Source organism: Lutra lutra, chromosome 1 (assembly GCF_902655055.1).
Source record: "Lutra lutra chromosome 1, mLutLut1.2, whole genome shotgun sequence".
NCBI lineage: Eukaryota > Metazoa > Chordata > Mammalia > Carnivora > Mustelidae > Lutra > Lutra lutra.
In genome coordinates, this window is record NC_062278.1 from 28,769,606 (window position 1) to 28,913,784 (window position 144,179).

The 144,179-nt window shown below is 37.8% G+C and overlaps 1 protein-coding gene and 2 non-coding genes across 11 annotated transcripts; 2 read left to right on the forward strand and 1 right to left on the reverse strand.

The window, feature by feature from the left end:
* The first annotated feature begins 9,363 nt into the window (after positions 1–9,363).
* On the forward strand, positions 9,364–110,120 carry NRIP1 (nuclear receptor interacting protein 1). Of its 9 annotated transcripts, none has more exons than XM_047721953.1 (4): positions 9,448–9,520; positions 29,329–29,410; positions 58,886–59,007; positions 102,790–110,120. In XM_047721953.1, the coding sequence occupies exon 4, from the start codon at positions 103,131–103,133 to the stop codon at positions 106,599–106,601; it is 3,471 nt and encodes a 1,156-aa protein (XP_047577909.1). In that variant the 5' UTR covers positions 9,448–9,520; positions 29,329–29,410; positions 58,886–59,007; positions 102,790–103,130; the 3' UTR covers positions 106,602–110,120. The 9 variants fall into 9 exon arrangements, with proteins under 9 accessions (XP_047577935.1, XP_047577909.1, XP_047577924.1 ...); XM_047721944.1 differs by lacking the exon at positions 9,448–9,520 and adding an exon at positions 9,640–9,659; XM_047721935.1 differs by lacking the exons at positions 9,448–9,520; positions 58,886–59,007 and adding exons at positions 10,213–10,537; positions 40,560–40,669.
* LOC125089983 (small nucleolar RNA SNORA62/SNORA6 family) lies at positions 34,776–34,928 on the forward strand. Its single transcript, XR_007124121.1, has one exon. It is a non-coding gene; the product is annotated as a small nucleolar RNA SNORA62/SNORA6 family (small nucleolar RNA).
* LOC125089760 (U6 spliceosomal RNA) lies at positions 51,835–51,937 on the reverse strand. Its single transcript, XR_007124054.1, has one exon. It is a non-coding gene; the product is annotated as a U6 spliceosomal RNA (small nuclear RNA).
* Positions 110,121–144,179: the final 34,059 nt, after the last annotated feature.

The window sequence follows — 144,179 nt, forward strand, 5'->3', positions numbered from 1 at the left end:
GTTAACTTTCTCTCACTTCCATTCATGGCTATAGCTGATTAGACTAAGGGTAGATACTTGTCCATAAAAGTAGTCCATTGCCTGGCCAATAGTCAATCAAATTTTCTCTTTGGGGAGTTGGACCAATAGACCGTCTGAACAAGTGGAGAATGAAGACGCATTAGTGGAGCACCACGATGAAGTTCTATGGTCTTCTGAGGGCTAGTGGGAAAACATTTTCTTAGATTCTTTGTGTTTTGTCCCTCAGAGCTTCCTTTCTTTTCAAGTTAACTGGTATGTTTCTCTTCCTTAAAACCAAAGACACCCTATCCAAGTGCAAGTATGTTTTTTTTTTATCCCACTGAGATCAAGATCTAGTATACTGGTTAACACAGGTTGGCAAACTTTCCAAGAGCTGGACTACAATGAAACATAATTAATGCAAAATGTACCCCAACTTAATGATCCTTGGATGAATTATTGTTTATTTTACAATCTGAAGTATTTGGTATGCCTCGGAAAGTTTGGGTCTTGCTCCCTACCAGAAATAACCCTTTGGCTATGCTATCGAATGACACACTAAATACCACTCTAACTTCTTTCTATCATGCTTTCCTGGTTACTAGAGACTAGAATGCTGAATGTTTCATACATTTCTCAGACTCAGGTGAAGCTAGAGTTTCACATGTAACCTGGTTTCTGCCAACCAGAGGATACACCCAGATGAGACGTGAGAGGTAGGTATAAACATGGTAAGCAGAATGTATAGGGCTGTTTTGGCAAGTAAGGTGGCTGAGTGTTTAGTTCTTCTATAGAGCTGCAATGGGTTCTAATACTTAGTCTGTATCTTCATTAGTTTTAAGTGTCAGGTGGTGGATGGAGTTTCTACTTGGCTGTTCCCACTATGCAGCTGGACACTTCTCCTATGCATCATGGAAGCTCTGTTCCTGGATCCAAGCCTGATTCCTGGGTCCCAACAGAATTTCGTAAAATTATCTATTATATTACATTATAATAAACCTTTTTGCTGCTTAAGCTAGCAAGAGTTGATTTTGTTTTCTGAAACCAAGAACCATGGCCTCTGTAGTAATTGGTACCAGAAATGAGATGCCACAAAATACAAGTAACACTGATTTAGTTAAAGCAGTTAGATAGTGAGTGGTAAGGGTCTAATTTTAATGTGCTCGCCACATATTTGCTTAACCTGTCACTTCTTTACCTTAAAAACCAGGCTGTTTGTTGGCTGAGGCTATAATGTTAAAAGAAATAACAAAACAAATTTGTAGTTTTGGCAGGGGTTAGTCCATTTTTGCTATTTTTAGCAAAATCTAATGCATTAGATGAACTCAGACTAGAACCAAACCTTCTTGAAGCAGAGGTGGAAGAAAGCAAAGATTTACTAAGAGAGGTATCCCCTGCCTTTGCATGCTAATGCCCCCGATGAAGAGTCCAATGATTTGGGCCGTGTAGTGTTGAAAAAGTCATCTGCCTCTGTCCCTGAACTTGAAGACGTTTTAAGCTGTGGCCATGAACCTACAATCTTAGCAAGAGGTAGGACTCTTGCTCTGTCGTAAAGCAGCAGTTGTATTGCTGGCAGTAGGTGATGAATTGTATTGCTTCCCCAACTAAGCCTATTATTTCAGATGCTCTCAAGGTAACCACCATTAATTTAAGGGCCGAAGGGATAGGTAGAGTACAGAGCCTAGTAAATAAAACAGGAGCATCTACAGGCTGAAAAATCATGTCTAGGCAAGACTTTTGGTTGGCTTTGGCAGTTTATACATAGAACAGAATGGAAATAAGTCAAGTCTATTCAACGTTTGAAGGAATTATCTTCCCAAAGACACCCCAACTTGGTTTATAATAGTATGTGGTTGTTAAAACTTGAAAACAATCTATGCCCCAATATTTTAAAGTTCATGTGGTCCCCAAGAAGGGCAATCTCCCCCTGTGCCCACCTCATATGTATTTATTGAGGAAAATTGGCAAGAAGGAACCCCTCAGGGGCAGATCCAGGAGCAGCAGGAGACAAAACATGAAGGGAAACTTTCAAGAGAAAGAACCAGGAGCTGTCAGGTTGGCCAACCAAGGAACTCCCTGCGGTGCAGGGCTGGGAGTCCTGGCTATTCCTGCTTAGTAGGTTTTGATAATTATTATGGAATAATGACTAATGTTTCTCATTCTCCCTTTTCAAAATGGACAGGATTATTGTAATAATACATTCCTTCTCCAAAACTTAAACATGCTGATAGCTGAAAACATGTCTTTAACACTAAAGGTTTTAAAGGTTGCCAGCCTACAGGGAGTCACATCTGGGATCCTTGGAAAGGGCTGCATATCATCCAGAAATCTTAGGCAGTAGATCTGAGGAAGTTTCAGAAAAAAGACTTGTGCTTGGATGCCTGGGAGAGACAGCGAGACTGCTGAGCCTATGAAAACAAAGGTGTATATACTGGTTTAGAAAATCAAAGAGGCAGACCATGACAGAAAATGCTAATAGCCTGCTGCCTTGGTTTTAAGCTCTGCCCACAAATTATTTGATACCCTTCCCTTCAGGATGACTTTCCTTTTAAGAGTGGAATTAATTTAGTGACTTACCTGGAATTAATACAATAAAATGGAAGTACTCTGTGTGAATTAGGCGACCAGGTCACAAAGGACATTGTGACTTCATCATTGCTCTCTCTGGGGGGAGTTAGCAGCCACATCGTCAGGATACTCAAGCTCATGTAGCAAGGACCCAAGGTCTCTTGCCAACAGCCATGTGAGGAACTGAGGCTTCCTGCCAAAAGCCTTGTGAAGGAGCCTTCTTGAAATTGGATACTCCAGCTCCAGGCAAGCCTTCAGATGATTGCAGAACCTGCCAATATCCTGATTGCAGCCACATGAGAGACCTTGTATCAGAATGATCTGGCTAAGCTGTTCCTGAATTTTATACCTACCAGAAACCATGAGACAATAGTGTTTCTTGTTTTAAGCTACTAATTTTTGTGGCAGTTTGTTATGCAGCATGAGATATCTAATACACCCGTTCAATATGGAGTCTCATCTTCTTAGAAACAAAACCTTGATTTTCTCTGAGAATTGTTCCTAACTAAAACACTATATACCCCCATACTCTCTCTGGATACTTCCAGTGAAATGCTAGTAGGAGTTATTGGATGGTCCTTTCGGGAAAACTCCTTAAAAAGGTGGTAGGTCACCCACATTCTTTCTGCCGGAAATGCAGACTTGATGACTGGAGCCATAGCAGCCAATCAACATCATGAGGCAATCTTTAGGGTGAAAGCCAAGAAAGAGCCAAAAGTAATAGAATAGAAGCAATCTGGGTGCTTCAAGATGATAGCGTCATCAAACCAGTCCCAGAAATGCCTTTGTGGATTTTTTTTTACATTGGAGAGAAATTAAACTTCTCTCTTGGTTTAGTTGCTGTTAGTGTTTATCTCTGTACTAGCAACCAATGTAGTTACCAGATGAAGAAACTTAGATTTCTTGGATAGGACTATTAGGGAAATATAATACAGTGAACTACCTAATAAGAGTAACCATTTAGCTTTGTAGGAATAGTTATTACTATAAATTACTGAGTTATGTATATCATATAAACCAGCTTTGTGCGACATGAGCAGTATATGTAGTTTATCCAGAATTCTCTTCCTAAGTCACCTCCAGAATTCCACATGAGCGTTGCTGAAAGACGACACACACACACATTTAATATAGTGCACACTAAATTACTGATACTTGGGCTGTCCTGATAAAACCTATCCTCCTGTACTGTGTCATTTAAGAATTGTAAAGCAGCCAAAGTTAATTTCCAATGTGTAGTTTTTTGGTTTTATAAATAGATATATTATTTTGCTAATTTCTAGCAAATCATAACCAGCAAAAATAATTTTGAGTTGTAACATTTTTTAAACATTTACAGACTTTGTTTGATACATGTCAAAATTTTATTTTCAAAATGAGAAGATAGAAAGGTTCTTTCGTGTTGATTTGTTTTTTTTAATATATGACAGCTTTATTTAGATGTAATTTATATACCATATAACTCATCCGTTTAAAGTGTATAACTCAATGGTTTTTGGAATATTCAGAGTTGTACAAACATCACCACAATTTTAGAACACACTTGTCACTACACAAAGGTATCCTATGCCCATTACCAGTCAATCCCCATTTCTTCCCAAACCCTGCCTCTGTCCTAGGTAATCACTATTCTACTCTCCATCTCTATAGATGTGCATATTATGAACATCTCATATAAATGTGATGACACAATATGCGGTCTTTTGGCACTAACTTCTTTTATTCAGCATAATCTCTCCACGTTCATTCATACTGTAGCATGTGTCAGCTTATTCCCTTTTTATTGCTCAGTAGTATTTCATTGTAAGGATAGACCACATTTCCATATCCATTCATCAGTTGATGGATATTTGCCTTTGTTTCTCCTTTTTTATGTTATGAAGAGTACCGCTGTGAACATTCATATATACAAGTTGTTTTGTGGAGATAGAGTTTACATTTCTTCATGAATCTACGTAGGGGTAGAATCGATGGGTCACACGGTAACTATATTTAACCTTTTGAGGAACTGCCAGACTCTCAAAGTAGCCACGACACTCTAGATTTTCATCAACAATGTAGGAGGGTTCTAATTATTCCACATCCTCCCCAACACTTGTTTTTAACTGTTTTGTTTTGTTTCATTTGTTTATGGACATTCTTAGCAAGTGTGAAGTGGTAAAACATTGTAGTTGGGATTTGCATTTCCCTAGTGACTACTGCCAAGGAGCATCTCTCCATGTGCTTAACTTATATCTTTGGAAAAATGTCTATTCAGAGCCGTTGTTCATTTTAAAATATTGAGTAATAGTCTTTTTATTATTGAGTTGTAAGAGTTATACATTCTAGACACAAGTCTCTTATCAGATATATGATTTGCAATTTTTTTCTCTCATTCTGTGAGTTGTTTCATTTTCTTTATAGTGTCCATTGAAGTACCAAAGATTTTAATTTTATTTAAGGCCAACACACCTACTTTCTCTTTCGACACTTGTGCTTTTGGTACCATATCTAAGAAGGTTTTGCTTAACTAAGATCATGAAGCTGCTGGCACACAATCATTTTCAGACTTTTTTTTAAGATCCAGTTTTCAGGGTTCATTTCAGTGTAGAAATTGAGTGCCCTACTTTTGCCAGTCCTTGGCATTCAAGCCCCACCAAAAGTAAAAAGGCTCCAATGTCATTACGGAAAACTTCACAGTAGCCTGCAGACAGCATGTCTGAACATCTTCATCTGAGCCCTGTAGACCTTTCCTGGTACCCAAGGCTCTGCAGCACAACCTTACCACCGGCTTCAGGTAGGTGACTGCCTCAAACAAGGCTGGGCTGGATTTTAGAGTCCACAAGTAACTAACTGGGCATGGAGGAACTGAAAAGCAAAACCTGGGCTTGCACAGAATGTGCTTGACAGTAACTTGCACAGAGGAAGTTCACAGAAGACTTCTTTAAAGCTTATTCAACCCCAAATTTATAGTGTTTTATTTCTGCCATAGAGCCAGTTTACGTTTACAGTCTACCACCAGAGTTAATAGAAATAGCAGTAGTTGTAACTACTGTATGGTTAATGAAGACACAGTACATAAAACGTAAACTTTGCTGATTTTCTAATTGGCATAAAAACCAGATAGATACAAGAAAGTGGTTTTTATAACACAGCATAGTTAAACACCAGTAATCAACACAAATAAAATCTTAGATTTAATAAGATTTAGGTTTTTCATCCTAAGAGATTTTTTTTTAAAGATTTTATTTATTCATTTGAGAGAGAGACAGAGAGAGCACAAGCAGGGGGAGAGGCAGAGGGAGAAGGAGAGGGAGGAGCAGACTCCCCGCCCAGCTGGGAGCCAGACACCGGACTTGATCCTAGGACCTGGAGATCACGATCCCAGCACCTGGAGATCACAATTCCAGGACCTAGAGCTCATGACTTGAGCAGAAAGCAGATGCTTAACCTTCTGAGCCACTTAGGCGCCCCTAAGAGATTTCTTTTAATTGTATTGTTAAATATTTCTTAGGTCCTCTAGAGCTGTTCTGTCCAGTACAGCAGCCATTAGTTGCACGTGACTTTTGAACACTTGAATATGACTTATTCAAATTGAGATGTCCATTGGATTTTGAAAATGTAGTGTCAATAATGAAAAATATCTAATAAATAACGTTTATGTTGTGCATACATTAAAATAATATTTTAATATATTGGGTTAAAATTACTTCCACCTATTTCTTTGTATTCTTTAAATGTGGCTACTAGAAAACTTAAAAGTCTATATGAAGCTCACATTTGTGTCTCAGTTTATATTTTTATTGGGCTGTGTTTTCTCTAGAGACTAAGGAGATCATAATAGTGTAGCTACACTGCAGTCCCATCACTAAACATTTTTGTCGGTTGTCATAGTTCGTTAGTCACTAATTTCATAGTGTATAATGGAGGTTCAATACCCCTCAATGTATATTTTTGTTTTCTTTATACCTCTCTAGTGTCCAACAGTCTTTTCTCATTTCCTGAGAATCCATTTCTTACTTTGCCTACCTGGAAAATTTTACCTTTTAATAGTTTGCGGAAGCATTATCTTCTCTGCAAAAATGTTCCCTAAACTCCCTCCTCCCACACCTGTACCCCAGGTGGAGCTAAACACTGTCCACTGGGCCAGAACAGAGTCTTGCCCAGTATCTACAGGGATAGGTGGTGGAGAGATACCAGTGTGAACCAGAGGGAGATGGACCCTGACTCTGCCAGCAGTGCTTGCATTTAGAATGGGGTACAGTCACAAGATGGTGTGAAAAGATGCTAATAACAGCGGAGATTAGAGAGCACCTCATAAACATACCCTTCCCAGACTATTTCTCCGTGATGGATAATCATATTAAGCCTGAACTATGAACGTCTGAGGCCACAGGAACCCTGAGTTTATAAAAATACTTTTGTGTTTAAGTATATAAACTGAAGGGCATCTTTTCCACATCACAATTGGTTAAAATGAGTGTTGTCTTCAAAATACAAATTACTGAATAGGCATTCTGATATTATATATATGCCCCGTATCACTGCAATGACTCTTTTAGCCAGGAAACTTAGGTATTGATTTTTCAAAAACAAAGAACAACAAAGTAGCCTCACCACAATTAGCATGATTAAGTAAAAATGAATTCCATAAAAGGTGCGCAATTTACTTTCACTAAGGCACTATCAAAAAAGAGTTCAGGTTTTCAGTGATTGGATTTTTGGGGGGTATAGAAGATGGATTAATGGGGCGCCTGGGTGGCTCAGTGGGTTAGGCCGCTGCCTTCGGCTCGGGTCATGATCTCGGAGTCCTGGGATCGAGTCCCGCATCGGGCTCTCTGCTCAGCAGGGAGCCTGCTTCCTCCTGTCTCTCTGCCTGCCTCTCTGCCTGCTTGTGATCTCTGTCTGTCAAATAAATAAATAAAATCTTTAAAAAACAACAAAAAAAAGAAGATGGATTAATAAGAGGTGAGCACCTTTGTTAAGTCATCTGACAAATGGTTGTAGACTTTAACACTAGCGTTGGAGGGCAGGACCGATACTCTGCTGGTTGGGTCAACTGTGTAACCTCACTTATTAGAAGGCTGTTTGTCTATAAGCCTCAGTGATCCAAAACCCAGTTAAGGAGCGAAAACAATGCTTTTCAAAGCAACATTTGAGTGGTCTGAATAGCTGTCCCGAAGTCTGTGCATTGAGGTTGATGTGTCTTACTCCTTGGTGAGCACATCAGCTTCTTACATAAGATCTATTCAGTTTTACTGTACGGAATTGTGGGAAGTGAAGTTATCTAGATTCTCAGTCTGCACCAGACTAGAAGCTGCTGGTCAGAAGAGGAGGAAAATACCAGAGGCAGGCATGCTGTGGCAATAGAGAATAAGGGCAACAGATCATCAGTTAGTGAAGGGGAAAAGAGAAACTGCAAAAGGCAGAAGGAATCATGAAGTCATAGCATCCTAGAGTCCTTCAGCGCAGCCATTGATAGCTTATGCACCTCCTGGGAGCATCTCTTAACTCGTGGGAAGAAGCCTGATATAGAAGAGAAACTTGATGTATTTGTGAATCCACTACAACCTACCACAATAAACACTTTTAATAAAATTAACCCTGACTTTTTAAGAAAAAGCCAAGTGAAAGAAAGAAAGAAAGAAATCCAATAAACTGCTTAAGGAAAAAAATTTATAACCCATTTTAGAAAATCTTTGTATAATACTTAACAGTTTTTGTTTTTTTTTTTTAAGAAGTTTGACTTTTAAAGGGCCAGATTCCAATTCTGCTGATCATCACTTAATTGGAACAGTTTGTTTTGCATCAATCCTGGATAAATGATATACTATGGAACAGAAGGTTTTACTAAGTTGCCTTGAACAGATTTCAAACTAGTATATACACACAATAAGCCATCATATGAAGTTTAAACAATATAAGATGGCAACACATTGCACAGTTGAGTCACTAAGGTAATGTAAAATAATTGTTCTAAAAGGCACTATCACCATTAAGCAAACTATTTCTACAATGGGCCCAGCACGGTGCTGGGTGGTGGATTTATTAAGCATATTAACCATTGCTTTCATTATTAAGACTTGAAGGTATTACAGAACTTTCATATTTTTAAAGGTTAAATGAAATTTTAAATGTACAATACAGTCATTACATAACAGGCATAGAATACTGTTTCATGACTAGGATAGTGAGTTTGGGGCTTTTTTTGGGGGGGGGGTGTTTAAGTGCGCCAGCAACTCTATTTTCCAATGTTATAGAATTCCTAAGGATATGGACACCTCCATGTAAGAATGGAGTGCCTCATCCACTCATTTGTTTGTGTAATAAGTGTTTTAACACAGGCATGCCATTTCTGAGTTAGGGGTGAGGCAAGCTGTACTTCAGCGTTTTTGTATCAAGCAAAAACAATTTCAGCAACGGCACTCATTTCCCCTGGTAATTTTTTTTTCATGGCGAGTTACTAAATGCTAGATGCTAGAGTCAAAAAGAAACCTGACATCTGGGGAGGTGTTGAAGGGGTGTTAATAGTTCTAGTTAGATGTTTGAGGGAGCGTTGAGGATAGGATTTTTAAAACAGCAAATGCAAGGTCGGAGGGGGGTGGGGGGTGGATTATGGTTTCGTAGGACTCTCTCCCCTCTCCACTTTCTCTCGCCACCAATCCATATGCCCCCCAGTTTAGAGGCGGGTGCAGCGAGATTAAGCTGCAGGAAACCGAGAGGCTCCACAGCGCTGCCGCCCGGGCCTCGTGATGTAATTGTTATTTCTTATTCGGAGACAGAACCGAGGAGAGCTGCCGAAGAAGTGGCAGCCCTGCTCTTTTTGCCTCATCTGGTAGGTCAAATTCTCCCCGGCATGATGTAGATTCGCCGACTGACTCCGCTGGAGACTTCGCAGTGACAAAGCAGCTGAAGACAAACCCTGCTCCTGGGTCCTACGTCCGTCCAAGGAGCTGAACGGGGCACTCCTCAGGTCTCCTCCCCAGTGTTCCTCTCCGAGTCACTCCACATTTATTCCCGGGCGCCTGCTACGTGCTAAGGCGTGGGGTCAAAGTGACCTGGAGTTAGTGCCCGTGCCCCCCAAGATCAAAGCAGGACACATACATTGCAAGGTGGTGGAAGCTGGGGGTGGGTGAGAAGGAGCCGAGGGAACGCGCGTCTTGGCGGGGGGCGGGGGGGATGGGAGGGGGACGCCGAGGCGCCAGCACCCCGGCGGGACCTGGGCGTCCCGGCCCCCAGGCTGTGTCCCAAACGCGAGCCCTCGGCCTGGGTGACGAGAACGAGCCCCCGGGGCCCGGGAGGAGCTGTCCAGGCGCCTCCGGCGGTCAGGGGCGGCTGGACAGAGCCGGGAGCCGAGGGGGCCGGCTCGGGCGCGTGGAGCACCCTCCTCTCCCGGCCGACGCGGTCCTCCCGCCGCCTTGGGGGCCCTGCAGCCCCCGCCCGGCCATCTGGAGGGCGGGCAAGGAGGAAAAGAGCAAAACCGGGGGGTGTGGGGGGAGGCTCCTCAGCGCCCTGGAGCCGCGGGGACCCGAGCGGCTTCCTCCAGCCCCGGTGACAATGGGAGGGAGGGGGAAAAAAGGGTTAAGAAACTTGGCTGAAGAGCTGAATGGCGCGGAGCGGCGAGGGGAGGGACTGGGCCGCGGCGGACTCGGCGGCGGAGGGAGGAGCGCGGCTGCGGGCGGGCGGCGAGCGAGGCGCTCAAAGTCAGCCTCGCAGACATTGCAGCAGAGCCCCGAACTCGGGAGGCGGCGGCGGCGGCGGCGGCGGAGGAGGAGGAGGAGGCGGCGGCCGAGGCGGAGGGACGACCCGGCCCCGAGCCCTCCCGCCCGCCCGCGCACGCCCGCCGGTGGCCCCGCGGCCGCCCCTGCGCTTGGCAGCGCTGCCGATCTGAGGGAAGAGCTCGCCGGGGCGCCGGGGAGGACGGGGCGGCGGGGCGCCTTCGCGGAGTGAGCCTGACGGAGCCCGAGGCTCGGAGCCGCGGCGGCCTCGGGTGAGTGGCGGCCGCGGCCGGGGGCTCCGGGAGCGGCCGCGGGCGCCGCCGGAAACGGCCCGGGAGCGCGGCCCGCGGAGGCGGCGGGCAGGGCCGCGGGGGCGTCGGGGCCGCGGGGATCGCGCGGCCGCCGGCGAGAGCGAACGCGGACGACGGGGTGGGCTCGGCGACGGGGAGGAAGCGTTTCCGGGGACGTTCCGCCCCTCCTGCCGGGTCCGAACCTTCCCGAGAACTCGGGGGGCCCGGGCAGCCGGAACGGCAAGTTGTGGAGTTGGCCCCGGGCTCACCGGCCGGTCTGTGGCAGTCCTGGGCCGAGGGGCCGCCGCCGTGTGTCCCCTGAGACGGGCCGGGCACGGGTGGCCCGGCTCCGGTCGCGCCCCCGCTCGGCTGCCCCCTCGGCCCGGAGTCCGGGCGCTTGTCGCCGCGCAGCTCTCGGTCCTGCTGCCCGGGCGACCTGGGCGGCGCCGGGCGCTGCTACCCGCCTCTCGCCCGGTGCCTCCTGGCTCCGCGCTCGCCGGATTCCCGGTCGAGAAAAGTGAACAGGAAAGGGGACAGTCCTCCGGGCCCCCCCACCAGACCCCCAAGCCTGGCCGATCGGTCCTTGTCCAACCCCCCCTCACTCCCCCACCTTCCCCGAGGGCGAGGCTCTTTGGACCCGAGGCCTCAACATCACTTTCAACCCCCGAGCCCGGAGCGGGGCTCACGTTTGGGGTGAGCCCCATGGAGGTCTTGGGAAGCTTCTTTTCTCTCCTCTTACATCTCTGCCCTCCTTACTACTCGTGAATATTGTTTTATGAACGGTTTCCCTGGAAATAGTCTACAAACCCTCCCATCCTTTCCAAAGTAGTTTCCAAATTTTAACCAAGAGTTGGTGTTCAGTCTGGAGGAACAAAGGAATCAACTGTGTCTCACAGGCGAGCAAGCCCGGACTCTGACACATGTTGATCTCTGAAGCATTGCAGGCGGTTCTACCTTCTATCTCATGAGTGATTTAATGGGTTTCTGAAGATAGTAAAAGAACAGAATGATAAGTACTTTTGCGTTCAGTTTCTTAATAGGACATCTTATTTTAGACAAAAATTAAGACGTTCCTACCTGCAAGGACTTCTCACTCCGTCGGTGGAACTAAGTTGGAGTTTGTCTCCGGTAATGTAAATGATTAAATTGTGAGATGGTCTGGGGCTGAAAAACCGTCTTTAGAGGGAGAAAGACTGTGTATAGGTGTCCAAAGTGAAAATAGGTGTTGGGTTATATACCATGAATGCTCTTTACATTTGGGGGAGGGGAGTGGGATTTGTGAAGCAGAGGGCTTTGGTAACTCATTCTTTAAAGCTGTGAATCGCATTGAACCTACTTATTAGTGAATCATAGGTTTAGCAAGTGGGTGCATCTTCCCGATGGATTATTCAGTGTTTAATCACCGGTTTGCCACCTTCGTGGAAGAGGCCCTGAAATGAGTGGACTTTTTAAACACATCTAGTGCTTCCATTGCCTGGCACCTAACTAGGCTGCTGCCTGGAGTATGTTGAAATGTTTTTCAACTTAGAAATAAGTTGCTTTGGTTTTGCTCGGAGATTCAGTGATGTTGAGTGGGTTTAGCTGGTTCCGAGAATAAGGCTTCATCACCAGTAGCAACTTTTCTCTGTCTGGAATTAGTTCCTAGAGACAAAGAACAATCAGTCAATGAAACAGCTGTGGGATTGTTTCTCTAGTCCACTTCATTCACTCTGGTGGGGAAACACCTCCTTCCACATCTACCCCTGAAAGTGCCCTATGAGTAAATACGTATTTAAAAAAAAAAAAAAAAAAAAAAAAGGTCTGCTCATTGTTAGTTTTACTCAAGTGAGATCTCTGCGGTGCTTTTGAAGCAATTGAAAACCTTGTTTAATGTCTGCGGGAAAACTTGACTTAGATCCATATATTGCATTTGCCTCCAAAACTCTAGAACTTGGAGTTTACTAATTGAAACATCCTAAAAGATTGTAGGTCTGTAAGAAAGAAGTGTCTATAGAAGAGGCTAAAGGCTCCTCTGACTCTTGCAGTTTTAAGAGCAAAACATCATGATAAAAAATAACCTATACCACCACCTAGAGTCTGTTTGTTAGTTTATTGCTCCTGAAGTTTGCTTAAATTGACATGTCTCTTGTGGTTCCAGTAGGGTCAAAAAATGATGAAGAAGTGCTAGCTTTCAAAAGGCCATCCGAGAGAATAATTATTTGTGTAATAAATAACAAGTGCCAATTTAAATTATCCATGGTGCCTTTAGAAATGAAAATTATGACATATCAAGTTGAGTGGCTATTCTCCAAAAGGTACTAATTCAAAAGAATTTAAAACAGGGAATTTTCAGTTTGTGCTCCAAGTTTGCTCTCTCTGATGGCTTCACGACTTTTCTGCATTGTAAACCAGAAATTCAAGAAATGTTACAGATTAAACGTCATTAGGACTTTCTGAGGTCTGGTTCAAACAGAAGCAATGATAAAAGTGTAAAGGAGTGTTAAAACGCCAGAAATTCTGGAGATTCACAAGGTAAGAGAGAGTGTAGGCAAAGTAGACTGAGGGTTCAGAGATGTTAAAAGTAAATCAGTGTGAAGTAAAGTGGTAATCTGTCTTGCTGGTAGTTTATACTTGGTAAAGCAATCTGTTAAATGGGAGACCTGGGGATGGCAGCTTTAGTGCCATGTGGCTTATCACACTGTCTGGAGGAAGTAACGTTCCTTCTTTAAATGGTGTAACCTGAGGAAAGATGGCCTCCAAGATCTTTAATTAAGTACCAGTTGAACAGAGAGAACTAGAGCACTGTATTAATTCTGTCAAACATCACTATTTTAGAACATTGAGGACAACTAAAAATGAATTAACTCATATCTGAAAGCAGAGTTTTATGGAAGGTGACAGATGAGGCAAAATATGTCAATCTAATGGAACAAGTAGGGAGATAAGAAGATATGTCATCCTTGGCTCTCTAGTAAGATGAGAGGGAAGAAGGTTATTATTAATTGTACAGATTTCATTGCAAACCAATAATAGGCGGCAATGATACAGAAGATGATGTTAAATCAAAGTGACTTAGGATATGTGATGGTAAAGGGATGAGACTTAATTTTAAGACTTGCAGATTGTAAGACACTTGAAAGCTCGTATTTTAAGTGTTATTTTGGAAAAGTAGTTTTGTGTATCAGGTTAAAAGATAATTCTGCCAAAACAAGTTCAAAACATCCAATTTTCATCAAGAAAGTATTGTTCAGCTTAAACTGTGATAGGATCAGTTTTGTTTTTCAGACTTTAGATTGCCAGATACCGTTAGTTTTTAGAGTGTAGGTTAATAAAGAAGAATTCTTGTTTATCTGTCAGTGCTACACCTCTCTCCCTATTGCTCTCTCCTCTCCCACCTCCTTTTCTAAAGTAAACAGCTTCTGCATTTTGGGATGTGTTCTTTCATGAAAATGCCCTCATTTGTAGCTTCCCTTCTCGGCTATGGTGAGGGGCAGTTTCTTTACTCGTGTGCTTTTTCCATATGCCCCTTCAGGAGGCTAATACACCATCCGGGTGCATTTTGTTTTGTTTTAATACTGATTTACTGTTTTGTGGGTGAAGATAAGGGAGAGAAGCATTTGCTCTTTCAACAAAGCCCCTGTACCCACATCTTCCAACTGAGGAAATATTTTTATGAAAAGTGTATTGATCACCAAAAAGCACATTGATTACTATTGAAAAGTCAAACATTCTCAACAGAATAGGGCAGGGGGAGGGACCTCAGGATAATACACTTGAATCCCTGAACTGAATTGTTCAAGATTCATTTCCTTAAGTTGCTATCTGGAGGGTAATGAGCAAACTCATTCTGTAGTATTTAGACACCAAAACAATCACCGAAATGTAACAGGATGGTCACTAAGACTTGAAAAGGTAGAAATCAGGAATGTCGGATGATGTAGCAGACCAGTGGAATGGGACTGAGGATTATGTCCAGAGGTTGGAATGAACAAAAAGTAAATGGAGGAGAGAGATCTTGTTTCTGTATCCTGTTTGCCTCTGATGCTGAAGCAGGGACATGAATTGCTGATGGTAATGGATTCCCTTTTATGAGGGCAGCAATATTATATAAATAGTGGTGGTTTGGAGGGGGAAAATGACAAATTCCCCATTTGTGCCTGTGCACACTTTGCTTTTGAGAGTCTCTTAAATCTACCTAAGTTGGAGATGAAAACTGGGTACCAGGGTAGAACCAGGACTTACAGTTTGTTTGGAAGAAAATGAATTCATATTAGATCACCTTTTCTTTATTCTTTTAAGAACTTGTGTTTTCTAAGGGTCTTCCTGAACATGGAAAAGAGTGCTGCATTTGGGTAGTGAACTAGAGACTTCTTTTATAGGATTGCTGATGAAGATAACTCGATGTAAATTACTACAGAAAGAATGTTTCCTTTAAGCACATTATCAGGGGCAGGGGAAAACTGCAAATAAGAGACATCTGAAGTCTTATCAGGGTTTCTTCACATATTATGTTATAAATGCCCATCTGTTGTTTTTTTGTTCCTTGAAATTTAACATTCAATTTGATGGATATTGAATATTTAGGATTCTAAAAATTAGAACAGACCTTTCACTTTACTACAGTTATGAAGGGCAGTTTTAATTTTTCATAATAAATACAGCTACTGAGATAACATTATACTAACTGTTGCCATTATAATAGTACATTCTCTGCACTATGAACCTTGAAATTCAAATGGATTCCTGCACTATATTGCAAATATTACAGATAAAGCATTACAAACCTTGTGGTATTTTAGGGTGTCAATACACCCGAAACAAGGTAATTTCTTTTTAAGTTCATAGAACATTGAGAAGATCAGAAAAGAGGGAAACGTGATACATTTTACCACCGTATTTGCAGTTTGTTAAAATTAATACCTTAGACCATGCTAGGGATAACATTTGGCCTAGAACTCTAGGAGCAATAGAATGAGAGAGAGATTTAAAGAATTCATTAGGAGATTGGCAACTCAAAAATGTAGTTATGAAAAAAAAGGACCACTGTACTGTATTTACTAAGTAGCATTAAGATCTTTTTCTCATTGTCTTTACCAGATTTTAAGATAGATTGTTCCTGAAGATAATGTTATGGATAACTACCTGATTTGGATAATTCTTCTGATTTGTTTTTTGGTTGAAATAAATTCAAGGATAATTCCAGAATATGTTGAAACTTCGGCTAGGAGGATGCTTGTGACATCCATCCATCCGTCCATCTATCCTTCCTCCCTTCCTTCTTCTCTCTCTCTCTCTTCCCCTCCCCAACTTTCTCCATCCACCTGTCCTCTTTCCCACCCTTCCTTCTGTCTTACCTTCATCTTTTAATAAATGAGACTGGTGGAGGGGGGAGCATTTTGTTAAGAAATTTGGAAATAGAATTTCTTCTCTGACAGGATTAATAGTTGTGTTTGAAATTCAAAGTTAGCATGTTACACTCTCCCCAGGAAATTTTTTGACTTGGTGTACCTCAGGGAATAAAAACTCTAAATTAAAACCCATCTTGCCTCTTTAACTTTGTCATTTAGCAAAAATGTCTTTAAGGAGAAAAGAAGAGACCCTTATTTGCCTTAAATTCCAGGTCATTCTGTGACTAAACCTAGTGCTTCAAGAAATATTAAACTAGAAGTCTGCTGGGAACTTGAGTCATCAGCTTAAGATACCACTAGGACCAGGACAACTCTTACTGACCTGATGCTGGTGTTTATTCAGAGCTTTGGTGGAACGGACGGAGTCTCTTGCCCTTGGACTTCTAATTAAGAGAGTCTTTTTTCAGTCACGTGTTGAATGACAGGGCTTCTTATTTTCAAATCTGTAATTTGGTGATGAATTGAGGACAGATCAGGAACTAAGGAATTAGGAGCTTCTCTCGTTATTGGGATGCTTTATTTTACCTGTACCAGCAATGTGAGGTTACTGGGTGAAAAGTCAGGTGATTAGCTTTAGATAGGTAAGAGGAAAGCTTAAGTCACATGGTGGTTACACTAGCTTCTCTTTGTAGTTGTGGGCTTTTAATTGTTGAATTTGCCCATACTATGTATAACATGTGAACATCTTAAATATGTTACCATATTTTAAAAAGTCGGATGATAATTTAGCATTGCAGTAGTTAGGAAATCATGTTTATATGCAGTCTTAAAGTGAAAATAGTATTATAATTGTGTTGATTTAATAACATAATGTAGATAAGAGAACTTGCATGTGACAGAACGTAATCAAAATTTGAGAATTAGAAGTTCGAGATAAAAAAGGGTTTTCTCGGGGGCCTGGGTGGCTCAGTGGATTAAGCCTCTGCCTTCAACTCAGGTCATGATCTCAGGGTCCTGGGATGGAGTCCCACATCGGGTGCTCTGCTCAGCAGGGAGCCTGCATCCCTCCCCAACCCCCCACCCCTGCCTGCCTCTGCCTACTTGTGCTCTCTGTCTGTCAAATCAATAAATAAAATCTTTTTTAAAGGGTTTTATCTTTTAAGGGATCTCTTCAGAATTTGAGAGACAGGAAGTCTTTAAGGGATTGTAACTGGTTTTTGAAAAGCATACTTTCTTAGATTTTTTTTTTTGATTCTTGAATTTATGAATTTATAGTAATCTATAACAGAGTGGTGGATGTATACACTAGAAAAAAAAAAAAAAAACAGATTAAGGGAAGGAGGGTAGATAGAAGAAGGGGACGAACACCAAGAAAAAGTACTAGAAAACCTGCGAAACCCTCCCAGATAGGATATAATAAGAAACATCCTCAAAGGAATTAATCACAGTTTCACTTTTTTTCCTGTAAAAGGAGTATTTGCACAATGGGTCATGTAGGCTCAAGTTTGATTTTTGAAAAATTAATTTTTAAGTATTTGTTATGTTATCCCACCTATACTTTTTCTAGCTTAGGATCTGCTACTAAAACAATGTATGATACAGATAATGGGAAAGTCCTTTTGTTTCTCTGGGTAACGTCATTAGATTATAGAGCAAGGGGGATTTGTTTGACTTCTAAGTTCTGGAATTCTGGTTCTATATATCGATGTATGCTGTTGTCAGTAAACAGTAAAGATTTCAAGCCTGTGGTTTTAACAGGAGTAGACAAGGGGAAAAACTTGAAATAGAGAAAAGCTACCTTTTTTTGCATTGTCCTTTTTTATTAGGAGAAAGATCAGGAAAAGGAAGAGGATGGGGGGGCACCTGCTTTGGCCAGGCATTGAGCTGGCACCTTTACAGTTCCATGTTGTATAAAGCTATTATTTTCTCTACTTACAGAGATAAATCTAATCTGAAAAATTCTCGAGGTAACACCCCTAATTTCATTGATAATGATTTGCTTTATCATGAGAATATGCCATCTTTATAAGAGAAAATCAGTCTCTATTTGATTTCTAGAATGTCATCAACGATCCTGCTCCCAAACTTGATAGCCGGAGAACTCAAGGAGCACATCCAGTCCACCCAGCCTGGATTCTCAAAAACCAGTCCTAGGAGGAAGGCACTCTTATTTCCAGTTGATAATTCTTCAGGAGTTATTGTTAATTCTCTGGAGAACTAATGCCCCATTCCCTGTGCTTACCTGAAAAATGTAAGCACCAAGGGCAACCATGAAAGCTCTTTTCCCTCCTCAAATGCTAACCCTTGGAAAGTATACCACAGAGTTACTATAATGTTCTTTGAGGCAGAGAAAGCAACTATTTTTTTTCAATATAATTCATTAGAACACCTTGTCATGGTCTTACTTAATCCAGGTATTCCCAAGGCTAATTATGTTTGTCTACTTCAAGGAGCAGTTTCCACAAATTCAGACCCGGAGCTCTTCCTGGTTGAAAAGTTAAAATTCTTGACAATAAACGGTTCTTGACATGAATTTTGTTTCATTTATTGCCCTATCTTCGCCCACAATAATTTTATTTTAAAGACTATGTTATGCTAATAAACTAGGCTCTTTGATACAAAGAGGAAATTAATAATGTGTTTGTGAATTTACCAGAAGGAAGCAGAAATAGAAAGATGACTATTTGGCTTCATTTTGGGAGTAGACTATTGTCAGGAAAGAGATTTTTGATTTTAGGGAGGTTTGTGGCATATAGTGTATTTGTAAGTGTACATTAGACATGCTCTTTTATTGTTAAGGTCATGAGAAATGTAGTCTTAAACCTCTTTACCTCTTTTTACTTCCCTCATTTAAAATTTATGGAATTTTGAACCCAAAAGAGTTAAGCCGAGGGGCGCCTGGGTGGCTCAGTGGGTTAAGCCTCTGCCTTCGGCTCAGGTCATGATCCCAGGGTCCTGGGATGAAGCCCCGCATCAGGCTCTCTTCTTGGCAGGGAGACTGCTTCCCCTCCTCTCTCTCTGTCTGCTTCTCTGCCTACTTGTGATCTCTGTCTGTCAAATGAATAAATAAAATCTTAAAAAAAAGAAGAAAAAAAAAAAAAGAAGCCCGACTGGTTCCCTCTACATTAAAAGGTACAGTCAAATTCAAACAACATTGGAGACACAAGGATGAGTAATAACACTCATATACATAATATTTTCTAGTGTGCTTTGGATTTTGAATTGCCAAGTAAATGTTGGATAAGCAAAAGGGTTTCTATAAAACCTGCAAAAGAATGTTTTACTCTGATGTTTTATTAAGAGGATATATTGCATATGGCCAGGTAAGAAAGAAACTACATAAGCGAACTATTGGAGTGGGGCAAACTTTCTAGGGTTCAGATACATATTTACATATTTCCCTGACCCATCCATGCCTTTTTAAAAATTTAATTGAAATAGACTGAATCTCCATGAGGCCAGGGATTGAAGATAGAAATTTTGTATTCACCATCTGGTTCTTTCCCAATATCCAGATGTTTGGTGGTGTTGAGGCAAAACTCAAAGAATTGCATTGTTTACTTTGTTAATAAAACATTGCTCTTACCTATCCTAGTTATTCTTGACTGACCTGAATCAACATCATATTTTCCTCTTCCTGTTTTGTTTGGTTTGGTTTTCAGCTTTTACGAGTTGAAGTAATTTCATAGAATCCTTAGATTTTCAGATTGGAAGGGAATTTGATAAAACCTAAGGATGCTCCAGGTTTAAGTATATTTGTCCTAGAGGTATTTTGTCCTCCCCATTTTCAAACAAGTTGGTTTTATAGAGGTATCATAATGAAAAAGCACATAGGATAGGTGGTTGGTATAAACTATAAATCAAATAGTAGTAAATGCTACTGTTTAGCCCTTACACACCTTTTTCTTTTGATCTTCCTTTCTCTCTCTCTCTCTCTCTTTTTTTTTTTTTTGGTTTCCTCTTTTTCCTGTTTTCCCTTTTGTTTTCTCAATTTCTAACTTGTCCTTGTTTTGTTTTGTTTTGTTTTTTTCTTTTTTCTTTATTGCCAGGGTATACCTGTGATGCAATGGGGTAAAATTACTTGCTTATCTTCCAACATTGTTGTTAATGCTATGATGTATGGAAATGTGGAATCACTATATTGTACACCTGAAACTAATATTACACTGTATGTTGACTAACTGGAATTTAAATAAATACTGGAAAAAAATAAAATAAAATAAAATATCCAAAACAGTTTCTTGTGTTTTACAGAGGAGGAAATTGAACCCCTGAGAATTTTAGTAAATTTTAAAACTCATCCAAACAGCAGGGGCGCCTGGATGGTTCAGTGGGTTAAAGCCTCTGCCTTCAGCTCAGGTCATGATCTCAGGGTCCTGGGATCGAGCCCCGCATGGGGCTCTCTGTTCAGCGGTGAGCCTGCTTCCCCACCCTCTCTCTCTCTCTACCTGCCTCTCTGCCTACTTGTAATCTCTGTCTGTCAAATAAATAAATGAAAATCTAAAAAAAAAAAAAAAAAAAAAGATAAGGAATCCTGAGCTCCTTAAAGGAAAAAAAAACAAAACTCACACAGATAGCAGTTGAGTAAACCCAGGATAAGAAATCAAGTCTTAATTTATTTCACACTTTGTTTTATTAAGGCAGTCTCAGCAAGAGGGCTATGTACCAGGTGTTGAGAAGTAGTTACTAATCTTTGGTGATGGATCTAGCAGTAAAGTCCAAGCTGACCTCATGATAATCAGAAAGACAGTCTTGAGAAGTACAGTGAGGCAGAGCCAACTACACCCCCCCACGTCTTTGTAGCCTATTTTCTTCTCCTGGGACTGAAATATGGTCTTTAGAACAGTCTTACGATTCATGTATTCTAGTAGTTGAAATGTTACTTTCTAGGCTGAGAATTTAAAACAAGTTTTTCAGTGGAGCTATGCATCTATTCATGCAGCAGCTTTGTTCCTACATGTTATATACATTTTGAGTTCTACTTAAAAACCAGTAGGGAAACTTCTCTTTGTAGGTTAACAGAGCCGGGTACCTTTAGTTGACTAGTGGGATCAAAATACTCACAGGTCAGCTCTGGTTATTACTGAAGAGTCATGTTCTAAAATCATCAGTGCAGATAGTTGGGTGTCTCAGTTCAATTGGGAATATACGGTAAGGTTATGGCCCCTGTTTTCAGTGCTCTCCTGTGAAAAGGTAACAAAATGAGAGGGCACTGTGTGGACGAAGGTGGTGATGCCCTGAGGCAAGTGTGTCTAGATCCACCCTTCTAGAATGAGAGCAAGAGAAGAAACCTAATGGTAGCCCAGACTGACCACATTTTAACTCTGGTGAAGCAGATTGAGAAGGAATATTCTCACTCCTGAGACAGTGGGCAAGAGTGTATAGATGCTCACTACAGTCCCCAAGCCTCCAGTAAGATCAGATTTGTCTCTCACAGTTCTCTGTACTCCTTTCTGATTGTAATAGTCCCACTTGTTTAGCGTTTGTGTTTCTCAGTAGACCCTAAGCTCTGTGAATAGGGGCTTTTCATCAGTGTACTTTTGGTACCGTAGGTGCCTGGCACAGAGAAGGCTCTTATAAACATTTGTTGAAATGAACCGTACCAATCCCAGTTACTGGTAAAATCTGGCTTTGGGGGGGTCAGGAATGGAGTCCTTTATGTATTTATATATAACAGCAGCTAATTATTATCTGTAGCGAATTCGTAGTAGCTACTGTTCTACAGGTTTTTTTTTTTTCTTTAGACTGTTTAAATTAGGACTTCTAAAGGGGATAATATTTCTTCCTTAAAACTTATCATCATCTTTCTAGGCATATTAATTATGAAGAAAAATGTGAAACTATTGGTGACATTATAATTACTTGGCACTTAAAATTGTTTTATAATGCTAGGTTTCTTCAAAAATACACAAATGACAATATATTAGAAAACACATTTAGTGAAACCTTTGGGGGAACATTTAATTATTTTTTTAAGGAAACACATTTTTTTATAGAGCCTTATAGATAGTCTCCTTAGGTTATGGTAATGGTAAAAACCACCAGCTTGACACATTTAATTGCATTGGATTTGACTGGTTGGGAAGATGGAGGCATTTTGAAATCTCATGTCTAGAATTAATTTTGGTGTTAATTAATCTAAAAGTTAGAGGCCATCAAGAATGACTTGATGAGGGGCGCCTGGGTGGCTCAGTGGGTTAAGCCGCTGCCTTCGGCTCAGGTCATGATCTCAGGGTCCTGGGATCGAGTCCCGCATCGGGCTCTCTGCTCGGCAGGGAGCCTGCTTCCCTCTCTCTCTCTCTGCCTGCCTCTCTGTCTACTTGTGATCTCTCTCTGTCAAATAAATAAATAAAATCTTTAAAAAAAAAAAAAGAATGACTTGATGATTCAAACCTACTAAGTTGGAGGACTTACGTAGTATATGAAAGCCCCTTTGCTGTTGTTTTAACTAGTAACTGCTCTTTTCTGGAGTGAATCTTCTGTTAGAAGACTGTTATGTTCAACTAGATTAATAATGCTAAGGTAGAGAAGAAATTTATTTTAAAATGGAGCTCAGAAATTTCTAAATTAGCCATTTTCAAATGCGAAAGGAATGTATACGATTATCAGGGATATATATATTTACAACACTGAGATTTCACAAATGCTCTTAAAATAACTTTAACCCAGTTTCTTGCTTTGTGAAGACAAAGTGTTTTTACTAAACTTCAAGCATGCTTGGAAGGGACGTCTTCTCTCATGGCTCGCATATATTTTTTATGTCACATGCTTATAAATCATAGTAAAAAAGTATGCAGGCCAATGGACTATTGTCCCAAAGTAAGAGGGTAGAAAAATTAGCACATTTACTAATTATGTGATATATTCTACCTTGTGCTTTCAACATTGTTTTAATCCTGATTAACTGAATTGTCTTTGCCTTTCATTGTTCCTTAATGTCAGTCAATATGTTAGAGAATGCAGAATTCTATACATTGGTAATAATTTTCCAAAATAGGATTCCTCAACAAAGACCCAAACTTAATCTCTGTGTTCATAAACTGACTCTTTTAACTAAGACATGATGTGTTGTTTGAATTAACAGCATTTTCCTTTGCAGTAAAAAGGGTGAATAAGATTCTGAATCATTATTTTCTGGTAATTTTCTCTGCTACCAGTGTTTGTTTAAGTTCTGAGCTACTCATCCATCCAGGTATTTTTACATTTTATACATCCTCGTAGCCTTCTGATAATGCCAAGTGACACTTCCTTTGAAGGTGTCATTCTAATAGCAGGAACACGTGTACTTTGAGTTTTTAAACTCTGATGGCCGTGTTTTCTTACACCTTAAACATAATAATTTTGTTATGGATTAATCATTATTTTAGTACAACACTGATCTTTCTGTTAAAAATTGTATGTTCCAATTAAGGCGTATTACTTCACCTGTAAGGTTCTGGTGGAATGACAGCATTGATTAATACTGGAAATAGGTAAAGTGGGCTTTGGACAGTCAACAATAAGGGCAAAATTAAAATCTGATGATTAATCTTCTGAAAATTGAAAATTAATATGCATTTTTCACAAGAATCCCAGAGGAAATCCAAAATCTGTTATCTGTAATCTGATCTTACATTGTTTTCATGTGTTACAGTGAGCGTAGTAAAGTTTTCTAGCGGTATGAAGAGAATGGAAGAGAGATAATAACACACATTACTATATGCTACAAGTACCCCAGTGATGACAGCATGTTAGTTTGGACTACATCTGATTTGATTTTACACTGAAATTTTTTTTTCACTGTAAACAAAACACAAGGTTTTTTTGTCTTTATATTTTGAAATTCTGATAGATGTGAACAGAAATCCATATACATATGGGTGTAAAAAAGAGGTATTTTCAAAGATATCCAGCTATGAATTTGTCTGCTGGGGAGAAGTTGTGAGTTGTAATTGCTTTCTGTGGCTTAAGTCATTTTCTCTGTTGAATACTTAAATGAAGCATCAGGAAAGAAAGAAAAAAGTGTATTCATACATATTGCCTTATATTTGAGCGTTGCAGAAGCTAGCCATTCTTGATGACCATTGTTAACCTTTAAAAAGAAGAAAAGAAACAGGGAGGGGATAGAAAGTTTTGTGGGCATGGGGAAATTACTTCTGAGGTCTCTTCACTTGCCCACGTATTTTGCTTTAGGCCAGCTTGTGCAGTTTGACATGTGGAGTGCATTCTAGAGGATGGTGAAGGACCCAGATTTGTGGTGAAAATACTAGTACCCTTGGGGCGCCTGGGTGGCTCAGTGGGTTAAAGCCTCTGCCTTCGGCTCAGGTCATGATCTCGGGGTCTTGGGATCGAGCCCCGCATCGGGCTCTCTGCTCAGCAGGGAGCCTGCTTCCTCCTCTCTCTCTGCCTGCCTCTCTGCCTGCCTCTCTGCCTGCTTGTGATCTCTCTCTGTCAAAAAAGAAAAAAAAAAAAAAAAGTTTAAAAAAAAAAAAAGAAAGAAAATACTAGTACCCTTAACACGCTGTCGCTTGGTTTAACTATTAATCAGAGATACCTCGAAGAATAAAGGATTAGAGCCAGAGACAGATAGGTTTCAATATGGCTCAGCTGAAGCGATGAAAGGGGCGAGTCATTAATGTTCTTCGGGACTCAGTTGGTAAAATAAGGGGTTGGGCTAGAATCATAATTTGGTTCTTCTCAACTCCGTAAGAGTCAGTATCACTTCAAAAATGAGGTTTTACTGTTGCATGCATGGGGTAACAGGGTGCATAGAACTAAGGGCTGGGAGGATGTCCCTTATGATTTTTTGAGCTTGGCATTTAATATTTTACAGCAAAGTTTTTAGCTTAACATAATTGAACTTGTACTAGATAGGGTTAATAGGCTAGAACAAAAGGTCAAAGCATAAGGCATTAGGCTTAATTAAGGGAGAGCAGGAGTGGCAGGAGTGTGTGACAGTTAAATGGGTTTCCCACAGACTAATGTCGGTTACAGTGCAACCATGCCTCAACTTAAGTGGGTTATTTTGTGCAAAGGGCAGCAGTGATTAGCAGTTTGACATGCCAGACACTTCTGGCCAATCCCATCTGTTTTAGAGGTTAAAAAAGCACACCTTTATGAGCTGATGGATTGATTTGTGTGCCCGTCTGGTAAAGATTAGAAGTCCAAGGCCAATGCAGTAAATGTCAGTTATGGAATATTGTACTTTCTCCGTTGGCTCATTGTTTTAACCGTCAACTGTTTTATAATGGTGGATTACTGCTGTTTATGGAGGTGGATGCAGATTGCGTGGGGGAACAGGTGAGAGAGAAAGAAAAACATTTCCTAGACAGAATTGTGAATGCACATATTCTTAGCAGGTGTTTCAAATGGAGATACGGCGTATTCTAGGCAGGCTTGATTTTATGGAGTATTTTTGGCCTGTTCCTTACAGTTTAAGTCACATTGTGCTTTTCTGAGTGTTATCTGAACAACCCTGTCAGTCCAGGATTTAATTTTACATACACAATTGTTAAGTTTCTTTATTTAGGTAACTCTTTTTCTGACAGATGGATAGTTTATCTCTGTATCATTATATATACTTAAAAGTGTAATATTTTGTTCATTAACCTCCTGGGGAGGAGGAAAGAAAAAAGCAAAGAGAAAATGGGAAGAGGCATACACACACCTGCACACGCGTGCACACTTGCTTTGTGGGTAGGATTTACTAGGCTCACCTGAGATTGATGCTGTTAAAATAAGTGTATCTAAACCTGGAGTTGGACTTAACTTCTTTCTTTGAGAGCTGGAGGAGTGATGCCATTAATACAGTTCATTTTCAGTTCAAGGTTGTAGCCCATTTAAAGATACACAAAGGCTAGTTTGTGGCTATACAAATTGGCTTTAACATGTTCTGATATCCAAGGAAAGGAAAATCCTAAATTTGTGTGGATGAAATAGAACTTCAGATATTGTGATTGTAATCAGTGAGCTGCAGGAACGTAAGGCATTCGTTCAGTCACTTGGGTGGACAGAGGGAAGTGTTTCAGAAATAACAAAAAGTTGTCATCTTAACAGGAAATTATTGTCAACCTGAGATTTGAGTTTAAGTAAAAATGTGACCAAGAAAAAAAAAATGTGACCAAGAACACTGGAAAAAATATTGGAAGATTCTGATTGGCCCCCATGTTTTTATCCTCCTCAAAGGATATGAACCATGAATTGCCTGTTACATAGTTATACAAATTATGTATATTATGTTAGACCCTGAGTTGCTTCTTACAGAAGAAAATTTATCTAAAGAAGAAATGGCCACTGAAAGTTATATGTGGATCATAATAGTAACTAGTACCTTTAGAAATACATGTATGCATTAATTTTATTAGTAAGCTATTCCAAAGTGAATTGGCTTAACTTATAGAGAAAAAATGAGATATTTTATTTCTCACTTAAAAAGGACAAAATGACATTATGGTATTGAAGTTTATTTAGGAATATAGTACTTAAATATGTATTTATCCTGTGTCTTTGTGGAGTACCATCGGTTTGAAACTATTTGGATCTAACACAGATTTACATGAAAAAAGTCTTGCCCTTCTGTGAAGGTAGAGAAGGTGAAGAGACATACATTTTATAATAAGGTTGTTTCTCTTTCACTAACCCAGCTTTAATTACAAAACATTGGCTTGAGGAGTATAAAAGTACTTGGTTAGTTAGTTAATGAAATGTGGGAGGTTTATCTAATTTAATGGACAGAAACTTTTTTTTTTTTTTTTTGAGCGAGAGAAAGAGAGAGATAGAGGAGGTGGGGAGGGGCAGAGGGAGAGAGAGAATCCCAAGCAGGCTCCTAGTCCAGTGCGGAGCCCAGCGTGGGGCTCCATCTTACAACCCCAAGATCATGACCTGAGCCCAAACCACGAGCTGAACACTTAATTGACTGAGCCACCCAGGCAACCCTGGATAGAAATTTCTTAAATGAATATTCCAGTGATGTTATGTTAAACATAAAACAAATATCTGATACTCTACATTTGTACTAATAAACATTTTTAAGGTACCCCTGAGATCCTATCTTCGTTTCCTTCTCTTTCTCCAGTAATTCAAGTGCCAATATTATCTAGTTTGTATTAGAATTTTACAAAACTAAAGGGAAATATTTTTTTGGTTACCTTGTTTTTGTGTGGTTTGGTATATTCTGAAGTTTTCAAAGATATGCATTGGCTCTTATAATCTGTGGTAATCAATTTCTGTCTGTTGTATTTCCCTCCTTTTACTAATACTGTACTACTGACTTTGAGACATTTAAAATCTGCTTCTCTAAGCAAAATAATTTAATGTCTGCTTGTTTAGGTTATCAAAAGAGAAAGCAGAAACTTTTAATATACTCAAGATCCTGTGTTTGCAGTTCTTGTCTAAAAATTGTTACAACTTTGTAACCTGAGTTTTAGTTGCTAGAAATTTCATGAGAGAATGTAAAAAATAATAGCTCTGTTTCATCTTTTGGTTTTAAATGCTAGTGAATTGTGCTTTACCTCTATTCAGGAAGATTGATTTTTAACAAGCAAGCCATAATATATGATGAACTTATTCTAATATGTATTCTTAGTATATCTATGTATTTATAGTTATAAAATCAGTGTGCATATGTGTGATATGTTTCAAAAAGAGAACTCTGCACCTGTTGATTGCATTAAGCATTTGGTATCTTTTAATGAGGAGGGAGAAGGTGCTATCACTCTAAGTGGATCATTCCTCCTCAGTAAATTGTATACATTTACTTTTTTGTATTCTGTGACCTTGCAGTCAGTGACTTCAGCCCAGAATAGTTTCAAAGTCATGTAAATGAATGCAATTAAGGTATTGCTTATCATCTTACATAGTTCAGATGGAACCTTATTGGATAGAGAGATTTGTTTGCTTTATGAGGAAGGTCAAAATAAGGTTAAATTTTATTACATAAAATGATTTGGTAATGTTTTTATTTAGCTGCTGAAAAAGTAATGTCCTAATAGGAAATGATAATGCTCTTTTTTTTTTTTTTTTCTTTAAACCCCTGGGAGGTTTTTTCAGGGTTTTTGTTTGTTTGTTATCTGTCTCTAATAGTTATAATTCTATTTTAAGATGATGCCGTCTGTCTACTTCTAAAATTTTGGGAACATTCTGCCCTTAGTTATGATTCTGGGTATCTTTGACTCATACATGTAGGTGACATTTCCTGCTGCTGATGGAGGGTTGCTTAGGAGCAGCTGATGTATGTGCGTAGAGAATTGTGTTCATGTGCAATTATCAGGCCAGTTGGTACAGGACCTCGGACAGCAGGATTGGAGTCCTAGTTCAGAAAGGAGATCTGCCACCCTACCAGGCTGATTGTCTGTAAGGGATGGGAGAGCATTAATATAGATACTAGAAGAGTTTTGCTGATGAAGGATTGTGTGTGTGTATGTGTGTGTGTGTGTGTGTGTGTGTAAGTAATTAAAAGACAAGTATTCCTCATTGTAGTTGGCCCATATAATTACCCTCTTTCTTTCACGGTATTATTTTACTTCAGCATGGTATATTATTGAAGAAGTCTCGAAGATCCACTGATTGGTGAGCCGGTCAGCTATGGGCCTCGCACCATATTAGGTGTCGGAGGACTCAAAGATGAATGAGGGGTTCACAGTCACAGTGAGAGTAAGAAGAAGCCCGATGCCAGAAAGTGATCTGGAAGCATAATGGTCAAGAGCCTGCTTGGGTAGGGTGTTGAGCAAGCATTACTCAAAGAAATTTGATACCTCTATGTGGTTTTAGGGTAACTACAGACACTGGTAAAATGAAGTAATGATGAAAAGTAGCTACTGTATTTTCGGAAGTTGAAGTTGCCGTAGTGGGATCAGGGTGTCTGCGTCACGCCTTCCTTAGGACCAACTAACTTCACTGTCCATTAGCCTGTTGATCAATATAAAGTCCCCTCGGCCACCGCAGTATTAAGTACAGGCTGTGTCTCTTGATGGTCAGAAAGTCTTCACCCGCTCTTCTATTCTGAGGGTATAAACTTGCTCACACGTTGATGTCATTCTGTATCTAGAAGGCTTCGAAATCTCAGCTCAGCGTTTTTTGTTCCTAGTGGTCTAGAGAGAAAGAGAGAGGAAAAAAAGAGGTGTTTCAACTCAGTATTGACTACAGAATACTCCTAGTAGCTTTTCTCTCAGAATTCCTCTTCATCACCTTTAACTTCTCACCTTGAGAATAGGTAATGGTGTTTATGTAGTATAAAGACAGTGTATTTTGGTAAATAATTTTGTAAGCAGATTGTTCATCAGATACGGTCAACAGCTATGCCCAAGGAAAGCATGTATAATGAAGAATATTTTTTATCTTACATCTTTTTTGCTATTTTTTGAGATAATTTATTTTAGTCAATGATTAAGATTCCATTGTAAAACATACCATTGAAATTCTTTGAAATAAGAGGTACTTCAAGTAATATTTATTTTTCTTAATTTTCAGGGAGGTTTCTGGACTGTGAGCTATTTCAGACCTCTGTTCTCAGGACCCATTTTTTAACAGTCAGGAGACACACATCTGGAAGGTATTGTATTTTGTCTGTTGCTCCATTTTTTAAAAAAATATATAGTTAAGCCTTTCCAATTATAGAAAGAATATTATGTTGCATTTTGTTCTTTTTCTTTAAGTTTCAGATATTGATTAACTAGTTGTTTGATGTTTGTAACAGGGGAGAGGGATATATTTCAGTGTTGGTAATTCTGAATTTTGTGTAAGTCAGTAAAAGAAAGCTGCTTTAGTGGGGGGTGACTGGTTAGCGCAGTTCGTTAAGCATCCTGCTCTTGATTTCCACTGAGGTCGTGATCTTAGGGTCAGGAGATCAAGCCCCTCGTGGGGCTCCTCACTCAGCAGGGAATCTGCTTGAGATTCTCTCCCTCTACCCGCCCTTACTCTCTCTTTTTCTCTCTCTAAAATAAATAAATAAATATATCTTGTTTAAAAATCTGTTTTAGTGGGATGCCTGGGTGGCTTAGTCGGTTAGCATCTGCCTTCAGCTCAGGTCATGATACCAGGGTCCTGGGATTGAGTCCCACGTCAGGCTCCCTGCTCAGTGGGGAGCCTCCTTCTCCCTCTGCCTGCTATTCCCCCTGCTTGTTCTCGCTCTTTCTTTCTTTCTTTCTCTCTCTGACAAATAAATAAAATCTTCCAAAAATAAATAATAAATAAATCTGGCTTAGATAGAAACAGTGTTGCCTATTTTAAGCACCTGAAGTATTTACATTTACCTTTTTTCATATAGGACTATTTTAAAGAATGTTTTCATTTGAAAATGAGATATTGAAGGCACTTATTTATCTAAGACAGTATGGAATATACATTAAATTAATCAGGCAGGGCTAAAGTTCTTCCTGCCTTTGACAACTCCACTTTGTAGTATAGGGATCAGTTGCTGTCTACATTTCTGCCAGTCTTTCATCAGGATCCCTGGACACCTGACTCTGCCTCTGTCCATCTGCTAAGTTCCCTATCTGCGTTATCACGTGGTTAGATCAGTGTTGCATAATAATTCGTCTGCTTGCAAAGCCTGAGTCTCAGACATGTAATGCATTACTAGGAAGGAAGGACTTACCTGTTTTATGTTTTTGTCTTTTGTGACCCCAAGACCCCATGTGATTCACCAAATTAGACTAAAGTCAGTGGTGAAAACAGTTCCCTTCAGCCTTATCCAAAGTTTCCTTCTTAATATCCACCTTTAAACCTCCCCTAAGTTTGTGTTTTCCCAAACTTGCCTGCTCTCTTGCTTGGAATAGAAATATTTAATAATGTATTTCTTGAAGGTGTAGTGAATAAGTCAACTTCTTGAATACATATTTTCTTTATTAATTGGATATTTATTATTTATATTCACATGAGATAACACAGAAATCAGTGTTACAGATTTTCTTAATCACTTGTCAAACCATATGAATTCCTAGGATTGGTTACATTTACAGTCTTTATGTTTCCATAGCACAGTATATTGAACACTTAAAGTAGTAACTTTCTGTGTTTAAAATTCTTCACCATTGGCAAAGTGGTATTTTCTCCTTCCTCTTGTCAGTTATGAGAGGGAGGGTAAAAGTGAGTAAGAAATTTAAATAAGCACATTAGGACTATAAAAGAAATTGTAAGTGAACCCCAAATGTTAACTTTAATTTTGACTATTACCAGTGAAAGAAATGATATGATCAGAAACTCTGGATTTTGTGAAATCTAGTTACCTTTTTATTTGGGCGGGAGGGGTTACTGGTATTTATTATTTTAAATTTAATTTTATTATAATTCTGGTATAATTAACACATAGTGTTATAGTAATTTCACATATACAATGCAGTTATTCAGCAATTCCATACATCACGCCATGTTTAACACAGGTGCACTCCCTAATCCCCATCACCTATTTCGCCCATCCCCCCACCCACCTCTCTTCTGGTAACCATCAATTTGTTTTCTATAGTTAAGAGTCTGTTTTTGGCTTGTCCCTCTCCCTCTTTCTCTCTCTCTCTTTTTTCCTTACTTGTTTGTTGTGTTCTTAAATTCCACATATGAGTGAAATCATATGGTATTTGTCTTTCTCTGACTGAGTTATTTCAGTTAACATTATACTCTCTAGCTCATCCATGCCATAGCAAGTAGCAAGATTTCATTCTTTTTTATACCTGAATAATATTCCAGTATATATTATTTTATATATATGTACAGACATATGTTCCTGTGTATATATATGGCAGTTCTATTTTCAACTTTTTGAGGAACCACCACACTGTTTTCCACAGTGGCCGTACCATTTGCATTCAGTGAATACCATTTGCACTCACCAACAGTGAAAGAGAGTTCCTTTTTCTCTACATCCTCTCCAACACTTAGAGTTTCTCATGTTTTTGTTTTCAGCCATTCTGACAGGCGTCCTGTCAGACATTGCAGCTTGGATTTAGCATATCCTGATGATGAATGATGTTGAACATCTTTTCTTTTTCTTTTTTTTTAATTCTTTTTTTTTAAGATTTTATTTATTTATTTGACAGACAGAGATCACAAGTAGGCAGAGAGGCAGCCAGAGAGAGAGGAAGGGAAGCAGGCTCCCTGCTGAGCAGAGAACCGATGCGGGACTCGATCCCAGGACCCTGAGATCATGACCTGAGCCGAAGGCAGCGGCTTAACCCACTGAGCCACCCAGGCGCCCTGAACATTTTTTCATGTGTGTTGGCTATCAGGATGTCTTCTTTAGGGAAATGTCTTAAAAATGCCCATTTTTAATCAGATTATTGTTTTTTGGGTGTTGAGTTGTATACTTACTTTATATGTTTGGATGCTAACCCTGTATTGGATATGTCTTTGCAAGTATCTTCTCCCATTCACTAGGTTGCCTTTTAGTTTTGTTGATTGTTGCCTTCACTGTTGCAGAAGCTTTTTCATTTGATGTCCCAGTAGTTTATTTTGCTTCTGTTTCTCTTGCGAAGGAGACCTATCTAGAAACATATTGCTATGGCCGATGTCACAGACCTATTGCCTTGTTGTCTTCTAGGACTTCTATGGTTTTCAGGTCTCACATTTAGGTCTTTAATCCATTTGAGTGTATTCTTGTGTGTGGTGTAAGAAAGTGTTCCAGTTTCATTGTTTCGCATGTAGCTGTCCAGTTTTCCCAGCACCATTTGTTGAAGAGACTGTCTTTTTCCCGTTACATATTCTTGCCTCCTTTGTCAAGGATTAATTGACCATATAACTGTGGGTTTATATCTGGGCTCTCTATTCTGTGCCATTGATCTGTGTGTCTGTTTTGTGTTAATACCAGACTGTTTTGATGACTACACCTTTGTACTGTAACTTGAAGTGTGGATTATAATACCTTCAGCTGTACTTTTCTTTTGCAAATTGCTTTGGCTGTCTGGGGTCTTTGTACAAATTTTAGTATTTTGGGGGGGGTGGTACCAGGTGGCTCAGTTGGTTAAGTATCTGTTTTTGGCTCAGGTTATGATCTCAGGGTCCCTGGGATCGAGCACCACGTTGGACTCCCTGATCAGCGGGGAGCCTGCTTCTCCCACTGCCAATCCCCAGGCTTCTGCTCTATCTCCCTCTCTCAAATAAATAAATAAAATCTTTAAAAAAAAATTTAGGATTTTTTTTTCGAGTTCTGTGAAAACACTGTTAGTATTTTGATAGGGATTGCATTAATGGTATAGATTGCTTGGGGTAATTTAAATCTTTTAACAATATTGTTCTTCTCATCCATGGAAAGTATCTTTTTAAATTGAAGATAAGAATGAACTATTACAATTAAATATTGAAAACAGACATTCAAATAGTTCATTAGTTATACAGAGGCTTGTTACACTTTTAAAGTCATGAATTATCCATTTATGAAAGTTTATCATGTAATCTCAAAATTAAGAGGATGTTTGAATAAAGTTGAACTGGTTACGATATTTTATTAAAAATGCAAATAAATTCAGTTTAGTTGTAGAATTAAGTAAATTCAGAATAAGAATGTAAATTCAAAATAGGAATTGGTTTTAAGTAATTCTTTTGAAACTAATGATACTTAAGACCCCTTAAAAAAAAAAGTTACTTAAAAAAAAAACAACTTTTACCAAGGTATAGCTTCATGTAGTCAAATAGACACTCTTACTTGCTAGTTCAGTGATTTTTTTTTTCTTGTTACACATAATCATACCCTGCATAACTAACACCCTACTTCAGAAGGCTGTCTTTGCTAGTCAGTACTACCTCTACTCAACAGAAACAAAGCTATGGCATTTTTGCTATGTGTTCATTTTGCCTGTTTTGACCTTCTTATGGCTGCAATCACGTAATACGAACTCTCGTGTCAGAGCTTTTCATCAGCATCTTGTCTCTGAGCATCATCGTGTATGTGTCCTGTGTTCCCCCAGTTGTCTGTATTCTGTTGTGTGATCACACCACTGTTTATCCTTTCTACTATAGATGGACATTGAATAGCTTTCCACTTTGGGGCTACAAGTAAGGCTGCCATGAATTTTTTTTTAGATCATTTGGTAGGAATAAGCATTCCTTTCTGATGAGTGTATGCACAGGAGCCAACTGCTGAATTGTGGAGCATGTGTATGTCTGACTTCAGTAGAATGCATACTTAGAGTGCTCTTTGGGATATTTTGGGATATTTGGGAAATGTCAATCAGTGTATCTTTTTGTAATGATAGATTATACTGTGATACAGATTTTATTTTTCTACAATTTTGTGTAAACTCTAAAGTTGTTTTTTTTTTTTTTAGGAGGAATGAAATTTTCCCATCTATTAAAAATAAGTTGCCTGTTTTCTGATGCCATTACAGCATGTATTTGATCTATACAAACTTAGATCTCTCCTAACCCTACTGAAGGAAAATAGGATGTAAAACCCTCCCATATATATTTACTACTGTGGAAATACTGAAATTTTAATTAAATCAGACATTTTATACATGAAGCTTTGATCTTATTCTTGAATTTTGGGATACCTCTTGAATATCTGAAATAATACACTCTAAAGTCACAAAAAACTTACCTTAGAATTTGTGATGGATATTTCTTTCTACTTTTATCTGTGTTTTGTTAATCTTTTTGGTGATCTAAAGTGAAATTATTCATTCTAGAACATAAGTACTGAGAAATTTTTTGTCAGGTCTTTTTCTCAGTTGAGAGCAGTGATGTTCATTCAAAAAAGTATAATGTAAGCTGCACATGTGATTTTAAATTGCCCAGCAGGCACATTAAGAAAGGAAAAAGAAACTGATCATTTAATAAAATATTTATTTAACCCAGTATCAGCAAAATATATTTCATTGCATAATAATATAAAATTATGAGATATCTTACATTATTTTCTTATAGTAGGCTTTTGAAATTCAGTGTATATTTTTACTTATGTCACTTCTCAGTTAAAACTAGTCATCTTTCCTCTACATTGTTAGAGCTTGGAGTTGAGGCCACTGCCTGGCCAGTGAACTCGCAAGTGTGGGTAGTGCTACACGAGGAGGGGCAAGTCTTTTGCTCACAAGGGGCTCTGTTTGGCCCAGTCAGTGAGTGTTATAGTACTTCTTGCTGCAAGTGTGCGTGTGTGTAAGTATATATAAAATAAATTGAAAAAATTTTAAAAGGCAAACCAGTCCCTTTTCAAGTGCTTCATAGCCACATGTATCTAGTGGCTATCATATTGGACTGCACAGCTATAGAATTACATCTTGGGTTTTTTAAAAGACAAGGCTTTAGTCAAATTCATATCTGGTTATCCTTTAGGGGCCCTAGGTGGCACAGTCGCTTTAGCGGCCCACTCTGGGTTTGGGCTCAGCTCGTGATTTCAGGCTCCTGAGATTGAGCCCCCCCGTCGGGCTCCACATCCAGTGAGTAATCTGCCTCAGATTCTCTCTCTTTCTGACCTTCCTGCTCATGCTGTCAGAAGCTAATATACCATCATTGAGTGGGTCTCAAACTGCCTGTTTTTCCTTCACTGTTGAAATAATTAACATTTTCTTTGGTTGAACATCAGATAAAGCAATTTTGCCCCGTGTTTAGGGAACATGTATGAAAAATACATATCTTAAACCGCAGAATCGAAATCTGTAACAGCAGATGAGTAATAGCTTCCATCTTACTCTAGGTTATAGGATGGATAGAATTTTAATCTTATTGTATGTTTCTTTTTTCCTTTTTAAAGCATGGCTGGTTCAATTTGAATGTGATAAAATGAGCGATGTAATTCCACTATCTCCCACATAAAATAGGGCAGTTAAAAAGAGGTTATATGTATACATATCGGTTGTACCTGTGACTTTCATCAGTTAGGATATTTAAAGGTAACTACATTATGAGGGTTAATTAATGTTTCTTCATGCATATATTTGCCAAGTAGGATAAATCAAGACATATGCTACCTCATATGAACTTAGGTCGAATTTTACTACCAAATTGCCTTGCTTTAAGCTTTTTTAGTGTTCAAATGTGGATAAGGTTCTATTGACCTTTGAATATGATCACATGTGGAGTTGTTGTGAGGGATAGGGCTCCTTGAGCAATACTGGCCGTAATTGTATATGTTTAGCTGTTATTTTGGATTCTAGATCCGAGGTAGCTGGTTTACAGTTCTACTCACTAACTTTTTTTTTTTTTTTTTTAAATAGTACTTAACCTCTTCCTTTTTAAAAGAAATCAACTTTACTTTTTTGACATCCAATTCTAACAGTACATGGTATTGGCTGCTTTTTAAAGATGAAAAATCATCCCTCTGTTGAAAAGCCCTCATCTTGGTTGTAGTAAATTTTAAAGTTCCTGTCTTTGCTGACCAGGCCATCACATCTTCTTAATGAGGCCTTACCTGGCGACCACTCCGCCCTGAGTGGAGGCCTTCCCTCTTTCCTTCTCCACTTTTCTTTTTCCACAGCACTTACCACCTTAAATTACCATGACATAACATTTTTTAAAATATTGGTTTATTGATTATTTCCTTTTCTAAAGTGAAAGCTCCCCGAGGGCAGGAATCTTTTTATGTTGTGTTCATCACTAATATATATGAAGGAAGCAAGAATAATGCCGGGTTTCGGTTGTACAGCTACTATAGAGCAGTGTGGAGCTTCCTCAAAAAATAAAGAACTACTATCTGATCCAGAGTCCTACTCCTGGGTATATATCCAAAGAAATTGAAATCAGGATTTTGAAGAGCTGTCTGCACTCCTGTGTACATTGCAGCAGTATTCACAGTAACCCATGACCTGAAAGCAACCCAGAGGTCCATCAGCATGTGAATGCATCAAGAAAATGCAGTATTTCCATTCCTTAAAAAGAAGGAAATCCTGTCATTTGTGACAACATGGATGAACCTAAAGGACATTACCTTAAGTAAAATAAACTAGCACGGAAGCACAAATACTACACGATCTCGCTTCGGTGAGGACTCCAAAAAGTCAGACTCACAGAAGCAGAGAATAGAGTGGGGGTTACCAGGAATTGGGAGAAGAGGAAACTGAGGTTTTGGTTAAAGGGTGTAAACCTTAAATTACACAAGAGGAATAAGTCCTAGGGATCTACTGTATAGCATAGCACCTGTAGTTAGCAATACTGTATTTTACTACATAAAAATTTGCTAAGAGGTAGGTCTTATGTTAAGTGTTCTAATCACACAAAAAATAAAGAGGGCGGAAAGAAACTTCTGAAGGTGTTGGATATATTATGGCATTGCCTGTGGCGGTGATTTCATGAGTGTGTGCTTACTTCCAAATTCATCAAGTTATATAGCATTTTGTATATCAGTTATACTTTTAAAAATTGTTGTTGCTTGATGACAGGAATTTAGAAGGAGCTCATAAATACTTATTGACTAAGTATTTCTTGAATGCGTGGACAAACTACACTTTTTTCCCACTCCTGGAAATTTGCCTTTAGGAATTTTCTGGGGGGCAGGGAATATTTAAAGCAAGAAAAAAACAAAGATCTTCAGTTGTATATATAATAATACATTTTGATAATTTGAATTTCGTCAAAAATAGTTTATTCATCAAACTGATACATGTATTATACCTCTGAAAGGTACATGTAAATTATTATGGCCAAGTAATTTATCTTGTTGGGTATTTATATGTGTATTTTTTCCATTTGGGTCATAAAAATAATGTTGGTAATCAGTTAGAGAAATATATTTATAAGATACTTCTTCTTGTGAAATATAGAGACACACATTGTATTTTGGCATCTTAAAATTAGTATGAATCAAACAGACTTTGATAGTTTTTAAGAAATAATTTATATGTAGCAAAGTATAGATTACTTTTCAACTTAGTAGATGTATTCTTTTCTTTTTTTTTTTTTTTTTTTTTTTTTTTTTTTTTTTTTAGTAGACGTTTTCTAATTGTAGTTTTTAAAGTTTTATATTTAGGTCACCTACAATAAATATCTTTAAAATAGTACAAAAATGTAATCAAAGACTTACATTAACAAATGGTGTATCCTACCTTAGAATACATTGAAAGGAGTTGTTCTAAGTGGTTTTTCCAGAATGGTGAATGGTATGGTAGTGATTATATCTCAATAAAGCTGTAAAAGATGTAAAAAATATTTAAAAAATTTTAAAATTAAAAGAAGTTTTTTTTTTTTCCAAAGTAGAATAGGTAACTTTATGTGATAATTTAAGCAGTTTCTCTTGCAAGTTGTTTACAAGTGTTAGGTTTTATTTACGCCTTTATTTATCAACCCATGATGTATCTGACCATTTCAATAGACATTTTTATGAGACAGGAAGAATTATAAGTTTTGGTTTATTTCTTTCTCCTTCACTGCCATTCTCCAATTCAAGCATTCGTACTTCCTGCTTGCTAGACAGTTAGTGCTGTCGCTTTCTAACTGGTCTTTTTGCCTTTTTCTTTTTATTATTCAACCCCTTCTACATACTGTAGGACAGTAACCTCTCAGAAGAAAGTATTAATAACTCAGAACAAAGGCCTTTGCCAAGCAAGATAAAGGCCAAGTTCTATTTTTAATCTAGCTCCTACTTCTTATCCCAACATCGTATTCCATTTGCCTGCGCCTCAGAGATGTTAACCACACATGTCTTCTGCGTTGTCTTGTGATCCCTGCTCATTTTCTTTTACCAAAAAACGCTACCTGTCCTGTGAGTTGAATAATCCCCTGAAGTGCCCTCTTCTGTTCTCCCTTAGTAGTTGATGAGTACCTTTCACACTGCATTTATTTATTCATCTCTTCTGCAAGATTGTAAACTTCTGAAGGGAAGGGATCAAATCTTTTATAAATCTGTGATTCATAAAGCACCCAGCTTCAAGCCCGGTGTGTATGGGGGTGATAAAGGTTGGTGAGACAGCAGCTCCAGGGTATATCCTCGAGCTTAGATACAATTAAGAAAAGGATACAAATTCATCATGTAAGGCGCTGCACAAGTTATTTAAGCTTAAGGTGCAACAATTTTACATGTGGTTCGTGTGAAGATTTTACATGTGGTTAGAGATTTGTAGGTTCCAAAGTATGATCTAAGCATTTGTGATAGTTCTCAAACTGTGTTTTGTGGACTTTAAGTTTTTTTGTCTTCATGTAAAATACATAGAATGTTGTTTTAATGTTCCTTACCTGACTAATGACAAGATTGATTTGATATGTTAGCTGAATGTTTACTGTAATAAGTCTCTTTACCATTCATCTGAAACAAGAAAGAAAATAGAGATGCCTTTGGGAAAGTAATAAATTACCTGTGTGGTGAATGCAACAATTTGAGAGATGAATGAATTTGAAAGTTTTGTTAACAACTTCCCAGAATTGATCTTTAAGTCATCATATTGAATTACATGGAGTAAAAAAATTTTTTGAAGGGCATCATCTCACAGATTTCCATAAGTTTCTCGAAGGTGACCCCATCCCTGTCAATTCTATTTCCTAGGAGTATTTAAAATTAAATAGCTTACCAGGCTAGTAGACGTTCTAAATGGGACTGAAATCAGAATGATGAATTTTTTTTTTTTTTTTTTTTTTAATGGGGATATAGTTCTGGTGCTCAGAACAGCATCTAGGAATGGAGTAAGTTTCTGATTTTTCAGGGATTTCTTTTTTTCTCCCCCCCCCCCGCCCCCGCCAAAAAAATCTGGATATCATGTATATCTGGGTTATAGCTGTGGAATTAGTTCAAAGAAAGAGATAGGTTGAGGTTCCAGGGAGGAAACGGTTTTATAGAACCAGCATCTTGAACCATGAATACAGTCACCACCGTAGACCCTGAAAATAGGGGCCCGTATGGTCTCGTGTGTTTAAATGCTGAGATGCTGGTGACACAGATTGGTAACAAAGACTGAGTTTGTAAGGAGGAGGGATGATGGTTTCTAAATCTACCTTACTCGTGGTAAAATGTGATGTGCAATTTGGATGCTATTCTTTTGGCAATTAAATAGGTTTGAGAAGTTAACCTTACAGGCCATCCAGGTATATTTTAGGTGGTTAGTATACAAAGCCCTTATTATCTAGGTCATAATAGGAAATAACCTTTTATTTTTTTAATGGTGGCTAAATATTTGAGCCTTCAGTGGTTTTTTTGTTTTGTTTGTTTTGTTTTGTTTTTATATTACAGACAACAATTTTGAAGGAAAAGTCTAAGTGTTTATCCTAATAGAAATGGATAAAGCCTGACGGTGAATGGCTGTGAATTCTGGACAGTGAATGTTAAATGTTACTTTGACAAGTGTATTAAAAATATGTGCACAGAGTTTGTATTAATACTGAATCCATGCTAATTTGCTATTTCACAATAATTTCAATAAATAAGAAAGATACATAACACTTTCATTTTATTTAAGTACTTCCATGGGTTTCTATTAAGGGTGAACAGTTTTTGTTGAAAAGTTGCATATAATTTAAACCTAGTCTGGTGACCACAGAATGCTATTTTCTTAGGTTTTAAGTCCTAATGTAACTTGAGAGAAGGCAGAAGTAGCTGTTTCTTTGTGTATATATATATGTATATATATATACACACATGTATATATATATACATACACCAAAGGATAGACAGTTGATCTTTGAACATGGAGGTTAAGGGTACCAGTCCCTGCAGAATCAAAAATCTGTGTGTAATTTTGAGTCCCCAAAACTTAACTGCTAATAGCCTACTGTTTACTGGAAGCCTTCCTGATAACCGTGAACAGCTATGTGTGTTACATACTGTAGTCTTATTCTTAATTTTCTTGTATTTCTAGGCTACATGGTTCTTCTGTTTTTTCAAATTGTTGCAGATCTCCAAAAAATTTTCCAGTATATTTACTGAAAGATAGTGGAGCTACACAGTTCAAACTCGTGTTGTTCAAACGTCAGTTGCATTTCTTTTACTCCTTGTGCAGATCCCAAGAGTAGTCCTGTCATGGCCACAGTTTAATACAGTGACATGAAAAATGCTGGTCTTAGAGTCGTAAGTTTGATGTTTGAGCTGTAGCTCACCAAAGAGACCGTTTAACTAGAGCCTCAAGTTTCCCTATCTGTAAAATAAGGACATAACCTACATCAGAGGAATATTATGCAAAAAGTAAAGGAGAAAGTAAGTTTGTTGTCATCCAATGAAATGTTCTTGAAAGATAATGTTTTATTGACAATAATGTTAATTCTGTATATTCCAAAAGAATTAAAATAGGTTTTTGGATGACTACTGTTTTACTCAATAGCGCACCCTTCTAAATTAGGACCTCTCTTCCACATTATGCATTCTTTTTTTTGCTTCTATTCCACTTGAGGAGTTTTCACAAACCCTGCTCCACGCTTTTGAACTCCTTTCAAGTTTGAACCCGTTACCATCTGCCCCTACTGACCCACTTCTCTCTGCTTCCTTCAACTGTGCTCTCCTCATACACACTTGCTTATTTTTGTTGGGTGATTAAATTGGCCTTCATTGATTTTTCCAAAGATCTAGATAAATACAGGGTTATAAACAGCAGCTCCCAATGTGTGTGAACTATAAAGCAAGGTAGAGAGGGGCCCATAAGTAATAATACTCTTTTCTCCCGCTAAGGAAGACAGTTGTCAGAGAAAACAATGGATAAAACCCCAAATGAACTTGCTTTTCCTTTCATTGTATAGTACTTAGAGGTTTGTAAAGTGATTTCTGCCTACATATCCAGGTTAAAAAAGTTTTCAGTATAAAGTATTAGTTTGTAAGTGACTCACCACGTATGCAAGCACTTCAAAATGCATGCCCTTAACTACTATTTGAATTTTTATAGGTTTGTAGTTTTGCTGACTGCAAGAAAATAAAAGGCCTAGTGCCAGTTTTTACTGGGTCAAGATTTATTTTAATGTATCAACATTTCCTCAACATTTTGATACTTTGAAAGTCCTAGAGATTTTCCTGCAAAAAGGCTTCACAGACTTTATTCCAATAAGGAAAATTCAGGGTACTTATGCCATGGTAATAACAAAAGCAATATATTTGGTAAATTTGTTTATAGAAATTGCCAGACTATCTTAAAGATGTATTTTTGTTTAAAGAGGAAAGGACTAGTAATTATATTTGTACAGCTCCAGGCAGAGGAAATTTGACCTGTGATTTAAAAACATACTGTTAGTCTTTCATGAAATGATCAGCAGATGGGTTGACCAAGGCAATTGGTCTGACACCGTGGAGCCTTTCTTCAGTCGTGGTTTGTTCAATGTGTTATAGGAGCACACTGACTGAATTTGAATCCCAGGTCTACCCCATAACTGTTTATGACTTTGGGCAAGTGACTCCATGGCTCTGAAGCCTGAGTTTCTTCATCTGTAAAGTTGAATAGTATCTGTTTTATAGATATGATTAAGTGAGATAATACATGACTAGGTATGATTGTTTAAAAAAAAAACCCAAAACTGGCGTCTGCTTGCCATCTAGTTAATAAAAGTTATTTATAATGGCTGGGATTTAACTCTCCAAATAGTAGTTTTAAAAACTTGGATTTCTGGGGCACCTGAGCGACTCCGTTTGGTTAAGCCACTGCCTTCCGCTCAGGTCATGATCCCGGAGTCTCAGGATCGAGCCCCACATCAGACTCCCAGCTCCATGGGAGTCTGCTTCTCCGTCTGACCTTCTCCCCTCTCATGCTCTCTCTCATCTCTCTATCAAATAAATAAAATCTTTAAAAAAAAAAAAAAAACACCTTGCATCTCTAACAAGTACACTTTTAGTTTGCCCGAGTGTCTGACTCTTGATTTCGGCTCCGGTCATGATCTCAGAGTCATGAGATCAAGCCCTTCGTGGGACTCTGGCTTAGTGTGGAGTCTCTGACTGAGATTCTCTGCCTCTCCCTCTGCCCTTCCCCCATCCACTGTCTCAAATAAATAAATAAAATCTTAAAAAAAAAGTACACATACCATGATGAGCACTGAGTGATGTATAGAATCGTTGAATGACTATGTTGTACACCTGAAACTAATATAACACTATGTTAACTATATTGGAATTTAAAAACTTGCTTAAAAAATTTGCATTGCATGTTGAGAGTCATTAAAGTATGGAAATATATTTAAGATTCTTTAAAATCTTTAGGAAACCATGTTAGAGTCAAAACAGTGTTTATAACTAATAGACTGAATTTAACAAGGATTGAGACACTGGTATCGTGTTTTGAACAAGTCTGAATCCTGACTCTGACACCTGCTTTGTTGACTTTTGGACTAATCATTTTACCTCCTAAGGCTCAGTTTTCTCATCTGTAAAATGGGGATAACTCCAGTAGGGTTGGTTTTGAGAATTGAAAGACTAAAACCATAGAAAGCACTTATGTTCTTGGCACAGTAAGTTTTTAGTTATTGTAGTCCGTAGATACCCTTTAAACATGGCCTTTAGTACTTGTGAGAAGTATAGACTAAAATTTTTTGATGTAATAGTTAATGTTGGAATTTTGGAATTGATACTTCTTTTTTTCCATTTGTATAATGTTATCTAGTTGACTTAAGATAAAATACTAAAATATTTTGAATCTCCTATTGTCCAGATAGCACTTAATTATATTTGGAAAAACACATTTTTATATATCATCTGCTATGGTCAGAATGTTTATTTTCCCCTCAAAATTCATATGTTGAAATCCTAACCCCAAAAAAGATGGCATTAGGAGGTGGAACCTTGGGAGGTGATTAGATAATGAAGGTGGAACCCTCACAGTGGGATGAGTTTCCATATAAAAAAGGTCTGAGAGAGAGCCCTTTCTCTTTCTGCCATCTTTGGTATAGTGAAAAGATGGCCATCTCTGCACCAGAAAGTAGATTCTCCCTGGATACTGTATCTGCATGTACCAGGATCCTAGATTTACCAGCCACCACTGTGAGAAATCGCTTTTGTTGTTGATAAGCCACCCAGTCCATGGTACTCTTGTTACAATCACAGCCTGAATAGACTAAGACAGTATCCATTTTTTTTTTAACAATTTTATGGCTCTGTACTTTTAATCCAGTCTTTATTTGTGTTTCTGCTTTCCTTCCTGCATCATTGCCTCAGAGTGACCCAAAGGAGAAACAGGGAAAGCAGGAGGAGGCAATGTTGTCAGTAGATGGTCAGCCTTACCTTGATCAGACGTACTCGCAGGACTAAAGCCCTCGGCTAAATTGATTCATATATACTTTTTGAAGTATTACCAATAGAATAATTTTTATTGCCTTTTTACTGTTGTGGAATCTGCGGAGAAGATTTTAAAGGAAATCTCTACTTTTCCCACCATCCTTCAGTGATTTTTTTCAGAGCCATAATCCATCCAGTAATTTTTCCAAGTGGCAGCTAATAAGAGATTGGCAATTAAATAGTTACCATAGGGGCACCTGGGGGGCTCAGTGGATTAAAGCTTCTGCCTTCAGCTCAGGTCATGATCCCAGGGTCCTGGGATCGAGCCCCGAATCAGGCTCTCTGCTCTGTGGGGAGCCTGCTTCCCCCTCTCTTTCTGCCTGCCTCTCTGCCTACTTGTGTCTCTGTCAAATCTCTGTCTGTCAAATAAATAAATAAAATCTTGAAAAAAATAGTTACCATATATTGTAGGCATTATATTAAGTATAGAGTTAAGTTTATCCTATAGAAAGTTAATTTTTTTTTTTATCTTCTGTTTGGTCCCCCTTTTGTTTAAAAAGGAAGTGTTTAATGGCATAGGGATTTTACATTTGTAGGAATTTTCTAAGTTTATAAGACCTTAATGAGGAAACACTATAGTTTGGTAGGTTCTTATAGTGAGAACTTGAAAGAGTTAGAGTTTTGGATAGATAAAACTTTGGCTTGTTACTAATGGTTTGTCTTTGAGTTAAAAACCAAACCCTGATGACTATTAGCCCTTGTACTCAACCATTACTGAATCACCAGATCCCCCTTCCCTGTAAATCTACAATTACTTCACAGATAAAAGGGTCCCCCAGCTGCTATCCAGTGTACACATACAAAGGAAGTGTAATTATTTATATTTAATTCATCATGTCCTGATTTTGTGTGGCCTTGAGACCTCCCACGTCCCTCCTTACCACCTAACTTCCTCTCTTTCTCCTTCTCTTTCTTCCTTCCTTTGGATGAGTACTGATAGTTCTGCAGAACCTGGTTAGTCAGATAGTAGTTTAGAGCACAATTCCCTATTTAAATTATTTCAAAGTTCTATATTTAGATTGCCTTTGCTTTGGTCATATGTTTCTTTTCAACTCTTAATTAAGAACACACTGTTTATAAATTAATTCCTGTGAGAAAATATGACTCATAAGGAGAGATCTTGTTTTATTGTCATATGACATGTTCTGTAGGCATGCAGCATAAAAAAGGGGGAAAAACACCTGACATCCACCTTCATTTTGTTTGATTAATACATTGCAGGAAACTGACTATTTAAAAACTTTTTTTCTGTGTTAATTAAAATACAAGTAATTAAAGACCTGACTAAAATAACTTAAACAATGAGGGATAAATATCCTACCGAACATGAAGTTTAAAATACAGGTAGCTAATTAATTGTCATAATAGTTTTATCAGGAACGCACATGCTATTTTCCATTTTTCTACTCTGTTGTCTTGAATGTTCTGGCGATCTTTGGTTACAAGGTAGACATTTTTTCCATCCTACTTTTTTTTTTTTTTTTTAAGTGAGAAAAACATTTTCTAATAAACTCCATTGGCCATAATTGCCTCATATATCTATGCCTAAACTCCTGACTGGCAGAGTAAACATTACTTGTCATGGTGGCTCGACCTAATCAGGATTCAGCTCCTAAGAGGAAGAGAGTGAGTGTTCTGCCAGCAAGTGAGAAGGGGAAGGTGTGTCTTTGAGAGGGCTATCACGGTGGATGACACAACTAGGGAAGTTCACAGTTTTGTTAATTTCTACAGGCTTCCTTATGGGATCACAAAATATAGACAGGTATGCCTTGATTCATTCAATGTATGTTTATTGAATATCTACTGTATTCTAGTTATTCTCTGTCCTACGAATAGAGCACTGACCAAAAAGGGGAAAAATTACTGCCCCTTTGAAGCTTAGAGTATACAACCGTTCAACTTCATGGTATCCTACGAACTGAGAAAAAACTGAACTAGAGAAGGGAGCTTGGAAGGTTTGGGGCAGGGATGTATGAAATTTTAGATTATGTCCAGGGAACCTCTCACTCAGAAGATGATTTAAGTAAAGGCTGAGTCAAAGTGGTACATACAGCTCTCTGAGGAGAAGGGTATTCTAGTCAAAGCCCCTGTGGGTGAATGAGGGAGAGTCACAGGAAGTAAGGTCAGAGTGGGGTGCCACTAGATGGTTTTGAGCCAAGGGGTGAATACATAAAATGTGTTCACAGAATCACTTTCACGTTTGTGTTAAGGAGAGCAAAGGGCATAGAAACAGAAGCCGGGAAAACCAATCAGGAAGCTATTGTAATAATCCAGGAGAGATGATGGTCACTTGAATGGGGACATTGAGAAGTAGTTGGATTTTAGATATTTCCAAGGCAAAGCCTACAGAATTTGCTGACAAATTGGATGTGGCCTGTAAGGAGAGGACAGGCATCTAGGATGCCAGCCAGGTTTTTAGAATGGAATTGATATTATCTGAGATTAGAAAGAACAGGCACTCGGTCATTGACATGTTAAATCTGAGATGTCAGATAAACAATTTATAGATGTCAGATGGAGATGTCAAATAAACAGTTGGATATGTACATATTTTTTAAAGATGGATCAATATATATTTTTTAATAGGGTAACATTGGTCATTAATATAAATAGGGAATGTCTTTTAAAAGAATATAAATTTAAAAACAAAAACCATACGAGAGTAAGGAAACAGAGAAGTAAAGTGTATATGGGGAGGGATATTTTATGTTCTGTCGACCAAATACAGGGAGATATTGGAAGGAATCTTAAGATAGACCAATGAAAAATACATTTATGCACTGAGCATTTATTTAGTGCCCAATATATTCTAGTTTCAGAAATTGCACAAGAAATATATTTATTCTTTCAATCAATACCTCATTCCTGAAGCCCCAACCTTTGTCAAAAATATGCATAAAAAGTAAAATGCGCCACAAGGACCAATGGTGTGTATGGATTTAGTTTTTGCTTGTTCCCTTTATAACATGATGCAACAATTCCTCTAAAGGACGTTTGTTAACCAAGAAGCTATCGTCCCCATCCCAATTTCCTCAGTATTATGCAAACTATAGGTAAGACTCAGGCATAATATTCAGTAGTGATCCAAGCCAGGAAAAAGAATTGCTATTATGTACATACACACACCCACATTATATATAATGTATCAGGATGAGTGGCTTTTCTTTTGAAGAGGAATTAGTACAAGATGCCCTTTAACCAGATTTTCAGTCTGTGTGTATCACATAAAATGCTGAGAAGCACCTTATAAAATACCTTTTATATTATAGATAATAAATATTTAGATAGAAAATTTGATTTAGAGCATCATTAACATTTCTAACTTATTTTTAAACTTTTAAAAATACTGTGCTGCATGAAGTAAGTGTTGCTTGATAATACGTGCCTTACCTCTAATGCAAGGTTGTTGAGAAAATTGAATTATCATGGGTTTTGTCAGATCAAAGTTTTGTATAATGAGTATAAGAAATTGTTTATTGGGCAAATAAATTTTGCTCTTTAAGGTGGGTTAGGCTTTTCTCATCACACTTTTGGCCAATCAGGATGAATATATGACCATTAGCCTATAAGACCAATGAGGGGAAATGCTTAGGATTAGAGGGGAAATACTGTCTAGTTAGAACCTGAAGTATATTGAATTACTTCAGTTTGCCTGTTTCTCCTGTTAAGTAATTTTTGCAACGTGACCATCTCCCATGAAAGAGTTCTGTAGATTTGCAGTAATTAAGCACGCATTTATGCTAGTTTTGAGACCAAATTGACAGTAGATATGAATTAGCCTCATTCTTTGGTTGACCAAGCTCTAAGTTTTTATCTACAAATCTACCTTCCATTTCTGTGGAGTGTATCTCTTTATATGCTCCTTTGCTTTTGTTTTTGAAGAGGAGATTTAGGAAAATCTGTTCCCCAGCAATTTAGCATTTGTTCATGTATGCAAGTTAAGATGCTTACCTAAACAATATTCTTATCAAAGTAAAACTCTGTTTTGCTACAGCGTGGCAGCTTACTTTTTATTATGCAATCAGGAATATATTTATATTATAAAGCATAATATTGAAATGATCTACCAAGAATCCACCAACTGACATGGAACCAGAACTTGACTACTAAAGTATACATCTACCAGCATATGCCTCTTCTTCCCTGTGGCGCTGCCCTTACTGCCCTCCCTGACCCCCCGACCCCTCAATCATTCTTCAAGTTTGTGTTTATCATTTACTTTTTAATAATACTGCTTTTATCACATGGGTCTTTAAATAATATGCTATTTAATTTTACTTTTTTTTTATAAAAATGGTAGCATTCTGCATTAAGTCTTCTGAGACTTGCTTTTGTTCTTTGTGTTTTTTTGAAATTTATTATCATATGTAGTTTGTAGTTCATTTATTTCACTGCTGAGTAATACTTCATTGTATGAATGTATTTATTTTCTTGTTGGTAGATATCTGGATTGTTGTTGCTGTTGGGTATTTTTGTTTGCCTGTTTTTGGTATCTCTATATTGAGATTGATGTATATCTGTACATTGATACAGATATATTTTTGCTATTGCAAAAATAAAAATAAAAAGCATTGCTAATGTCTGCGTTCTTTTATATGTGTTCTGGATCACATGTGTAAGACTCTAGAATACATACCTAGAAGTAGAAGTGTAGAGAATTATGAGCATTATAGGAGTATATTAATTATACAAATTAATGCCAGTTATTTAACAAATCATTGGGCCAGTTTAAATACCACCAATAACAACCAGAAGCTCCCAGTGAACCAAGTCATTGCCAAAACTTGGAAATCTCAGGCTGCTTAACTTTTCTGAATATAGTAGCTACAAAATGACATCTTACTATTTTGCTTTTCTGTGAGTGCCAGTGAGATTGAACATCTTTTCATGTGATTACTCAACATTGGTATTTTTCTTTCATGAATTTCTTGTTTATGTCTTTTGTCCATTACATACTCAAAACTATGCATTAAATTTATTTATTTTTAAAATTTTAAAAATTTTTAAATAACACAATGAGGAGGAAAATTTTTCCCTTGAAGACTTGATGCGATGCCTCATCACCCCTGAATAAATGAGTGTATATTTCCTACAAACAAGGACATCATCCTATAAGCCACAATAAAGCCATCAAAATCAGGAAATTAACATTGATGCATTACTACCATCTAATCCTCAGATCTCATTCAATTTTCACAAGTAGTCCCAATAATGTCCTTTATAGCAAAAGGATCTAGTTCAGAAGCACAGCTTGCATTTTACTTGTCACATCTTTTCAGTCTCCTTCAATCTGGAACAGTTCTTCAGTCTTTGTTTGACTTTCAAGACCTTGGCACTTTTCAAGACTGCTGTATAAGCCACTTATTTTGTAGAATGTCTCTTCTTTTAGGTTCAGCTGCTGTTTCCTAATGATTACGTGCAAGTTATGTATATTTGGCAGGAATATCACGGACGTTACGCTGTGTCTTCTCTTTGTATCTTGTCAGGTGATACACGATTTTCATTGTGACCCATTACTGTGTATGTTAAGATGATTACTTGATTAAGATGGTGTCTGACATGTTTCTCTACTGTGAAATTACTCATTTTTCCTCTGTGTTTAATAATTGTTTTGTGCAGAGGTACTTTAAAACTAAGTGACTGTCTCCTTCCCCATCAAGCTTTCATTTAATTAATTAATTTATTTGTATCAGTATGAGTTCATGATTCTGTCTTTTATTCAGTGAGCTCTGATCAGTAACTGTTGTTCCTTATTTTGATGCTCACCTTGCCCCGATTTAGCCAGTGGGATTCCTTTAAAGTTGCCTTCTGTGTTCTTTTGACATGTTATCCATCAATCATGCTGCTACTTCCAATTTCATTCCTACATGAGAGTTTGGTCACATTTTTCCCCTTTCTTTTTTTATATCCCCTCTCTAACAGTAAGAAACTTGCCTATCATTAGCCTAAATGTGTTTACTTAATTTGACCAGTTCCACTGTGTGTCCTCAGTCTGCCGTATCCATCGCACCCTCCTGCCCAAATTCTCTTTAAGCTTGGAAGACCCTTCATGTGGAGGCCCCTTCACCTTGTTTGGATTCCTACATTCCTACATGCACCGCACAGTGCATCTTTTTATGGGCACCCTCCTGCCCCTGATCAGTCACTGACGTCTGCTGTTAGATCACTGGTGGGCAGGTCGTGCTCCAACCCACACCACTCTGCCAAAGCTTGGACTCTGACTCCCACACCTCACTTTTCCCTCCACTCCAGCATGGTACCAGCCTCATCCTGCTCAGGCCCTCGCACCCCTAATCAGGGATACTTTTTTGTATTTTGCCTATTTTTATTTTTATTTTAAAGGATTTTATTTATTTATTTATTCATTCATATATTTATTTACTTAAGTGAGGGGGAGACACTGCACCTGAGCATGAGTAGGGGGAGAAGCATGAGTAGGGGGAGAAGTAGGAGAGGGAGAGAATCTCAAGCAAACTCCCAGCTGAGCCTGGAGCCCTACACAGGGCTCTGTCTCATGACCCTGAGATCATGACCTGAGCTATAGTCAAGAGTCGGAAGGCTTAACCAACAGAGCCACCCAGGTGCCCTTACATTTTGCCTAATTTTTTTAAAATTTTTTTAAAGCTTTTTTTTTTTTTTTTGAAGATTTTATTTATTTATTTGACAGATTTCAAGTAGGCAGAGAGGCAGGCAGAGAGAGAGAGGGAAACAGATTCCCAGCTGAGCAGAGAGCCCGATGTGGGGCTTGATCCCAAGACCCTGAGATCATGGCCTGAGCCAAAGGCAGAGGCTTTTGCCTATTTTTAAATAAAATGTTATAGGATACACACATGTGTGCACACACACATATTCCGGGCACCGTAATTATTTTTTTTTTAGGCAATGTGCTTTGTGGTATTGTAGCTAATCTTTTTTAATTTTTCCTTGTTGTGTCTGTTGATGAATAGAAGTTTTTAATTATAATGTACTTGAATTTATTAATCATATGCTTTATAGTTAGCCCTATTCTGTGTCTTAAGTTTTAAATCTTCCGTACTCTGAATTCATGAAGGTAGTCTCTTATGTTTTATTCAAAAATATTAAGGACTTGTATTCTCAATTTAAATTTTAATCCCTCTTGAATTTATTTTTTACATGTTGTGTAGGAGGGATTCAATTTCTTTTTATCCCCCAAATGAATAACCAATTCTTTCAGCACTGTTGAATGATTCCTTCTTCCTTTAGTGATCTGCAGTGTTGTGACTTTTGTCAGATACCAACTCATAAAACCTTTTGAATTTCAATCGGCATTGCATTAAAATCAGTTGAATTGGGGGGAAATTTTTCATTTTATGATACTGAGTCTTTCTATCATGAATATGGTATGTCCTCCTGTTTATTAGGTCATATTTAATGTCTTCAAATAAATTTTCAAGTTAACTTTTATTCTTTAGGTACATTTATTTGTTGGATATTTTTTAAATGTTATTTTCTGTTTGTTACTGGTGAGTAAAAGTGCAGTTGATTTTTTTTTTAAGTGTGGTTTTGTTTGTTTTTGTTTGCAAGATTTTATTTGTTTATTTGACAGAGAGAGAGAGTGAGTACAAGCAGTGGGAGGGACAGGAGAGGAAGAAACAGGCTCCCCACTGAACAAAGAGCCCGATGTGGGACTAGATCCTAGGACCCTGGGCTCATGACCTGAGCTGAAGGCACTTAACCGACTGAGCCACCCGGGTACCTGCAGCTGATTTTTTAAAAATGATTTCTATTTAGCCACAATGAACTGAACACTAACATACCTGTTTAGATAAATGTTAGACATGCTCAAAAGCAAGTAAGATTAGAAGCCCAGATTTTTACTCTGAAATTACTTTTGATATTTTAATAAATCCTACATTAACAATCATCATTTTTTTAATATGGAACGCTTCACGAATTTGCGTGTCATCCTTGTGCAGTGACCATGCTGTTCTTCTCTTATATTGTTCCAGTTTAACATATATGCTAAGTGAGCACAGTAATCATCTTTCTGAATAGATTTATTGAGATACAGTTCACATACAATAAAATTCACCCATTTAAAGTGTTCTCTATAGTCACACATGTACACAGCATCACTGCCATCTAATTTTTGAATATTTTCATGATCCTAAGAAGAAACCCTATACCCATTGTCAGTCACTCCCCATTCTTATCCTTCCCCACTCCCAGCTCTGAGGCAGCTACGAATCTATTTTCTGTTTCTGAATTTGCCTGTTCTGGACATTTTTATATAAATGGAATCATATGGTACATGTTTTTTTGTGACTGGCTTCTTTCACTCAGCATAATAATTTCCAAGGTTCATCTGTGTTGTAGCTTGTATCAGTACTTCATCCCTTTTTGTGGTTGGATAATACTTTCTTGCTGAATGTATCACATTTTGCTTACCCATTCATCTGTTGAGAGACACCTAGACTGTTTCCAGTTTTTGGCTGTCATGAATAATGCAGTTATGAGCATGCATATACAGATTTTTATATGGACATAAGTTTTCATTTCTCTTCTATTTATACCTAGGGGTTAGACTTTCTGGGTCATATGGTAATTCTGTAACTTTTAAGGAACTGCAAAACTGGTTCTCCTTAGCGGTTGTACCATTTTACCATTCCACCAGCAATAGATGAGAGAAGTGAATAGTCACCTTAAAACTACTTTTGCAAAGAAAAAAAAAAAAAACTACTTTTGCATTCTCTAAAGAGTAGTTGTTATACATTAGGCTTATCTTTAATTGTGATTATTATTTTAAATAATGGGAGAAATAGCAATTTATTTTAACATCGGATTCATTTTAAATGAATTAAAATTCATTTTAAATGAACTGAGAAACACTCATTTATGATTCTATGTAGAATATATCCTTTTAATTTTTTATAGCCTTATTGAGGTGTAGTTTACATACTATACAGTTTACCCTTCCTTAGCATTTAGCATGATGATGTGCAGCCATCACCACAGTCCAGTTGTAGAACATTTTCCTCACTCCAAAGGGGTCCTTCATGTTTGTTGCAGTCAATTTCTTTTCCCTTCTCCTGTCCCAGGATATGATCTACTTTCTCTCTAATTAATTTTGTCTTTTCTAGACATTTTACATATAAATGGAATTATATAAATATGTCTTTTTATCTAGCTTCCTTCACTAAGCATTATGTTTCTTAGTTTTATCCTTGTTGCATGAATTATTAATTTCTTTCTGGGGTATTTTTTGTTTGTTTGTTTGTTACTACTTTTTGCTTATCCCTTTACCAGTTGATGGATATTTGGGTTGTTTACAGTTTTTGGCTGTTATGATTGATGCTGCTATGACCATTTACATACAATGACATATGTTTTCATTTCTCTTGGTTAGATACCCAGGAGTGAAATTACTGGGTCGTGTGGTTAAGTATATGAGTAGGCTGTTGAGAAACGGCCAAACTGTTTTCCAAAGTGGCTGTGCCATTTTATATTCTCATCAGCAATGTATGAGGGTTACAATTTCTTCCTATCCTCCCAAACTTTGAATTTTTCAATTTTAAAAATAATTATGGCTATTCTAGTGAGTTGTGTAGTGGAATCTCATTGTGGTTTTATTTGTATTTCTCTATTAGGGAATGATGATGAGTACCTTTTTATATGTTTACTTAAATATTAATGCATCTTTGATGAAATAGCTTCATAACTTTAGCCCATTTTAAAAAATCGTTTTATCTTCTTATTCTTCAGGTCTGAGGGCTTTAATATGTTAGACACCATTTCTTTATCATTTGTATGATTTGCGCATATTTTCTCTTATTTCGGGGCTTGTCTTTTACCTAAATAATGACTTTTGAAGAATTTGATGAAGTCTAATTTTTCCATTTTTCTTGTTTATTTTTTAATAGACTACGCCTTTGTCATCATATTTAGAACTCTTTCCCTAACTTATGGTTACAGGCTTTTTTCTATGCCTCCTAGAAGTTTTGAAGTTTTAGTTCTATAATTCCCTCTATGGTCCATTTTAAGTTATTTTTTTGTATGTTGTGAAAGATTGACACTTGTCTATTTTTGCATGTGATTTTTTGACCTGTCCCAGCATCATTTGTTGAAATTCAAATGACCATGAATGTGAGAGTTTATTCTGGGCTCTATCCAATTTCATTATCTGTATGTCTATCTTTATGCCAATATCACACTGTGTTGGTTTTTATAGCTTTATAGTAAGGTTTGAAGTTAGGTAATGTAAGTCCTAAAGCTTTAATCTTCTTTTTCAGAATTGTTTTGGATATTCTAAATCCTTATTTAGATTTTACATATGTCTATATATGATATATAAGATATTTTATATATATATATATACACATACATATAATGTGATATATAAGATATTATATATACACATATGTATGTATATATATATATATTTATATACATGCCCACATATATATACATATGTGGGCATGTATATAAATATATCTTTCATATATATCTTAGAGTCAATTTCATGTGTATCTTAGAATCAGTTTCTATCAAAAAAAAGCTATGGTGGTATTTTGATGATGATCAGTATGGGGAGACTTGCCATCTTTTTTTTTTTTTTTTTGCTAAGAATGTTTTAATTTTTTAAATTTTAATTCCAGAATAGTTAACATACATGTTATATTAGTTTCAAGTGAACAATGTAGTGATTCAACAATTCCATACATCACCCCATGTTCATCACGACAAATGCACTTCTTAATCCACATTCCCCCTGCTCTGGCAACCATCAGTTTGTTCTCTGTAGTTAAGAGTCTTTTCTTAGCTTGTTCGACTCTCTCTCTTTCTTTTTTCTTACTTGTTTGTTTTGTTTCTTAAATTCCACATAGGAGTGAAATCGTATGGTATCTGTCTTTCTCTGACTTATTTCACTTAACATTATACTCTCTAGCTCATCCATATATTTTCAAATGGCAAGATTTCATTCTTTTTTATGACTGAATAATATTCCATTATATGGAATTCCATTATATTTTATATGTAGATATATAGATTTATATATTGCAGCCTTTCTAAACTTTCTTAGTAGCTTTTTGGTAGACTTCCTAGAATTATCTCATAGAAGATAATGTTGCCTGCAAAGAGTTTTAACCTTTTTTCTTTTTTTTCCCCAATTTATGTGTCTTTCTCTTCCTGGTCTTAACTGCAGTGAGTAAACTTTCTGGTCCAATGGTGGATAGTGGTGTCTAGAGCAGGCCTCTTGCCTTTTTACCAGGATTATAGGGCAGTAGGACAGAGCATTCAGTCTCTCACCATGAAGTATGGTGTTAGTTGTAGATGTTTGTCTCAGAAAGGAAGTGTTGTTTTTACTCTGAAATAATCAATTATGTAATATATCTTATTAATACAATAAAAGGACAAGAGCCTCTTAAGTACCTCAGTAGATGTAGATAAAAGAAAATCAGGGAAACAGAAAACAAAATAAAAAGCTTAAACAAAATAAGAGGTAAAGGGGAAGCTACTTTATGTAAAGTGATGTGGACAAGCTTCTCTGAGGAAATGACATTAAAACTGATTTTCTAGACAACCTGAAGGTCCTGATCAGGCAAAGAGAACATACATGAAGGGTAGTTCAGCATCTAGCATTTTTCTTGTCTTATTCACTTTATAATTCTGACACCAAGCATAGCCCCTTACAATTTGTTCAGCTTAACAGATAGTTGAGTGTCTTGCTTTCTTAGCCTCACATTCATTTTGCCGTATCTGTCATTAAATGTTATTTGAAATTATGTATTTTTGATGATCACATGATATTCTATGGAAATACTATATTTTTATAATTATAACAATTACTTAAATGCTTTCTTATTCATAGAAATGCTTCCTATCTTCATGATCCCAGACATCTGGGAAATACAGTTCCACTGACTTGTATTTAAGACTGATTTACTAATTCATTAATATAAAACAGTCTTAAGATATTAATCTATGAGAATAGTTTCTTTAATATTACCTTTTGCTGACTTTTATTTAAATATTCTTTTAATTTATCTTTCATGTGATCGTGTTGACTCGAAAGGGTTAAATAGTGCTTTAATGGAAACAAGCCATTAAACTGTTGTAGAATGTGGCAAAATATCAGACACAGATTTTGGGCTCTGGATATTTTTCTCTTTACATGGAAAGTATAGACTCATGAACTTCATATACCATTGCCAATTGTTTTGTACTGCCTGAACTGAGACCACTGTAGGTGGGTTATGCTAGAGAAAAGTCAAATGTCTCTTCCAGAGAACTGCCAAGGCCCCATTTTTGTTGCAAGTAAAATATACCAGAGTTTGAATTCCACTTTAAGCTTTTACTGGTATTTTGATTTGGGGCCATTTAAACTCAGGTTCCTCATCTATAAAGTAGGGTTGATGATAGTCACCTCATTAGATCATTTTAAAGATTATGTATATAACCTGATACACACTAGACACACTAGCGTGTCTGATCCACACTAAGCACCCAGAAAACAAGGCTACCATTATTTACCTTTTAAGTCTCTGGTCGTCGTGGGCGTGTTGGTAGGAATGCTAGCTACAAGGGTTCCTAATGCTTCAAGGCCTCATTAGCAGATGCTGACCAGCTTGTTAATGTTGTGCCTCTGAAGATGGTTACTGATATTTTTGTGAGGAATTGATCATTTTCTTCACTGAGTATACTTGGAGTCATCTGGAGACTGTTTCTTGTCTGCATGTGTCCCAAAAAAGATTTGGCCCCAAAGGTGGTATTTTAAAATACCATTAAGTTAGATCTTTTGACCTCTTATAAGTCAATGTTTGTAGCATTCATAAATTTATGTATATAGTTATGGTTACTTTCTTTTACCCACTTTAAAATAAAACGTAATATATTTTCTTTATTTTTCAAGAAGGAAAGAATTACAACTGAAAATTAAACAATTAAATTCTACTTGAATTTCAGAGCTTTAGTAGGTAATGTTGACAAGGGGCAAGATGGGGTTGCCAGGGTATAGCTTCTGAGGTTGGGCCCTGGGGATTTAGGAAATCCCTAAGGCCCCCAGCAGATGCTAATAGGAATGCTAATATGATTGCAAATACGGTTATTTTTAAATTCCCATATAAATCACTGCCTTCTAGTTATAAATAATCAGAAGTGATTGTTCCCTGTTTCTCTTAGAATTCCTATCAGAATTTATAGTCAAGGCTCAATTTAAATCCAAGATTTGTAATTTGGGGACACGACACTTGATTGGCCTTGCTCAGTTGTCTGTTTCCCCTCTGTAAAATGGGATCATGCCTTCTCTGCTCGTTTCACTGAGTTACGAAGATCAAATGAGGTCATGCCCATGAAAGCGCTTTGTAAAGCACGTAGCTTACTAATTATTACTCCAGTTTATCCTGTCAGACCTGCCCTTTTCTCACGACTGTTTGGTAGGTCACTGGTGGAAGTGACATGATAGCTCAGAGCTCTGTAATGGGCACCAGCTCTGAGGAGTCTTTTACTCGTATAGGGAGTGGACAGTTGTAGACTGTTGGTATTTTTATCCTTTAATTCATTTTATTTTACCAAAGTAATGTGTGTTTATTATAAAGAAAAAAGAAACTAGGGACTATAAATCAGCAAAAAGGAAAAATAAAAATTACCTCTAAATGCAGAAATAATTGCTACATTTATTTTCATATATGTTGGAAACAAATTCAGCTATACTGAACATAGTGCTCTGTTTCCTATTTTTATCACCCGGTGTATGTTATATGGAATGATAGCCTATAATTTTTTATATAATATATTAGTGGCTATATAGTATACTACCATGTAATATGCCAGAATTTATTAAACCTGTCCCAAACTTGTTATTTTACATTTAATGGCTGTTTTCAATTTTTTTTTACTATTAGAAATAATGTATATTGTCACATCCTTATGGCTGAATACTTGTATATGTCCTCATTTTTTTTTTCTCATTATGATAAATCCTAGTCTTGGAATTGCTACACCAAGGGGCATACAACATTTGAAGAAATTTAATATTTTGTAGCTTTATTAAGTCGTAATTGACATCTAATAAACTGCACATGTTTAATCAGTGCAGTTGATCAATTTTGAATGTGTATACACTCAGGTCCAACACAGTTAAGGTAATGTCCTTTTGTAATCCTTCCTTCCTGCACCATCCCACCCCTTGATCCCCAGATAACCACTGAAACATTTTCTTTCCCTGTGGATTTCTTTGCATTTTCTACAGTTTTATGCAAATGGAATTACAAACTGTGTATTCCTTTTTGCCTGGCTTCTTGCATTCAGCATAATTATTTTGAAACTCATCCGTGCTGTTGTTTATATCAATCGTGCATCCTTTCTTGTTGCTGAGTAGTAAATATCCCATTGTATGGGTATACCATAATTCATTTACCTACTGAAAGGCATTTGAGTTGTTCCCAGTTTTTGACTTTTTAAAATAAAGCTGCTTTGGAGATTGGTGTGCAAGTCTGTCTCTGGACGTAAGGCATTTGATATTTATTACAAATTTTGTGCTAGAAGGTTACATAGGGAGTATTTTGTAACAGAAAAAGCTTAATATGAACATCTATTTTTCCTTTTTCCTTTTTAGTTTTCTTTTTTCTTTCTTTCCTTTTTTTTTTTTTTTTTTTGAAATATACCTTTGGGAGGATTTAGAATTTTTAGATGTAACTTAATTGGAATAATTTGACAGAAATTTGAAATTAACAGAGGTTAACAAGCACATCCTAGCAACTGTAAACCTTATTCACATTTGCCTTGAAACATCTACTTTGATCAAATGTATTGTCTAGAAAGCAAAAGTTACATAGTTTCCCTTAATGAATGATCCCTATTTCATAAAACTATATTTCTCTGTTAAATGACTACTTCTACATTGAACTTGAACAGAAATATACTGGGAAAAGTTTACAGAGCTCCACAAAAAATATTCCAGAATCTGGTTTTCCTTTTCCTCAGGTGCACACTAGACTGGAGGAGGAACGGGGAATTTAAAGACTCCAGATGACACCAGAGCTCCTTTTCAACAGCCTTCTCCATTTCCTTTCTCAGAAAGTAGAGACAGACCTCAGAGACAGATGGTGAGAATATTTTTCCTGACTTCTTAAGGCTTAATCATGGTGATTTTAATATATTTTGGAGAATCCTTTCTTAGTGATAAATTAGCTTGTAATCACCAGATTTATGTTTTGTGTTTTATCTGTGCAAATTATTTCATTAGGCACAATGTGGTTTAAAACAAACAAAAAAGTCGATAGTGAATAAGATACAATCCTAAGGAACTTACTGAGAAAGGATAAGTACAGATAAATTTAATCAAGTAGTAGAAAGAGCTTAAATGCCATAAGAAAAGACAGAAAGAAATATTCTATAGAATTCAAGGAGTAGATTACTTCTGGAGTGGGGGATTGGGAAGCTCGAAATTAGAAATAGTGTTTGTGTTGATGATAATTTGTTTTTACCAAAAAACAGAGAAAATGAACAGTTATATAAAACCTGAAATAGCAATCTGATTTCAGATAAAAGTTAATTATTGTTTTGAGGAAAAATAGAAGCATGTTTGGTTATTGTGGGATTATTATAGTCTAAGTCAATGATTACTTTTTGAATTAGGTAAATGGTTACCTCTTATAAGGCAAATAGTATATTAGCATTTCTGAGAAGCGATAAAATGGTCTGATTAAATTAACACAAGTAAGTGGACAGTACAACAGAGAGAGATGGGTGAGTGGCTAATTCTATGTGGATTAACACTCCTGTTATCTAGTAGAGCTAGAACATAAATGAATTTGTCATGTCTTAAGCTCCTGGACTTTGTGCTGCTTACGCCTGGGCAGAGAAGCACTCCAAATAAACTGGGAAAGGACATAGTGATTAATTATTGTGCTCATCATTAGTTGTGAAGAGTTTCACTTTCATTAGCTAGCTGAAAACTCTTATTAGAGGAAAACAGATAGGATATCCTGAACTTCATGGTGTTTTAATGGACCCTGATGTTTCTAAAGGAGAATGGCAACTTTGAATCAAATTTGTTCCTTATCTAAAGTGTCATATGGTTGGCACAGTGATAATACAAATTCCTCTTTCTCTACTATTCTGATTATATTCAGAAAACCTAGTAATTAAGTTATTTAATCATTCTACTTCTTTCTTATTTTAATTGTTTATTCTTGTAGTTTAAGCAAGAAAGTCTTTAAAACATTTCTTTAATAAAAATTACAGTTACTGGGGCACCTGGGTGGCTCAGCGGGTTAAGCCTCTGCCTTCAGCTCAGGTCATGATCTCAGGGTCCTGGGATCGAGCCCCGCATCGGGCTCTCTGCTCAGCGGTGAGCCTGCTTCTCCCTCTCTCTGCCTGCCTCTCTGCCTACTTGTGATCTCTCTCTCTCTCTCTGTCAAATAAATGAATAAAATCTTTAAAAAAAAAAATTACAGTTACTAATAATTATTTGGTTGCTCGTCATTCGTCACATATTCACATACTATTTTTTTCCCCTAAATCAAGATTTTATATCAGCCAGACCTTTATTTGTTAAATGCTGAGTTCTTTCATTCGGGTATAATTATGCCCGATAGTCTGAAATCTGTTTTATATTTGATGACTAAGTTGTTACTGTACCCCAATTCCCAACTTTTAATTTCATTAAAATGAAAATTATAATCATGCATATTCTTGTGACCCGCAAGATACAAATAGTTTCTTGTTGTTCTTATTTGTCAACGCCTTTGTTGTACCAAGTACCCGACCACCACTTTGCCAGTTGGATAAATAAATCATAGATAGCCAGCTGAGAAATTTACTTTGCCAATAAGTTGTCCTTGAAAAATGGTCAGATTTAGATCTTTCTCCCAGATAGAAAAGACAGATTATTTAGAATGTACAATGAATAGTTTGGAAAGCATATACAAATGAGCTATTTGTGATAATCATTTAGTATATTAAATTTTTTTCAAGATTGAAAGTGAATATGTTAAGTATATGTTTTCTAAATTGTGTTTTGAATGAGACTCCATGGTCAAATAAATTTGGGAGAAGTTGTCATTATATAAAATATCTTTTCAGTAGGCATTCCATCAACCAGCCATGAATTCTCAGTTTCAAAAGGAGGGCCTTATTTAGACTAGTATTTGGTAGAAAAACATTTGAAGACTCTGAATTAATATATTCCATGAGTTTTACTATGGTTTGTCTGTCATACAGCTACGCTCTAAGAACGGGTACGGTCACTTTTTTTTTTTTTTTTTTTTTTTTTTTAAGGAAGAGAGAGAAGGTGGGGGAGAGAAGAGAGGGCGGGGGAGAGAATCTCAAGCAGACTCCACACCGAGCTCGGGAGCCTTATACGGGGCTCAGTCCTCACGACCCTGAGATCATAACCTGAGCCAAAATCAAGAGTTGGATGCTTAACCTGCTGAGCTACCCAGGCGCCCCAGTACATCATGTTTTTTAAGTAGAGTAATGTCCTGAATGAGAGGCCAAGGAGGGTGATTAGGAAAAAAGGAGAAGAATTTGATTAAATGAATATTGCAAACCATATAAAGCATGAAGTGTTTATAAAGCTTCTCAGTGCCTTAAGTGAGATCTCCTTTGCTCCCTTGTCAGCTCCTTCTTTTGAACAAAAAAAGTAGTCATCCCATATAACTAATAAAATAAAATCACTTTTTTTTTTTGTTTTTAGAACTCCATATACTTTCTGTGCTCTGTTTATTTCAGAGTGCAGCACTTGTTAGCTGATTTTGGCAAATACTGATAATATAAAAAGAGTGACTGTCTCCAGTAGAATTAGATAATTGGCCATAAATCAATTAAGCTTAAGTACTTGAATATACTCATTTTCTCATTAAGTGGAGTTTTTATTGCTATATCTCATGAGTTCTCACTGGGAAGAGTTCTTTAATGTATGTTTCTTTTCCTAGTTCGATTACATTGGTGATAGCTATTTCAATGCACATAACTATTTCAAAACAGTTTTAAGTGCTAGAACTTTTCTATCAGTTATAGAAGTATCTGTATGAAAAGACAATGGCCAGTAACTTAGTTGGTTCTAACAGAATAGGTCACCAGGCTGGTAAAGTGAGTCTAATCATCTCCATGAAATGCCTTCTCCAACCTTTATATAACATTTCTTAAAGTCATGTTTTAATTTAAGAAATAACACTTTGAGAGGCACCTGGGTGGCTCAGTCAATTAAGCATCTGGCTCTTGATCTTAGCTCAGGTCTTCATCTCAGGGTCATGAGTTCAAGCCCCCCCCCCCTCCACACCCAGCATGGAGCCTACTGAAGAAAACAAAAAACAGGGGCGCCTGGGTGGCTCAATGGGTTGAAGCCTCTGCCTTCCGCTCACTCAGGTCTTGATCCCAGGCTCTTGGGATGGAGCCCCACACCAGGCTCCCTGCTCAGCAGGGAGCCTGCTTCCCCCACTCTCTCTGCCTACTTGTGATCTCTTCTGTCACATAAATAATAAAATCTTTAAAAAAAAAAAAAGAAAGAAAAGAAAGAACACTTTGAGAAAGTGTTTATGCAAGGTAATCAGTGGAGAACGTGCTACTGGTGAAACCAAGATCAGTCCAGAATCTAGGTGAGTTATTTTAGTTGGAATTAATTCCCATAAACTAACTTGTCTTTCTCAGCTGATGTTTCCCTGGCTTTGTGGACAACCTGGGCAAGAAAATTTGGGTGATGGGCTCAAATGAAGTATTGATTTCCAGCATTGCTTCTACCTACTCTTTAATTTCCTTTCCCACAGCCAGCCTCTGGTCTCAGAGTGCGTACCTCATCTGGAATGCTTGGGCTCGAAGCCTGCTTACTTACGCCTTTGTCTCCACAACTACCACATTTTCCTAAAACTTCCAATTTGCTTCTGTTACTTCTCTGATAAAATAATTCAGTGATCCCAATAATATAATGACCATAGGAAAGTGACAGGCCTTCCTTAATCCTAATTCACTGTTACAATGGGAACTGTTAATATAATTAATATTTTGCTGAACTTGATATCATTAAAGAATTGGCTTTTTTGAAGTTTTTTACTTAGTATCTTAATTGATACAACCAACATCATTTTGAGAGGAAAATTTCCCACTACACCAAGGCTCCATGTCAACTCAGGTTTTTTTCTCTCCCATGAAAATTTTCAAGTGAAATAATTAAAATAATTTTAAAATGTCTTGGTAAGAGTGTCCATTCACTTTCTCTTCTTATTCACACTCTGGTTTTTCTCACTTAAAATAATTGTAGTGAACCTGATACTCTCCTTGATTCTCTGCCCTCCAACCACACGGCCTGAGGTTTGCACTTTGAAGTTAGTGTGATGCTAACAGTACAGCTTATGCATGTTATTTAGATAACCAGAATTTCCTCATTCTAGATCAGAGATATACTAGATATACTAGAGTAATTTTGAAACCCCATTTACTTATTTATTTATTTAGTAAGTTAGTTATTTGCATTTACTTATAGAAAGATTATTAATAGAGCACCTGTGTGGTTCAGCCGATTGAGTGTCTGACTCTTCTTGATTTCAGCTCAGGTCATGATCTCAGGATTGTGAGATTGAGCCCCAGGACAGGCTCCCACACTGGGCATGGAGCTTTGCCCAATGTTCTCTCCCACCTTCTCCCTCTCCTCCCGCTCTCCCTGCCCCGCCCTATATGAGCATGTCCTTTCTTTTTCTAAGCAAATAGATTGTGAAATTTTATCTCCAGTTGTCCTTCCTTCATCCTGCCATCTTGCACCTAGTTCTCTAAGGTTCTCAAAATACCTATGGTAAAGGACCAGTTTTTGTTTACACTTCCATTTTTTTTTAACAAATTAATTTTATTGTATTTTTTAAAAAGCCACTATCTAGGACAGATTGGAAATGAAGAAAAAAGACCTACAAATTTACAAGTCCAAATTTTTCATCATTGACTTCAACTGATATCAAATTACATTATCGAATTCTAGAAAGTGTCTTCATTACTCACAATTTCTGTGCTTTGAACAGAGGTCCGTTATCTGTTACTAGAAACTTAAAGTCTCTAAAACATCTGTGCGCTGTTCCTCTTCCCGCTGGGACCGACGCACCTTCCCCTGCTTGAAGAGTGCTCTTTAACTTCTGTTCCATTTGGCAAAGCTTGATTTTTTGCTAGTCAGTTCATGCTACCCTCCGTGGCAGAGTGCCTTCACTAACAAACGTGTTCCCTGCCTGTCTTCCTCCCAAGAATTTGCCCTTCCATGCTCTTTTCGCTTTGCGCATGCCTTTTCTTCTACTAGTACTCACTGGGTTGTGGATTACGTTTTTTCCGGACAGGGTGAGCCTACCAAGGGCTACTTTGTTATTGAGTTATCCTTCCATCTTCAGCTCTCGGCACACACCAGCTTATTTATAAATATTTGTGGATTTGTTACTTCTGGCGTGGTGAATTCAGAAGAGTAGTAACCTTGCGTCTCTAGCTTACTAATTTTCTTTTTTAAAGGTCATTTTTTTTTCTTCCCCCTACTCAGGTCTCTGAGATGTTTCTGCATAGAGAACAGTACTTATCTGGCATAGTTATAGCATAAATTCTTGAAAGTAGAGATTTTGTTTGAACATTAAAACCAAGATGGAAGGGGCGCCTGGGTGGCTCAGTGGTTAAAGCCTCTGCCTTCGGCTCAGGTCATGATCTTAGGGTCCTGGGATTGAGTCCTGCATCGGGCTCTCTGCTCGGCAGGGAGCCTGCCTCCTCCTCCTGTCTCTCTCTGCCTGCCTCTCTGCCTACTTGTGATCTGTCTGTCAAAAAAAAAAAAAAAAATCTTTAAAAAAAAAACCAAGATGGAAGTTCTTAACTTTATTAGAGTAGACTAGCAGCAGCTCTCAAACTTTTCCCTCTCAGCACCCCTTCAATCTCTTAAATTATTGAGGACCCAAGAGAGCTTTTCTTTATGGGGGTCATACCAACCAATATTTTACCATACTAGAAATTAAAACTGAGAAAATTTGTAAAGCACAAGAATATACAAGGCTACACTCCATGAGCCATTAACACATTAGCCATGACACATCACATGTCCTCTGGACAACACCGTTGCACACTCATGAGAAAGAGAGACAAAATGGGTATCAGATTAGGTTTTGACCTCATGCACCTCCTAAATGGATCGTCGAGACTCTTGGGGTCCCTGGACCACGGTTTAAGAACTGCTTTATAGGAACTTACTATCTAATTGCCTACAGAATATTCTGTATTTTTATTTCAATAATTTATCATAGCTTTTGCATTTGTAGGTTAATACGTTGTGTGGTTTTTTCTTAGTTTTTTGGTTTGTTTGTTTTTTGTTTAGTATCTACAAGTCTTATCATAGTACCCACCCCCATATTAATATCTAGACATCCCGTGTGCTGGAAACTTATTACCGGTAGGATGGAAGTGCTCACTCAAGAAGTCATTTTGTTTGTAGATACTTAGGAAGGTCATTTCTAGTTGTGCCCTATCACTATACTGGCATTCAATTGCTAGACCTTTTTATGACTTGTGAATCTCCAAATACATCTCCTGTGATGATGATTCTTCCTCTGGAGGGTTTAGAGACTTGATCGTTTCTTAAGGAGTTCACAGAGTAAAGTTTGCTTCTTCTTCAGGAAGTGAGAAGTATTCCCTTCAGAATCTTTCTTCTCTCCTTTGTTTGACCTTCCCCTCCACTTGCCTCAACCTGATCCCTGATGCTGGCTTTCCTTTTCTGAGAGTACAGTCTGCTCTCTGGCAGATAGTTTCTTGGCCCTGGTGACTCCTGTTCTTTTTTACTCCCTACCCTCTTACTTTGGCTGATACTCTGTTAAATTCTTTCTGAGGTCTTAGCAGGACAGTCAGTCTCCAGAGTATTTGACGACTCTCTTCAAATTGCATGGGTACTGGGTCTTCCCAGAGAGTTCTGGGATTTCTCTGTATACCTTGTCAGCTGCCTGGGAATACCAAGATGGCTGCTAGTTGAGAACTAATTCCCTGACAACTCAATATTCTTTTTACTATTAGGCTTTTTATTGTGTAATGGTGTGATGGTGTGAACTATAATTTAGGGACTTATCATTATAAGTGACACACTAGAAGCACAAAGCTGATAGAATGTTGGGGACTTTTTATTTTTTAATTCCGAGTTCTAAACATAGTACATACTCAATAAATGTTTGCAGAGTTAATTTTGTGCTCATTAGTGTTGATGAAATGCTTCATAATATGGTAGCCTCATCAACCACGTTATGATTTAAGCCAGACATCTCTGTTTTATATCCAAGGGAGATATGCCTTCACACTATTCTGAAAAGGTACATATTGCTGCCTTCATAAACAACAATCCCTACCTGATACTTAATGAAGATTATGATTTGAAATGTAGAAAATTCAAATCTCAATGGATTCTGATTCTGACTCTTCCCTAAATACCTCTATAGGAGTTCTTAGTTATCATGAAACTTTGCACAAATCATGTCAACAAGATGATTTATAAATGTGGGCTTGAGGTACAATAATTATTTTCATTATTTTTTGACTTAATGAATTTGCTATTAAAAATACCCTTTTTTACAGCACTATTTATATTCTATAAATTGCTTTCTAAATATTCAGACCAGCCTTTATTTATTTCTCAGTTATCTTTTTTTTCAACATTCTTTCCCCTGTCATATTTTGACCATGTTTTCTTCTCTGCATGAATTCACCCCAATTTCTCCCCTCCAAGCCATCAACGACTCTATAACTTCTGTTTTTGTTTTTGGCATGCATTTAATCATACCATTGCCTGTAAACCTTCCACTGTCCACCAGATAAAGGCTAGCTCCTTGGCATGGCCTTGATTCAAAGTCCTTGGTCCCAATTGCATTTTCAGCCTAATCTCTAGTCACACTGGACCACCCCCTTCCTGTATCACACTCAGCTCTTCCCTGCCTATTTATGTAACCCAGAGTGGCGCCATTCTCTTCTCCCTGCCAGACCTTCCTTGTTTTTTAATGATCACGGACCACCACCTAGGGCACACGTACCTGTGAACGGAAAACCTAGTTACTGCTCACTCTGCATCCTTAGAGTTCTTTTTTTTTTTTTTTAACACCAGGTTTCCAGCTGAAGCATTTAGCACAGTGTATATACTCTTTTCTCCTTTTGCACAGGTACTAAAGAAATTCACATGTATGGTTCACTTTCATGCGTTATCTACTTACTAAGTACTGCTTTACCCTTTTCCTGTCCCATTCAGGAAAGCCTATCAGAGTTCAAGTTAGTGGGGGCGCTGGGTGGCTCTGTGGGTTAAAGCCTCTGCAGTCAGCTCAGGTCACTATCCTAGGGTCCTGGGATCGAGAGCCCCGCATAGGGCTCTCTGCTCGGCAGGGAGCCTGCTTCCCCCTCTCTCTGCCTGCCTCTCTGCCTACTTGTGATCTCTCTGTCAAATAAATAAATAAAATCTTTAAAAAAAAAAAAAAAAGAAAAGAATTCAGTTAGTGAAAGTGTCCTTGTTACTCAGCATAATCTTCAGTTTACTTAGTCTTTTTTTTTTTGAAGGGCATGATTTGAAACCTATTGAACCTTAACAAATTCTGTACCTTTTACTAAATGCTCTTTACAACTAATTATGATATACCTTATATCTGATGATGACAAACAGACATGTTACAGATGCAGAGATACTTAAAATGCAGTATCTTAAAATCAGTGTTACAGTGTTTGTTCCCTTAGACTATTGGGAGCATAGCTACTAAATTAAACTTGAGAGCATTGCCAGGGAAGACTCACACCCTGTGCCGGCATTGATACTGATTTTTGTAACAAGCCCGACATTGCTTTGTTTAAAGTATGTTCATTTTCACTATTCTGATTTCTTCCTTTTAGCAGTGTATCCATCATGTTAGATACAAGAAATTTGTAAATGTATGATGTAATTTTTTTACCTGTTGTAATTTTAGTGAGCTATATGTAATACATATGAAGCTTGCAATTTAACCAGCTAGAACCTTATTCTTAAAAAAAAAAAAGAAAGAAAATTCTAGAGATTAACGTTGATGGAAATATTTCCTTACTCTTCACCTGTGACTGTTCTGCAAATCTAAGAGCAAACAAACAGAGCTTTAAGTTTTACGTTCACTACACTAAAATACAGGCAAGAAGAAAATTGACCCAAATTCTTAAATAAGTGCAACGGGGAGGTTTAGTTTTGAGGGCTGATAGCTGCCCCATCCTTTGTGATTGCTTGCTTACATAATTTGTTATGAAAGAAGGCTTCTAGGTAAACCATATCTCCAGAAAGCTTGTGATTTGTTCTGTTCTGCTCAGGAAGGGTTAAGAGGAGACAACATCCTGTCAAAGACCTTGTTTTTAATTTTGCCTCTCACACTGGCACAGATCCTGCTAAGAGCAGCCCAGATTAGTTCGGAAAACCTTTGAAGAGATTTAAGATGTCCTTCAGCCAGTTTGAAGGTTTTTGTCTTGCAAATCCAGTACAAGGGCGCCTGCAGGCATCTCGACCCTTGCTGTGCCGCTGATGCAGCTCAAGGTCACACTAACCCGCCCTGTGACATTCAACAACAACAAAAAATTATGCGGTGAAACTGCTTCAGCCTTTAGCCAACCAACAACTTCCTTTAGTGAGGAACTGAGGAAGAAGTCTTTTTTTTCCCCCCTCTTTTTCTTTTTTTGGGGACTCTGTGAATTTTTTGCTGTAGGAAATAATCCCGGATTTATGGTGTGTGTGATGACAAGGTCATTTCTTAATTAGAACACATGTAAAGAACAAAGCTAAATGGCTTCAAAACAGCTTTGTAGTTGATGGAGAGGATTTAAATTATTTAAAGAGATAGTCACCCATGTATGATGGAAGCTGAATTCTAAAGGCATTAACTCCTTCATTCCAGTCTACTTGCCATTTCTTTCTTTTAATTCTTATGTTTGACTTGAGAAGGTTGCCTTCTGAACTAAAGCAAATGTGTAAATGCCCACTTTTTAACAAGGTGAAATGTAATTTATGAATCAAATTCTTGGGTAAACTTTTAATGGAGAAGTTTTCTTCCCATGACAATTCTCTCCTGGAAATTTTATCCAATGACTTGATTTAGGAGCTAGGAATTATGAACTTTTCCCTCTGGCAACCGTGATTTATTTATAATGTGTTGGAGGGGATGAGCGAAAGGCCTTTTATTGCCTCACCTTGTCTCCCTCACTTTTGCCCATTTGTGATTTAGAATTCTAGTTGAGCAATTTGTCCCTGCTTCTTTAGAAATTATAGCACAGATCATTCAGGTTTCTCAACTCTAAAAGAATCAGTATGGGAAGATACATGCTTTTTCCTAAGGGAAAGAAAAAAAAATAGTGTCAGTTTAAAGTGGACTTTCAGAAAGTTGTTTCTAAACATACAGAACTTTTTTGAGGCACAACGAAACCATGTCCATAAACACTGAGCCATACTGGATTTCCTCTCCTTTGTGGGGCTTGTTTGCCCATTTTGTTCCTCCTTTGTTGCTTTGCAATGTGAAGTAGCAAAGACATTCCTTGGAGAATCCAAGTGAATTAGCTTCCTACGCTTGGGACTTAATGCATATCACACCTAATGCAGAATAACCCGAGTAATTTATAGTTGGTTTTTTAGATACATATCCTACACAGAAGCACACACTGCAGTTACTTCTCTGTACACAGAATCACACCATGTACAGAAATTTAACATTGGCGTAATGATAGCCACATCACAGTTTTCTCAGAATTCATACCCGGTTACTCTCTTGGAGACCTTTCCCTGTGAGTGTGATTAAAGTAGAATCAGGGCAAGTACTAGGTGAAGAGGGATGATGTTTTAAGTGTGATTATTTGAACTGATATTTTAGATTTTGTGGGCCACACTTAAATTTAAGTTTGAGGCAATAGCATGACAGATTGTTTAAGAACAACTTAGAGTTAACTAGACTTACTGTTCTGAAGGATGTCCTTCTAGTCAAGAGGTTTATTTGGGTCTTCCCTGAAAAGTAAGAAGGTATGTGTTCTTTGAGGTTCTGGATATTTTAAAGGATTTTTAGGTTTACAGAAAGAAAAAGCTAGAGGGAAAAATCTATATGCAAGAAGATGGTCCGTGTGATTCTTTGCGTCCCTGCCCTTGCCTGGAGTCTGCTATGCCCTTATGTCATGTATGACCCAGGCTCACCTGCTAGTAATTTCTAATTCACTGTCCTAATTCATCGATTTGTTATCACTAATTGTTCTTCATTTACTTCTGTGTAGTTTCCAGTACCTAAAGGGTTGAAAGGTTGCTGTCATTGGCACCCGCAGCTGCTCTTTCTTTTGACAGGGGATAATTTTGCAGCCTCTGCTTTGTGTGACAGCTGCCTAATTGGGCATTCTCCCCCTGTAGCAAGCCTGCCTCCTCCAGCCTCCCTGCTGACAAATGGTGGTGGATTATAGATGAGGACACGCTGACCCATTCGACCTTGCTGAGACAGCGGGGAGGGGCCTCCTGCTACTTGAGGGAAGCTTTAGGTCATTTAGAGGACAAGGTCATGAGCCAGGTGGGGAAATGACATGATATCACATGACAGTAGCTTGATGACATGGTCAGTGTGTCAAGGACAAATGCATCAGTATTGATTAAACATTATTGCAAACATTATTGCAATACTTCATTGAAGGCCCTAGTATTTCTTAATTGTTCCTGCTGCCTTTTTTTTTTTTTTTAAGAAAAGTGTGCAGAATAGGACATGTTTTCTAGCAGTGTTAAAGTGTTTGTGTACATGAAAATAGAACTGGTTTAGGAAGCCTCCTGTTAAGTTTCTTTGATGATCTAGAGTGTGTTGTCCCTAATTATTGCTTCGTTTGCACCCCTCGACTGTCAGTACTTTTGGGGAGTTTTTGAAAATTAAGGCAGACAAATTAAAATGAGGTCATATGTGTTGTTAAAAAAATATTTATCAACTACTGTCATCACCCTACTCAGTGATTGGCTTACCTTTTACTTGGATAAAAGAAGAATAAGCCAAGTAAAAATGCCCCATAGAAAGGAACCTCAGTATTTTGAATTTAGGAGCTCAAAATTACCACTATGCTACTACCATAATTATAAAGTTTTGTTAAAAATGTTTTCTAAATAATTTTGAGACCTGAAAAAAATTTTTTTAAATAGCTTGTGGTTATACTTCGTATGAAAACTTTAAGATAAATGAAAATCTTTTGAACATCTCTTCACTATTGGTAATGCACATGCTTTTCTTGAAGGAGTGGACGTGAGCTATTACCTTTTTAGTGCAAAATCCTAAGAATCTTTGCTGAGTCCGTTAACCCTATGTTAATACTTAAAAGTGTAAGTCCATGTAAACTGTATTGAATAGTCCAATTTAGAAAAATGCCATTTTTAAAAAACTGAACAATATAATTCAGAGAATACTGACCATGATTCTCGTTTCTGAAAAAACGTAATTATTGTTGGGTACTGTTGGATCTGAGCCCCCAGTCCAACAGGAGGTAATTTTATGCTCCTGAAATTTAAAAAAAAAAAGAAAGAAAGAAAAGAAACTATCAGTGGTAAAGTGTGATGAATTAGTTCACTGAAGTAGACACATCTGTATTTTCATGGCATGTGCATGGGTGGGTGTGTGGGTGTGTGTTTGTGTGTGTGTGTGTGTGTGTGTTTCATTTTGACTGTGCTGTGCATGTGTTAGCTGCTCTCAAACCCTGACTCAAGCTTGGTGGAGGTTTAATCCTGTGCCCTTGTACACGTAGACTTGATTAGTAGTTGTGGTTATCTCAGCAGAAGACATACCGCCCTCCTCCTAGTATTGGTCGGGACCCAGGCATTGGGGAGTCAAGGCAAAGGAGAAAGAAAAGAGATTTTACATTAGTATTCTATGAAAGCCTTACTGTCTGCAGAACAAATTGATTGCTCCGGTGTACCTGTGCTTGGCACCACTGCTGTGAAGGAAAGGTAGGGTTGTAATCTGTTTTATTGTATTACATATTGTGACACTCCAGGAATATTTAACATGCGCTCTTTCTGTGGCACGTGCTTTAAGTGTAAGTTAAAAAAAAGGAAATAAATGAATGGAAAGTATGCAAGAACAGTGGGCTACAGCTTTGTTTACTTCCATCCATGAGAGTTCATTCGAGTAAGATAATTTTGCTGAAAGCGTCATGAGGAACAAACCCTGATTGATAACGAAACCCTGTAAAGTGTTCTGAGGCACTAATCTGCTTCACTGCTTGAAACGTGTCAGGCAGAGATGAAATTCAAGCTAATATTGTCAGATTTTAACCACAAAATGAATGGGAGAAGTCATGGAGGACCTAGTTGGTTTAGGAAATGATTTTTAATTATTTTCAGTATATTACCTTGTTAAAGGTCCTATATAACGTGGTGCAGAGAATAAGAAAAGAGATTTTCATTAAAAAAAAAAGAGGTAATCACTGTACCACCTTAACTATATTAAGTAAATTAAGAAATGTTTTATTTACTTTATTCTTTTACTGATTGCATTCATTTATGTGAACATTGTACTGTTTGATTCTGTTGTAGGAAATTGAAACATTTTTTCAAGTTTTTTTTTCAATTATGTGACTGTCAGATACTTACAGTGTAAAATTTAGGATTGTTTGGTATGAATTCAATAAATGTTTTAATATTTCACAAAATGGTTGAAATATCTGTGATTGGAATTTGACCCCTTGCCATTTTCAGGCATTCTTGAAATGTTGTGGCTGTACTTTTGAGGTTATGTATAAATCTGTACTGTGAAGGGGAGAGGAGAAATTCCTCTTGTCTGAGCCTCTTGCCACATGTGAACTGCAAGTGCCCTTTGCCTCCTCTGTCCCCATCCTGATCCTTCGATTAGAATCAGAACCTTGATTTCGGACAGAGAGGAAGCAGAATAGCTCACTGATGAAAGGAAAGTTGTTTTCCATTGTTTACTACAACATTCCTGAAATTAGTATATAGCTTTACAGTTTTTAGATTGCATTTCACTTCCATTTAAATGTGTAATTGTTCTGCATATACTAATTTTAGTTTTATATCACAAAAACATCCTGATATAGAAGATCAGAGGTCATGGACATTGGTCTAGACTTGCTCTCAGATACTTTTATAGAAAATGGGTGAATGGAGAAACATTTTTAAGCATTTGTTAAACAACAAATACAAATATACCAAATCCTGATGTGATTAAAATGTAAGGTTTTATTATCCATGAAGGGAAGGGCTGTTTTCAAAGAACTTTTAAACTTGATGGCAAAATTAGGACCACTAGAGATGTTTTCAGATGAATATAAGCCATCCAAATGATTACTGCTGTATTCTTATATACTTAGTTTTGTGGTCGTTTTCCTATTGAAAAAATGTAAATTGAGATAACGTCGAGGAAAAATAAACCATGGCACTAAGAACCAGAATATTTTCCAGAATAAAGCATCTTTTAAACTTTCTCTAGTTCTGGGGCGCCTGGGTGGCTCAGTGGGTTAAAGCCTCTGCCTTCGGCTCAGGTCATGATCCCAGGGTCCTGGGTTCAAGCCCCACATCGGGCTCTCTGCTCAGCAGGGAGCCTGCTTCCTCCTCTCTGTCTGCCTGCCTCTCTGCCTACTTGTGATTTCTCTCTGTCAAATAAATAAATAAAATCTTAAAAAAAAAAATAAACTTTCTCTAGTTCTAATTTTAGTTTTTAGCTTTGTGATTACTTCACAAACTTTGAAAATTTTGGAATCTTTCACCTTCTCAAAAGAAATTAATGGCATGTGTATATATAATGTTCAGCCAGCTCAGAATGGGAAGATAGAGAAGGGAATACCAAATAAAAGAAATTGATATTTATGTTTTCTTTTCTTTTTGTTGTTCTTCCCTTCTTTTGGTGGAGTGGGAGGTTGGTTTTTTGTTTACCAAAGTACCCGAAATTCTTAATTGTATCTGGCACATAATAACTGCTCAGTAAATATTTCTTGGTCAAATGAAAAAAGAATGCTTAACCAATCCACCCCCCGCCCCCCCAGCACACACACTTTAGTTTTTCCTCTCTTGTCTATTTACAGTTCAGTTTTTGCAGTGAGGACTATAATGAGTGCTTAGCGTCAGCTTCTCTTCTGAAAGTGTTCTGTGTTGAAGGAATAGGGACTCATTGTTCTAGAACCAACCTAGGGATCGTGTTTATAGAATTATCTGACGGTCAGAGTAATTCAAGTGACTGCTTTATCTTGTTCTTCCTCTGAACACAGGACAAAGAAGTACGAACATCAGAACTAATCCGTGATGTTGAATTTTTTAAAACTATGAAGTCTGTTAGATTCATTTTGTGAATCTAGGTACATTATGCTTACTAACCAATATCAACAAATTACGTTGAACATCCAAGGAAACTGCATGTTAACTTGGGTCAGAGATTTCTATGGAAAACATGTTTCTATGGAAACATATGGAGAAGACACACGTTTGGCATGTTATCATGACTATTAATTTAGGCCATAAAATGAAAGTCATTCATGAGGACAACTTTAAATATGTGGGTGACAATTCTCTAAGCTCAGTTAATGAGTTAATGTTTTCATTAGTTGGTGTCCATTAGCCCAGCTTAGACAAGAGTTTTTGAGTTCTAAGAACCTTAGAAATCAGTTAATATAAAAGGTACATTTAACAAATGAGAAATCTTATGGCCACAACAAAATTGAATTCATTTCCAAATAGGATGTAAATTAAAGCAAACTGATATATCATTTTATACACACACAGTTGTGGATGGCTCCCAATGAATGTGGACCCACTATATTTTTATACCAGAAAGAGTGAGAAAATATTGATATCACTAAAAAAGACATTAAAAACAAGGGAGAAAATCTTTATATAAAATTATAGTGTCTATAGTAGAATAAATCTGTGAAAGGTACAGTCACAAACACGTAATGTCTGTTGGTATTTAATAATTTATGGCAGTGTTTTCCTTAATAGTGTAATAATGGCTGAGCAGAGAAAGAGAACAGCTAACAGAGACTCTTGTTGGGTAATAGGAATCTCCAAGATGGAGATTCCAGCCATGCATGGCCTCCTTGAAGCATAATTAAGTGCTGAATTGACAAGTTTGAGAAATATTCTGATTGTTCTTGGAAATATCGGACTCGTGGGGATGGAGTTAGGGTGTGCAGATAGGTCCCAGCAGTGCATGTCAGATGAGTATCCAAGTCATAGAATGAGAAAGTCTGTCCAAAATGTGTGCCTGATAAGAGTAGACTCGCCTTCATCTACCTGTGCGGAGATTCATAACCTCATTTATTTTTAGCAGAGAAATGAGTGAGGAACTAGAGAACTGATGGGAAACCAAATTGGCCAAACATGGAAGTAGTGGAAAATTAGTAGGCATTGGAGGTGTGGTTTGAGGACTTGGCTGTCTCATGCTTAAAATTCAAGTTTATATAAAGCTGACAAGTCATAGAATTGCAATAAACTGTTTCTAAGCCTTTCTCTCCCGTAAGTGGGGGCGGCGGGGGGTGGGGTGGGGAATCTCCATTCCTAGCTCTTTGATTCAGCAGTTGGGCAGAGCAAAGTTTACCAGCGAACTGTTTCACATCTCTAAACCTCAGTTTGCCCATCTTCAAAATGGGCATTATTAAATATCTACCTTTTGAGGTTATTACAATGAAATGAAAGGACTCATGAATAGTGCTTGGACCATTATATAATTATTTGATCATTTTTTTGTGTATAGGGGCTTGTGTGTCTCAACGTAAGACAGCCTTGCCCTGTGCAGATGTATTCTTTATGCTACTATTGATAACAGAGGCCCTGACAAGATAACCATAATACAATGTGATAGAACTTTTGGCTATTTTAAAATAAATGATATAGTGTTTTATATGCAATATAGTGAAGCTGTATAAATACTCTTATTCCCATTTTTTTTAACCTGTCAACTTAGTCTCAGATTTCAACATTAAAAAAAAAAAGGTCTGTAATTTTATATTATTCCCTCTCAAAAATACATACTAGTCAGTTATGTGGTATTTATTTGCATTGGCTATATTAAAATATGTATTAAAAACTGTGCATAATTTTCAATGACCACCTTCCAATGTAACAGTATAAAATGCTGAAGTAAATCATGGATCTCAGTTTAGAATTACAGTAAATAATTTAGAAAATGAGAAGCTAGAGGACATAAAGTTTAATTTGGTTAAATCTTAGCTAAAAAGTTTAGTGTTTTTCCAGTGACAGTTGTAGTTTCCACACTTTTCTTTTCTCCCTTTACTTGTAGGATCTACCTAGCAATTTTAAGGCTTTTGTAGATCTTTAGGGGATCTAAGTGTACCAACATGAATGCTAAATAAATTGCATTTAACACGATACTTTCTCTGGAAGGCACAGAAAAGAGAAATACTAGAAATACTTCATGATCGATCTGAGTTTAAAATTTAACTTTTTCATTGGGTAGTACTTATAATTTTAAATAAAGTGATTATTCCTTTTGATCTTTATAAAATCATAAAAATCAAAGAATTTCTTAGTGATACTTTTTTAAACATCTTTACTTGTCTTACATGATAAATTTAAGTGATTGTATATGTATTTCTTTTTTTTTTTTTGTATATGTATTTCTTATGCTGCAATTTGTTTTTCAGTATGAGAGATGTGTGGTCAGAGAGGAACTAAGAATATGTATAGATCCCCACTTACTCAGCAAGAATTCAGTGTCTCCAACATGGCCTGTGGCAAACAGAATAAAACTAATCCTTGTCCTCCTGGAACAATAATTACAGCATAATGGTCAAAGACAGGCGTTAAATATTTAAAAGACAAGGAAAAGCAAGCAAGAAAAAAAAATTACAGAATGAGAGAAATCTTAAGACAACTGTGTTTTCTGGGTACTTTTCTAGGGTGTGAAGCCGTTGGAAAGAGAGGGGACACACAGGCTGAGTTGGGGAAGACGCCAAAGGAGCTGTCAAAGGAAGAGCCTTCTAGGAGGAGGGAACCTCACGAAGGGGGGGCGGGGAGAACTGCCTGTTCTGGCACCAAGGGAAGTCCATGTAGCTCAAGTGATGCTGTCCTGTATGGTAGCTGCGAGCCACACAGGCTTTGTCGAAATGGAGATGGGCTCCAAGCGTAAAATATATGCTAATTTCGAAGACTTGGTGTGATGAAAAGTATATAAAATAGCTTAAGAATTTTATATTGGTATCAAAATATTTGGGGTATATTGGGTTAATAAAATTTATTCAGTTTGGCTCTACCTTTTTTAACTTTTTAAAAGGTATGGCTACTAAAGAAATTTAAATTACATTTTTGGTTCTCATTATATTTCTGCTGGACAGCGGCTTAGTAGAGTGTAATGAGCAAGGAACTAAATGACTTGAGATAAAATTGGTTCGATTCACCAGAGCCAGGTTATACAGGGCCTTGTGGACCACAGAGAGGAATTCAGACTTGATTTGAAGTGAAATAGGAAACCATTATGGGTTTTTAGCCAAGGGGATTTACCTTTCACAAAGAGCATTGGCTCCAATGTGGAGAATGTATTGGAGGGGGGCCAATTAGGAAGCTCCTACAGTAGGACACACACACACAGCTAACGCAGTTATCACAACAGCTGTCAGATAATGTTATATAAGAAGTCGTGTCTGTAATCGTAAATGAGTTTCTCGGTCCTTCTGATGGAATTTAGAAAGCTGTAGATGTAGACATGGGTTTAGGTTTATATGTGTAAGAATTTTCTTTTCTCCGTGTTCATGGATATTAAAATTCTTACAGAATTAAATCTCTACCAGTTTCCCAGAGCACTGTAATTCATGGAAACAGTAATACCTCAAATCATGTATAGCTTTAAAGATTTTTAAGAGTTTTGACAAACCTGAAACATTTCTTAGTACTTTGGGGTTCAAGGAATTAACTTGCTGATTTGGTGGAAGCTGCTGACATCGTGGATGGGGCAGGTCTGTCTGTGCAGCCTCGGATCTCAGGCTTAAGAAGCTTCATCAGACTGGATGGCCTTTAATCCTCCGGACCATTCTCCTGGAAGAGCCTGTTCTCCCTCTTGTGCAAAAAGACGCGGGAGACTTAGAGTAATTAAGCAAGCTGCCAAGGTTAGAGGGTAGTAAGTGACGAACTCTGGCCTGAGACTCCGATCATTCAGATAGGGGTTGTGATTTCCTCTTATCTGATTGCTCCTTTTCTGCAGTGTGTGTGTGTGTGTGTGTGCGTGTGTATTTGTGTGTATGAATGTGAGTTCGATTCATCATTCTTTTTTTTTGGCTCAGAAGCTGCATTTGTAGGACCACTATTCAACTTACATAATAACATGGGAATGATTCATAACTTTGGCTTTTTACTGTTATTCTGTGATGGTACAGGTTTTAGATGTCAATATAGTTTGGGGTTTTAGTAATTGTTTTTGTTTTTTGGGTTTGGTGGGGTTTTTTTGTTTTTTGTTTGTTTTGTGTTTTTGTTTGTTTGGGGGGTTTTTTTGCCTAATTTTGGGGAAAGAATACAGTTTATTTACTATAGAATCTGCTTCTGCTTATGAGTACTTACAGGATACCAGCCACAATACTATGTACTTTGCTTGTTTTATGTCATTAAATCCTTTTTACAGCCTTATTTAATAGGTAACATTATTCCCAGAATCCCAGAAAAGTGACTATCTGAACTAAGATTCAAACCCCAAATTCTTAGCTTCGGTATGTTATCCATTTTTTAGGTATATTTGAAACAGTTATCTTCTCAGTATCCCTGTTATGAAGCATTTACACTGTCAACAGTATTTTTCACTGTAAAAAGCAAAAGGTCAATTAAACTTAAGTTTGTAAAAATCACAGTTCTTGAGGCACCTAGGTGGCTCAGTCAGTTAAGCGTCTGCCCTCATTCAGGTCACGGTCCTGGAGTCCTGGAATCGATCCCCACATCAGGCTTGATGTGCTTCTCCCTCTGCCGCTCCCTCTGCTTGTGGTTTCTCTCTCTCTCTCTCTCTCTCTCTCAAATAAATAAAATCTTTTTTTTTTTTAAATCTCATTTCTTTAGAAAATTGAAGTTGATCCAGGTGTTATCACTGAAAAGGCTGATACTTTTCAGTAAACTAAAGGTTTTATTTCCTTTAATTAAATGAAAATGGGGGGAGCAGTTAAGGCAGCACTTAAGTTCTCCCTGTACAGCATAAAAATCTAGCAGTTTGCTTTTAATGGATGATCTTATAGAGAATAGGATAGTGGAGTCAGTAGGCCCAATATGTGATTAAGTGATTTCCTATAACTTAACATACCAAGTCACAGTAAATACATGTTATATGGTTCTACTTTAGATTTCAGATTCTGTTAGTTAGCTATATCTTATTATATAAAAGGTTGTTGAAAATACTTGAGTATCCAAAACATTTACAGTATAGTACTAACTTACTTTAGTTTCCACTATATTGATTGATTTTGGAAAGGACAGGTTTTGCCTAACTAATATAAAATTATCTTAAAACAATTACATAAATTATCAGCAGTATCTACTAGAGAGATAAGTAGCACAAAGAAGGAAACTACATTAACATTTCTTCAGGACTTGCTGTGTTGGATGTTATATATACGTTACTCAGTCTTCACAACTGTCCCTTTCGATGGGTTGATATCCTACATATTAAACTGAGGCGTAGACAGATTTACCCACTGTTGCAGAGCTAGTGGATGAGCCCCAGTGCCACTGTGTTTGAAGCTCACAGTATGTTTTATAAATGAAAACGGGAAGGAATTTTTGATGATATGAATTGTTTGAAGATGTAAAACAAGCTCTTTCCAAAGTGAACTGCGGAAAATCTGACTCTTAAATTTTCTTCATTTTAAAGGATTGGCATTGAAAGCTTTTGCGATTAAAGTGGTATCTAGTCCTGTGAGTAGCCAAGACAGTGTAACAGTTCATGGAGTTTAGTTTCTCAGTCCTAATTTTTTGTTGTTACTGGTCTCCATTTTTGTTGGTTCCATCCAACCATCTTTTGTCCCCAGGCCCATCACAGATAACGCAAAGGTATAAAGACTTCATAAAGCAAAACACAGAGGTGATCTTCTGCCATTATAGAAGTGTTTTTGCTGTTGGCATTTCTTTTAGCAACTAAAAACTGGTATTGAACAGATTTGAAGGAGGTTTAATCATTTTTTTCCCTTTTCAGTCATAATTGTGTACTACGAAGATTTGACTAATAGCAACTATCTGATGACCATTTTTCTTGACTGTGTAGTTAAAAGTAGAAATTCAGGGTACATTCTTACTCAGTTTTGTGCCAGTATGTGGTTTTAATGTATAATTTTGTTCTTCGATTTTGCTGGTTATACACAACTCCATTTAGCCCCTTTATTCTGATGTGTGTTCCAACCAGTTTTACTTCATAATGTTTTTACTCTTAAATAATACAGTTAGAACCAAAATATGGATAAATTCGGGGACTTTTTTTAATACACAGTAGATATTTTTAGTATATTGAAGGGTCCCCCCGCCTTCCCTTTCCTGCTTTGTGTCATTCTTCTAGAATTCTGGAAGGAATACTCTTAGTATTCCTATAGTGCATACCTCTTGAAAGGGTGAAGGGGACACTGTACTTAGGAAGACAACTTTGGTAACTATTTTATAGCAAACCTGTGGTTTGCGGTTAGACTTTTTTTTTTTTTTTTGAAACACTAAGTCTTTTCTTTTAAAAGTTTGAATGGTATTCTCTTATGTAAATGGGTACAGAAACTTATCAGCCATTTCTGTGAGTAGATCCTAAACACTGTCCTCACTCGAGCTGAATTTGTAAGTTAAATTGTTTAAGTGTTATCATTGCCTCTGGAATTTATTTCCAAAATAGACTGAGTCTCTTTAGGTACAGTAGTACATTCAGACTAGAGAAGAAAACATTTGTCAGAGAAACAGGGGAAAGTAAGGGAGAGGAGGAAAAATTCTTAAAGGAAAAGAATCCTGGATGCGGTTTCTTACTGTCTCAGATGTTAATGGACAATATTTATAGTTTCTTCCACTTTAATACTGGGAATATTTTTGGCAAATCTTTCTCACATGCCTGGGTTCTAGAGTGTGTTTTGGGGAGAGTGAAAGGAGCAATGCATACCATGTTTACTCTGATTATGATACACATAGAAGAGTACATTAATTTTTTATTCTAGTCACTTTTTGAAAATTTGGTATCCTTTATGCACGTATTTGTATTTCCTTTTGAAATCCAGGGTAATTATCTCGAAAGCTCAACTGCAAAACAATTGGAGTGACACTTACAAAAGTCTCCCTTTTGTGAGTAAGAAGGAAGATGAAAGAAGGCATTTTATGCCATCTAGAGTAGGAATACATACATACTTACCCCCTGAAAGGAGCATCAGTCCTAAAAGATGGAGAAGAGAAAGAAAGGCAGAATGATTGGGCTTAGCTGTACTAAGAATATTCTCAAGGAGGGCTTTAAAATAAGGAGCTAAAATAGCTAGAGCCGAGGGAGATGAGATAGAATCTTAAACCCGATCTTGTTGAGCCTTCCCCTTTTAAATGAGTAGAGTGAGGCACAAAGAGATAAAAACACAAGGTCACTTTTTCCCCCTCTTCAGTATCCGTTGTAGCTCCAGAGTTGCAGGAATTGGTCCCGATGGCCAAATTCAGTATCTTCTTCGGTTGATCGTGCCCTGGTCCTGTTAACAGGAAGAGGCATTCCTGTGATGTGCAGGAAGGAATTGAGGGAGAAGCAGTCGGAGAACTGTCACAGAGGAACCTTCTGCCTCTTTTCTTATTTATCCCACCATGGAGTAATCGTTCTTTCTGACTCTTCCTTTGGACAGTTAGTGTCAAAACATTTTGGTCAAGGCTGTAATCTAGGATCAGGAGCCACCAAAGTTTATTTAAGAATTGGAGGCAGGTGGATATCCATTAGTTGACAGCAGCAGATGAAACAAGAGAAGCATCTGGAGCCCTGAGGTGCAGCCTGGGCTTGCCTGAGCCAGGGTAACCCAGCTTCCCAGCCAGTCTTCACTAACGAAGCTTGACTGCAGGCACTACCCAGTGTGAGGCTGCCCACTGTTAGATGCCGTACCGATGCCCTATTAGAAATAGGGGCGTATTTTTCTAGAGATGGTAGAGGCTAGCTGAATCAAGATTCCCCTCATCTAATATTTTGCTATCTAGCCCTCTGAGCAAGAACCATCTGGTCTTTATTTGCTTGCCAACTTCAAAATAACCCATCTACCCACCCTTCGTGCTTGGTTCTACTTTAGGAATTCATTTTCCATATCCACTCACACATACAGCTTGAATACAAGTGTCTTCCTTAAGATTTTATCACCTTTGTCTGATTCCTACTGTAATTCCGTGGCACAGACCCTTACCTTTCAATTAAGAGAAAATACCCAGATTGTATATTGGGTTAAAGACATTCCCTCTAAGCTTGCCTTTTTTTTTTCCCCCAAACATTCGTTTTCAATGCCGTAAAAGGTTCAGGGGCCATCATCTAGGGCTTGGACAACCCTAGTCTTAATCACAGTTAGGCATTAATATCTGCAGTATTAACTATTAACAACCCACTCTGTCCCACTCCCACATCCAGTTTCCAGCATAGAGAATGGGACTTTCCCGTGAACACCAGGAACCGTTGTAGCTGTGAGTACCAGCAACATTGATGAGTGAAGCAAGTAAAATTAATTTAAGACTGGAGAATTAACAGATAGAGAAAAAAAGAGAAACCAAACCACTTAAGAAGCAGGAGGAGGTGATAGAGGCAGGAAGAAAGAAGGAATGGAAGAAAGAAGGAATGGGAGGAGAGAAATACAGGCATAAGAGCCAGCGCAACTTTCAACTGTGGCCTTAGGCTAGTGGTGCTAGAACCAGGATTTGAACCGACTTGATGGATGTGAATCTGACCTTGAGGTCTTAGGACCTGCTCTTGAGGTTAATAGTCCAGATTTGTTGTCATCTTAGTCAAATTACAAAGTAGAAGAAGTCGGGATCATGGGACAAGGAAATGGGCTACCTGTGCTCTTTCATGGTTCCCTTTTTTCTTGATTGAGAGGAAGATCAATATTCTGTTGCCTGTGAAAAGAACAGTGAGTCTTTATTTCCTTTCCAGTGGCCATGTTTTGGATGAACTGCTTTCATTTCGAATATGAGAAGTCAATTTTAATGTCAGAAAATTTCAGTCCCCTTTGCCTACACACATGTACGCACACACACAATATGTAAGTTCATGTAGATTCAATAACTTCAGAGTCAGTTCAACTGCTTGGCTGATATGAAAATATTTATCTACTTTCAAATTTAATAGAGTGGAGGCAAAATGATAAAACAAATTAAACTGTAAAGTTCTTCAACATCAGTAAGTTTCACACAGCTGCAGGGATAACTTGACGAAAGGACATGTTCAGCCAGATGGCCTGCGCTGGCCTCCTTCCCATTCCTGCAAAAGATATGTTATTCACTCCCAGGGTAACTCAGGGAAAGAGCTGATTATGGAATTAAAACAACCAATGTCCAATTAACCCCTGTTTTGGTCAGTGTTTCCTACACAGTTTGGATAATTGGCATACTTTAGTTCCGTCAAGGGAGGCAGCTGGTTTATTGGTGAGTTCAAGCTCCTGGGACTAAGGAATTTGAAATTCTGTTATCAGCTCTGCCCCTACAATCTAAGTATGACCTTGGACAACTTACTTACCTCTTCGTGTCATCACATTTCCCCATTTGAAAATTGGAGATACATATTGCTCTCAGACCATCCATGAGGTGAAGGCACTATAGGAAAAGTAAGGGAGAGTGTTGATATATTGCAGATAAGACTGTCAATAAAAAGGTACAGTAGTAGGGGCACCTGGGTGGCTCAGTGGGTTAAGCCTCTGCCTTCGGCTCAGGTCATGATCTCAGGTTCCTGGGATCGAGCCCCGCATTGGGCTCCCTGCTCAGCAGGGAGCCTGCTTCCCTTCCTCTCTCTCTCTGCCTACTTGTGATCTCTGTCTGTCAAATAAATAAATAAAATCTTTTTTTAAAAAAAAGGTACAGTAGTATTATGTAGTATTATTATGTAGTATTATTATAATATTATGAGGATGCTGTGGTTGCACAGGACAGAGGCCCACTCAACTCGTGTACGCAGGCTTCCACTAGAGACATGCAGTAAGTTCAGGAACCCAGTGACAAGAGTGCGTAGCACCTCCTTGAAACTGGAAAGCCATTCAGCAACTCCTGACCCTTCTTTCTTCCTTTTGCTTTCCTCGCCTTTGCTTCTCTGTATGTGCCTCCTTCATTCCTCTTTTCAGCATACTGACGCCTCGGTATTGTCATCTGTGTATTGTGGGCTCATTAAAGCAATCCAAAATGAAGGTTTTCCATCTCACTGAATTTCCCATCCCAAGAGAAGAAATGAATCCATCCAGTTTAGTCAGGTTCCGAACGTCCCCACATTTCCCTGTGCCCTGGGGACTGGGAACAGATACTTTATGAAAAAGGTCTAGGGAAGAAAGAAATGATCGCTATCTTTTGTACCTAAACTTACTCTTTGGCTTATGGAAACATGTCTTATAAAATATTAGAAAATTAAAGAATTAATTAGGTTATTCAATTATTTTATAGATCCACAGCATTTTTGTTTTGTTTTGTTTTCCAGGATATATAGAGAATATGTTAAAGCATTCAACAGAGAATTTTGAGTGTCTCTAATCTATTAGGCACAGGATACAAACACAAAAGACAATCTCAGTTCTCAAGGAACTTTATGCGGTGACAGGCAAATGAAGAAATTTTTTTTTTCTTTTTTGCAAAGATCTGGTGCTACGGCCATGACGAATAGAATAGTTAACATTAATCATGTGCTTAAAAAATACCAGATGTTCTACTAAAGTGTTTTACGTACGTATTTCATTTAAGACAACAGCTTCATGAACGTTGGGAACCTCACACCAGCTTTATGAGGTAGATACTGTGATTCCTGTTTTCTAGCTAAAGAACCTGAGCCCCAGAATGGATAGGTGACCGACCAGAGTCACCTGCTGATGAATGACAGAGTCAGGAATCCACAGACTTCTCTGAACCACTGTGCTTTGTGGCCCTTCTAATAAAAACCAAGAGACAGGACAATAGAGACAAGATTTTGGAGTAGAAAAAGTAATCCAAAGCTTTCAGAGTGCTGTAAATGTATTTGCCTTACAAAATGTTTCTGAATTCACTTATGCTCTACTGGGTGGCAGTTTTACATGCTAAAAAGAAAGGCTAGAACCAACTTAGGTTTGGATGAGCTACTTAATGGCCTGTTTAACCACACACTCAATTACTCTTAGCTTTACTACCTTTGTTCGTTAAAATGTGAATGAGGATAATATACTATTAACCAACCCCGTAAGAAGAAATGAAGGAAATATATCTTGGTATTTCATTGGAGGAGGAGATGTGGCTTAAAGCACTTGGGGAAAATCAGGGCCTTTTTAATTTACAGTAAACAGCAAAGGAGTCCACAGTTTGTAGCAGAAAGCTCCCAGGAGCTTTTTAGACACTGTTTTGGCCAGCCAGGAATATGTAAAGAATTGTATCTTTGGGGCACCTGGGTAGCTTGGTCAGTTAAGTGTCTGCTCAGGTCATGGTCTCCGGGTCCTGGGATTGAGGCCTGCATTGGGCTCCGTGCCCAGCAGGAAGCCTGCTTCTCCCTCTCCCACTCCTCTGCTTGTGTTCCCTCTCTTGCTGTGTCTCTCTCTGTCAAATAAATAAATAAAATATTAAAAAAAAAAAAAAGACTTGAATCTTTATAGCACCCACCACAGACTAGAGCCTGAGAACTTTTGTCTTCTTTTGTTTGTCTTTTGTTAGACTCCTGTCAACAATGAAATTTTAACTATCTTACCTAGAACTTAACAAAGTGCTAGACTTAGTGGAATATGGCAGCTTTTCTTCGGTCTGAAGGATAATTGCAGGCTTAGCCGAGTTTTCTGAGGCCTCTAAAGGACCAGCCCTCAGGCTAAAAGGAGACAGAGGATAGCCCAGTGTAGGGAAGAATTTTTATACTGTTGCACTTGTGCAAATGTGAAACAAATTCTCTCGATAATAGGTAACCTTTACTGAGTGCCTGCTCTGTGCCCAGGCACTGTGCTGTGCACTCTGTGAACACTGGAACATTTATCCCTCACAGAGGCTCGACTAGGCTTTTGCACATTTGTAAATAAAACTTTCAAGAGTAGTTAACTTGCTTAAAGTCAGACAGTTTACTAACGAATTGACAAGAATAGTTTGGTAGGCGGAAGAGCTAGAAATTGAACCCAGAGCTGTGTGGTTCCAAAAGATACCACCTTGGAAGACAGTCCATGGTCACCGAAGGTTTTGGGGAAAAAGAAACTAGACAATCAGAGTTAGTAAATGGGTTATAAAGGGGCTTAAGCATTCTGTGGGATGATTGGTTAGGCAGACCTTTCACTTCTCTTTCAACCGTTAAATTCTAATCCTGTAGTGTATGTAGAATCAATTTGCAAGACGTACTGTTAGGGAAATGATAGCCAGCAGTAGAGTCATTACAAGAAAATAGGTTTCTCTTTCTAAAAATTAGCTCTTCTGCCAATTTTATACAAATTCTATAAATTTTTTTTCCCGATATTATGCAGACTATGATGTTGGTCAGTTTAGCTTTAAAAAGAAGTCATGAGTCCAAGTGAAGAAAGTGCCAGGAAAAGACAAAAAATATAATGAATGACAAGAGAATTTGATTAGAAAGCTCTGTATCTTTAAAGCCAATGACTAAATAGCTTTTGGAATACATTAAGGTGTGTTTTGTTTTTAACATATATTTAGGAGTGGTTTACTGTACATTTTAGAAACCGTGGGTTTTCAAAATCCTATCCGTCTACGTCAAAGTTAATTTTTTGGACCCACATGACTCCCTCGCCTCCTCAGGCCTGAGACACATTATTTAGGCTTTAACACCATACCAGGAAGCAGGAAGAGACCTGAAGTTTACCCCTTCAGCGTGGGTCAGAAGAGTCAGTGTCCTGATTTTATATCACTACCAACAGCACCATGCAGATAGAGCGAAAAGTAGAAAAGGCACAGCAGTGACCGCTTGACTTCCTGCATCAGTATTCAAGACCTGCTTGGATAATATTTGTTTTTATTGAATTGGTTATTAGTTTTTTCGTTTTTAAGTCTTCAAAAAATAATTCAATTACTTTTATATCCTCTAATTGAATCACTTTGGTAGGATATTGTTTTTATTTAGCCAGACACAGTAAAAGCTCATACTTGGAGCTCTAAAGGTTCAAATGAAAAAGATTATCCTAACAATAGCTTTGACCAATTTGATTTCATCTTTATCACATAATTTAAAGGGTTCAAGATCTTTATGATGATTATCTACTTCAGTGATTGATCTTTAAAATGGGCATAGAGAAACAGTTTCTCAATTGTGGTTGATACAGCTGTGAATTAAGGTTAATTCATAAAACCTTTCTTTTCCCCATTTTGTCGTAACCGTTTTTTAGGATTTGATATGTCTGGCTTTGGGGAATAAATCTTTCAATGTATTAACTTCATTTCTTCACATATCTCCGTCGTATGAAAATTTAACAAAATAATATTATAATGTTAAATAGGTTTTAATCAAGTTTCTGTAGAGTATAGTTTGAAGAGGGGAAAAATGATAAAAAGCTTTATGATATCAGTATTCTGAAACATTTTCCCATTCTAGATATAGTCTGTGGGCATATTAGATCTTATAAACCTTGACTGGGGAGACACTAATTAAAGGAAATTCAATGAGTATGATCAGTTTTTATATATAAATATATATATAAACTGATGTTGAAAAAGATGTTCCTGTGAAAACTAAAATCTTCTAAATATATATATATTTCTAAAATATTTAAAAGTTGTTTTTTCTAACAGAATACTAGTCACACTGTCTTCTAAACACAGAACTTTCTGCATAGGACAAAATACTTTATTACTCTGTAATTTTGTGATTTATTTTTTATAACTTTATATCCAGAATGAAGGAAAAAAAGGATATCTTGAATTCAGAATCACACATTATAAATAGCATTATCATACCATCTTAAAAACATTTTTTTAAAAGATTTTATTTATTTGTCAGAGAGAGAGAGTATGAACATCAGCTTGGGGCGGGGGGCAGCAGGCAGAGGGGAAGCAGGCTCCCCACTGAGCACAGAGCCCAATGCAGGACTGGATTCCAGGACCCTGAGATCATGCCCTGAGTCAAAGGCAGACGCTTAACCGACTGAGCGACCTAGACCTCACCTATCATCTTAAATCTTAAAGTACTTTACAGTTATGACAGTGGCCCCTCATTTTACAGACTCAGATTCCAAGAGGCTGACTTGTTACATGTTCTACTGGGAACACTACCTCTGCCAGGTGCTGGGACATGAGGATGGCAAAGATGTAATCCTTGCCTCTAAGTCGTTTACCCTCTAGTTAAGGACCAGGCATAAACAAATAAAATACGATTTTGCAATGAGATGATTGAACGATCTACTGAGTGCTGTGGAGTCCCAGAAATGGAAAACTATCCTCAGCCTCTGGAGTTCGGGGAAGGCTGTCCAAGGAAGGGGTAAGTCCTCAGCTGAGGCTTACAGGATAAAAGAGGTGTCTTATTCCTTTAGCTTGAGAGTAGGCAAATGGGGCTTATTTTATGATTCAAAAATGTATTACCTGATGCATTTTTATGTCTGATACATTTCATGAGACGAAGATGATTGATTATAGGGACTGTGTGGGTGAATGGGGGAGAGGGCACTGAGTAGAAGATTCTTTACTCTCTATCCATTATTCTCCCGCTGTTATGTCTTATTCATGTATAGTGACAAGAATTTAAATATGAAACAAGTAATTCATTTTATAAATGCTATAATTGAAAATACAATAAGGACCAAATAATCAAGCAAAATATAAATAGTAGAAAGTATTGATGTAAGCATTTCAATCGTTGATGTTAGAGTTGAACAAACTACCAAGCATAGAAGTGATCGAAATAGTGTATACGTGCCATTCAACATATCATCATTCTATCAAAAAAAGAAAAATGATATACATGATACCCTGAGAATCTCATAAAACTAGAATGTGTGATTTTTTTTATGTAAAAATGTTTTAATTTCATTAAGTAATGCTAATGGGTAGATAGTAGATCTTAATTGCTGAAGTCAGAGTTGTTCTGAAATGTCTTTGGTCTAGTAAGCGAAGTCAGAAAAGCCCTGACTTCTATTACTGCTGTCCTTCTCACTTCTTCTCCAGCTCGAGAGGAGCCTCTTCCAAAGCCTCCTTACTACCCTGCCCCCCACCTGGGTCTGTATTCGTGGCTGAGTGTCAGGTACCCCAGCAAGGGCCACAAGCAGGCTGTCCCTGAACGGACTGAACAGACCCGAGACTTGGATAGCAGCAAAGCTGGAGCTCAGACTGGTAGTGACTGCCTATAGTCACTGAGATGATTGCTGCAAACATTTGCTTACGTGCCCAGTGAGCACAAGACAGGTTGGAGGAAAGTATGGGTGGCAATTTCTTCAATAAAAATGAAACCATTTAAATAAATAGCCTGTTGACGGATGGTATGCCAGTAGCTCCATCTTCCTAGTTGAAGAACATATTTTAATGTTACCCTTTAATATTTAAAGACAGAAATTCTCCAGCTACATTGTGCATACTCTCGTTTTTTGTTTATTAATCCCCTGGGGTGGGACCCTGTTGGCTTATTGACATCTTTTCCTTACAGATACCGTCATTATGTCTGTCTGCCCAGGGATTGTGTCTGTAGTGATGTTTCTCTGCCTCGGGCTGACTAAAACCTTCAATTAGGAAAGCTCTGTATTCTGGGCCAACACAGGCAAGAATGATACCGTGATGTTTACCATTTCTGGAAAATCAAGTCAGAGTTCACGGACCTTTCATAGCAAAGCAGCACTTTCATCCAGGCAGCACATAAAGAAGGATGTTAATTGGTGAACTGATTAATTGATAGTTGATTCCTCTAAATAGACATTAATAGTGTATTTTATAAGGAACTTTATTTAAAAGAAAATAAATGTCAGTAGATTTCTGTTATCAAATTTTGATATTCTAATTAATATCCATTACTAGTCATTTTACTACACCCACATTCTTTTTCTGCCTGGTAAAGGAAGTTCCACTTTTTGTGGTATTTCATTGGATACATATATTTTTTTTCTTTCTACTTTGTAACTGAGAAACCCCAGTCTTCCTACCATAGTACAATTCTGATATTTTCATTTAAACCTATTTAATTATCAAAAATAATTTTGCAAAATGAAAATCTGATCATTGAGAACATCTACATGTACATACATTATAATTTACAAATTATATAAAACTATAGCGGGTGATACTGGATTTAACAAGGAAAGCTTTTATAGTATGAATCTACCCCCAAAGCATTGTGTGCCCTTAAAAATGATGATTTATTTTTTTAATAAATTTTCTTTTTTTTTTAAGATTTTATGTATTTGACAGAAACCACAAGTAGGCAGAGAGGCAGGCAGAGAGGGCAGGGGGAGGCAGACTCCCTGCCGAGCAGAGAGCCCGATGTGGGGCTCGATCCCAGGACCCTAGGATCATGACCTGAGCTGAAGGCAGAGACTTTAACCCACTGAGCCACCCAGGCGCCCCAAAAATGATGATTTCTTGATCAGAACAGGAACATTCATCACATAACTCTTGGTTCATAAATGTAATTTAATATAAATTCAATACCTTGTTTGAACAGCTAAAACAAAAGGCATGGTTTTGTTAGATAATTGCACTGTTCAATAATATATTCCACTAAGAATCACTTGTATTGCTGTTGTCAGTAACAAAATTTTCTTCTTAAAATTTGGAAGTTGTCATGGAAGACTTTGGATACGTTCTAAAATTTTTCTGGTTGAACCAATTTTTAGCAGTTAAATCTGTGTATTTGGGAAGAAGTGGCCCAATATTGAGGAATATACAATTAATTTCCATTTCAGCTGGTACAAAGGCATGAAGGGTCGGGGACCAGGGAATGATTCAGGGACCTGCAAGTTAAATTAATTTCAAATTGTCACATGGCAAAGATTGGTAATAAATTAATATGCAAGCATACACATACACATACACACATATAAAAGCTTATAATTCTGAAATACATATACACAAGTTTCTTCTCGTGTTATGTGATCAATGCGACATTTTAGGCAGAATATGCTTTATAACAAAAAGTGCACGAAGATCTTGTCTTCATAGATGGGGAACATTTTTAAAACAGAGTGTACCCTGTGAGTAAATGCAGAGTATCTGGTAAGTGTACTTAAAACCTCAGGAACTTTGATCAAATGCCAGCTGTTACATCAGTTCTCTTGGTAATCTTTCTTACTGATCTGTGACCTTGACCTTGTGCTTGTCTCTGTATGTCAAATCTATTTTTGGGGATGGGAAGACCATCGTTGAATTTAATAGGATTTATGCTACAATCTCAAAGGATGTCCTGGGGTGTGTGTGTGTGTGTGTGTGTGTGTGTGTGTGTGTGTGTGTATACATAATACATACACATGTACACACACATATATATACACACACACTGTAAACGCTTAATTCCAGGAGAAGAAAGCACCGTTTTTCATTATACTTTATATTTTGATAGGGATTGGAAAATATACTTTTGAAAATGAATAGAAAGAAAGCACCAGTTACTTTGAAGAGCTCTTGAAAAAGGTTAATAGAACCTCTACCTTCTGTTTATTTTATATTTAAACACTTTTTTCCCACATTGATGTGCTACCAAAATAATGTGTCAGTGAGTGTTTTGTGTTTCTTCAGAGAAACTGTTGTTTCCTCAAGAACAGCAGGAGGCAGTGAACAGGCATTAATATTAATGCTAAATAAACATCGTATGTATTCTTTATCATATAATGATTCTCTTCTAGGTTTTTAAAACTTGTAGTTAGAATTCATTTCAGCTAACAGTATTCTAGTTTTCTAGCTAATGCAGCCCAGCAGTCAGGAAAGCATTACATTTTTGGCATAGAAATTGTTGGGCAATCGAGCTCTTTCTCTAGCTCCTTTCCTTCTGTGAGACTTTTTTGACTTAAAAACCTCCAGCTTTTTCATCTTAATTTCTATTTAAAATAAATTTTTTAGGGACGCCTGGATGGTTCAGTGGTTAATGCCTCTGCCTTCAGCTCAGGTCATGATCTCAGGGTCCTGGGATCGAGCCCCGCATCGGGCTCTCTGCTCAGCAGGGAGCCTGCCTCCTCCTGTCTCTCTCTGCCTGCCTCTCTGCCTACTTGTGATCTGTCAAAAAATAAATAAATAAATAAAATAAAATAAATTTTTTAATAAACTGTAGAGGCAGAGTTAAAGGGATAGTGGATTTTATTGAATCGGATCCTATACATAAGCCTTCAGAACAAAGAAGCTCTTTATTTTGCTGTATCAGTTATAGGGGATATCTGTTTGTGTCATCAGGACAAATAACTGTCCTCTCTCTCATATGCTTTTATCTATGTTATCAAGGATCCTAAATCTTTAGTATTGCATTTTATGTGGTATGTAGTCACTGTGAGATAAGCCAAAGCTCCAGTTTGAGCATTAGCTCATATTTGGCTTTTAAATAAATATCTCTTTGAAATTCTGTGCCCCCCCCAAAGACAGCAGCGAAGATAAATAATTTGGGGGGTATTGGATGTGCCAGGTGTATGGCTGTTTCAAAATCATTTCCTTCCCTCAGAATTCACTAAAAAGACTGTAACACATCTTGGTCAGGACTATTTCCACAACTTTATGATAAGATTATCATCTTTCTGATTAAAATGCTGTCACATTCATCAACTACAATTTGATAAATTATTTGGAATCAGAGAAATAAAATTTTAGAGTTGAAGAGGTCCTCAGATACATGTCCTTCTATTAAACACTTGAGTAAGTCAAGCACTAGTGTGTCCTAATGAGTCTCTTTGAACAGGGAATGTGAGTGACACTATTTTACTCTTATGGAAGCAGCTGACAGCAAGTTAAAGCTGATGGACCTGGAAGTTAGGAGCAAATTTGGCCTTGGGCAAAAATATGTAAGTCCCTCAGGTTGCGGTGCAGAGCAATCTGGACACCTGCTTTCCTCGCTACAGTGTCAGTGGCTTCTGTTAACAATCTCTGAAGACTATTTACATCTAAAATGAGAACGCCTGGGAGAGGGCAAGAAGCTCTTATGTTCTAATTTAATGTTGAGGCCCCCAGTAGAGCAGAATGTTTTTAAATAAGCCTATTTTCCTAGTACCCATCAAATTGTACAACCACACATCCGTCTTTTGATGACGATACTACTACAGGGAAAATTACTTTCTTGGGATTCAAATTATAGCGAAGGACATTAACAAATATCTATTCCTTTTTTTCAATGAGAAATAGATTCTGATAAGTGAAATTTCAGCCTTCCTCTTTGACCATACCCTTGTTATTCCCCTTGAAATGACAGCAATTGAATGTTTCTTTCACTTTTTGTTCCTTAATTTTTTTTCAAAAACTGACTTTTGCCCATTTCTGCCACTGATTTATTATGCTTTTCTTGTAGCGGGGGTCAGTCTGTTAGATTTAGTTTTAATGATAGTTATAATAATTAAAAGAATGACAAATGAGGGGCGCCTGGGTGGCTCAGCGGGTTAAAGCCTCTGCCTTCGGCTCAGGTCATGATCCCAGGGTCCTGGGATCGAGCCCCACATCGGACTCTCTGCTCAGCAAGGAGCCTGCTTCCCTTCCTCTCTCTGCCTGCCTCTCTGCCTACCTGTGATCTCTGTCTGTCAAATAAATAAATAAAATCTTTAAAAAAAAAAAAAGAATAACAAATGATATTTATAGTTTTTAGATGAAATAGCTCAGTTTTTCAAATGTTTACAAATACTTAGAATTCCTTTGTTTTTCTAGTTTGAAATAATTGACACACAATACTATAAGTTTAAGGTGTACAGCATAGTGGCTTGATTTACGTATATTGTAAAATGATTACCACAATAGATTTAGCTAACTTCCATCTTCTCATATAAATACAATTAAAAAAAAAAAAAAGAGGAAAGAAAAAAAATTTCTTCTCATGATGAAAACTCTTAGGATTTACTTTCTTAACGACTTTCCTAGATAGCAAACTGCAGTTGTTTTATTTTTTATTTCTTTATTTTTGTTTTATTTTTGTTTATTTCTTTAGATTCTACATATAAGTGAGATCATATCATATTTGCCTTTTTCTGTCTGACTTAATATTTCACTTAGCATAATGCTTTAGAGGCCATCCATGTTGTCACAAAATGGTAGGATTTCCTCTTTTTGTGGCTGAATAATATTCCTCTGTGTGTGTGTGTGTGTGTGTGTACAGCTTCTTTTTCCATTCACCTATCAATCCATAGACACTTAAGTTATTTCTATATCTTGTCTCTTGTTAATCATGCTGCTCTGAACAGGGATGCAGATATATTTTCAAGTTAGTATCTTTTTTTTGCTTTGGATATATTCTCCGGAGTAGCATTGCCAGATCATATGGTAGGTCTATTTGTAATTTTTTGAGGATCCTCCATACTGTTTTCCATAGTGGCTGTACCAATTTACAAACACACCAAGAGTGTACAAGGGACTTTTCTCTCTACACCCACATTGGCATTTGCTCTCTCATTCTAACAGGCATGAGGTGATGTCTCATTGTGGTTTTAATTTTCATTTCCCTAATGACTAGTGATGGTAAGCATATTTTTTCATGTATCTTCTTTGGAGAAATATGAGGACATTCAAGTCTTTTGCCCTTTTTTAAAATGGGTTATTTGGATTTTTTCTATTAAGTTGTATGAGTTCTTTATATTTTTTGGATATTACCCTTTATCAGATATATGGCTTCCAAATATCTTTTCCCATTCCATAAGTTATCTTTTCACTTTGTTGATTATTTCTTTTGCTGTGTGGAAGCCTTTTACTTTGATATAGTCTACTTTTTTTTTTTAATTACTTGTGCCTTGCTTTATTGCTAGGTGTCATATTCCAAAAATCATTACCAAGACCCATGTCAAGGAGCTTTATTCCTATGTTTTCTTCCAGGAATTTCATGATTTCAGGTCATACTTTACTCTTTAATCCATTTTTGTGAATGGCATAAGAAATGGGTCCAGTTTTATTCTTTAAATGTTACTATCCAGTCATGCCAACACCAGTAACTGAAAGGCTATCTTTTCTCCATTGAGTATTCTTGACTTTTTTTGGCAAATATTCGTTTATTTCTGGGCTCTTGATTTTGTCCCATTGGTCTGTTTGTTTTTATACTAATACTATTTTGGTGATTATAACTTTATAGTATAGCTTGAAATCAGAAAGTGTGATGCCTCCTGCTTTATTCTTCTTTCTAGCTGCACCCCCCCCCCCCCCGCTATTCAGTGTCTTTTGTGGGTCCATATAAATTTTAAGAGTGTTATTTTATACTTCTGTTTAAAAAAAAAAAAAAAGCCATTGGAATCTCGATAGGGATTGCATTGACTCTATAGGAGGCTTTTCGTAGAAGTGACATTGTAACAGTATTAATTGTTCCAGTCCATGAATACAGGATATCTTTTCATTCATTTTTTTTTCCTTTGCTGTCATCATTGTAGTTTCCAGAGTAGAGATTATTCACTTAGTTAAATTTATTTCTAAGTATTTTATTTTTGATGTTACTGTAAATAGAATCAATTTCTTTTTTAGAAAATTTGTTGCTAATATACAGAAATGCTACTGATTTTTGTATGTTAATTTCGTATCTTGCAGCCTTACTGAATTTATTGATTGCATCTAATAGACTTTTGGTTGGTTGAGTCTTTAGGATTTTCTGTATATATAAAATCATTTCATCTGCAAATAGAGACAATTTTTGCTTCTTCCTTTCTAATTCTGATACCTTTCATTTCTTTTTCTTGCCTGATTGCTCTAGCTAGGACCTCTAATACCATATTTAATAGTAGTGGCAAGACTGGACACCATTGTCTTGTTCCTGATCTAAGACCAAAAACTTTCAACTTTTCACCATTGAGTGTGTTGTTAGCTGGGGGCTTGTCACATATTGCTTTTATTATGTTGAGATATTTCTTCTGTGCCAAATTTGTTAAGAGTTTTTGTCACAAATAGATGTTGAATTTTGTCAAATGCTTTTCTGCATCTAGTAAGATGATCATCATTCTTTTCTTTCATTCCATTAATATGATGTGTCACATTAATTGATTTGCTGGTGTTAAATCATCTGTGCATCTCAGGAAGTAGTCCCATTTGATCATGGTAAATATTTCTTCTAATATGCTGCTAAATTTGGTTTACTAATATTTTATTGAGAATTTTTTTATCTGTCTTCATCAAGGATATTGACCTATAGTTTTTTAGGTTTGGTTTGGTTTGGTTTTGTTTTCTAGTAGGTTCCTTTTTCTGGTTTTGTATCCAGATAATGCTGGCTTCATAAAGTGAGTTTGGGAGTGTTCCCTCCTCTTTCATTTTTTGGAAGGGTATGACAAAAATTGGTGTTAATTCTTCTTCAGAGTTCAGTGAAACTCACCAGTGAAGCCCTCTGGTCCTGGGCTTTTCTTCATTGGGAGAGTTTTGAGTACTAATTCAATCTCCTTACTCTAATGTCTCTTCAGATTTTCTATTTTTTTCCTGATTCAGTCTTGGTAAGTTGTATGTTTCTAGAAGTTTTTCCATTTCTTATAGGTTGCCTAGTTTGTTGGAGTATAGTTGTTGATAATAACCTCTTATCCCTTTCATTTCTGTGGTATCAGTAATGGCAATATCTCCTTTTTTATTTATAGTTTTTGTTGACTTGGGTAAAAATTAATTTTTAATTTATAATAGGGGGTTCACTGTAGTCTTTACTTCTTAAGGAAGCCCCAGGACCCTCAATTTGAAATGTGATTTTTTCTTTCTTGTTCTGTGAAATTTAGTGTTGAGTTTCATGTATTATAACTTCTCATTGGCCCTTGGTTTAGAAAGCTTAATCTCATACATTTGGAAAATGTTTGGTGTTATGTCCTTTTGACAAATTTTAATAAATAAAAATCTTGGATTTTTGTTCCCTTTTCAACTTTTAAAACTTTCTTTCAAAGTCTCACCTTAGAGATCACCAAGAGTTTTCTAAATTATTTACCTCAATTTGTAATGATTTAATAGAAGTTTCAATAATAAGGACTTTGGAATCTTCCTAGTACTCAGATATTTTTCTTTAAATGCTTAGTGAAACATCTTAATATTTTTCTTAGCCCGTTGTGTGAAATATCTAAAATAACCTACAGTGGAAATTAGGTAATATTGCTCAATAGGCATTATTCTTGAATGTCACATTTCAGTAGACTTTCAGTTACTTTTGCATTATAGGAACCAGAGCCAAAAATTAAAATGCTCATTAGAATGATATTGGAGAAGTGCCTTTAAATTCAGTACTCAAACAGGTATTACTTGATAATGGAGAAGAAAGTGGAAGAGATTTCATGGAAACAATTGGAAGTCATGAGGTATTCACTAGACATAATTTAAAAACCATACAAAGTGACTTCATAGGTGTTTAGTCATTGAAATGTGTTTCTAATGGAGAATTTGGTCCAAGTAAGATACTGAATCCTTTCCTTAAAAACAGCTGGAGGAAGACCTTTCTCATTATTTATTTATTGTCAATTAAAAGTAGTCACACATGCAAGAATTCTATTAGATTCATCTTTCATTTATCCAAATAAAAATTTGTTTTGCCATTTTAAAAAGTGCTTAAAAATTCAGTAGATTTTCCCTTTCCTTAATAAGCCGTTTCCAAATAGAGAATGCAAAACGCATTGCAATGAAAATGGTTTAACTACTTCAAAGAATCAATATAATACTCATTTGGGAACTGTTAACGTGCAAATTATTTACAACTATCTTATTGATTAAAGTTCTAAAAAAAAAAAACCTTAGACTTCAACATAATTTCATATTTTTCGGGTACTTAAAAGAAAATGTAGCTTTAAAAAAAACTACACTCTGAATTCACACATTTTACTAGATAGATATTTAACTAAACTAACCTATGTGTTGAAACTTGAATCTTTCCCTAGATTTGTGCATATGGTCAAGATTCCATGGACTACTTTAATAGTTTAGTTTATTTTTTTAAATCTAACAATAATTTTTTTTACCATATGCTGGCTAGAGCAGTAAAATGTCAACTTTATAAAATTTAAAAGATTTGCATGCTTCTAAATAATTTTCAGTTAATAAAAGGAAGATTCAGTTTATAATTTTAATGTTATAAAGTAGTTTTACATAAATTTTATTAAATTGTCAGGAACTGCATTAACCCTTAATATACTGTCAAGCAGGGTTCTTTGGATCTGGTGTTAGTTTTTGAAACTTTTTTTTTTTTTTTAACTATTTCTAACTAGTAGGAAGGATTATATTGCATGCCTTTAACTCTTGTTTTAACATTTTAATCAATGTGTTTTTAATAGGGAAAGAACAGTTATCTTGCTATTACTATATGTGCCAAATCAAAGATATGTTACAGAACCTTAGTGACCTTAATTTTCCCATATTAAGTATTTTGCCATTTTCTGGTCTTGAGAATTCATTCATTATTTATTTCCAGCTGTGCCAAATAAAGACTAAAAAGAATAAGCCAAGAGAAAATAATGGAAGTGCCTAGAATGATGATGCAGTAGTGAAATAAGCCATCATTATATCATCTTCAGTTTCCTTATTGCATAGTCCATTAATTCTGTATCATTTTTCATGAATGTTTAAAAAGTCTGGAGACACTGTCTTTGTAGTCTTCCTGTTCTAAGTCTTTAGTAAACACAATGGAAAATTCAGCATTTTCCATTTTCCATCTATAATGTCAAAGAAAAGAAAGTTGGCCTGGGAAGATGCTCCAGTTAGATGAATCAGAGGATGACTGCAAAGAGAATGATTAGTGGTACTCCAGACATGAATTATGATGGTGACATTGACTGTATAAGCAGCATCTCTCACGTGGTCTTCAGATGACAACATCCTAAATGAATTTTTTCAAACTCAGGAATCAGTGAGTGAACAATATGGTTCAACGTTATAGTTCTTTTATATTTTTCCAGGTTTAATGAGGTATAATTAACATGTAACATTGTGAAGGTTTAAGGTCCACAGTGTGGTGAATTGATATGCACATATATAGCAAAATGATTACCATAATAAAGTTAGTTAGTACACCCATCACCTCACATTGTTCCCACAACACTATAGTTCTAAAAACAAAAAGGAAATACAGTATTTCATCTGGTCAGTTGACTTCAACAAGAAGGGCTTCATAACTCACTATTTTGTGACAAGAACCTCAACTGTTCTGTTTTGCTCAAAGGAAGTATGACAGTATTCTTCTTTTATGATGTTGGTATGTCCAAATTTATTTGAAATGATCATTAAGTGGACAAATATTGAAGGCTGGTTTGTAATAAAAGAGATCGGAAGAAAATAGATGACATGGATATGAAATAATCCATTAGGTTGGTCATTATAATTAGTGTTAGTAAGTCTAAAAATAAAAAATACGTATTTTGCAATTATGAAACAAGGAAGATTTCTGTCCTCTTGTCAGCGTCATTATGAGCTTTCAGAGTTCTCTAAAGTAACACATTTTGAATTTTACAAGTACAAAAAGAAGACTCAGAGGTGATGATAAAGCTTACCCCTTAGACATGTACCAATCTGGAATTGGTACTTAAAGGATGTTTCCAGGTTCTTGCATGAGAGTTGATGAGCTGTCAGTTACCATTATCTTTCAAAACCAGGAAGATACGGAATTAAGAATGTGTAAATTCTTACTTAAAATTCTGATTTTTTTTATATTATCCCTTCATTCTTTGTTAACTATTCATAAATTGACTTAAATATTAATAAAATGTTTGTTGCACTTAGATGGTCAATGCCTATTTTTCTTGGTATACTGAAGGTTAAACAAATCCATTAAAATTACAAAGAGCTGATTTTGATTTAGAATGATAAAATGAAGATTAAGTCACCTCTTGATATATTATAGAAGATTACACTGAACTTTTTAAAAATCAGTTTTTCTAAAAGTTCTGTGGCACCACATTATAAAAATGACAACTAGGTTTCAATTCAATCAGCTTTTACTCTATCACTGGGTAAGTTTAATTTTTTTCTCCTTCATATATGTGCATTTTTAGGGTTCATTAAATCTTTCTTGGCTTTGCCTGTCATATCTACCAACCTAATGTTTAAAGATAGTATACTAATATAACATATTTTAGTTTCTAAACTAAAATTTTCTTTACAGAATCTCACGAGAGTTACAAAACTTGTGAGGCCTTCATTTGTTCATTTGTTACTTTTTTCTACTTTTTTTTCCCCTGCCCCCTCCTTACTTTTACAAAGCTCTTGGTTTTCTTTTACCTCCCATAATCTAAATGTTGTGAAAAATTTTGTTCCCTTTGCAAAACCACTTAGCAAGTGTACGCTATATAAGTAAAGTCTCTTCTTTACTGTATTTGTGAAAAGACCGTTGAGTATCTTTTTTTTTTTAAGATTTTATTTATTTATTTGACAGACAGAGATCACAAGTAGGCAGAGAGGCAGGCAGAGAGAGAGGGGGAAGCAGGCTCCCTGCGGAGCAGAGAGCCTGATGTGGGGCTCCATCCCAGGACCCTGGGATCATGACCTGAGCTGAAGGCAGAGGCTTTAACCCACTGAGCCACCCAGGCGCCCCCGTTGAGTATCTTTAAATAGACACAGGCTCTAATAAATCATTGTCAAAATTATGGACATGCAAGTAGATCCACTGACAGGCCATTGAATCACAGTATTTTGTAAAATATTCCCGTTTTAAAATATATTGCTTACCAATCTCTCAAGAAGCCTAATTCTTAATAGTGTGTTGACATTTAGTTATTTTTAACTGAATATATGTGTTAAGCATCTGGCAGCGTTCTTAAGTAACCTGTATATAAAATAAAAAATCAAACAAACTCTATGTCAAAGATTCAAAAATAATGTGATGGGGCGCCTGGGTGGCTCAGTCTGTTAAGTGTCTGCGTTTGGTTCAGGTTATGATCTCAGGGTCCTGGGATCGACTCCTGCATCAGGCTTCTTGCTCAGTGGGGAGCCTGCTTCTCCCTCTTCCTCTGCTTCTCCCCCAGCTTGTGCTCTCTATCTCAAATAAATTAAAAAAAATATTTTAAAAATGTGGTTGTCTTTTTGCTAAAAGAAAATGAGTCAGGCTATAATACTAACTACATGATTTTAACTTTAAGAATTAGTTTATTTATTAGGCGGTGGTAATACTTTACATTATATCCTAATATCTGTAGTCTGGGAGCTGTACCATATTCAGTCACCTTGCCTCCTCTTGTTTCTTTTCTAAATTTGTCAATTAAGTTGTATTCTTTATAATGGAAATATGAAAAGGCAAGATTTGGGAAAGCTAGGAAGGATTGTTAATGATTTCTCCTGTTTCAATTATTTAAAGGAAAGAAAAGGAAGTTATCAGAAAAAATTTGGCTCACTCAATTCCCTGAAGAGTTTTTAATAGTAGGATCTGAGTGAATTCAAGCCTTGAGTAGTCTCAGAATTCCTACTTTCTTCGGCATTTCATTTTTTGCTAGCACGATGGTAGGTTTTGCCACTGAGTGCCTCTTGAAGCAGCATCTCAGGAAATATAGCCTTTGATTTACAGATTCATCGTATTAAAAAACAGGCTTCCTATTAAAAAAAGGTCTTTCCTCCCTGTTTCATAATGGTGCTGTTTATATGTTTTCTTTCCCAAAAAATTAATGAAAAATAACCACATTGACTTAGAATTTTCTGGAAGCAATTATTCATCTTCCCTTTAAGTCTATTCTAAATTTGTTTCCTACCCACTTTCTACAGGGTGCTGTGATTGCCTCTTGTATACACATGGTAATGTTTATACATATTATGGTAACCACATTTTCTCAACTAAAAATTGGTACAAGTGCCTTGACACATTTTTCTAGATTAATGATTTTTATTTTAAAAAATCTTATAAATTTTTTTCAAATCATGTATAATAGTTTATTTATACTTTATACTGATAATGAAGTCACACAAAAAGAAATAGCATTGGTGAGGAAAAGAGTTATTTTCTATGAGGAACATTCTAGAAATTTAGAATTACAGGTTCATCCATAACCTGTCTTCTTCATCTGCTAGGAATGGACCTCACATTAAAATTTTTACGTAGAGCAATGAGTGAAGATTTAAATCGGATACATTAAACCTCTGATAGACTTGATGAGCATGTAGAGAATCACTCTCTTCTGTTTTTAATAGGTCATGGTAAAAACGAAGCTTTGATTATGCTTCAGTGTTTATGAATATGACTAAGACTGTCACACTTTGCATAGGCCTGTAAGATACTTATACTTGTCAGTCTTCCATTTCATAGAAAACAGAAATCCTACAGATTACTTAATGGAATTTGCAATGTTTCAAGGATGCTATCAGAAGTAGTACTCAATCCTACACCCAGCTCATCAGATGAGTCCATGTCTCATGATCTCTTCTCTTTTCTGCACCTCTGCTTTTGTTCCTTCATAAGCTCCCAGTAAAATAAGAAGGCTAATTCTAGCTCCCTTATAGAGCTACATCATTATAAAAGAGACTTAGCATTCATATTACTCTGTGCAAAGTGCTCATGAAAATTCAGAAACTTGGTGTGCTTTGGAAGACGGTTACATAATGCCAAAGTATTTTCTCTAATTGATTTGCAATGTGGATTGATTCATAGGATTTCCAGTGGCAATTTGCAGTTTAATAGGAATGGCAAAATATGTTACCAGAGAACTGTCTACAATGCATATATGTGTATGTACATTATGTTTTACGTATGTAAGTATGTTTTACACATATGTAGAAACTTAAAAATACTAGATTCTTTTGCTTATCGATAGCATAACACGAGTTCTGTCCCTTCTTAACTTATTTATTTTTTTTCTTTTCCTAGAAAACTGCTATTTGCATTTAATTGGACACGAAAGATGAAGAAGGAGAAGCAGTATATTCGCTGAGGATTCTCTGTGCTTGCTGCTGCAGACCTATGTACTGAGGAATTCTTCTGCTCCTTCTTGCTCAGCCCTGTGGTCAGGCTCCTTTGGAATTTGCCTATCTTTCACCTTGTCGTTGCTAGAGGAAATCCTGGTTGGAATGTCACAGGGCATCTCTGCCTGATTACTATGGAAGGTGATAAACTGGCAGTCACTTATTAAAGTTACATCTCACTCACCCCCAGAAAACCATTCTTTAACGTGAATAGAAACCAAGCTCTTGTGAACACTTCTATTGAACATGACTCATGGAGAAGAGCTTGGCTCTGATGTGCACCAGGATTCTATTGTTTTAACTTACCTAGAAGGATTACTAATGCATCAGGCAGCAGAGGGATCAGGTACTGCCGTTGACAAAAAGTCTGCCGGGCATAATGAAGAGGATCAGAACTTTAACATTTCTGGTAATGCATTTCCCACCTGTCAAAGTAATGGTCCAGTTCTCAATGCACAGTCCTATCAGGGATCTGGCATGCTGCATCTCAAAAAAGCCAGACTCTTGCAGTCTTCGGAGGACTGGAATGCCGCGAAGCGGAAGAGGCTGTCTGATTCCATCGTAAATTTAAACGTGAAGAAGGAAGCTTTGCTAGCTGGCATGGTTGACAATGTGCCTAAAGGCAAACAAGATAGCACATTACTGGCCTCTTTGCTTCAGTCATTCAGCTCTAGGCTGCAGACCGTTGCTCTGTCGCAACAAATTAGGCAGAGCCTCAAGGAGCAAGGATACGCACTCGGTCATGATTCTTTAAAAGTGGAGAAAGATTTAAGGTGCTACGGTGTGGCGTCAAGTCACTTAAAAACTTTGTTGAAGAAAAGTAAAGCTAAAGATCAAAAGCCTGATACCAATCTTCCTGATGTAACTAAAAACCTCATCAGAGACAGGTTTGTGGAGTCGCCGCATCATGTTGGACAAAGCGGGACAAAGGTCATGAGTGAACCATTGTCATGTGCTGCCCGATTACAGGCTGTCGCAAGCATGGTGGAAAAAAGGGCTAGTCCGGCCACTTCACCCAAACCTAGTGTTGCTTGTAGCCAGTTAGCGTTACTCCTCTCAAGTGAAGCCCATTTGCAGCAGTATTCTCGGGAACATGCTTTAAAAACACAAAATGCAAATCAAGCAGCAAGTGAAAGACTTGCTGCCATGGCCAGATTACAAGAAAACGGCCAGAAGGATGTTGGCAGTTTCCAGCTCTCGAAAGGAATGTCGAGCCATCTCAATGGTCAGGCAAGAACATCATCGAGCAAGCTAATGGCGAGCAAAAATACGGCATTCCAAAATCCAATGGGTGTCGTTCCTTCTTCCCCCAAGAATGCAGGCTATAAGAACTCACTGGAAAGAAACAATATCAAACAAGCTGCTAGTAACAGTTTGCTATTACATCTTCTTAAAAGCCAGACCATACCAAAGCCAATGAACGGACATCATCATAGTGAGAGAGGAAGCATTTTCGAGGATAGTAGTACGCCCACAACTATCGATGAGTACTCCGACAACAACCCTAGTTTCACAGATGACAGCAGTGGTGACGAAAGTTCTTACTCCAACTGTGTGCCCATAGACTTGTCATGCAAACATCGAATTGAGAAACCGGAACCTGACCAGCCTGTTTCTCTCGATAATTTAACTCAGTCCTTGCTAAATACCTGGGATCCCAAAGTCCCCACCACTGTAGATATCAAAGAAGATCAAGATACCTCAAGGAATTCCAAGCTTAATTCACACCAGAAAGTAACACTTCTTCAGTTGCTCCTTGGCCATAAGAATGAAGAAAACGTAGAAAGAAACAGCAGTCCTCAGGAAGTCCCCAGCGATGTGCCCAAGTTCAGTACTCAGAATTACACGAGGACTTCGGTCATCGAAAGCCCCAGTGCAAACAGGACTACCCCCGTGAGCACTCCTCCATTACTCGGCTCCACGAAACCAGAGTCTCCCATCAATCTCTCCCAACACTCTCTGGTCATCAAATGGAATTCCCCGCCATACACCTGCGGCTCTCAGTCTGAAAAGCCAGCCAGTGCCGCATCCAGCCACTTGATGGACCTGACAAAGAGCAAAGAGTCGCACGGAGAGAAACCCGTCCAGAATGAAGGCGCGCAAAACTCCGCAACTTTCAGTGCCAGTAAACTGTTACAGAACTTAGCTCAGTGTGGAATGCAGTCCACCTCAGGAGAAGAGCAGAGACCCAGCAGGCAGCTACTAAGTGTAAACACAGATAGACCCGTGGGCATGGTTGACAGATTAAACAGTCCTCTGCTGGCAAATAAAACAAACATGGTGGAGGAAAACAAGGCCTTGAGCAGCCAAGCAACAGGTCCCGAATCAGGACTTTCTGGTTCTGAAATAGAAAATCTGCTTGAAAGGCGCACTGTCCTCCAGCTGCTCCTGGGAAACCCCAACAAAGGGAAGAGTGAAAAGAAAGAGAAGATTTCTGTGAGAGACGAAAGTACTCAGGAACCCACAGATAGAGCTTTAAGTGAACAAATACTGATGGTCAAAATCAAATCTGAGCCTTGCGATGACTTACATACCCACAACTCAAATGTGCACTTGACCCATGACGCCAAGGGGGCCCCATTCTTGGGTCTGGCGCCTCCCGTGCAGAGAAGCGCAGCTGCCTTACCCATGTCCGAGGACTTTAAATCGGAGCCCGTTTCACCTCAGGATTTTTCTTTCTCAAAGAACGGTCTGTTGAGTCGACTGCTAAGACAAAATCAAGAGAGTTACCTGGCGGAAGATCTGGACAACAGTCACAGAAACAGTGAACTGACAATTCTAGAATCAAAGAACCTTTGCATGGTCCCTAAGAAAAGGAAGCTCCATACTGAGCCTTTAGAAAACCCATTTAAGAAGATGAAAAATAACATCGTCGACGCGGCAAATAGTCACAGTGCCACGGAAGGACTGTATGGGACCTTGCTTAACCAGCAAGAGCTGAAATTGAGCAAAAATGATCTTGAACTTAAGTACCCTGCCAGTCATGGTGCCGCCCCCGAAAGTGAACATAGGAGTTGGGCCAGGGAGAGCAAAAGCTTCAATGTCCTGAAGCAGCTGCTTCTCTCAGAAAACTGTGTAAGAGATTTGTCCCAGCACAGGAGTAACTCTGTCGTCGAGAGTAAAAAGAAAGGACACAAAAATAACGTGACCAATAGCAAACCTGAATTCAGCATTTCTTCTCTGAACGGACTGATGTACGGTTCCCCTCAGCCCGGCGGCTGCATGGATAGCAGGACATTTCCGTACCCAGGAGTAGTGAAATCTCCCATGAGTCCCCCTTTCCCCGAGCACTTGGGCTGTGCAGGGTCTAGACCAGAATCTGGGCTTTTGAACGGGTGTTCCGTGACCAGTGAGAAGGGACCCATTAAGTGGGTTATCACAGATGCGGATAAGAATGAGTATGAGAAAGACTGTCCCAGGCTGACCAAAACTAACCCGATACTGTATTACATGCTTCAGAAGGGAGGCAGTGCTGTTACCAGTCGAGAAACGCAGGACAATGACATTTGGAGGGAGCCTGCACCTGCCGAAAGTGTCTCACAGGTTACAGTCAAAGAAGAGTTACTTCCCACCGCAGAAACTAAAGCTTCTTTCTTTAATCTAAGAAGCCCATATAATAGCCATATGGGGAGTAACGCCTCTCGTCCACACAGCGCCAACGGAGAAGTTTATGGACTGTTGGGAAACGTGCTAACAATAAAAAAAGAATCAGAATAAAACGTACCTGCCATCCAGCTTCGGATCTTTTTAAAACTGCTTAGTATGAACTTGCGATCTGTATAAATAAGAGCATGATTTGAGAAAAGCATGGTATAATTGAAACTTTTTTCATTTTGAAAAGTATTGGTTACTGGTGATGTTTAAATATGCATACTGCTTTTTGCTTTACGTTAGATGTCATGAGGAAACTACTGAACTAGCAATTGGTTGTTTAACACTCTGTATGCATCAGACAACAACTGTGAGTAGCCTATGAATGAAATTCTTTTATATTCAGATAACAGGCATAAATGAAAATGTAAATCTCCATCCATAGCAGATTCACGCATTTTGCTGCCTTTATTAGGGTACTTTATTTTGCTTTTCAGAAGTCAGCCTGCATAACACATTTGTTTTTAAATCCAAATTGTTAAATAACTCTTGAAATGTTAATTATTGAGTAAAGAAAACCTAAGTCACTTTTCATTATCTGATTCAGAAACAAATTAGAAAAAAAAAATATGCTTACATTTTTCACTTTTGCTAAAAAACATATTTATTTTTAACTCTTGGAAGGGGTTTTGTGGTTCCCAATGTGTCTGCCCCACCCCAGTCCTTTTCAATATCTATTTCTTTAAACCTTGTACTACTTAGTAAAAATTGATTACAATTGGTGGGAGTTTGATAGATCCTTCAAAAAAGGCAGATTTCCATTTTTGTATTTTAGCTACTTTACTAAATTAATATTCCTCCTTTTACAGAATTAGGAAAGTTAACCATTTACCTTCAGGTGGTTTCCTGAATAGGTGAATATTTAAGAAGTTGTTTTTAACAGAAGCAAAATGGCTTTTCTTTGGACAGTTTTCACCATCTCTTGTAAAAGTTACTTCTCACCATTTCTGTGGTACCTGTGAGTCTTACGACCAGGGTTTCTTAAAAGCTGGACTCAGACCACTTGCATTAGAATCATCTGGAGCCCTTGTTTTAAAATGCAGATTCCTAGGCAACATCTCAGATCTACAGATCAAGAAGCTCTGCTAAGTGGACCCGGGAATCTCCCACCTGCATCTTAACACACTCCCTAGATGTTTCTTCTGCATGCTGAAGTTTGAGAACCATTGCTTATGACTTTTCTCAGAACACAGGATTGTTAAAAAAAAAAAAAAAAAAAGAAAAAAAAACAACAACTATTTGATGCCTATATTTTCCCCAGTACAGTTATACATCAACTCAAAATTTGCAATATTGTAGTTCATATATAACCGTTCTGTCTTTGGAAAATCGGGTTCGAAATACTTTTTATGACAAGAAAAAAAAAATTGGGTGGAGGGGACAACTTTCATATCTGGCTTAACATCTCAGGAAAATCTGTGATTATTTATGTGTTCTAATGAGTAACATCTACTTAATTAGCCTTAGGGATGGTATAACAGGGCCACTTACCAAACTCAGGTGATTCCAGGATGGTTTGGAAACTTCTCCTGAATACATCCTTAGTTTCTATTAAAATCATTGTCCTAAGATCACTGCTGACAAAGATGAAAACATTTCAAACCCAAGGAAGGCACTAAACTCAGATTGACTAGACAGAGAAGTACAAAGGGCACATAGACATGACAGAGTTGTACACGATCACTCCATTGGACCTCTTATTTTAAAATTGCAATTAGAAGTAAACATTGCTATTATCTTGGAAGAACTTATTATTGAGCCACATGGGGTTTTGATCTCGAAACAAGTCCATATGTTTAAGTTCAGCTTTCATGGTCCACAATTCACTCACCAGATAATATTTTTGTTTTTAAAAGTGAACCAGGTTTGCAACTGACCTATCAACAAATTGTTATATAATCAACTATTAATTAGAAGGAAATCTATTTGAAGTTGTTCTACTTGAAGTTGTTTCTAAGATTTTTATATTAAAAATGGGCGTTATTTCCTAATATGAATTAAAACCCTAAATGATTATTTTTTCTCAAAATGATTTGTAAATAGTTACTGGATTATATTATAAAACAATAGTCAGGAGTGAGTATTACACTACATCTTGGAGAGATGAAGGCATACACTTATTCTGAAGTGAAAATCCCACTGGCCAGTGAATATATTCTACTCCATCCCATATTGACTTTGTGACAATCTTATTGTCTATATCATATAAATAAGCTTTTAAGCAAGTCATTTTTTTTTTCCTGCTACATTATGAAAGATCTGGAGCCTTAGAAGTATGCTAGAAAAATTGTTGGTATTCCCCTTTGGTCGAGGGAAAATGGGCTTTCACAAGGGAGGGAAATTTAGGTCAGGGGAATGAACATTGAGGGCCAGCATTGCTATATTTTTGTTTGTTCCTTTGGTTGGTTGGTTGTTTTTGTTGTTGTTGTCATCGTTCACAGTTAAAGGAATGAGGATATATAATACGTAGCTAAACATGACCAGAAAAACGATGTTCTGATTTACTAGAGAATGTCCCCAATTTGAATTTAGGGTGATCTTAAAGAAGAACAGTGAGAAAGGGCACACATCCATAAATTCACTTTGTTTATGCATATGTAGATACAAGGATGCACATATACACATTTTCAAGGACTATTTTAGATACTAGAGAATTTCTTCCCAATGAAGTCATTTGTGAAAGGGTACTACAGCTCTCATTGACAACAGTAAGGTAGCATTACCTGTTTATTCTCTGGTACATGTTACAGAAGAGTAAACTGGTGAGAGTATATATTTTATATATATATATATATATATATATAATATGTATATATATATATATTGACTTGTTACACGAAGATGTTAAAATCAGTTTTTAAAGGTGATGTAAATAGTGATTTCCTTAATGAAAAATACATATTTTGTATTGTTCTAATGCAACAGAAAAGCCTTTTAATCTCTTTGGTTTCTGTATATTCCATGTATAAGTGTAAATATAATCAGACAGGTTTAAAATTTGTGCATGTATGTATACAGTTGCAAGTCTGGACAAATGTATAGAATAAACCTTTTATTTAAGTTGTGATTACCTGCTGCATGAAAAATGCATGGGGGACCCTGTGCATCTGTGCATTTGGCAAAATGTCTTAACAAGTCAGATCAGATGTTCATCCCAACATGACAGTATTCCATTTTTGGATATGACTTCTGTGGTTTAAGCTTTGTGGAAGAATGTGCTTTGAATCCAAGGGTCTTAAAACTTTTTAAAATCAAATCAACCACTTTTCAACATGACAAGTTCACACAACTACTTTCATGAATTTTTTAATCCCATTGGATATGTACTGTTATACCAGGAGTATCCCAGTATGCTGGAATACAGGCACATTACCACTCATGAGATGAATTCTGGGGTTTACACAACCAATTTTGATGCGATCTGCTTAGTAATATAATTTGTCATTTTTATTAGAAATTTAATTTCTTCATGTGATGTCATGGAACTGTACATACTGCAGTGTGAATTTTTTTGTTTTGTTTTTTAATCTTTTAGTGTTTACTTCCTGCAGTGAATTTGAATAAATGAGGAAAAAATGCATTGTCTTTGGTTTCAAATGACTGTTATTTTGTGGGCTTTCTCTGGTTTTTAGGTTTTCCATAAATATAAAACTCTCTGGTCACGAAAGTAGCAAGTCTTCAAGGATACTTTACCCTTCTCAGAAAAAAAAAGAAGAAGGTGGCCAGTGAGTTAATGTGTCTAGGCAGGGCAATTGAAGTTAGCTCAAAGAGACAGGCAGCCTACCTTGCCTCGATTCTGGTGTTTGGTGTGTAACTCAATGATCACTGTAGATTTTCAAAGTGCGGAAGAATTTGTAAAGTGTTCAGAAATAAAGATTTGATAAACATTTGTTTTAAAATAAGATTTTATTGGGTTTTATCCAATTTTCTATGAGTGTTATGTTCATTTTAAATTAAAAAAAAAAGGTCAGGGCGCCTGGGTGGCTCAGCCTGTTAAGTGTCCGACTCTTGACTTCAGCTCAGGTCATGATCCTCAGGGTCATGGGATCGAGTCCCCTGTGGGTCTCTCTGCTTAGCTGGGACTCTGCTCCTGATTCTATCCCTCAACCTATGCCCCTCCCCCTGCCTGCTTCATCTCTCTCTCTCTTTCTTTCTCTCAAACTACATAAATATTTAAATAAATAAATGTCTTCAGTCATCTTTCAAAACAGTGTATATACACGTGTGCCCAGGCATCCGTATGTAAATATATACCGTATGTATATAGGTAATGACTAGTTGATGATAAGCAAAATATGTAATAAGTAAGGTAGACCAATTTATTTAGGAAAAAAAACAATTCCTGTGAACCGATGGCCTGGGAACCTTTATTTTTGCACAAGTATTATTAATGATAATTTAGGAGGAAGACATTTTCCCAAAATGAGTGTCTATTTTCTGGCACTAAAATAAGTCTGTTACAACAGTGAAAATGTTGCAGCTACTCTCCTAACAGGTCTATAAGCCTTTTCTGAAAAACAACCAAGTAGCAGAAATACATTCAGCTATTCTACATCATCAAAACACTGAAGTTATACTTTGCTATAATGTATAGATACCATCATTAGAAGCATAGCCCTGTTTATTGATTTATATTCTGAAAATACATAGTAAGTGTACTGAGTAATTAATTGCCTAATAAGGGATTTTTTTTTTTTTTAGTTTGTTTATTTAATCTCTACACCAAGCTTGGGGCTTGAGCTCAACAGCCCTAAGATCAAGAGTCTGCATGCTCTTCCAACTGGGCCAGCCAGGCTCCCCAAAGGGATTTTTAAGAAGAGAACTACTGGGGCGCCTGGGTGGCTCGTGGGTTAAGCCACTGCCTTCGGCTCAGGTCATGATCCCAGGTCCTGGGTTCGAGCCCCACATCAGGCTTTCTGCTCAGCAGGGAGCCTGCTTCCTCTCTCTCTGCCTGCCTCTCTGCCTACTTGTGATTTCTCTCTGTCAAATAAATAAATAAAATCTTTAAAAAAAAAAAAAAAAAGGGCGCCTGGGTGGCTCAGTGGGTTAAGCCGCTGCCTTCGGCTCAGGTCATGATCTCAGGGTCCTGGGATCGAGGCCCGCATCGGGCTCTCTGCTCAGCAGGGAGCCTGCTTCCTCCTCTCTCTCTCTCTCTGCCTGCCTCTCCGTCTACTTGTGATCTCTCTCTGTCAAATAAATAAATAAAATCTTTTAAAAAAAAGAGAGAGAACTAGTAACTAATTCTTGACTACAAGAGAGAGCCCATGACTTAAATATGAAGTCTTTAATAATCAGAATTTTTTTCCACCACTGATATCACTAAACTGTGTCCTATTTGGTTTTATATATAAATATAGATGTAGATATAGATATAGATATCATCTATAGATAATTTTTATCTATATCTCTCTATATATAAGTATATACTACTAAAGTATACTACTTTATATATACTACTAAAGTATACTACTTTAATATATATAAATATATTAAAGTAGTTTTCAAATATTTGTTATTAAGCATGTCACTTTGTGTTTATTCCATGAAGCTAAGAGAGGTATCAAACATGCACCTCATAAGGGCTGGTGGAGGGAGCTATTGGTATCATTTAGCATGAACTACGTTTCTCTCAATGGTTGGTAAAGTAATATTTACAACACTTTTAAGATGCATCTTCCTCAGTAAGTTGAAGACTCCTCTGAAAAACCAGAATTAATGTATTCTTTAGTTTTAGCAGAATAATTGGAAATAAAATCTGAATCTTATAAACTTATAAGTAAACAAGTAAATAAATAAATGAAAACTTATAATTCAGTCCTGAGGAAGTACTGCTGCACTCAAGAGCTCCTCTGAGTGTCTGACAAGAACTATATAAACCCAGGTTTTATTTAATTTTATTTTTCTTCTTTTTTTCTTTAAAAAAAAAAAAACTGGTTTTTAAAATAGTGTATTTCTGCAGTCAGAGCAAGAGGATTTTTGAGTCATTCCAAGCAGCCTTTTCAGTGACTCAGATACCTAGACAAATTCTGTTTTCTAGTGTTTGCTTTTACCAAGTTTCATTGGGAGGTGCTCTAAACTTTGAGAGAAGTTTATGACCATTTTGGACTGTGTGTTGTAGTCATATCTGCTGATCCAGCATCCCCCTGTGAAATCACTTCTGGAAAAGGATGTGGCCTCTCCCGGGTGGATGCCCGTAGCCTATATTTTTCTAAAACCACCAGCTGGACCACAGAGGAGAGCCAAAGTGCGAATACACGGAGATTTTATTTTCTCTTAGCTAATTAACATGAAATAATTTAAGGATACAATAGTTAGATGGTTTTTTTAGAAAACCGCAGGTTTCTCTAAAGACTGAAAGCGTTGCCTGTGGCAGCCTTATAGCTAATCTTACAATGGAGCCGAGAATCCTTTTAAGACTGTCAGCACCCCACTGGGTGTGCCAGCCAGCCCTGTTCCATCTGGTAGCGTGCCTTCTGACTTCTGGCCCTGCCTGCGTTTTCCCATTCTTAGCTCCTTCCCCCACCAGCTAACACCTTTCTGCACATCATCACAGAACATTCCGATGTTCATACCTTCCCAAGAAGAATTCGCTATTTAGGGAGCACATATACCTTCTTGGCATCAGCGCCTTTCAATCATATAACATTGCCTAAAATACCTCCCTCCTTTGCCCTTTCGTCCCCATATATATAAAGTATAAGTTTATAATACTTGTCTTTAAAACTTAAGAAATATCACCTCCTCAAAGAAGCCATTCGTCTGCGGCTCCTCTAGGGCAGAGCGCCTTCAGGCCTCTGTAATCCCGTAATGCTTTGTGTGGGCCTCCTTTGTTGCAATCATTAGAGTACTTGCCAACATGCCTTGTATTCTTCCGAAGGCAAGAAATGTGACTTCTAAGTCTGACATTCGGTAGCAAGTCCAAACCCTGATACAAAGCAGCTAATTCAATAAAGGTGTACCTCGTCAGAAAATGAATGAAATACACAAATACATTTTTTTGCCATACACACACAAAAAATGAAAGGCTCCCCTGCCCACCCCCACGCACCAGTCTGAGACATGAACAAAGTTATTTATGTAGGGACAGGTCCATTTTCCTGAAACAATGTCGAGCCTCCTCAGCCACCTTTAGCCCCAGAGCTCGTGATCTCTGTGGTCCAACCCATGTATTCTCCCTTCTGCCTTCTCTAATCCACAGAAATGTGACCTGCTAAGAAATTCCTGATAAAGGAACTAGTTCTTGGAAGCAGAATGGAAATTGGGGGTTTGGCCAGTAAAAGTCTAATAACCTGTTGTACTATACCTCCCTCCAAATAGCAGGGAGCATCTTAGAAGTTTTGCCTTGTAGCCAAGAAGCTCTCAACCCTTCCAAACACCGCTCTGCTGAGATAGGCCTGAGGCAAGAATTCATGGCTTCTCCTGCCAGTCATGAATGTGTTTATGTTCCAGAGGGCTACATTTGTCCAAACTCTCGAACTCTACAAAATCAAAGCCAGGCAGAACATGTTGTCTTGGGGAGTGTGGTACAACTAACTCCTTGATGCTGAGACCCTCACCAGGGAAGGAGCTGGAATTAGCATTAAGCTATTTCCGGTTCTCAAGGTAGTCTGGGTCCCTATGGTGTGGAAATGCAAGAAACCAGAGCAACATATGAACTAGTCCAACCAAATTAATTTTCATACATCAGAGGGTTTGATGGTGTCAACTTAGGTATAAGACCAAATCGCCAGGTTTTAAGAGTATTGGAAAAGTAATACATACGTTCAGTGATTTGTTAGGTGCTGAATAAAATTGTGTTATATCGATGTGAAAGCAGAAGTTCATCTCTCATGTGTGGAACTGGGCAGATGCATGTAATTTGCTTTTATTCAGATATAAAATTAACATAATAAACATTTTAATTTTTAATTATTGCATTTTATTCAGAAAAACTACATTGCCTGTTCCCAGCCCCAAGAGAAGAAATAAGGTTTCAGTTTAAATCATGCGTGTTGTATGTCCAAATGGCCTTAAGGATTAGCAGAAGAGTATTAAAGATGAAGCGATCACACTATACACTCCAGGATTTTCTTTTCCTCAAAATTGTGACTGATAGTCATCTGAGGAAGGTTCCAAGAAGCCAGGGTCTTGCAATAGTCAAAGCATAACTTCCTAAAATAATGATGACATTGAGGCCAGTAGGTGAATGGGATCATAGAGAACTTAGAGCTCCTTGTGATCAGCAAGTGAACTCACTCAAGCAGGGCTATAGGCCAGAGCATCCTATTCTTATATTTATCAGATTGCTTTCTCAATCTCTCTCCCTCTCTCTCTTTCTAAAATATAATAGATACATACTGTACAATCACATACTGTGTAATAGACCAATCTGAAGTATATAATTCAACGAATTTTAGTATATGTACAGTCACTATAATCTCTAGACACATTTTCCTCACCCCCCCCAAAAGAAACTCCATTTCTTCCCATTGTGTTAGATTAACTGCTAAATCTCGTTTCTGTCTCTGTAGATTTTTATATATCCTGGACATTTCATATAAATGGAACCATATATGATCTTTTGTGAATGGCTTCCTTCACTTAGCTTAATGTTTTCCAGGTTTATCCATGTTATTGCATGTATCAGTACAGCAGTATTTTTTAATTGCTGAATAATTTCCCATTTTATACATGCCACATTTTATCTGTTTATCAGTTATTGGACATTTGGGTTGTTTTCCTTTTTAGCTATTATGAATAATTGAGCTATGATCTTTGTTGCTATAGTCACTCTTCAAAAAGAAAATGGACAACCAACTAAAATTTGGTTTGGACCTAGCCACATATGCACATCGTTACAGTATAAAGTTAATTGACCGTAAATGTGAGGGTTAGTTTCTGGACTCTCAATTCTATTCCATTGATTTATATGATTATCCTATGCAGTAACGTACCATCTTGATTACTGTAGCTTTGTGGTCATTTTTGAAGCAAGTATGAGTTCTCCAAATTTGTTCTTCTTTTTCAACATTGTTTTGGCTATCGTTGGTTTTGTAAATTTACATACCCGAATTTTAGAGTAAAACTGTCAATTTCTGCAAAAGTGCTTGGTGGAATTTGGATTGCATTCAATTTGTAGATTAGCTTTGGGACAATATTATCTTAGCAAGATTAATCCCTCCCGTCCATGAACATGGGGTATGTTTTCATATATTGCAGGCTTTAATTTCTTTCAGCACCAGCACCCTAGAATGTTGGCTTGAGCAGGTTTCTCTTGGACGGTCTTTTTTCCTGATCTGTTAAACCGTCTGCTTCTTCTGGTGTCACACCCAGCTGTTAGGCTCCACTAATTGCTTGATCCTTGCTCTATTGTTTTTGACAATGCCCTGGGGCATAAATAGCTCCATTGTCTGATCTAATTAAGTTTGGGTCCTTTTGCAAGAGTAATTTTTGAAGCCAGTCTTTGAGATTTGTTCTGTTTCCCGGGAGAGCTCTTCCTAGCAGTCTCGTGCCCTCGTTCTCTCTGGTAAACAGCTGGTTTATGGTTTAGCTTCTTCTCATGGAGCTACCAGCCTCCGATGGGTTGCTCACCACCAAGGTCCTCATTGTTTTCAAGAACTCATGATGCTTGAACTTCTTTAACTCTGCTCTAAATGGAGACTTTCAGAACTCTCTGCCCTTATGGCTTGCCTCTTCCCCTGGGCAAAATTTCTGAGCCATTATTGTTGCATTGCTGGGGTAGAGATAGTGACCTGCTTCTCTCAGTTAACAGTCTTGTTTTAAAAGCAGGGTGCTGGGTAGAAATGATAGTCTTTAGGGCTCTCAGGTCACCATTTCTGGTGGGAAACATCTACCCCCTGAGTGAGCAGTGGTTAGGTCAACCAAATGCCCACCATTCCTGGCCTGCCACACCATGGGTAGACTTTCTTCCCTTAGAGTGGAAGCCATGTAGAGGAAGGACTGTGTAGAGTCAAGGACTGGTCCTTGACATTTGGCACTTAACTGAAATTTTACTTCTGTAACACAGAGCATTGTGGAGATGAGAAGTGCTGGTGACCTGGCCCTTCCAAGGAGATACACTTTTAAAGAGGAGTTGGGGAGGGGATCCTCGTCTTCTCTACCCAACTTGAGGGTAGTTTCCATCCCATTAAACCGTGGCTGAGGAAAAGGCGCAGATCCTGGTTCAAATGCCATAGACTCTCACTGTTCTTACCAAGATTTAACAGAGATTTTTCTTATACAAATGTCTTCTTCATTTGCTCACTGCCCTTAGGAAAATTTTCAGAGTATTTTTCAAAAAAAAAAAAAAAAGTCATCAGTTTATATTGTTTTGCTTGGGAGTGTGGGTCTGCAGGGTGCCTTATGCTCCCACTTTCAAAGTGGGTCCTTCCCACTTACCTTATTTCTAATCACCAAATTTTTCAAAGCTACATTCTTCAGAGTCACCTGTTTAAGCAATGTTGAGCTACAGCTTTATTTCTGTCCATAAGATGGCACATTTTTGGCACATACTGTTTTGAAAGACTCTTTTCCTCATTCTCATTGTCCATAATTTACCTAAATCTATTCTCTTTTCTCCAAGAATTTCATTTCTTTCTTTTTTTATTTTTTCATATCCTGCCAGGACAATATTCCTGGCCCATCAAATAAATGTTCCACAGTTGAGTCCACCAGACCAACCTCAACAGAGCAACCTGCCAACACTTTCATATTCAACTTATGATAATTTAAATGGCTCTTTAGAATTTAGTTCAATAAAATTATTCTTAATTTTCTTTTTTTTTTCCCCCTCACTTAATCTTTTGAGCAGTTTCAGGTTTACAGATTAGATCAGAAGGTATGAGCATTCTCCCATATCAACATACCACACTCCCTCACTCAGTTTCTCTTATTATTAATACCTTGCATTAATACAGTGCATTTTTACAACTGATGAACTAATATTGATATATTCTTAATTGTAGTTCATAGTCTCTGTTGGAGTTCACTCTTTCTATTATACCTTCTATGGGTTTTGACAAAAATATAATGACATGAACCCACTGTAATAGCAATATACAGAACAATTTCACTATCTTAAACATTCCCTATGCCCCACCTATTCACCCCTTCATCCACCTTTGCTTCCATCCCCCTAGTTCCCCCGCCCCTGGCAACCAATGATCACTTTACTGTCTCCATGGTTTTGTCTTTTCCAGAATGTTGTAAAATGGGAATCACACAGTATATAGCCTCTGTGGATTGGCTTCTTTCACTTAGCAATATGCACTGAAGTTTCCTTTTATGTCTTTTTGCAGCTTGACAGCTCATTTCTTTTTTTTTTTTTTTTTTTTTTTTTTTAATTTTTTTTTTTTTTTTTTTTTTTCAGCATAACAGTATTCATTATTTTTGCACCACACCCAGTGCTCCATGCAATTCGTGCCCTCTACAATACCCACCACCTGGTGCCCCCAACCTCCCACCCCCCACCCCTTCAAAATTCTCAGATCGTTTTTCAGAGTCCATAGTCTCTCATGGTTCACCTCCCCTTCCAATTTCCCTCAACTCCCTTCTCCTCTCCAACTCCCCTTGTCCTCCATGCTATTTGTTATGTTCCACAAATAAGTGAAACCATATAATAATTGACTCTCTCTGCTTGACTTATTTCACTCAGCATAATCTCTTCCAGTCCCGTCCATGTTGCTACAAAACTTGGGGATTCATCCTTTCTTTCTTTCTTTTTTTTTTTTTTACAGCTTTATAAACATATATTTTTATCCCCAGGGGTACAGGTCTGCGAATCGCCAGGTTTACACACTTCACAACACTCACCATAGCACACACCCTCCCCGATATCCATAACCCCACCCCCTCTCCCAACACCCTCCCCCCATCAACCCTCAGTTTGTTTTGTGAGATTAAGAGTCACTTATGGTTTGTCTCCCTCCCAATCCCATCTTGTTTCATTTACTCTTCTCCTACCCCCTCGACCCCCCATGTTGCATCTCCTCTCCCTCATATCAAGGAGATCATATGATAGTTGTCTTTCTCCGATTGACTTATTTCGCTAAGCATGATACCCTCTAGTTCCATCCACGTCGTCGCAAATGGCAAGATTTCATTTCTTTTGATGGCTGCATAGTATTCCATTGTGAATATATACCACATCTTCTTTATCCATTCGTCTGTTGATGGACATCTAGGTTCTTTCCATAGTTTGGCTATTGTAGACATTGCTGCTATAAACATTCGGGTGCACGTGCCCCTTCGGATCACTATGTTTGTATCTTTAGGGTAAATACCCAGCAGTGCAATTGCAGGGTCATAGGGTAGTTCTATTTTCAACATTTTGAGGAACCTCCATGCTGTTTTCCAGAGTGGTTGCACCAGCTTGCATTTCCACCAACAGTGTAGGAGGGTTCCCCTTTCTCCGCATCCTCGCCAGCATCTGTCATTTCCTGACTTGTTAATTTTAGCCATTCTGACTGGTGTGAGGTGATATCTCATGGTGGTTTTGATTTGTATTTCCCTGATGCCGAGTGATATGGAGCACTTTTTCATGTGTCTGTTGGCCATCTGGATGTCTTCTTTGCAGAAATGTCTGTTCATGTCCTCTGCCCATTTCTTGATTGGATTATTTGTTCTTTGGGTGTTGAGTTTGCTAAGTTCTTTATAGATTTTGGACACTAGCCCTTTATCTGATATGTCGTTTGCAAATATCTTCTCCCATTCTGTCAGTTGTCTTTTGGTTTTGTTCACTGTTTCCTTTGCTGTGCAAAAGCTTTTGATCTTGATAAAATCCCAAAAGTTCATTTTTGCCCTTGCTTCCCTTGCCTTTGGTGATGTTCCTAGGAAGATGTTGCTGCGGCTGACGTCGAAGAGGTTGCTGCCTGTGTTTTCCTCGAGGATTTTGATGGATTCCTTTCTCACATTGAGATCCTTTATCCATTTTGAGTCTATTTTCGTGTGTGGTGTAAGGAAATGATCCAATTTCATTTTTCTGCATGTGGCTGTCCAATTTTCCCAACACCATTTATTGAAGAGGCTGTCTTTGTTCCATTGGACATTCTTTCCTGCTTTGTCGAAGATGAGTTGACCATAGAGTTGAGGGTCCATTTCTGGGCTCTCTATTCTGTTCCATTGATCTATGTGTCTGTTTTTGTGCCAGTACCATGCTGTCTTGATGATGACAGCTTTGTAATAGAGCTTGAAGTCCGGAATTGTGATGCCACCAACTTTGGCTTTCTTTTTCAATATTCCTTTGGCTATTCGAGGTCTTTTCTGGTTCCATATAAATTTTAGGATTATTTGTTCCATTTCTTTGAAAAAAATGGATGGTACTTTGATAGGAATTGCATTAAATGTGTAGATTGCTTTAGGTAGCATAGACATTTTCACAATATTTATTCTTCCAATCCAGGAGCATGGAACATTTTTCCATTTCTTTGTGTCTTCCTCAATTTCTTTCATGAGTACTTTATAGTTTTCTGAGTATAGATTCTTAGTCTCTTTGGTTAGGTTTATTCCTAGGTATCTTATAGTTTTGGGTGCAATTGTAAATGGAATGGACTCCTTAATTTCTCTTTCTTCTGTCTTGTTGTTGGTGTAGAGAAGTGCAACTGATTTCTGTGCATTGATTTTATATCCTGACACTTTACTGAATTCCTGTACAAGTTCTAGCAGTTTTGGAGTGGAGTCTTTTGGGTTTTCCACATAGAGTATCATATCATCTGCGAAGAGTGATAGTTTGACTTCTTCTTTGCCGATTTGGATGCCTTTAATTTCCTTTTGTTGTCTGATTGCTGAGGCTAGGACTTCTAGTACTATGTTGAATAGCAGTGGTGATAACGGACATCCCTGCCGTGTTCCTGACCTTAGCGGAAAAGCTTTCAGTTTTTCTCCATTGAGAATGATATTTGCGGTGGGTTTTTCATAGATGGCTTTGATAATATTGAGGTATGTGCCGTCTATCCCTACACTTTGAAGAGTTTTGATCAGGAAGGGATGCTGTACTTTGTCAAATGCTTTTTCAGCATCTATGGAGAGTATCATATGGTTCTTGTTCTTTCTTTTATTAATGTGTTGTATCACATTGATTGATTTGCGGATGTTGAACCAACCTTGCAGCCCTGGAATAAATCCAACTTGGTCGTGGTGAATAATCCTTTTAACGTACTGTTGAATCCTATTGGCTAGTATTTTGGCGAGAATTTTTGCATCTGTGTTCATCAAGGATATTGGTCTGTAGTTCTCTTTTTTTGTTGGGATCCTTGTCTGGTTTTGGGATCAAGGTGATGCTGGCCTCATAAAATGAGTTTGGAAGTTTTCCTTCTATTGCTATTTTTTGGAACAGTTTCAGGAGAATAGGAATTAGTTCTTCTTTAAATGTTTGGTAGAATTCCCCCGGGAAGCCGTCTGGCCCTGGGCTTTTGTTTGTTTGGAGATTTTTGATGACTGTTTCAATCTCCTTACTGGTTATGGGTCTGTTCAGGCTTTCTATTTCTTCCTGGTTCAGTTGTGGTAGTTTATATGTCTCTAGGAATGCATCCATTTCTTCCAGATTGTCAAATTTGTTGGCGTAGAGTTGCTCCTAGTATGTTCTTATAATTGTCTGTATTTCTTTGGTGTTCGTTGTGATCTCTCCTCTTTCATTCATGATTTTATTTATTTGGGTCCTCTCTCTTTTCTTTTTGATAAGTCTGGCCAGGGGTTTATCAATCTTATTAATTCTTTCAAAGAACCAGCTCCTCGTTTCGTTGATTTGTTCTATTGTTTTTTTGGTTTCTATTTCATTGATTTCTGCTCTGATCTTTATGATTTCTCTTCTCCTGCTGGGTTTAGGGTTTCTTTCTTGTTCTTTCTCCAGCTCCTTTAGGTGTAGGGTTAGGTTGTGTACCTGAGACCTTTCTTGTTTCTTGAGAAAGGCTTGTACCGCTATATATTTTCCTCTCAGGACTGCCTTTGTTGTGTCCCACAGATTCTGAACTGTTGTGTTTTCATTATCATTTGTTTCCATAATTTTTTTCAATTCTTCTTTGATTTCCTGGTTGACCCATTCATTCTTTAGAAGGATGCTGTTTAGTCTCCATGTATTTGGGTTCTTTCCAAATTTCCTCTTGTGATTGAGTTCTAGCTTTAGAGCATTGTGGTCTGAAAATATGCAGGGAATGATCCCAATCTTTTGATACCGGTTGAGACTTGATTTAGGACCAAGAATGTGATCTATTCTGGAGAACGTTCCATGTGCACTAGAGAAGAATGTGTATTCTGTTGCTTTGGGATGAAAAGTTCTGAATATATCTGTGATGTCCATCTGGTCCAGTGTGTCATTTAAGGCCTTGATTTCCTTGTTGATCTTTTGCTTGGATGATCTGTCCATTTCAGTGAGGGGAGTGTTAAAATCCCCTACTATTATTGTATTCTTGTCGATGTGTTTCTTTGATTTTGTTATTAATTGGTTTATATAGTTGGCTGCTCCCACGTTAGGGGCATAGATATTTAAAATTGTTACATCTTCTTGTTGGACAGTTCCTTTGAGTATGATATAGTGTCCTTCCTCATCTCTTATTATAATCTTTGGCTTAAAATCTAATTGATCTGATATAAGGATTGCCACTCCTGCTTTCTTCTGATGTCCATTAGCATGGTAAATTCTTTTCCACCCCCTCACTTTAAACCTGGAGGTGTCTTCGGGTGTAAGATGAGTTTCTTGTAGGCAACATATAGATGGTTTTTGTTTTTTTATCCATTCTGATACCCTGTGTCTTTTGATTGGGGCATTTAGCCCATTAACATTCAGGGTAAGTATTGAGAGATATGAATTTAGTGCCATTGAATTGCCTGTAAGGTGACTGTTATTGTATATTGTCTCTGTTTCTTTCTGATCTACTACTTTGAGGGTCTCTCTTTGCTTAGAGGACCCCTTTCAATATTTCCTGTAGAGCTGGTTTGGTATTTGCAAATTCTTTCAGTTTTTGTTTGTCCTGGAAGCTTTTAATCTCTCCGTCTATTTTCAATGATAGCCTAGCTGGATATAGTATTCTTGGCTGCATGTTTTTCTCATTTAGTACTCTGAATATATCATGCCAGCTCTTTCTGGCCTGCCAGGTCTCTGTGGATAAGTCTGCTGCCAATCTAATATTTTTACCATTGTACGTTACAGACTTCTTTTCCCGGGCCACTTTCAGGATCTTTTCTTTGTCACTAAGACTTGTCAATTTTACTATTAGGTGACGGGGTGTAGACCTATTCTTATTGATTTTGAGGGGGGTTCTCTGAACCTCCTGGATTTTGATGCTTGTTCCCTTTGCCATATTGTGGAAATTCTCTCCAATAATTCTCTCCAATATACCTTCTGCTCCCCTCTCTGTTTCCTCTTCTTCTGGAATCCCAATTATTCTAATGTTGTTTCGTCTTATGGTGTCACTTATCTCTCGAATTCTCCCCTCGTGGTCCAGTAGCTGTTTGTCCCTCTTTTGCTCAGCTTCTTTATTCTCTGTCATTTGGTCTTCTATATCGCTAATTCTTTCTTCTGCCTCATTTATCCTAGCAGTGAGAGCCTCCATTTTTGATTGCACCTCATTAATAGCTTTTTTGATTTCAACTTGGTTAGATTTTAGTTCTTTTATTTCTCCAGAAAGGGCTTTTATATCTCCCGAGAGGGTTGCTTTAATATCTTCCATGCCTTTTTCAAGTCCGGCTAGAACCTTGAGTATCATCATTCTGAACTCTATATCTGACATATTACCAATGTCTGTATTGATTAGGTCCCTAGCCTTTGGTATTGCCTCTTGTTCTTTTTTTTGTTGTGAATTTTTCCGCCTTGTCATTTTGTCCAGATAAGAGTTTATGAAGGAGCAAGTAAAATACTAAAAGGGTGGCAACAACCCCAGGAAAATATGCTTTAGCCAAATCAGAAGAGATCCCGAATTGTGAGGGGGGAGAAAGGGGATAAAAAGGGGTTCAGAAAGAAAGAAAAAAAAAAACTATTAAAAAAAAGAAAGCCGATAAAGAAAAAAATATAAAAAGAGGAAAAAATATATATATATTAGATAAACTATTTAAAAAACGTTAAAAAAAAGAAAATGGTAAAAGTTAAAAAAAATTTAGCAGAAGAAGAGAAAAAGAAAAAAAATTGAAAAAGAAAAAAAAATTAAATTAACTGCAAGGCTAAAAAATCATGGGGAGAAAGCCATGAGTTCCGTGCTTTGCTTTCTTCTCCTCTGGAATTCCGCCGTTCTCCTTGGTAGGTGAACTTGGTCCTGGCTGGGTTTCCCGTAGATCTTCTGGGGGAGGGGCCCGTTGTAGTGATTCTCAAGCGTCTTTGCCCCAGGCGGAGTTGCACCGCCCTTACCCGGGGCCGCGCTGAGTCATCCGCTCGGGTTCGCTTTCGGGAGCTTTTGTTCCCTGAGCGCTTTCCGTAGAGTCCGGAGGACGGGAATAAAGATGGCGGCCTCCCGGTCTCCGGCCCGGAGGAGCCGAAAGCCCGGGGCCCCACTCCTCAGTGCGCCCTCAGAGAACAGCGCCAAATGACTCTCGTCACCCTGGCCTCCGGCCGCGCTCTGAGCTGACCGAGCCTGCGACCGGTTCAAGGCAACCCCGAGCTGAGAGTCACTCCTCGGCTCTGTCTCTGTAGCCGGCTTCCCCGTTCTAATACCGGTAAGCTCTGCGACACTGAGACACCCCGGATCCTTCTGCGACCCTGCGGGACCTGAGGCCGCGCTTACCCCGCCTGGGCTTCACCCCAGTTAAGCCTCTGGAGCGATGTCCCTCAGCAGAACAGACTTTTAAAAGTCCTGATTTTGCTCCGTTGCTCCGCCGCTCGCCGGGAGCCGGCCCCTCCCCCCGCGGTCTATCTTCCCGTCGCTTTGGATTCACTTCTCCGCCAGTCCTACCTTGCAGAAAGTGGTTGATTTTCTGTTTCTGGAATTGCTGTTCTTCTTCTCTTCAATCTCCCGTTGGATTTGTAGGTGTTTGCAATCTTTAGATAAGCTATTTAGCTGATCTCCCGCTACCCGAAGTAGTCTCAGCCTGCTACTTCTCCGCCATCTTGACTCCTCCCCCCAGCTCATTTCTTTTTATCATTGAATAATATTCTGTTGTATGTATGTATCACCACTTGCTTATCCAGTTACCTACTGAAGGGCATCATGGGTGCTTCCAAAGTTTTAACAGTTATGCATAAAGCTGCTATAAACATCAATACACAGGTGTTTGTGTGCACTTTCTTTTGTTTTTGGTATGTGTTTTCAGAGACAGAGCTTATCTTCCAGTGATTTAAATTTCCCACCGTTCCTGTGCACCAACAGGGCTTAACGGTCAATTCCAAGCCCATCGATTTCATTGGATGTATCAGTTGGCTCGGCTGAATGATACTGCACTATCACACAACCCAAGCTCTCAGTGCCTGATAACCACAGTTTATTTCATATTCTTGCTACGTGTCTGACTTGAGTTGGCACAGGGCTTTGTTTGTGGTGATGCTTGCTTTGGGACCTAGGGTGGTGGAGCCGTCACTGTCCCGAAAGGTCAGTGGTTACCATGGCAGAGCTAAAGAGCATGGTGAGCTGAGCACCGACTTTGAAACAACCTAACACTTCACATTACATGAAACAAAGCTTTCGCCAGCTTAACTTCAGGGGTGTAGGAAATATAGTTGCATCCTGTAGCTAGAAGAAGAACCAGAAATATTGATGAGCTTTCAGCAATATCAACTTTTATTTTACAATTTGTGTGAACATAGAACAATAATCTTTTTTTAGAACAACAATCTTTTGATTACTGAATTTAATTTGATTATAGTTTAAAGTTCACCTTCCCTCTCCAGACTCTAGGCAATAGGCTAGAAGATAAAATTAATTAGCTTTAAGGGCTCAAACAATATTTACTAATCCAAACAAAAGTGTTCTGGTTGTAACACAGATTTCTATAGGCTCACTGTAAGGAAGACATCACAGGACTCAGCACAAATGAGGATGAGTTCTTTTCACCAAGGCTCAGTGTAACAACAGAGAGATAGTCACTTGTGGTATCATGTAACTATCTATTCATATACATTGACTGATCTTATTATTTCAGGTTGTATGATTTTTAATGCTTTATTTATTTACTTTTTTTTTAAAGTAAGATCCATGCCCAATGCAGGGCTTGAACTTACAATTCTGAGGTCCAGACCTGAGCTGAGATCAAGGGTCAGATATTCAATGGATGGGGCCATCCATGCAGGTGCTCCTTTTAAAAAAAAAATTTTAAACTTTGTATTTGATTTTTCAGTTTGTATGATTAAATCTTCTCTTCTCTTTCCAAAATGGGATGTTGCATTTGAACCTAAACATACCTTGAGGCAAATTTCAACTCAAAAGAGTTTTGGTTTAGGTCATTGCAAATTTATGTAATTGCTCTTGAATTCTTTAGTAGATACCTACTTTGTTTGTTTGTTTTCAGGATTTACTCACAATTTCTGATTTACCAGCACCCACCTTATAAAAATGCTTTATTTACTAACAGCTCCTGGACCTGGGTACTCCTTCACCAGTCCATCCCCAGAAACTTCTCTTCTTCCTTCCAGAACACCTTGTGATTAAGTTTAGGATTTGGAAATGAGATTATCACAGATTATCCAGATGGGTGTGAAATATAATCACAAGAGTTTTTAGAGAAATATAATCACAGAGGGGACATTTGACACAGGCAGAAGAAGAGAAGGTAATGAGATCATGGAGTCAGAAACTGGATTGCTGGAGCCACAAACCAAGGCATGCCAGCAGCCACCAGGAGCTAGAGGAAGCGAGAAACAGCTTCTTCCCTAGAGCCTCCGAAGGGATGGCGGCCCCACTAACACCTTAATTTTGGCCCAGTGAAACTGATTTCAAACTTCCGGTCTCCAGAACATTAAGAGAATAAGTTATTGTTGTTTGAAGTCACCAAGTTTGCAGTCATCTGTCCCAGCAGTCCTAAGAAATTTAGATATCCTATCCTGCTCCCTAGAAAAATGAATGAAAGACAAAGGAATCCATTTTAATGTTCTGCAAATACCTTTCCAGGGCAGGTGCAGACTCCTGTAAACATGCACAAACTACATGAGAGATCTCTGTCTTGTTTATGTGTGTGCGAAAATTTAAGAATCAAGTATTTACTGGCCTGAGGGGAGTAATAAGGCAAAGGTAAATTTCTCAAGCCTGAGGTATATATATTCTAAGTAGGACACTCACACACACACACACAGACACACACACACACACCCCTTTAGCAGAGTACAGAGCCCTGTGTTTTCTCAAAGTCCACCTTGAGGTACACACTTTGAAATATGTCAGAATTCAGAGCACATAAACATGAAAGTATAGTTTGAATCCTCCCCCTTTGGAGATATAATTGCAGTCGTGGAAAGGAAAATAACAAGGAGCCGCAGATAATAGGGCCCCAAAGATCTCAAAGAAATAGGTTAATCTCACTGTGGATCCTAGCATGTCATAAAACATCAATGTGCACTAGCTTCTCTTTCCCTTCCTTGGTTAAAAATGTCCCTTTATCGTCAAGGTCTAAAAAAAGGCAAGACATAACAAATGAATCCGCAGTGATGTTTGAAAAATACGCCCTGACACATTTGGAACATACCCACTGTTCAAAATCTGCCGGCTAAGAGAAGCTGATTAGAACCCCTGATGGCCCGTGGGAAGCCCCATCCAGGTGCCTGTTACCTGCTGCTGCCAGCTCTGCCTTGGGCCAGCGTGGAGCCAGAGTAAGTTGCCTCTCATCTTTATGTAAACACCAGACCAGGAGGCAGCCATTGCTGTGGATACAAACATGAAGGGAAGGTTGTGCTGACTAGCAAAGAGGACGAGGCCCCTCTCTTCCTCTTCCTTGGCATTCGACTTCAGTTGGGTCTCTGTAGTGATGAAAGCTCATCTTTCTCTTTATGAGGTGCCTTGACTTTGGTAGTTTTTGTGTATCTCTTCATTTGAAATCAGAAAAGATGCTCTCTACACAGTCTCCCTTGAAGCTCCCAACCAAGAGAGACTTAAAATGATCATCTCTGTTGGTACGTGGATTTAAAATTGAAAGGACAATTCTGAAGTTGGCCGGAAGCCTTGAATTCCAGCCCCACATGGTGGATTTTCAGTGTATTTATCATCCACATTTCCTTTCCTTCCTGAGGGTGGGGAAAAACAAAACAAAACAAAACAAAAAAACACCCTGCCAGAATTCATTTAGCATGTATCATTTTTATACTACTATATATTCTGAAATAAATAATTAATGTGATTATAAATAATAAAGCATAGGAAAAGTTTTCTAGGAATGAAATAAGTCAAAATGGAACTACTGGTGCTATAAGCCATAGACAAAGCAGCTATGATCCACAGCATAAAGAAGGTCTCATTAGGGGAAAAATGGTTCATACATATATTTATTCATTTAACAAAACATTTATTAGTGCCCGCTCTATAACATCATTGTGTAAGCTCCTAGAAACACAATGAGGAGTAAGATTGATCGTGTGTCTGCTCTTAAGGAATTTAAAATCTAATTATTTTCAAAACTAACAGGAGAAACAAATGGCAGTCACCACTTGGTTCCCTGATAGGGAGCAGAGGAAAGCATCTAACTTCAGACTTGATTGGTCGTAAGCCTTTGCAGAGGAAATAATATTCTCCTTGGGACTTCGAGGATGGAAACATTGTGAGCAGTGACTTGAAGGTAGGAGATAATTTGAAATATATTAAAATACTTAAGTAGGATCACAGTGGCTGGGAGATGAACTCTGAAGCTACAATCCCTCAAAGAGATCTTGTAAATAAAGACAGTGGAGATTATTAAAGGACATTAAGCAGGTTAGTGATGTGATCCAATTTACCCTTAGGAAACAGCTCTGTATCTACAGAATACAAGATGGCTGCCAGAGCCATTTCAGGGAGAGGCGATGGCGGCCTAGGCAATGGTAGCGATAGTGAGGAAGCAGATGTAAGTGGATGATCCAAGAGATACTTAGGAGAGATAAATTTGTCAACCTTGGTGATTGAATAGGCAGGAGGTAAAACAGGAGAAGGCTGAATCAAGGACAACTCCTAGCTTTCCGGACTTCACCAAGCAGCAGGTAAAGTTAATGGGCTCAGTTTCAGACGAATGCATCGGAGATGTCTAAGTTATGTTCAAGGAAAGACGTTCAGCAGAGAGTTGGATAAATGAGTTATTTCAGGAGAGAGATACACGCCAAAGGTACGATTTAGGAGTTGTCAGCAAGCGGTGGATTATTGAAGCTATGGGAGCCAAAGAGGATGCTTAGGGAACCTTCTAGGTTTAGAAGAGATGAACACCTGGGACAGAACCTGAGAAAAATGACGTCTTATGGGATGAGAGGAAGAGAATCTGGCAGAAGAAACTACAACATAGGAGAAAAACTGGGGGAGTATATATCAAGGAAGCCAAAAAGGAGTTTTTGAAGAAGGATGCCATGGTCCCAAATGCTGACTGTTGCCTTGATCAGTATCCTGTGTATTTAATATCTGGGCAAGAGTCCCTGTTTCCTATGACGAAATTATCTGTAGTCATCATCAGATGAGATCATAATCGTCTTTATTTTCTTGAATTGTTAAGGTTAAAATGAGCACAATTTTAAAAGAATAAATTTTAACTTTGAAGGTACTATTCAAACTCAGAAATAAAAACAAAGTTAAAATTAAAATGAAAAGTAAATAAAAATTTTAAAAATTTTTTAAAAACCCTCAGTAAATTATTTCATCTACAGATTAAAATTTGTACTTACAAAGCAATAACACCTCAAAGTTCGCACAGTTTTGCTGTTTCCAATTTTATTTATTTGAAAATGTTATTTTTTTTTTTTTTAAGTAATCTTTACACCCACTGTGGGTCTGGAACTCACAACCCTGAGATCCAGAGTGAGCCAGTCAAGTGCTCCCCGATTTCAAATACAAATAAAAACTCCTAACATGTGGTAACACAAAATGACAGAATTAAAATAACTCAATTTCTGTTTCTTTGTCTTTACAATCCCTGTGTTGTCATGGCTTATTTTGAAGCTACTGATTAAACATGGGAATATGTATACCGTATGGCTGGAGACAAAAACCATGCCCAAAGCAAGCCTGAATGATTCTGAATCATTATGGATTTACTCTTGAAATAAATATATGTAGCTGAGCCCATATGTGTCTGAGGTGAGCTGCAGATTCCTGAATATGTGATTTGTTAAAGGATAACTAATAAAAGCATGCTTATTTTAATTTTACACACATGCGTTTATATATACAATATACCATATTATAATATGCATGTATAGTAATAATATATATTATTAAAATGAAGCAGAAGGTAGCAATTGCATAGAACTTAGATCAACAAAAGAATTTTGGGAAGGAGGATTTGATACTTACATTGCTTGGAATTGCTGGTGCATTGTGGTGATAGTAAGACTTTCATAAGAAAGTCATCAGTGACCTTGGCAGACATAGTTTCAGAGGAGTGGTCGGGGGTGAAGCTATTTTACACTAGGCTGAGAAATCACTAGGTAGAGAAGCAGTTTGGACAGTGACCCATCTTACTGGTCTATTTCCTCTAACTTCCAAATTCCTGGTTACTTTTTATCTCTTCCCTTTCAATCTTGCCTATGCCTTCTACTTCCCAGGCATATTCAAATTTTCCACTCTTTCTTGAGCGTAGCAAGACCTGCTAATTTTCCTTTAAACTTACCATTCTGCTTGCTCGGAATGCCTTTTCCTCCCGATGAATTCCTTTCTTTCTTGCCACCCCTTCTCAACGTCAGTGATCCAGCAGCATCTTCTCAACTCTCCCAGGCAAAATTTCAGCCTGCCCCACTGTCTCTGTACTACCTGGTTGTGTAAAATATGTTTTCTTTCACATCTCCAACAGTTACCATCATACCTGCCTGTTTTACTCATAAAGGTTCGTTGGGTGGATAAATGAGGGAAGGAAGAGGGAGTAAGAATTTAAATGAGCAAACAGGTGAATGCATCAATACAAGTCAAGAAAATCTGAACCCTTTAATTCTACATGTGTAACTGCATGAAGGCTAAGTGGCCTGATGGCAGTGTGATGATGACCACAGTTACAGGTGAAGCTGGTCCGTGGCAGATGAGTTCAATCTGAAAATGATCATCAGACTTAAATCAGACCAGTCGGTATCTCTGGCTTTGAAGCTCTGGGTTCTTCCCATCTACTAGGATTCCCCTGATCCTTCTGCTGTGATTCTCTGGCACTGTAACCAAGAGGGACATTTCAGTTCTCTAGGTGCAGGAAGCAAGGGAGGTTTCTGCAAAAACAGTTCTGTTTTTTTTTTTTTAAAGATTTTATTTATTTATTTGACAGACAGAGATCGTAAGTAGGCAGAGAGGCAAGCAGAGAGAGGGGGGAAGCAGGCTCCCTGCGGAGCAGAGAGCCCGATCCGAGGCTCGATCCGAGGCTCGATCCCAGGACCCCAGGATCATTGACCTGAGCAAAAGGCAGAGGTTTTAACCCACTGAGCCGCCCTGGCACCCCTGCAAAAGCAGTTTTGTCAGCTCAATCTTAAAGCTCAGTTGAGCAAAGCAGGAGTTATTGTTGCCCTAATGTGTCCCACTCGTGCAGGAAAGGCTCCATTGGGTTTTCAAAATGAATGATTCAGGTGCATCTAAATATTTACATTTGTTTGAGAGAGATGGAGATTTCAGAATGTAATTGGATATGAGCCTTTACCCCCATTCGTGAACCCTTCTGTTCCTGTGCTTTAAGTGTTCAGCAGCATGAAACCAGGTAGCACTTGACTCTAAGTAACTATCAGCCAGTCAATGTCAGCTCCAAAGTCAACCATGTGCCTGAGGTCAGGAAGGAACACTGGGTTGTTCCTAATACCCCTCCCCTCCCCGCACCAGTTTCTTAGTGCTTTTTCTTGTAGTTGTTAAGTTTAAAATGGGACTTTTCCACGTCTTGAATTCACAAACCACGAACGAGGACTTAAGAGAGACTTGTTGATAATGGAAACTTGAGGCTGGAGTTCGGGATGTAAAATTGGGCTCTTTATTCTGAATATTTGCTCAGACTGTGTCCGTGGATCTCCCCAGCCTACTGGGGGTTGATACACTCTGTCTCTAACAAAAGCCATTTAAATATTTGCAGTAAGTTCTCCTCTGCAAGCTCAATGAAATGAATAGTTGAATAAATAACAAGAGGGTCAATTTCTGTGAAGGAACAGTAACATTCAAGAATATCTCTTTAAGTATGGTAACCTTTATGACTTTTACATATTAGAAAATCTTAACAATGTGTAGCTGGTGAGTGAATGCCCTTTTGATAATTGAATATTTTTCTGGGATACAAAGCTCTAGATTTAACAGATGTCCGGTCAACAGTGAAAGCTATACTCAGTTGTGTAAACATTGACATTTTCTTATCCAATTTCCCCCCTGAGTTTATTGATACACATCTAAGCACTCTTCTTTACAATGGCCTATCCAAATCTTGAACAAATTTTCGTTATTTACATGCAACTCAGCTACAGCTGAACACAGTAAGACCAGGATGAGAATAATAGGATCTTGTTATTTGTTGATAACGAATTGCTATTTGGTGATGTTTTTCAGGGCAGATATTCATGCTAAAATTAAATTCAGGAAATGTAATGATGCAATAGAAATATCCTGTTGTAGTCCTGTCGTGGCCATGAAAGCTACCATATGACCTTAGAGAAATCAATGAACATCTCTGGCCCTCAGTTTCTTCATGATTGTAATGAAATCATTGGATTAGATCACTGGTGTTCAGCCATATTCCTAAAAGCCCCAAAGCCTCTCAGGGCATGTTAAGTGCCATATGGTTTGTTTTCGCTGTGGTTTATCTTTTTGCCATGTTTCTGTAAAAACTGGCACAAAATCTTGCCAAAATTTTACTTATATATATATATATGTTATATATGTATATAAAATATATATTATGTATATATATCTAGCATATGTATCAGTTTGAATTTTGTCTCTGTTTATGATGGAGCTGATATTCTGACTTCCATGCCTCAGCCCCACTCCCACTGTCAGCCTCATGTCTTTCTGAAGAGGCTTCTCCTATCCGAGGACGAACTCCAAGAACTCCTTCCTTTACGATACCTTTATTGATTTACCAACTCATGTGAATTGTTTGATTTCCCTGAACTTCCATGAAGTAAACACTTTGTGTCTCCTTTTATATAGTTTTATTCTCTCTGTGTTAACTCCAGACTCAGCAAGTAGAGTGCAGATTTCACATGAGCACGACTGTGGCAACCTCTTAGTGGTCGCCCCCATCCCTTCCCTTTAGGCACAACTGAATGGGTCCTCTGACTGTGTTCTTATCTAAAACTGGAGAGTCATGATTGGTCTAAATCAATTACGGAAATCCTGTTCCCCTTTCTCAGGTTCTCTACTGCTGAACTTAAGCCTATGAACTAGTTCTGATCAGCGATATATAAACTAGTAGAAGTCCACTGAGGAGATTAAGGGAAAGAAAGCTTTTGTTCTCTTGAGGAGATCTTTCCTTTTTTCCTTTCTCATTCTTCCTGCCTCAACCACAGATAACATGCCCTGAATAGCAATAGCCATGTGGAAACTTTTGAGGCAACCAAGATTGAGGGAAAGACCAAGGAAATCTCAGAGACACAGGACCCTGATCTTGGTAAATGACAAAATCAATAACATAAATGTACCTCTGGATTTTCACTTTTTGAAAAACTTTTATTTAATTAATGGTTAGAATTTTAAATTCATTCATTCATTCAACAAGTATTTATGATGAATCTATCATATCCCAAACATAGTTCATAAAACACATTAGTAAAGTAAATATAAAAAGTTCATACCCTCACAGAGTTTACGTTCTAGGAGGGGAGAAGAGACAAAAGATTAGCAATAGCTATAATAAATACCCCTCATGTCTTTCTGATTTGAATATAGCCTCACATTTTTCCATATATACAATTTGGAAAATACTACATGTTATGGAGAAAAGAAAGGATATGTGTACTAGAAAGTCCACATTGGGGGGTGGGGGGGGTCAGCTCAGCCCCCAGTAGGCTGGGGAGCTCCACGGGCACAAATAAGGTAGTAGGAACTTGAGAAAGTGATATTCGAACACAGACTTGAAGGAGGTGAGAGATTTAATCATAACAGTCTTGATAAAGGATAGTTGGAAGGCACGTAGGAAGGGACAAGCCATCCATCTCTAAACCCTTAAAAGGATTTTACACCACCTTGGAGGAACCCTCCACCCTTTCCCACGTGATAGATCGGTGACAGAAACCTGGTTGGATGACAGGTGCATGGAGGGTTCACCAAATTGAGACAACCCGCCAACAAGCCCATAAGAACCCCTAGACTTATACACTGTAGTGGCAACCCCTTCAGGTCCCCCCCCTCATTGGGAGCCTTGTGTTATCTCTTTGCTAATAAGGCTCAATAAAGCTTGTTTTGCTGCCCACCCCTCTGTCTGGTCTACCTCTTCATTCTTTGAAGAGGCGTAACCGAGAACCATGGGCACCGACGGAGAAAAAATCTTGCAGCAGTCTTGGGGAAGAAAAGTTCAGACATGGAGTGTAATCAGTACAAAGATTGGAAAGCTAGAGCAAGCTGAATCTGCCCAAAGAACCGCAAGGAGACCAGTGTGGCTGGAGGGAAGTGAGCAAGGTAGACATGAGTGTGCATGCGTGTGTGTGTGTGTGTTGCATTTTACAGAATCATGTAGTTACTGTAAAGACTTCGTCTTTTTTTCTGGGTGAAATGGGTAGTAACATGAAGGATTTAAACAGAAGTATAATATGGTCTGGCTTGCATTTCACAAGATTACCTGATTTACTCGGATGAAAATAAATACAGGGGACATCAAGGGTGGGAGCAGGGAGAAAGACTAAGAGATTATTACGGTGATCCAGAAGCCAAAGGGTTCTTGCCTGGATTAGAAAAGTAGCAACAAAAGTGCAAGTGGAGGAAATTTTCTTCTTCTTCTAAATATATTTTAAAGGCCGGAACACAATTTCCTAATGAATTTGAGTGAAAGTGATCAGGCCTTGTCAATTGAGGATAATAAATACATGTTAACTGTAAAATAAACACTAAATATAAAGTTCTAGTTTTTAATCCAAGTCAACTGACTGGAACTTTGAAAATCAGTTACAGAAAAAGATTTTATCCAACAAGGAAACATAACATAGAAGGCAATACCCTATAGACAGAGCATGTTTATTGATTTTTAAGAAGTTATCCCATTCTTCTCTTTTAATCCTATAAAAATTACTTCCTGAATAATTAGAGGAACTTCACATACATAAGATTCAGTTATACAACTTAAATACAACAGTGTAAAATTAACTCCCAGTCTCCATTTGCTATCATCTTAAAACTAATTTGACTGCACTTAAGTGAACTTGTAGTGGCAATAGCAATTTTTTTTAGAAAAGATGTGGAGAAAAGTGGAAGAACTCAAATTCATAATTTCAGGGGCAAAATACCTGCCAAAAAGTAGGTGGTAGTTGTTCACATTTGACCTAGAAACTTTGCAGAACAGCTTTGAACATTTCTTAGTATCCAATCATTGGTCATCTTTAATCTTCAAGGTAGTAATCGTGTGTATATGTGTGTGTCCAAATTTAATGTTGACAAATCAAATTGGGTGAGCTGTCTGCAAAGCGTAGGTGCTGGTGAGACATGGGTGCTCGTTGAAAAGAGTGCATATGTCTAGACAGCATTCTAGTTGTCTGTTGTCTTGTGTGAACTCTGTCTAGAAGAGGAAGGACAGTGATGTAATAGCACTTATCTTATGTGTGTGAGATATATTTATTGGCAACTCTCAAGCTATAATGAATTAAATAAAAACTGCAGGAGAAGCAAAGGCATTTGAGAGCTTCACAGAGTCAAATTCTGAGAAGAAGGACTCATTATTCAATCTGTAAGGAAGAAACAGTTTTCTCTCGACCCTCTCAGAGTCCCTGACAGGGCCTGGAAATTAAATTGACAGACAAAAATTAATAAGAAAAGCATACAAATTTTATTAAATTGGTACATGTACATGGGAGCCTTCACAAAAGAATGGAAAACTAAAGAAGTGACTATAGCAGAAAACTTTTATACATTTTAGACAAAGAAACACTAAATTTGCAAGCGACTGTTAAGACAGAGGGGGTTTGTGTTAGGAGTAGTAGATGGTGAAGAAGTAACTAGGAAAATAAGTGTTAGTTTAACAAGTTTGTTTGTATAGATTTCTTGGCCCCCAATTCCCTCTCTCTGGTGCTAAGAATGTCTTCCTCCCTCCTGGTACAGGGAGGTTACCTTTCACATGGGAGTTTAATGACCTGTTTCAAGGAAGAAGGATGTCGGGGTTGTGTCAGAGTGACCTTACTGCCATTTTCTCAAACTCCTTTAGCTTAAGATATTCGATATATATCAAGGTGCCAAATTTTGGGGTAACATGTCCTGAACCCTACCAGATCTTTCCCAGAAAATGCATAAATTGCCAATTAAATACTTCTGGCTCTTCCCTAGTTAGTGTTCTTAGTACAAAGCTTCTTTCTGAAAACTTTGGTTTGTATTTTTGCTTTTGTTTATTACATGTGTGAAATATTTTCACATTGCCAAATATCCAACACATATTTGAAGAGTACCCAGGAGCGCCAAGACCGCACATGCAGGGATGACTAAGATGAACACAATCCTTCTTCTCAAGAAATTTTTATTCTATTCAAATGCTCATGGAATTTATGGAAACGTCCACACAGGATGTAGGGAGCTCGAATATCAGTGTTAGATGTGAAAGAAATCGTTACCACTTACAGAGGATGAAGCGGAGGCACAAAATGAAGGACTTGGCCTCCATCATGTGGCAGCAGTCAGGGAGAAGACCCAGGTTTTTCAACCTCCCATACTCCACACACCACCATAGACTTACAGTTGTTCAGGAAGAGTGGATCACCAGGGAAGATGGGAGATATCTTTTAAGTGAATTAGCTAATTCTCCAGCAGGAAAAGTACAATTTTAAGATTAAATCCAATGACTACATAAAAGTTTAAATGGATCTTGGGACTGACCCACCTTATTTCGGGGACCTGGTTTAATGGTGTGACTCAGCATAAATATTGTGACTCTCATCTGGACACGTTTCAGTACTGTAGAGCTCATGCTCTGTCCTTACTCTAAGACACAAGGTACAAATCCACATTATGGCAGCTTTTATGGTGCTGAACCGGTTCCCATAGGGGGAAAATAACAAGCATTAGTTCTCGTCTACTTCTTAAGGACTAAATTATGCAGTATGTGTTCCACAGCCTTGCAGAGAAGCTGTTTAGGCCAGTGAGAGATAGTGGAGTGGCAAAACTGTAGACCTGTCTTCTGAGTTTAAGGTTTGGCTTTCCAGATACTAGTTATGTGAACTTGAATAAGTGTCTTAACCTCTGTGAGCCTTAGTTTTTGTTTTGTTTTTGAAGATTTATTTTTTTATTTTAGACCGAGAGAACCTCAAGCAGACTCCCCACTGAGCTCAGAGCTCTACCTGGGGCTCGATCTCATGATCCCAAAATCACGACCTGAGCTGAAACCAAGAGTCAGATGCTTAACAGGCTGTGCCACCCAGGTGCCCCTGGGCCTTAGTTTTACTGCAAAAAAATGGGGATCATAATACAGCTTTCTGAAGACTGGCATCTGGCATCTAGGAAGATCTAAATAGTTCTGTTTTTGGAATAACCACAAGCATTTGTGAAATATGGACTGGGGCTCCCGATAGATACCAGTGAGGCAGCATCGTGCTGTGTGTGTGTCTGTGTTCGTGTACACGGTAGATCCAGTGTCTGAGACAAAGCAAAACCCTCTAAAGTAAAGACTCCCAAAAGTAGTCATTTGTTTTCCTCAATTTAAGATGGTCATTTTCCATCAAAGAACTGTTCAAAAGCATAGGTTGACTGTATACGACTGGCTTACTTTCACAAGTTAGCGGCCCTTACATAATTCTCCTGCGTTATTCAAGAACCAAAACCAAAACCAAACCAACAACCGACGCCCCCAAAACAACAACAACAACAAAAGTAGCAAGGTGTTTCAAGCATTGTATGTGGTGCTATTAAATCCAGAATTTCTGGTTTTCTTCCCCACACAGCAAGAGGTCTCACGGTTCTGTCCCGTGAAAGATCACATGCTGGACCCCCCAGTCCCTGTGGTTCTCACATGGGAAGTGCTTATGCAAGTGCCCGTGTCACCCCATTCAATCGGTCATTACCACCTACCTCTGAGCTTTTGATCTCCGATGAAATTGTCTCCTGCTGTAGTAGAGGAGTTTGGGCTCGGGAGTGGGGCTTGGCTGCAGTTTTAGTAACTGGGTGTCTAGTCCCACTTCTTCTTTTCCAAGGACTGGATTCAATGTCTGAAGCATCTTCTATTGTAGAGGGTTTCTGGGCGCTGCTGGGCTAAACTGAGGACTTACTCATTCTTGTGGACTCTGTATTGTCAGTTTTATCGAAGTACTTTCAAACTCTCATAACAGCCAGAGTAAATGTTGGCTAGAGTTTGTCCACACATGTCTGAAGCACATCACAACGGCTTCCTTAGATTTACTAGATTAAGTCCACTGGGGAGCTTTTGTATTTTGCTCTACATGGATTTCATAAAAAACGATGCAAATTATAGAGAAATTGGAACATATCATTTTGCCATTCACAGTGTGCGCATGAATGGTATCCATGAATATTCAGCTAATGAACAGCTAAATTTACTAAAATATCAAATAATGGTCTGACGATAACTTCAAAAGCATACATCTGTGAAACAGAAAACCACCTCTCAAAACTTGGAGGGGTGCCTGGGTGGCTCCATCGCTTGAACATATGACTCTTGAGGATTTCTCTCCCTCTCCCTCTACCCCTCTCCCCACTCGCTATCATGAGCGTGCACGCACTCTCTCTCAAATAAATCTTAAAAAAAAAAAAAAAACCCAAAAACATGACCTTGAAATGTGTCACTGTGTCAAGAAAGGCCCCAGGTATGATGCACTTAAATGAACAGTATCCCTGGGTACCATTGGTTTTTCTTTCAAGTTCACTTTTGTCCCACCTTCGTCAGGACCCCTCACTGGACAAGTAAGGAGAGACCAGCTCCTTTTGTAAATAGCTGGATTTTATGATGTGAGGAGACTGAAACTGTCTGCGACTTCCCTTCCTGAATTTCTTTTTCTTGTATCTAAATGGACATAAGGGAAGACTAATTTCTTTTTTTTTTTAATATTTTATTTATTTATTTGAGAGAGAGGCCAAGTAAGCAGAGGGAAAGGGATAGGCAGACCCCCCCACTGAGAGAGGAGCCTGATGTGGGGCTTGATCCCAGGACCCTAGACCGGGACCTGAGCCAAAGGCAGACGCTCAACTGAGTGAGCCACCCAAGGGCCCCGAAGACTAGTTTCTACCTATCAGGATACATGCTTTATCAATGAAAAGCACGAGCTACTTTTCCGATTGGAGTTCATTATGCCAGAGTGTATGAACCAGACCTTGGCAACATCAAGATGCTGAGCTAGAGCCCAGTACTCCACTGAGAGCTGGGCTAGCAGTTCTTCTAGACATTTCTCAAGTGCATCTAGTGGAGTCACCGATGACACTGAGTCAGTTCAAAGAAAGGCAAAGACGCATGGCAGCCTGTCCTGGGTGGATTTAATAAACCCCTTTGGTTTCAGAGAATTGTTAGTTGTCAGGGAATTCTTGGTATCATGACATGATGTAGCATATATTGTAAAATAATATACTAATAGACAAATAGCTAGAAACGTTTCAGCAAAGGTAGTGCGTTCTTGGCAGAAGCGACTGCATTTGGCATTAACCTCAGAGGGACAAGAGGAAGATTGAAAGCACGATATTTTCAAATTCGTATTTTTTCTAAGATCCACTTATCTTTACACTATGCGTTAGAAGCTATAAATCCTATTTGTCCAATACACTCTACAATTTTAGGACACTTTTTAAAGGTTATTTTTTCTATTTGATGTCTAGGATTAAAACTACCTGTATCTGTTCCCCCAAAAGGATGATAGTCTTACTTCATTTTCATTTTCTTCCTCACTAACTCCGGCACCTCCCATAGTCAATTTAACTGAAATTTTTGCTCCAAGTGTTTATTATGCTTTGGGTTTCTGCACTGCGCATCAACAATTATTTAGGTATTATGAGGAATGTGTTACTACTACTCTTTTGTATATTTGAGACCATATCGTGCCCTTTTTGGTCATTCATTGCTTATTTGTGGCTGTGTTTCCTCAACTAAGTTTTTCAGAGATTGCTTAGCTTGGTAAACACTCAGAGGCTTTGATTTTCTGAATATTTATTTATATTATTTTTCACTTTAATGCCAGCTTGGCTGAGTATAGGATTATGGGTTTGAAAGAATTCTTCCCTTTAATTTGGAAGATCATAATCTCTGTCTTCTAGCATTGAATTATGCTCCTGAGAAGTTATGCTGATGGCAGGCTGATTTTTCAGATTTTTTTTTTTTTTGGTTGCCTGTTTTTCTCTTTTTTTCTTTAAAAAGACTCAGGATTTTATTAATCCCTGCAATTCTGAAATTTCACAATGATGCCTGTGGCTTTGGCTCTTTTAAAGTCTGGCTAAGCACTTTTGACTTAAAGATCTATCTTTTCTTCAGACCAAGAATTTTTGGTTTGTATAGATTGGATCACATTTTCTTCATTTTCTCTTTTTTCTTATTCTGTAATTTCTATAGTCTAGATTTTGGAATTTCTGGATCTACTCTTCATATTACTGAACTCTACACTAACATTTTCTCTCTTTTTATCCATATGTCCTGCTCTGTGTGAGAATGTCTCAGCTCGGGTTTTTTAGCCCAGTATTTCACAACACAATACGTACCATAGTTGCCTCTGTATTGAGATTTTCATTCCTGTTTCTTTTTTATTCTCAGACCTCTAGGAAATACATTTCATAGATGCAATGTTCTTCAAATTTTTCCAAGTATATTTATATTTACTCTGGTTCTTTCTGTTAGCTTTATTAACTCTATCCAGGGGTGGGGAAGTATTCTTTTTCTTATTGCCTAGCTGCCGTATTATTGATTTTCTTAAAATGTCTAGTGCTTCTTGACTGCCTATAACTTTGAATTTGAGACTCAACACTCGTGTGCCCTTTGTTTTTCCATTATCTGTGTCAGTTTATGGAGAAGAAGCATTTGGAATGGAAGCTTGTCTTCCAGGTGTTAGTTTCCATCGTTTCTGGAAGTCAGTAACTGCTTGACCACCACCAAGACTTCTCCAACCCCAATACCCCTCTGCAGCCAGTGGTTAAAGCCAATGCAGCCCAGAAGAAAGAGAAAGAAAGAAAAGCAAGACTAGCTTGCTGTTCCAAATGCAGCTCTCCAGTTAAGTCTGCTTTTAAATGCCCAGGGTTTTCCCTTAATTCTTGGAATTGTTGACACCGGGCTTAAAGACCTTTAGACCTCTTACCTGCACAGCAGGCTTCTCCTACATGTGTTGGAAACCTGTGGTTTCCTCCAGTTCTGTTTTGCTGAAGATCTGCTGGTAAATGCCTTCTAAATCCCAGAAATTCCAAAAAAATCTGTGGTTCATTGATTCTATTTTTAATACTTTCTAAATATTTTCTATATTTTTACTTCTTCATTGTTGTTTTGTGTATCTGGGAGAGGGGAATAGAGGTATGTTAAGTCCATCCTATCTAAGAAATCATTCTTACAAGAAGAGCTTACAAAAGTAAAATTATTTTCCTCAAGTTCAGAGGAACTACTTCAGTTCAAGAGTTTAATTTGCTCTTCAGTACAGGACTTTCCAAATATGGGCATGGTAAATTATATACCACAAGCAATCTTGGATCAAAAATATTTTCTTAGGTCTTTTTGTGAGACAATAAGGTGAAGACAAGGTCCTTTCAATTATTTTTTTGACCTTATACCCTGCTATTTGGGGATATTTTTTTCCCTAGCAATGTTCTCATTACAATAAAGTTTCACCACAATAAATGTGAAATCTCCTTACAGTTTATTGTAATTGGTGGAGATATTAATTTTTAATGGAGTTCTCATGAGGACAAGGAGACATCCTTTGGGATCATGTGGTAGTTTTATCCTTAGAGAAGATGAAGTCATTTTGAATATAGAGCATCCTTTAACTTGCTTAATGGGATCATTGACCAATAACTTTCTATCAGTGACCTGACTTGACTTTAGTGCCGAGTTGTCTAAAATATATGCAAGACTGTGACATTTAATTACAACACAGTTTTCGGAAATAGTATCATTACATGTTAGCCACTAGATCATGTACTTTTGGCAGTGGATATGGGCTAATTTCAACAATGCAAACTTCTTATTTTAAACTGCAGTTACAGATAGAGTGCAGAAACTCTCTGTGCTACTGTATGTGGCTATAATCCTAGAGCGATGAATGAGAAGGCATGGCAGATGGTTGATGAAATAATGCTGGATAAGAACTCGAGAGTAATCTCCCTTCCTTCTCTTTTTATTTATTTCTTTCTCCCAGCAGAATGTGAATAGCCATGTTGTGCGTCTTTCAGCAGGTTTCTGCATTATCATATCACATTTGCTAAAGTTTGGGAGATCACGAGCAAATTACCAATAATAAGAGCGTTTCAGGAGTCCACTAGTCTTCAGTTCGATTAGGTGTTTCTGCCATCTTTTTTAGTAACTCAGACTGACTTAATGCTTTCTTATCTGTAAGAAGATGTGCCTGTAGTAGAAAAATGCACATACTTGCTGATTTAGCAATTGATTCAACACTATTGGACTCAAAATATAAGTGATAGAGATCAATCTAAAAAGAATATTTTTGTTTTTCTATAGCCAAGTTGACTTTGACTTTGATATTCAGTTCAACCAGAACACATTGGCCTTTTTTATACACATGTTATCTCTTTAATGTTAAGTGACTCCTTAATATAACATGGGGATAATGATTCTTATTCTGTTTTAGCAAAGAGATGGAGAAGTTCAGTAAGTTCACCCAAGTCATACAGTCAGTCTTTGGTAGGTCCAAGGTTAAACTTCAGGAATTCTGCCAGAAATGCAAAGAGAAGTTTCCATTGACTCAAAAATCTAATAACAAGGCTATAAATCAAAAAAGAGATGGACCCTGGTTCAGAAACCCAGAGGCTGCATGAATATTACAAATACTCTCCAGAGTATCATCGGCTCTGAAAGTCCCAAGCACAAATGAAGGGAAATTTCTGATCCCCTTCTCAAATAATTTGAAGCCACTGGTACACTGAGCCTAACTAAACCTATAAGAATGTCCAAACACAACTAGATTGTGGTTTAGATTGACATAGCACACCACACTTACACTCTGATAAAGGAAAGGGTATGATTTTTCTGTGGAAAATAATGTTTTACTTTAGTCTTTATTGTTCTTTTACATATTGTGTCCAGAATACAGGAAAAAAAAAAAAAGTGATGAGAGTGGTGAAAGGAGACATAATCCATGTTAAAGAGAGGACACAGTTAACAGAAGCAAATACTGAGATGTCTCAGGTATTGGAATTACCAGGCAGGGACTTTAGGGAAACTATAATCAATATGTGGAAAGGATGGATGATGTGGGGGAACAGAAGGGGATTTTATTAGAGATGTGAATATTTCTTTTTTTTAAGATTTTCTTTATTTGACAGAGAGATCACAAGTAGGCAGAGAGGCAGACAGAGAGAGGAAGGGAAACAGGCTCTCTGCTGAGCAGAGAGACCCATGCAGGGCTCAATCCCAGGACCCTGGGATCATGACCTGAGCAGAAGGCAGAGGCTTTAACCCACTGAGCCATTCAGGTGCCCGATGTGAACATTTTTTAAAAGGCAAATGGAAATGGTAGAAATGAAATATATAGAAAATTAAGAATTTATTCAGTGGATTTATTGACAACTGGAGTGGGCACAGGAAGGAACTGGTGAGGGGTGTCTGTATGGCTCAGTCATTAGGCGTCTACATGCCTTTGGCTGGGGTCATGACCCTCGGGTCCTGGGATAAAGCCCCGCATCGGGCTTCCTCCTCAGTGGGAAGCCTGCTTCTCCCTCTCCCTTTCCTCCTGCTTGTGTTCCCTCTCTTGCTGTCTCTCTCTGTCTCTGTCAAATAAATAAATTAATTAAACATATTTTAAAAAATAAAAGAACTGGTGAACTTAAAAATGGGTCAGTAGAAATTATCCAAAATGAAATGGAGAGAAAAGAAACCCAACAATGAAAGTAATGAGGTAGAGTATCTGAGATCTGTAATTTAATGACTTAATACATGTTTAATTGCTATCCCAGGAGAGGAGAGAAAGAATGAGGCAGAAAAAATATTTGAGGATACAATGAGAGTTTTCCAAAGTTAGTGAAAGACATCAAGAAATACAAAAAATCCTAAGTGGAGAGTGTATGAAGAAACCTTCACCTAAGTCATATTTTTAATTATTTTTAAGATAGAAAAATAGGGGGGCCTGGGTGGCTCAGTCATTAAGCATCTGCCTTTGGCTCAGGCCATGATCCCAGCGTTCTAGGATGGAGCCCCCGCATCCAGCTCTCTGCTCCGTGGGAAACCTGCTTCTTCCTCTCCCACTCACCCTACTTGTATTCCCTCTCTCGCCATCTCTTAATAAATAAATAAAATCTTAAATAAATAAATAAATAAATAAATACAATAGAAAAATAAAAGAGACAACAAACAGGGGAA

What these genes read in the sequence shown, in the direction of transcription:
- NRIP1 (XM_047721979.1), top strand. Translation starts at nt 103,131, where the DNA reads ATGACTCATGGAGAAGAGCTTGGCTCTGATGTGCACCAGGATTCTATT.